We start from the raw sequence: 121,896 nt of genomic DNA, 5'->3' as shown, positions 1-121,896 counted from the left end.
TTATTATTAACACCTTTGAAGGTTGTCCATTCCTGCTTTTCTTTAGTTTTGGCTCCCATGATTAGCCATTAGCATATACACTGGAAAAAAATAATATAAGGACCATATTGAACTCTAAAAAATCAGTATCACTGTTATAGAACTATAGTTGTGGGAAAACTTTCAAAAGGTCCAGAATGACCAGGAAAACCATATCCCAATTCAGTAACTACTCCTTTCCCATTTAAGAAACCAAAACTGTGAAATAAAATATTTATTTCAGATAAAGTTAATATTTCCATAATTAAGGTAAAGCAAACATATATGCTTGAGTCCATTATTTAAGGACTATAAAATGACTTCCATGAATATTAGAGTTCCTGAATGTCATTTGAGTATCTGCCTACATGCTTGTTGGAAGCTTCTGTAGCCTTTTCTTTGTAGGAATTCCAGTTTTTCTGAATTCTTCCCTTTCCTTCAGGTATTCCATTTTGCATTCTTCATAAAAGGCTGGATCATTATAGCTATGAGACGGAAATGAAAATATTTTCAAGTAAATAATCCTGCATGTGTTAAATGTAAGCTTACTTTAATTACTAATATTCAGACATCTGGTTCATCAGGCTCAATCTTTAGAAGTACACTTTTAGTAATGGTTACAAATTCACTGTTAACTTTATGCTACCAAACTAAAGACCAAATCATTCATTTTTATATAGCACTGTCACAGAATAGAGCAATGAGAAGCACAGCTCCTGTCCTGGGAACCCACGGTGTAAAGGACAAGTAAAGACTGGATTAAAATTAAATCTACAAAATACTGTGACAGAGGTATGGCCCAGTGCACCATGGAAACAAGGAAGAAATGGGGAGGGCAGAGGTTTCAAGGGGAAATGCTTGAGTTGTATTTTGAAAGACCAACAGAAATCCATATAGAAGGCAAGTGTGGGAAGACACATGGATGAGGAAAAATTAATGCAGGAAAACCTGCCAAGTAGATAGGTACCACTATAGCAGATTATGCACATAGGAGAAAAGGCCTGAAATGAAGATGGAATGGGCAAAAGTCAAATCATGATGTGCCATTTACGCTATACTCAGAAATTAAAATCAATCCTGAAGAAAATGGGGCACAATTAATAGAGCACCTCACCTGTAAGATCAGTTTTGTGTCTTGGATGAATCTGACAACATGTGGCAGATAGGACAAAAGGAGGCAAGCAAGGTTAGAGGCAAGATAGCCAATAAACTGTTAAAATAATCCAGGCAAAAATGATGGAAGGCGCAGGTCAAAGGAGGAGCTGTAGGAATGAAAAGGAAGAGATGATGTGCGGGAAATTTCGGAAATCAATAGGAAATAACCAATTAGAGTTAGGAGACAAGACTGTAGATACTAGACTACTGTATAATTCACAAAGACACGTTATAGGACGAGCAAAAGGAGCCCAGTTCATTTTTGGACTTGAACAAAGAAACAAATGTTACTTTCTATAGTAAGTAATTGAATTCATGGGTGCAAACTAAACTTCCTCAGATTTAAGAATGAGAAGAGAACTTGGGGAATCACCAACATTAAGGAGTAGATTAAAAACATTGAGAAGTACAAAGAGATTTTGGGAAAATGGGAAAAAATATTATCAGGGAAGACAGAGGAGACTTTTAAGAAGGGATTGCCACAGACAGGTCAAGTAAAAGAAAAGGAACAATTTGTTGGATTTGTCTACCATCAGCCCATTAGAGTCTTTAAAAAGAGCAGGTTCAGTGATGTGAGGACAGAAATCAGATCATAGTGTATTAAGGAAAAAAATGAAAGTAAGAGGTAGAAATAAAGGAGCAAAAACAATGTTTCAAAATGAGAGAGGATAGCAGTTACGTTCATTTCATGGAAATGTCAATAGTAATTAACAAAGCAGAACACCTTCTTATTTAAAGATGAATAAATACTATTTCTTAGTGTATCTGGGGACTCAAAGTCAAGTACAATTTTCCCTAGTAATTTTCCATTTACTTTCAGTTAATGTCACATCCACTGCTTATCTCTTCTAAACAAGCAGAAACAGCCATCCTTCCTAGCCCCTCTCCTCCCCTCAGATGGACTAGAATCTGTTATTTTCTTCTTGTATTTCTAGGGGGTGAGAGAGAGAAGGATATTCAAATGATTAATATTCAGATAAATAATAACAAATACTAATCAAAAAAGAGCTAACATTTTCTGAATACCTATCATGGTAAATGTGTTTACATGCAGTACCTCACAATCACTCCATAAGATATAATTATTCCTCCTTACAATGAGGAGCCTGCCTAAGGTAACACGACTAGCTAAGCTCTCACTGATACAGAAGCTGAACCCAGGTTGCCCTCTCTGCAGTCTATACTCCTGTCTGCTCTGCTCTAGAGCTCCCCCAACTGGAGTGAAGGATAATATGTCAAACTAGCAATAACAATTATGATGACTGAATCTGAGATATAAAAATTATTTAATCAATGTATAAGACAGAACTTAATAATTCAGTCATACAAAAGTTTAAGAGATTCGTTTACTCAGTAAACATTTCTTGGAAGCACTCGAGAATAGAACTGAAAGAATATTAAGTCACAGAATGAACTTTTACTCCTATATGGTAAAGCACTGAGTACAATACCTGGACCATAAATAAGGGCTGCTTTGATATTATTAACTTAAGAAAAAAAATCAATATTGATTATGTTTCACCATTTACAAATATAGCAAATATAGAGATGAGTTTACATAATCTCTAAAGTCTTTTCCAACTCCACCATTCTAAAAAAAGGTCTATAAGTTTATGTGTACATATTTTATTAAAAAAAAATGTAGGGTTCGGGTGTTCATTACATTTTTATTTAATCCTCTAACATACATACCATACTGACATATACGCTGCACAGGCTACAGAAATTAAAGGAAACAAAGGCTTACCAAAACTAAGATCTCTCAACATTCAATTAACAATACTTACTAAAGTATTCTGAAATCTTATCTGTCAATAATGTGGGCAATAGAACATGGGTGAATAAATCAGCATGTGAATTCAAAGAACTTCACACATTTTTACTTAAATTTAAGGAACTACAACAAAATATTAGTGAACATGATATTATAAAATTATTTTAAAAGTAAATTTGGTTAACTTCAAAAATCTAAATTTACCTTTTTATCATCCATATGATTTATCTCAACTTTCTAGGAGTTAAATTATATTAATCCAACAAATCACAAGGCTGGAGGAAGTCTCAGAGATATTTTCATTCAGTTATCTTTACAACAGAATAAACAAAAATCAGTCTGTACTATATTTTACAGATCAAACTGTTCATGAAAAAAGATTTATTAAATAGTGAAAAATCATATATTTTTGTCTGCTGACTTCATCTTTTTAATCAGATACAATGCTGAGAAAATTTGAAAAGACTCTTTCATAAATATGTTGCATTTTTAAGACTATACTGGAACTTTAGACTCAGCCAACAATATGATAAATTTGGTATGGAGAGGTACAGAATATATTACATGTAATGAGTTAAGTAACATACTCTTATCTACCACAAATACACATACAAGCACAAACGCTGAGACAACTACTTACTAAGCAGTTAGACATTCTTTCAATGCAGAATTTTCTTTCCGGCATTTTACTACCATAAGAACTCCAGAGTTCTTGCAACATTTGGTAAAATCTGAAATAAATTTGGAAGGAAAAAATTACTTGTAATTATATCTATATAAATACACACACACACAATTTTCTCCTTTTTAGAAAAAAAAAAAGCCTGTCACCCAGGCTGGAGTGCAGTGGCATGATTATAGCTCACTGCAGCCTTGAACATCTATTATGTACATTGTGCTTGGCACATGGTACCGTGCTCAACAAAAGACATGTACACCAGTAAAAGGCAGAATAAGATGAGTGATATTCACTTTGTAGAAATAAATGTGATTTGAGAAGAGGGAGGGAGGACTTCTGAGATGAAGGGCAAGGAGACTTCATAGAGAGGATGTAGAGATAGGATTTCTAGTAGAGAAACAGTACAATCATGGGCTGCTTAACAATGAGGATACATTCGAGAAATGCATCATTTGGCAATTTCATCGTGGTCCAAAGATCAGAGTGTACTTACACAAACCTAGATGGTACAGCTGAGTAGATATCTAGGCTATTTTGTATAGCCTAGGCTACAAACCTGTACCATATGTTACTGTACTGAATACTGCAGGCAATTATAACAGAAAGGTAAGTACTTGTATATCTAAACATTTCTAAACATAGAAAAGGTACAGTAAAAATACACCATTATCATCTTATGGAACCACCATCATATATGTAGTCTGTCATTGACCTAAACACTGTCATGCAGTGCACGACTGTATATTCTACGAGAAATACAAAGAGTTGACTCCTCCTTTGAAAGGGAATTGTTTCCAGACATTGGTATCTGTTGTCTAGTCTCTGCATGTCTTCTTAGTACCTGGCAACAAAAGCCGGTGGATTCCCACCTGATGGCAGCAAGGCATCCCTTTGCTTTTACACAACCCTGCCATGGTTTCTTAACTTCTAATAACAGGACCCCCATTTCTTTCCCAAGTAAGTTCTAGGTGCTGTAGATACTTCAAATGGCTTTCTGTCAAATTTCCACTCTGCTAGTTTGCTCTTTAAATTGTACTGGCACCTTGGGTATTCTGCCTTTTCAGGACCACAAACCCAGAAAAGCCTGGTACCTATGCTACCCACAGGTGGGCCACTTACTACTCTGTCTTGTGTTTGTCTTATCCCTTACACAGGACAATATGCTTTGCTCCTCATCTCTTGCAGCTACTCTCATGAACTACTCTGGTCCCTCCTTCTGACCACTGGCTGCCCTAGTTCCAGACTCTGCCACCCCTAATCTACTGTAAGTAAGCAACTATTTCCAAGTGAGATCTTAAACATCGTCCTTACAAAGAAGCTGTAGGCAAAAAAATAAAAATAAAAATAAATTGTGTATTGTGTTTTCTCAATATCTTTTGTAACTTTGAAAATACAAAATAATCAAGATTCCTCTCTTTTCTTGAGCTATGTATTATCCTTCCAGGTACTTGGGATTATAAATTATTTATAATTGTCTTAGACAGATAATCTTAGGAGTGTCCATGAAAATACATAATTATGTAACAAAAATATTTTTAAACCACAAGCAACCAAAAATGAGATTTATTAAATGCATAAAAAATTCATTAGGGGGGCCTTGCTGGGACAAGAGCCCTATAGCATAGATACCTGTATCCACTCACAACATCATAGTGATACTTCCAAGAAAATTGGTGGAATAGGAAGAAGGAACAAGGGATGCAAGAAATGACTTTAATTCAAATAATTTAATGTGTGTGATCACATGAAGTGAGTGATACATAGTATTCCCCTTCAAGGACACACAGGATTAGTTCCCTTTGGCTTCTGCTTCACTAGTCTCAGCAGTCCCAACATTTGCTCTCTCATTCCCAACCCAGCCTGTTAGACTCTAAACGCAATCAAGTATCTTCTTTATTCCAACTACAAATGTTCTTGTTCCTCTTGACGCAGAGGAGCTGGCCACACAGGTCAAATCAAACCAAGGGAAATTCCTTTGTGCCCTTTGACTAAGGACTCTCTAACACTCAAAAGGCAAAGCAGACTTATAGCCAGCTCATTTTCAGTGGAGACGCTGAAGGGTAGCCACATGGCTATCTAAAAGTCAACTAACTTTCACTCTGGAATGCCTATCTATTCCTATACGTTAATTTTTCTATTTATAGCATGATGTTAAGATCTACCTTTACATAAGCAAAGACTACGATCCCAAATAAAAAGACATGGGCAATCCTCAAACAATATGTATATAAAGTTAATCCGGAATTAGCTAAAGCTAGCTAAAGGCTTCTTTAAGAGAACTGCCATGTTCAATAGTGGTAATGAACCATGGGCTGGATTCCCCTGCACCACCTTACCTTTACTGTCACCTTACTATACCTATACCAGACCAGTTCACCCAAATAATATTTGGAAGAAAGGTAATTAGATCATGAATTTTGTCTCATGAAAACACACTAGTTGACCAAACCTCAGTCCTTTTCTGGAAAACACAGACACAACGGCTGTTAGCAAATGCTTACTTTCTGATTTAACAAACCCAATATTTTAACTTACTTAGATAAATAGGATGCTTAGGCATTGCATTAAGACTTGTTTTGTCTAATATTAATAAAAATGTCCTTGGTAGGGAACTGGTACAAAATAGCATTTATGTGTTCTGATCACAATAAAGGCATAGTCTATATACTTTCACACTTGTCCAAATCTCTTCAGGAGTAAATATGACTGACCTGAAGCCTTAAGCTGTCTGCAAGGTTTTTGTCACTTGTTTAGCAACAAGATTTTAATGAGGACCTTTCTTTCATTCTACATTAGCATATATTCATATAATAGTGATGTTGCTAATACTACCAACTGATTTCCAAAATGGAATTCTGAAACAAATCCAATTTAAATCAGTTCCATCTTTTAATTTACATTAAATGTTAAAGAGCTTGTATATCTGATTCTATCAATAATTTTAATTACTATTAAAAACTATAAAATTCAAATTTCATTCAATTCAGTCTATCTTAAGATAATACAAAAGAATATCAATAAACAGTAGGAATGTGGAGAGATTGTTAAAAGTTATTCAAAGGTTTAAAGTAATGAGCACTCAGTATATTTTTTTCTTTAAGATATCAAGAACATAAAAGTCTGTGTCTTTCTTTTGTAAACTCTTAATTTATCTCAAAGAAACCACGTAATATCATATACTATTGGTAAAAATATTCTTTGAAGCCAGGCACGGTGGCTCACGCCTGTAATCTCAGCACTTTGGGGGCTAAGGTGGGTGGATCACTTGAGGCCAGGAGTTTGAGTCCAGACTGGCCAACATGGTGAAATCCCATCTCTACTAAAAATATAAAAATCAGCTGGGCATGGTGGCAGGCGCCTGTAATCCCAGCTACTTGAGAGGCCAAGGCAGGAGAATCACTTGAACCCAGGAGGAGAAAGCTGCAGTGAGCTGAGATCATGCCACTGCACTCCAGCCTGGGCAACAGAGTGAGACTCCGTCTCAAAAAAAAAATTAAAATAAAATTCTTTGGATATAATTAAATTTGGCTCAAGATTATCTAGGAAAAAAACATAAAGAGATAAAGTCTTCTCCTAACTTTAACATAATGGACAAAATAATTATTCACATTGTAATTAAGTACAAGTAGTCTATATAATTAAGTACAAGTAGTCATATCATAGTACAGTTTAACTATGATATGAAAAAAACTTGGGAGCTTCCATATAAAACAGTAACAGAAGTAATTTATTTTTTAACATTTAATTTATGGAACTTCCAGATATACTTTAATACTTAAATAATCCCCAATAATACGGTTCCTTAATTGAGGAAAGGATAAATATGACAACTGTGCATTGAACTAGAAATAGCAGATAGTTCATCTTTTACACTTTCTCTGCACATAGTCAGTTTCAAGCAACATCATTACTTTGCAAATGCAGTTATCCAGTTAGAACTAAAGCATTCACTGAGATGACAATTTTAAAACACACCAAATTAAAAGAAATAATCCCCATTATTTCATTTCTCTGATTAGAACCACTCTGTTCATATCTCCATTAATTTGATTTTTAAAATGAATTTTTTCATAACTGTCTTTAGACACAGCACTTACTCCTAACTTTTCAGTACTTTAATTTCCTTAGCTAGTAAAGTCTTCAAAAAATGCCTATTTTCTCCTAGCGTTACAAAAAGCAAAGGCATATTTGGATACCAATATAGTTTAGAATTTTAACATATAAGCTATAGGCAATATTTCCATAACTGTACCATCATCTTAATAGGTGGAAAAAAATTAGGACATCTTGTTTATTAAAGAACATAGTAGGGCAGACTTAAAAATCACCCTAAATTCATAATACATCATATCAACTCTACAAATAGGAATCTGAATCACAAAACTTTCCTTCCATAAAACTAGGTAAGAATAAAAGCAGAGAGGTACTTTAAACATAATGTAGAAAAGATCTTTTGAACAGTTATTGAATTATAAGAGGTTTTACAAATATAGGACTAAAAATGATACAATTTGAAAGAGGGTCTAAGTGCTGACTTTTAGTAAGATTTCCCTTCAGACAAAGGTGTCTGCAGTTTTAAATCTGTAACATAAATTAAAATCTACAAATAAATTTTCTCAAGAAAAGCTATCTTTTATGTGAAGACTTCTGTAGTGAACAGTCTAATGTCAGGTCCCTATAGACGATGCCTAAGTGCTGCGCCACTCTCAGTAATCATCATCCCTTCTGGAAGCTGTGAAGTAAAAAGTGCCTGAAGACAACAGGAGGTCACCCTCAGTTTTCAATGCAGGGATGAAGGTCTGAACCAAAGCAGAGACAATGAAGATAGTATTTTTGTCCTCTTCTTTCTAATGACTGCTCAGCTGAAGAAAATCAAGGCCACAGGGACACACAGCACATTACTCTGTATAACCAACAGCATGAACAGTATTTCATGAGGTTCTGACTTTATATGCATTAGTCTATAAAATTTAGTAACACAATTGTAGGTCTCCCTGTGACCTCCGCATGAATGACCTAAGTAGTTTGGCTTTTGGAAAGAATCTAATCCAACCTACAGACAAAGCCAAATATAACTTAATTCCAGACTGGATGAGAAGTAAATTAGGATAAATTCAAGTAAGCTGAAAAAAGTGTACTGGTAAATCTTTTCCAGCAAACATTCTAGCCACCCATCCCTACAAAAAAAAAAAAAAAGAGTACCACAGACAATTTTCTAAAGATCCATAAAACCATTAGTTCAAATGGAAAAATATAATGTCCAGAAATGATAAACATCTTTTACAACAGGGGTCCCCCAAATCCCGGACTGCAGACTGGTACTACTCCATGGCCTGTTAGGAACCGGGCGGGACAGCAGGAGGTGAGCGTCTGGCGAGGGAGCATTACTGCCTGAGCTCCACCTCCTGTCAGATCAGCAGCAGCATTAGATTCTCATAGGAGCACAAACCCTCTTCTGAAGAACTGTGCATGCGAGGGATCTAGGCTGCACACTCCTTATGAGACTCTTAACTAATGGCTGATGATCTGAGGTGGAATAGTTTCATCCCAAAACCACTGGAAAAGTGTCTTCCACAAAATTGATCCCTGGTGCCAAAAAGGTTGGGGATTGCTATCTCACAAGACATATATTGAAACAGTGGCTTCTTCACTGCACTACATCTTTAAAAACATTTCCATTTTCAAAGGCAAATCTATACACTGCAGATGGGAAATCACCAAATCATTACCTTAATTTTAAAGAAAAGATTCATTTGTAAATACTGCATTAGTTTTTCTTTAATTACCAAAGTAGAACGAAAAAGAAAAAATTATCTACATTCCTGTCTTCATGATAGCAACAATAGCTAATATTTATTGTGTTTATAATAGACACTGTCCAATGAGTTAATTAATGATTCACATGTTTTAGCTGATTCAATAAATTACAATATTTAAGTATTTTCTCATTTATTCAGGGGCTCATAAAATATCACTCATTCATTCAACAAACATTTTCAAAGTACTTACTGTGTAAACACTGTGCTAGCTTCTGGGGTTACCAGGTAGAGTAAGAAAGAGAGGGTTCCTACTCTGTGGGAGCTAACAATAGTCCCTGAGGAAGACAAGTAATCTTCAAATGCTAACAGTTGAGTTGATACCTGCTCTGGGCAGGGAGGGTGCTATGGAAGCACAGAACAGGAACCTCAGACATACTCAGGAGGGAATTCCAATGTGAAATACTCTTAAGCTATGATGTACACTGTGTTGTGTTAGCAAATGAAGAGAGGGAACAGTATTCTGGACAAAGGGAAGGGCACAGGAGGTCTGGAGGTGAACAGGCAGAACATATTACAGAGAATAATTCAGAATGGTTTGTACATTTGCTATTAGCTTGTGTGTGTGTGTGTGTGTGTGTGTGTGTGTGTGTGTGTGTGTGTGGTAAATATCAGGTGCAGGAGAAAAGGCATGTACCAAATATGACCAGTAGGCAATGTTAAAATGTTTAGGCTGTGTTCTAAGGGCTATCGAAATCCTCAAAAGGGTTTGCGCAGTGGAATGACAAGATCATGTTTTCTTCTGCACAGAACCTTAGAGTAGGCAGAGGAAACAGAACTGGAAATAAGAAAACTAGATAGAAAGTTAGTACAATAGTCCAAGGGGCTAAAAACATTTAAACCTGTGGCAGACAAAGCAGGAAAGGACAGAAGCGAGTGAATAAAAATGAAACCAGAGAGAACTAACAGGACTTGGAATATAGTTATTTATGAGTGTAATAGAAGGAGGAGTCAAGGATAACCCCTAATTTTCTTGCTGGGTGCATGATGGCCCAGGTTGATGACTTAAAAAACACCAGAAAAACAAACAAAAGCACTGTTTTATATAACACACACTCACCAAAAAGGAATAGCATATGAATTTGTTCTGTTTTGGTGGAGGAAGATGGAATAAAGATGACAATGAATTTAGGACATGTTCAGTTAAGGGGCCTGTGAAACATCCAAGTAGAAGGCAGTTACCTATGAGTTGGAAGCAGGTTCTGAAGATACTGTTTGGATAGTAGTAACTTAACAAAAATAATGAAAAGAGGCCCTGGACAACCACTGAGGAATCCTAACACTTAACGCTAGGAGAAAAAGAAGAAACTGGAAAAATACAGAGGACTATGTGGCACCAGAGAAAGCAAGGAAACCAAGTATTTGACCCTCAGTATAAAATCAGGGTCCACTAGACCCAATTTTAGTTTTGCAGGCTTATTTTTTTTTTTTTTTTTTTTGAGACGGAGTCTCGCTCTGTCGCCGGGCTGGAGTGCAGTGGCATGGTCTTGGCTCACTGCAACCTCCGCCTCCCAGGTTCAAGCGATTCTCCTGCCTCAGCCTCCCGAGTAGCTGGGACTACAGGCATGCGCCACCACACAGGGCTAATTTTTAGTATTTTAGTAGAGATAGGGTTTCACCATGTTGGCCAGGATGGTCTCAATCACCTGACCTTGTGATCCACCCACCTCGGCCTCCCTAAGTGCTGGGATTACAGGCGTGAGCCACCATGCTCAGCCTGTAGATTTCGTTTATAAGTAATTCCATAACTATTTCAAGAATATTTTATGACTTTATTCTTTCTTAGAGGCCTCCAAAAATCTAAAGAAAATTGACATATTTTTAATACAATAAAATTCATTTATCAACTAGGATCATTTGATCTTTGTGTAAAGCTAAGATTCAATATATAACTTATTGATCTTATTTTTCATGTATCTTCAAACATTTTATTTCATCATAGCAGAAATTATTGCATCATGGCCTGTCAGTTATTTCCAACTATGCTAAAAATAACTACGGTAAGAAACGAAAATGATGAAATCCCCTAGAAGGATGCAATAGTGAAATAAAGCTTCCATTATTACATCACATTTACTGTATTGCTCAATGTATTGTATTATCATTCATGAAGATATAAAAGTAGCTTTTTCTTTTCTTTTTTAAAGCTTTCACTGAATACAGTTAAGGTTTGAATTTTTCTTTTCATTTTCTGCCTATGTTAGGTAGCATAATAGTCCCCAAAGATGTCCCAGTCATAATCTCTGAAACCCATGAATATGTTAAGATACACAGGAAATGGGAATTAAGGATGCAGACAGAATTAACTTTGCTAATCAGTTGAAAATAGGGAGGTTATCTGGGAAGGCCCAAAGTAATCACAAGGGTCTTTAAAAGTGAAAGACAGATGCGGAAGAGAACAGGAGAAAAGAGATGAGATGATGGAAGCAGAGTCAGAGAGATTCTATCTTGCTGGCTTTAAAGATGGAAAAAAGAGAATACTTGCATCTTTGCTGAAAAAGGCAAGGAAACAGACTTTCCCCTAGAGGCTCCAGAAACAAACACAGCCTGCTAACACCTTGATTTTAGCCCAGTGAGACCTGTCACACTTCAGAACTACGGAACTATGATACAATGAATTTGTATTGTCTTAATAAAGCTACTAAGTTTGTATAATTTGTTACAATAGCAATAGAAAACTAATATACTACCACAGTGGGGGGAAAAACTGGCCAAAAGATGTTTTGCAATTATTAGATGAATTAGAAGAATGCAAAGAAACCAAGAGCAGCACTCTAGACTTTAACGAAGATGATGAAATTGATCATATAAGCACATAATCATATTGACTATAAGTCTTCAGGTGACAGTATCCCACATGAATTTTCTCAAAATCAGGAACTGATGCGTGAATAATACTTTTTTTCTTGTCACCCAGGCTGGGCACTGGTTAGATCATAGCTCTCTGTAGCCTTGAACTCTGGGCTCAAGTGATCCTCCCACCTCAGCCTCCCGAGTAGCTAGGACTACAGGTGTGCAGCACCACACCTAGCTAATTTTTTTTATTTATTTTTCCTAGAGACAAGGTCTTGCTATATTGCACAGGCTGGTCTTGAACTCCTAGCCTCAAACAATTCTCTTGACTTGGCCTGAATAATACATTTTTAAGGACAAAAAGGAAATATAGTATTCTCATCCCAGTAGACATTTAACAGGAGTGATTTTTCATGAAGTATAATGTAACAAAAACTTGTATCCCATTGTGCTAAAAACAGGGCAATGCGGTATTCTTTCATCTTTTATGATATCTGTGTGTTGAAATGTACTTGATCCAAATGCTGAAGACAGATATATTTAAAAGGTGATTAAAAGGAAATAGTATTTGTAAATCTAAAAGTGAAAATGTTTTAAAACTATGGAGCCAAAAAGATGGCCATCTTAACTTCAACAAAATTATGAGTCATTGGTGTTTTTAAAAATATTTCATTTTGGCTGGGCGCGGTGGCTCACGCCTGTAATCCCAGCACTCTGGGAGGCCGAGGTGGGCAGATCACCTGAGGTCAGGATTGGAGACCAGCCTGGCCAACACATGGCAAAACCCTGTCTCTCCTAAAAGTACAAAAATTAGCTGTGTGTGGTGACAGGTGCCTGTAATTCCAGCTACTCAGGAGGCTGAGGCAGGAGAATTGCTTGAACCCAGGAGGCTGAGGTTGCAGTGAGCTGAGATCATGCCACTGCACTCCAGCCTGGGTGACAAGAGCAAGACTCTGTCTCAAAAAAAAAAAAAAAAAAAAAAAAAAATTATTCATTTTAAAGATGTAAGTAGTTCACCAACAATTATTATATATTTAGAAAATGCTAAAGATTCCTCTAAAAGACTACTGGATTGATAAATGACATCAGTGAAGTTTCAGGACACAAAATCAACATGCAAAAATCATCATTTCTATACACCAGTAACATTCAAGCTGAGAACCACATTAATAACTCAATCCCATTTACAATAGCCACACACACACACAAATACCTAGGTAGACATCTGGCCAAGGAGGTGAAAGAGCTCTACGAGAACTCCAAAACACTGCTGAAAGAAATCACAGATGAAACAAATGAAAAAAACAACCCATGCTCATGGATTGAAAGTGTCAATGTCATTAAAATGCCCATAATGCACAAAGCAATCTATAGATTCAATGCTATTCCTATCAAATTACCAATGTCATTTTTCACAGAATTGGAAAAAACTATCCTAAAATTTATATGCAATCAAAAAAGAGCCCAAATAGCCAAAGTAATCCTAAACAAAAAGAACAAAGCTGGAAGCATCACATTACCCAACTTTAAAAGGCTATCATAACCAAAATAGCATGGGACCAGTACAAAAATAGGCACACAGAACAATGGAACGGAACAGAGAACCTGGAAATAAAGCTGCATACCTACAACCAACTGATCTTCAACAAAGTAAATAAAAATAAACACTGGGGAGAGGATACTTTATTCAATAAATGGTGCTGGGAAAACTGGCTAGCCATGTGCAAAAGAATGAAACTCAATCTCTACCTCTCACCATATACAAAAATTAACTCAAGATCGATGAAAGACTTAAATGTAAGACCTCAAACTAAAAAAAAAAAAAAAAAAAAAAAAAATTCCTATGAAAAACTCTTCTGGACACTGGCCTAGGCCAAAAATTTATGACTAAGATCTCAAAAGCAAATGAAACAAAAAGAAGATTGACAATTGGGACCTAATTAAACTAAAGAGCTTCTCCCCTGCAAAAGAAACCATCAACAGGGTAAACAGACAACCTAGAGAAAAGGAGAAAATACTTGCGAACTATGCATCCAACAAAGGACTAAGAGATGTTGTTGAGGATGTGGAGAAAGGGAATGCTTATAAACAGAATGTAAATTAGTTCAATCCCTGTGGAAAGCAGTTTGGAGATTTCTAAAAGAACTAAAAATAGAACTGGATAATCCCACTACTGGATAGTTGCCCAAAGGAAAAGAAATAATTCTACCAAAAAGACGCTTGCCCTTGTATGTTTATTGCGGCACTACTCACAACAGCAAAGTCATGGAATCAACCTAAGTGTCCATCAACAGTGGAATGGAGAAAGAAAATGTGGTACATATATACCATGGAATACTACACAGCCATAAAAACGAAAACACATCCTTTGCAGCAACATAGATTTAGCTGGAGGCCATTATCCTAAGTGGATTAACAGAGAAATAGACAAATACCGCATGTTGTCACTTACAAGTAGGAGCTAAACAATGGGTATGCAGTGACATAAAGATATAAATTATAGATACTGGGGAGTCCAAAATGGGAGGGAAGGAGGGAAGGAGGAAGGACAACGGCTGAAAAACTACCTATTGGTTACTATGATCACTGTTTGGGTGACGGTTCAATAGACGCCCAAACCACCGCATTATACAATATACTCATGTAACAAACCTGCACATGTACCCCTCAAATCTAAAGTAAAAAAAAAATACATTTTAAAGATTAATGGTAAACTAGAACCTATTAGAGCTATATGGAGTCAGAATCTTTAAAATAGATTATGTTCCAGGTTCATGATAAGCAGTTAGTGGCAATCAAAGGACATAAACCATTCCAAGTTATAAAACTTTCAGAACAAGTAAAATAGGGAATAAAAATTGGGGCTTGCTATGTTTAAATTCTTATTATACTTTCTAAAGTCATTGTCTTCATTCTTCTATAAATTATTTGAATACAACTTTAAAATATAAAAACTAACAAAATGTATCCATCAGATGACTATCTTTTCTGGGAAAGTTTGGGTCAAGGAAGGAATAATCATTATTGTCAAATGCTGTTGAGACGTCTACTAAGATGAGTGAAAATCACCCAACAGTTTTTATGTTAAAATTTTAAGTGATACTGTCCAGAAATACCTTAGATTCACATAATTCCAGTGAGGGGATTAGAACAGATAAAAATCCTTACTTCTTATGTGTGATGCATTAAACATAGCTTTTATTTTCAATTCTCTAGGACAGTTAGTTCCTTATATCCATATTCACAGGTTTCAGGGATTATGACTGAGACATCTTTGGGGACTATTATTCTACCTAACATAGGCAGAAAATGAAAAAAAATCCAGTGACAAAAGGAATATAAAATATCTCATTAAAAATTTTTATATTGGCTGCATGTTAAAAAGATATTATTTTTGATATATTAGGTTAAATAAGATGTATTTTTTTAAGAGACAGGGTCTCACTATGTTGCCCAAGCTGAATGTGGCTAATGCGACTGCATAACTAAATTTTTCATTTTAATTAAAATAGCCATGTATGTCTAATGGTGACCATGTTGGACAACATAGCTAAAGACATTTTTAGTTCCTTATACTTCAGGTGAGATGCAAACAGGTGGCTGATGATGATTTGGCTACTCTTTTATGATTTATAACTTATGATCATTCTAGGCTTAGTTATCTTCCATATCTTTCCTTGGAACATATTTTCTTATCCACTGATCCTTTTTAAGCCTATTAAAATACCTAATCAAAATAAAATATTTAAGAAAATAAAGACTAAGGTAAAAAATAATCATTCAGCAAAGCTTACTTGCTTAGCTTATATTTATTCAATAAATATTTGTGCATTTGTATATAAATGAATAACTGTAAATATTCATATATATTTATCGAACAAATAGCTGAATAAATAAGTGAATTAATTGAAGGAGTGTTAATAATTCTCATTTTCTACCAGCTTTTAGTTGATTTAACTCACTCTAATATTTTAAAATATGTTGCTAAATAATCTCTACCATTACTGTTATCTAATTTCTTTGACAAAGATCAAAATTTCCAACATTGTACTTTATCATGACTATCTCTTCAGTTTAGTAAAGGCTGTACTCAGCATTTATTCATAAACAAAATTCAAAAAAACAGTAACAAAACTTCGGGGTTTCATAGCAAAATTAAAAAGTTTCAGGAGGATACTGAGATTCATTATCTCAGTTGATTAGAATATAAGTTTGAGATTAAAATGTGATTCTTACAAGAAGCAGTTAAAACACTAGGAACATACATGATGGAAAACCAAAATTCAAGAATACATTAATAATGTTGAATAGAAACTGTCTTATTTCAGGTGGCCTTTTTCTTGTTTTTCCATTTTCCCATGACAACTTCCTAATAATTTTTTGCAAGGTAGTTAATAATGTCAGTAGTAATAGCAATAAAAACATGAAAATGGCAACTAAGATAAACTGAGTGTTTACTCTGTACCAGGCACTACTATACTAGGTACTTTATGTGTGTTAGCTCACTTGAATTGTACAAAAACACGATCAAGTAAGCACTATTTTTGTCTTCATTTGCCAGATGAATAAAATGAACTTTAAATAGGCTACATCATATTTCCAAGATTAGTGTGGCATACAAAGATTGGTTTAGAACCAGGTCTTTTAACTTCAGAAACGTTATCTGTAATTACTATTGGATCTCACTTATTCCTTTCCAGAACACATGAAAAACTCCTACGCTTGGCAGAAATTTCCATGCCCACGCAATAGAGACTTAACCCAGGCCAGGTATCTCACACATGAGGTCACAAATGACACCTGGGAAGCAAGTGGCAATGGTTCATCACATTGTATCACTACCACAGGAAAGAATAAGGTAGACACTGTTGCTGGTTTTTTGCTAAATGACCACTTAGCAACCATATAAAATCAAATAGCATCAGATACCTCAACTCTCCGATTCCATACTGTTTTCCAGTATTATAAAATATATTTAAATATTTAAAATAAGGATTTCACACATTAGAAAGGGGCTTCTTCAAACAAAATATAATGAAGTCCTAAATTTCATGTTTCAGATATTAAGTGCTACCAGAATTTGAAAGAGAGACATTCACACAGCCTGGTGTGGACAATGAAAGCACCAAATCCCTCTGTCTTTTTTAAAAGATCACATAGAAGATTCCCTAAGTCTCCCCAAATACATTTTTCTTACATATTCCCTCTTTGCTGTCCCACATAGTCTCCAATGTTAAAAGGCCAATTCATTGATAGGTATTGATAAAAGCAACTGACAAAAAAAAAACAAAACAAAACAAAACGGGCAAACTTTTGAACATGGAGCCTTCTAGGATTTCTTGCCACTAGTAGATGCTTTGCCTTCTCTCATCACCTACACAATGGAGAAACGAAAGTAGGATCCGTGTTTTTAGTGACACAAGTAATAAATGAACCTGCTGGACTTTTTCATACTTGCAAGTGGTCTACAGCCCATTCTGGCAATAAGTATGAGCCAACAGTGACCATTAAATACTACTTATCGAAGGCCCTGGACAGGACCAGCTGTCTTGTTCTAGACTTCTGGAATCAAAAAGGTTAGAGTGTGAAGGCCTTTAGAGGTCACTTAATCTATTTCACAAAGTGTTTCCTACTCCATCTTACTGTTTAAACATTTGTGGTGACAGAAAATTCCTTAACTCGCAAGGTAGCCAGTTCCATAGTGTGTGTGTGTTGATGGGGGTTGGTGTGTGTTGATGGGGGATGGGAGTACTATAGGCTGAAAAAAGATAGTCTAATGCTGCCGCTTCATCATACACTATAGGAAATAACATTCATATTTTTTTCTCTTCTCCTGGCTCAGCGCCAGTTTAAACATTGCTGCCTCCTCAAGGTATGTGATTTCCAGACTATTAACAAATCCTTGTCACCCACTTTATAGTATGCTCATTTGTCAAATTTATTTATTTAACAACTGGCTTAAAAAACATTAGCATCTCCTATTTAAAAAAAAAAAAAAAACAGCATCCATAAGGACAGTAAATTCTCCAAATTCGATCGCAGTAGAATTTTTCATGCAATTCAGATATAGACTACATATATGTCTTTCTTAACAAAAATAAATCAGTAAGCCGAGTGCAGTGGCTCACGCCTGTAATCCCAACACTTTGGGAGGCTGAGGCAGGAGGATCGCTTGAATCCAGGAATTCAAGGCCAGCCTCAGGAATATAGTGAGACCCCGCCCCTACAAATAATTTTAAAAATTAGCTGGGTATGGTGGCACACGCATGTAGTACTGTTTACTTGGGAGGCTGAGGCGGGAGGATCGCTTGAGCCCAGAAGGTCAAGGCTGCAGTGAGCTGTGATCATGCCACTGCACTCCAGCCTAGGTAACAGAGCATGGCCTTGTCTCCAAAATAGTAAATAAATAGGTTCCCATCTGTAAGGAATCATGAAAAGAATAACATATTATTAGCCATTCCTCATCTTGTCTTCTCTCACCTGAAGCAAAAAGTATTTTTATATGAATGTGGCTTTTGGTGATGTCATCAAATCTATCACAGTAACATCAACTGCTTAAGTGTTAACACTGTATCACGAAATACTATGTAGCCACTAAAAAAAATAGCACACTGATAGGGAATGACCCCTAAGACTTAAAAGTGAAAACAGCAAGGTACAGAACGTTATCATTTCTGTGTTTGGGGGGTGTGCATGTGTACACGTCGGGGGGGTATGTCTCCAAGTACATAATGGCTACGAAAGAATATGTAAGAAAACTGATAACTGTGGTTATTTCATAGGAGAAAAACTGGCAGGGACAAGAATTGAAAAAAACACATTTGTATTGTGGTTTGGTACTCTCTACATCTTACAGAATATTATGGGAAAAAAAGGAAGGAAGGAAGGAAGGCAGGGAGAGAGGGAGGAAGGAGGGAGGGTGAGAGGGAGGGAAAGGGAGGGAAAGGGATGGAGGGAGGGAGGGAGGGAAGAAGGAAGGAAGGAAGGAAGGAAGGAAGGAAGGAAGGAAGGAAGGAAGGAAGGAAGGAAGGAAGGAAGGAAGGAAGGAGAGAGATAGAAATCATTTTGGGTGCTGGAGAGGGGAGAGTGGGGTCTATATAAGAGGAGCCTCGGCTTCGAAGAGCAGAGTGAAAAAGCCAGCTCCCTCTCTCTCATTTTTTCCTAAGCAGGCCATTCTGCCCTAAATTGCTGTTTAGTAACAACTAGGTGGGGAACCCTACTGTATCTCGTGAGAATTCCCTGTTCATCGCACTCTAGGAATGTTTCTGCAATTATGGCTTAATTTTATTAAATGCTAATTGTTCTCGAATATAAATTTGGATATTCCTTTTCACAAAATATACAGCTACATAGATTCTAATATTCCCATTATAGCAATACCAAGCAAAAAACACTATTCCAGTGTAAAATGACACTATCAAAAGTCACACTATTGGCTTTCTTTTAATTTCACACTGTCACACCAACTGCCAAAATCGAAGAAATCTGACAATGATAACGTGATACTTTGCTAATAAATAAGCCCAAATTTTCAGTTTTAAGGGAAAAAAAGGAGAAAATAACAGACATGTTATACTAAATTTAGACACTTAATAAGTATAGTATCCGTAGTTAACAAGGCAAATCAATGCTTTCAGTTCTAGCTGCAGTTTATTTAAAGAATTTACAATTTTACTACTTAAGAGCAAGTCCTATGGAGGTGTTATCTCACCATTTATATTTTCACAACACTTATGATATTGCTATCACACTCTTAAAATAAATGAAAAGCCCATGCCACATTTCAGACCACTATAATGTTACAGACTCTATTTTTATTTCTGAAGATAAACATTAAAATACTTCTGAATTGCTCACTTTCTTCTTGCAATGTTGAACATAAAAAAAAGTAAACTAAGAGTTTTTTTTAATGTCCCAGGTATACTTGAAAAGCAGAGGTTTAATCACTTGGTTTTAAAATTAGTAACTAGAAAATATATCATTATAAAATTGTGACAACAGCAGCATCTTATGACAAAATTATTATGCTTTTAATTTTCTATTAACTTGTGATTTATTAGCTTGCTACTTTAAAGATTAGTCTGTGTATAGAATGAATTTAGTGGTGCATTTAATGAGACAAGAAGGTAGAAGGATGAACATGAAAAGATTATTTTACATTGTAGTGCATGAGCTATTTGATAATTCTAACACAGTACAAAAGAAAGCTTCTCTCTAGATGGATCATGGTTCAGTTAACATCACTGAATATCTAATACCTCCAACTCAATTAATTCTCACCTGATTAAGATCAGGCTGATATTCAAACTAAATCTCTCTCCAGTCAAGTAGAAATCAGTATTTCTGATTTTACTTTTAAATTACAATAGAAAACAAAATGCATGCATCTTCAGTATGCCACGAGTAGATTTTCTATTCTACTGTACCATAGCATGGATAACACAGTTGATTAAAGAATTATTCTATTTTGAGCACCAATATGTGGCAGAATCTGATTAATTTGAACACAGAGATGGAGTAAAGTAATTAAATATATCTTACACAGGGCAAATAGAAAATTGACATAAAATAAACTTGACTTGTTTAAAACAACCTCACTATTTATCAGCTCAAGTAGTTAGGAATACGGTTTTATTAGAGACTGATTATGCTCAGAGAAGAGGCTTGTTTCAGGCACAGATATTTGTAAGGTAGGTAAAGAAACAGCTCCTTTTACATCATACTCTTTCCACCACCACTGCCTCCAAAAAGCATGCAGGTGCTTAAAAACAACCAAATTATTTCTACAGACTTTCCCAGAAAAAAAACAGAACATACTGACCCATCTTTGTTGAGCAGGGAAATTAGTGAATCCAAGAATAAAATGCTTACATATTTGCAACTGTTACTACTAAACAGAACATGAAATAGATGTTCCTCCTCTTTTATTTCTTAATTCTCTTCAAATTTAAGATAAAGAAGAGTAAATTATTTGTTGGATTAATCAAATAGAAATGATTTTTGGCTTGTTAGCAAACTCAAAAATTCAGATGAAAATGTTCAAATTTTAAAAAATATATTTAAGAGAGCAGAACCACAGATAAATGTACACTTTATTAGAAATAAAAATAATTCAGAGAATACTTAGTATGTACTAACATTGCATACTATATTTTATATATGTAATATGTATACTTTATATATAAAAATATATTTTATATAGAATATTATATATAAAATATAATTTACTATTTCTAAACCTCACAAACTAGGTTATTAACCATGTACTAAATATTCATCGGTGTTACTTACCTCGGATGTGCTTTTCCTAGTGTCTTAGGTATATATCCCTTCACAGAAAAAGTATGAGGATGCAAGAATTAAGCAAAGTAATCTGGAAGCATAGATTTCCAAAATTCATATCCAATGAGCCATATGAGTTACCTACAGATTATAATTAAGGGCATAAAAATCAAAACTTGACAGATCTGATACTCTCCAAGACTTGTAGAGTAGGACTCTACTCTACAGGTAGAGTCCTGTAGACTCAGGCTGGGCTACCTATGCAACTTGGAAGCTGAGCCATTTGCATGTTAAACACAAAAGAATATTCTTTACCTTCACAAAAGGCTCCATCCTGTTTTTCTTGAACCAGACCAACATCTCAGTTTGGTTTTCTTACTTATGACCAAGCACAGTTTCAGAGAAATATGTTTTTGCATATAAATATATCTATCTTTATATATATTATGTACATATAAATACATAATGTGTGTGTATACAAATACATGAATAGTGCAAGCACAAAAACTGTAATGAACCACTACAACACATGTCCATGTTTAAAGGTACAGCTGTTACTTTATTCCAGATCATTGTTCGTCTTGTAGGACTGGAAATACAGAATCATCAGATCTGAGGATTTACCTTTTTTCTAAGCTGGAATTTTTGTTTTATGTAAAATCTCACAATTTTAAATAGCCAACTTTGTTTTCTAAAACACTGCAGAGGAAAAACAAAACATGTCTGCGTAATGGCTCCCAGCTGAAGGCTGATGGTCTGTGTCATCTGCTGGAAAAGCTTTCTTGAACATTTCAGCTCTAAAATAATTATACACTCGTGGTTATTCCAATTAAAACTGCTATCACCCACTCAACAACTATTAAAGCAGAGGTCTCCATAATTATATTCTAAATAGCATTGTAGAACCTAGGACAGAGGAATTAAATGGAGACTTTTCCCGTCTCTAATTCCATAGGCCTCATTCTCTTCCATGGTCCTATGAGGCTGCCACAGTAATGGTGGCATAGTACATTTCAACAGGGATTCAGATGGGCCCTTACCTAAAAGTTTACATTTTCTTTAAGCCCACACTGATTGTCTTATGGATCAGTTACTAAACCTCTCTAAATATATGCTCCAAGAAGCACTTTAGGTAAGAATGTTTCATTTGAATGGATGCTACTTTATAAAGGGGTTTTCTCCCCTCCTCTCTTAACTTACCAAATATGTATTCAGCTATCAAATAGTTTGTCTCTTGCCCTCAAGAAGTCTCCAATGGAGCAGCAAGGCAGTGACACATTTAAAATTAAACAAAGAAACAAATAAATAAAACAGCAATTCTGGAAAGATGGCAAGAAATATCACACAGCAGTAAAGACTGATAGCCCAAAGAGGCCACATAAATAACTAATAAGAGTTTGAAGGTGGAAGGGCTCACCACAGGCTACTAGAAAGGCAGCACAAAATTCAAGGAGGTATTCCCATATTTGCAAAAATAGATGGAAGAGTGCCAAGAAATGTAAAACAACAAACCTTACTTTTTTTCCCTATTACTCTATTAAACAATTGGTGAATACAATGAAATAATTATTTAAAGTATTTCTAATAAGTTTACATTGTTAGAATTCAATATATGTTAAATAAGTCATAATCATAGCAGTTCATCTTAGAAGCTACTTAGAAGACATTTTTAAATAAGAATTTACTTGTGTTCTACATTTTATTAGTTTAACATTTATTAAAATAATAAAAATAATAAGACACAGCTCATCTCAGGATCTGGAAATCCTGTTATGAAAACAAAAGAAAGTAAAGAAAGTGGCTGTCACAGTCTTATTTGTTAAATTCCACAAAGAATATTTTTAATTTTAAAACAGAATGTCAACAGGGTTGACTGAAATAAAGAGAAATAAATTAATGCTAAATAATTACTAAGGAAGTTTTATTTATGGAAATGAATAATTCAGTGTTTTAGAAAGTAAATTCAAGCAGCAGCTGCTTTGCTGCCATTAAGCTAAAAAGAGCTTCCTCAAAAATGTACAAACTTTAAAACTAAAGAATCATATTTTTTTAATGTCAAACAGGAAGTTATTTCCTAAGTCATCTGGTTTTAGTATAAAATATTACATGGTTACAATGGTGATCAATAAACCATTTAAGGAGTCTCAGCATTACATTTTTTCATAGGAAGTATCTGTCACATTCTAGTTTACTGAATATATGCATAATTCCTGGCCTGTTTAGTCTTACAACAGCTGGGGGCAGAGAGTAATTCAGATTTCTAACAATCTGTTCATATGTATGTGTACTCAGGGTTGTATTTTAAACTGTATTTCTTACCATGGACCAGGTGAAAAGAAACTGAAAGTAACTGGTTTAGGGCATGAAAATTCTTATTCTATATAATAGGAGAAATATAACCCAAATGGTACAGTTGACCCTTGAACAACATGGGTTGGAGTTGCACAGGTCCACTTATACATGGGGTTTTTCCCCCCCAATAAATACCATTCCTTATCTGTGGGTTCCATATCCACAGCCAAACACAGATAAAAAATACAGTATTCATGGGATTTAGGTTTTGGCTTCCTGGAGAAGGACGGGCATCCTGTAACTAATCCCCTGTGGATACCGAGGGAAACTGTATGTTCTTAATTCATTCTTTTGTTAAATATTTACTGAACATTTCTATGTACCAAGCCTGTTTTAGGTTCTAGGGATATATGAGTAAAACAAACCAGGATCTCTTATTCTAAAAGGAGTATTGAGCAGTATGTTACAATGTGGTAAGAGTTACAGAAAAAGAGAGAGAAGTTAAGGGGTGTAGGAAGTTATAGGAGGAAGGACCTAGTAGGTTACATTTTCAGTAGGGTCATCCAGGTAGGCCCCTCTAAGGAGATTTTTGGGGAAAAACTTAAAGGAAGTAAATAAATCAGTAACATAGTTTTCATAGCCAGTGATGTGATACAGATACTGAAGTTTCTAATTCTATACAAGACATATTTTTTAAATATTTTCAAGGAAAATGGGCATGAAGAAAAAAATAACTGTAGATAAGAATAAATTTTCATATGAATTCCTAAACACAACATGGGTAAGGTAGCCTAGTCTAAAGAGAAGGCATAGCTACTAACGCCAATGTAAATGTACCTAAGTTACTCTTGTGGGAATCAGACAGGGCTTAATTTCACAATGTCACTAAAATGAAAGTAAAGGCTAAGGAGACAAAAGACATACATTAAAAATGGCTTACACACTTAAGAGTAAAAACGAGCTCACGTTAAAATGAATCTGTTAGAAAAACATTATTCACTAAAGGTATTTCTGGGGTAGCACAGCGTGAACACTGCATTCTTTGCTCCTTCCAGTCTACAGATTGTTTTGTTTTGTTTTTAAAAAAAATAACAATAATGATCAGCACTGTAAACTAAGCATCTCTGTAACTTCTCTATGGGTAACAAAGAAAGAAGGGTTCAGTTAATACCCAAAGCCTGAGTTTTAATATAACTAGTTCTGAGTAATAGGCAACCCGAATCCTGTCTGATGTTTTAGAATGACAAATCTAGAAGGAGTCATATCAAAATGCACTAAGAACCTAAGTCTTCTATTTTACCCAACTCAATGAACACAAACATATTTCCTAAAGCGAAAATGGAAAAAATAAAGAACCACAAGTTAAAAAGATTTTTTTAATTCATAAAAATGACTGAAATACAGCAAATTTAGGATTTCTGGTATTATTACTTTATGTTGACTTTAACTTGCCTACATGAGTTTCCATTAGCTTTTTAACTCACGACTAAAGCATTTTATTTTTATGTAATATAAGCAAATTAATAAACTTCTGGTACTCACTACTATTTATGTAGCTATATAAGTTTGTCCACTTAGTTTGGAAAATTCTCCCAAATCCATCTAACATCTGCAATGTTTCACAAAAATTTACTTGTCCTGTATTGTAAAAGAGAAAAATTTATTTCACATGACAAAAAGGAAATACTACCCCCAAATTTTGCTACTTAACAATAATACAATTCGCAACTTTAGAAGCCTATTCTGTAAGAAAATAAAGCAATTATAAAAAATTTTTTCATATCAAGGGGGGGTAAATTTTGTATACATAACCACTGAGTAAGGTTCTCCTGACTGCAATTCATTTATGTAATTTTTTTGACAGAGCTCACTTACATTATTGCTCCACAGTTATGTATCATTAATAGGCATACATGAAGTTATAGTAGAACAGATGATCCTGTTACAGCACTTTCTACATAACCAGACATTAATATGTTAAAGGCCATTTTACAAAAATCGCTGCCTTCATATTTACTCTAACCAATTAAAATGAGTTCTTCGAAAATAGCAATTATTCTCTTCTTTTATTTGAAATCCATATAGTTCAAATTTATTGTTATATGTAAAATATAAAAGGTCTTAGGAAGACAGTTAACAAAGATTTTACAGAACTACACAGGTTTTCAAGTTAAAAAAAAGAATACTTTTAGCCAGGCATGGTGTCTCATGCCTGTAATCCCAACATTTTGGGAGGCTGAGGCAGTCAGATCGCTTGAGCTCAGGAGTTTGAGACCAGCCTGGCCAACATGGTGAAACTCGGTCTCTACTAAAAATACAAAAATTCACCAGGCATGGTGGTGGGTATCTGTAATCCCAGCTACTTAGGAGGCTGAGGCAGAAAAAGCACTTGAATCCAGGAGGCAGAGGCTGCAGTGAGCCGAGAGCACACTACTGCACCCCAGGATAGGTGACAGAGCAAGACTCCATCTCAAAAAAAGAAAGAATATTTTAAAAAGACTGTGTGTTTTGTTTTAAAATCTAGAACATAAGCCTCAAAAGCAAATTTTCGTTAAAGATGAGTATCTTCTTGATATCTTACAACCATCTACCTCAAACTTAATGTGTCCTGGTTCACTGTTTCTTACAAATCATTTGAAATCAAACTCCTGGCATCATCATGCTTCTCTTCAGTGGTTTTCTCTTCAATTACCAAGTTCTGCCAAAGTTCCCTTTGATGCTTCCCATTCTGTCACCTCCCCAGCCACTCGAAAAAAAAAAAAAAGTCCCTCTATTTGTAGCTTAATCAAATGGAAAGCTTCTCTTTTCTCTAATATCAACTCCTCCATCCAGCTTGAGCCCATACACAGAACAACCACAGTCTTTAATCTCTCATGTCACCCAGGCAGACACGGGGAAGAAAACAGAACTATATGAAATTAAAAGGATGCAAAGTAATAGAACTACTGCACTTACGTTCCCACAAAATTACTATTTAGAGATGTATAGGAAATCACTAAAGATATGATTAGCATATATAGATACAAGAGAGAACTGATTGGAGATTCAAAATACTCTCAATAGTATGGACAACCACAGCAAAAAAATGTTTAAAGGTAAAATTTACCTGGATACATGCGAATTCCTACATTTAAGTTAAAAATACTTTCACATTTTAGAATAGAATGACGTTTGATAAATTCAATGTGAATCAACAATTTGATGAAGTACGACAGAACAACTAAACCAATCTTAATTATCAGTGTCGCAATCACAACTGCAAGGAGCTCACAGCACATCTATGTTCATTTCTGGAGACCATATTTTTAGACGAATCTTGACAAATAAGTACGTTCCTACAGAAAGGCAATAAAGAGATTAAGAGGTCTTTTTAAAAACCATAATGTATACAAACATCCTATTATATACTAACCACATCTTAGAAATCTACCTAAGGCATCTATGGGAAAACAGAAAATATTTAAATTTATCCAGAAAAGAAAATTCAAGAAAGGGAATGAGACTATCATCACTAAAGTAAGCTGAAGTAAAAACCTAGGTGACCTTAAATATAAGAGCTTAGGCTTGATCATAAGCAGTGGGGAATGACATGAACTAAAATGATCAATTCAAAAAGCTTTACCTAGCAACAACGTTTAGGATAAGGGTAAAATCAGGGAAGAAGGAGAAAAAGAAATTTTCTAGATAGAAAAAACTAGTCTTCATGCTAATAAAATAATTGAAAAGATATTGAAGACAGTTTTGGGTAAAACTGCAAGATATTGTAAGCTCTTAAACTCTTCCTCAATATTCTATAAGATAAACAGAGTTTTAAAAAGACAAAAATTGGCTAGCTGCCCCTATGCCATAAAAGGGCAATAGTATTATACTATAAATTTTAAAAAGTAGGAAAAAAGGAAAGATTTTGGCAAGGCTCAACATGCCATGGATCCTAGCTCCTAGAATGCACTGGGGAAAGAAAATGAGTTAAAATACCTTGCAAATTCCCGCTAAAAACACTCTTCGTTTTTGAGAGAAGTAGACTGAAGGCACAAATAGCCCACAGAAAAATAAAGCAAAAGCAAAAACAAAACAAAACAAAACAAAACAAAACAAAACAAAAACACTTAGTATAAAAAAACCTCTACCCACCTTCAAAGGATTTCAGCAGGGGCTAGAAAAACCACCAGGGTATGCCATTTTTCAGGGATCCACCCTTAATAGAGAAGATAACCCAAAGGTAACCCCACAGAAAAGAGGAAACATTCCTGAAGGCTACTTAACAAAAACACTGCATTGGCCATGTGCTCCCTCTCCCCCTCCCTCAGGCTTCAGGAAAGTACATAAAAGAACACCCCAGCCTTCACAATATAGCCCACAGGAGAAAACAAACATCAGAAAAAGGTGGCAGAAGTGTTAAAGAGCATTCACCCACAATTTTTCAGAGAAACAGCAAGGCAACTCTGCAAACATGCCTAAGGAAAAAGAAGATTCATCTCAAATGTCACACTCTATTAGAACTTAATAAAAACATAAATTCAAGAAAACTAGACTTCAAGGAATAGTTGATAAAACAGAGTGAGATGACAGAAGAGATAAATTGAAGACCAAAACAAATCTGTAACAGTGCTAATAAATATATTAGAAACATAAAAGAAATAGCATAGACACAGCTAAAATTCAAATGAAAAATTTTATTTAAATTACTCAAGATAATCACAGTAAATATAGAGGGGAAAAAAAGGTTAATGCAAACAGAGAAAACCAAGGCATGGTAGGCAACTATTTTGGAAGACAGCTTCCAAGATGGCCTCCAATGATCCCAGCTTCCTATTGTTCATGTCCTTCATGTCCATGTCACCCCTCCCATTAAGTAGGCTTCTAACCTAGTGATCTGCTTCTAACCAAGAGTATGGTAATGCAGACAGGATGTCACTTCTATGACTGAGTTACAAAAGACTGTGGCATGTCTTACCAGATGTTCTCTCTGGTCTTCTTGGCTTGCCTGTTTTGATGAAGTAAACTGCCATGTGGAAAAGGCTCATGTGGGAAGGAAGTAAGGCTATCAACCCAGCATCCTACAGAAGACTGAATGCTGCCAACAACCATGAGTGACCTTCAAAGCAGATGCTTCCCCAGTCAAGGTTTCAGATGAGACCACAGACCCTCCTTAGCCAACACATTAATTGCAGCCTTGTGAGAAACTGAAGCAGAAGACCCAGTTGTCATACTGAGATACCTGACTCACAGAAACTATGAGATTAATAAATATGTGCTCTTTTAAGCCACTACATTTTGGAATAATTAGTTATGCAGTAAATACCATCAAATGTTAATCCTCATTTTAAAGTTCCAAGGACGATTGGTTATCTCTGAGGAAAAAAATTCCCCCAGAAAAAGGAAACAAAAAACATTTTCAATTATAATTTAAGAAAAGTTTTCTGATTAAAAAAAATGTACAAACAAAAGGGCACAGTATGTTCCAGAAAGAACTGATACAAGATATATCCCAGTTAAGCTTCCAAACTCAAGGATACAGAAAGAATTCTTCTAGGATCCAACCAGAAAAATCACGTCACCTATGGTAGGATGATTGCAAGGTGGAGTGGGGATGAAAATCAGGCTGCTCTCAGACTTCCCAGAGCAACATTTAATGTCATAAAATACTGATGCAATGTGTATCTACAAAGTTCTGAGGTACAGAAAATACGACCTGACAATATTATATCCACTCTACATGTCACAAATCTATTAGGCAACAAGCAGTCATTCCCAACCATGAAAGATATCAAGGATTCTAGAACCCAAAGACTCTTATTAAATTAACTATTGGCAATAAAATCAAGCAACAGATCAAAAAAAAATTTTTAAAGACAAAATGTGATGAGCACTGGATTTATGGTTACAGAAAAGAATATAAGTATTATAAATTATGACAATGTAAAATTACAACTTACAGAAACTGGGACCTGAAAGAGAAAAGGTGGGGGAAGTATAACTGTACTTTCATACAAGGGAATCACTCAATACTGTTCAAAATTAGAATATGGAGTTAAAACATAATCACTCAAACTTGTCAGTGGGTTTCATATGTTTTCTTATAATGGAGGCAAGTAATCTTTTATCAAGAAACATTTACATAAACTTTAGCAAATCTTTTGTTTTCTAAATTCCACTAAAAAAGTAGTGTATATAATATAATCCCTTTGTATTACCCTTTTGTTCCCAGAGAGATGTCTGTCTTTGTGAATGGTAGAATTTAGAGTATTTTTTGGAATGCATTTTATATTTTCTACATTACTTACATAAATTGAATATCCTTTTTATTAAAAGCAAGATGTTGTTTTCCCCCACAACAATAAAATGCAGGAAGGAGTAAATACTGAAAGCCTGAAGTAGAGTAGAGGTATTGAAGATGAAGTCTCATATATTGTTAGAAAGATTCCTGCATTGGTAGTAGTTAACCTCACAGGCTTCATCTAACGTTAAGTTTCTGAGATCACAGATTTTCTCCCTAAATAAAGATCTTTGCAGCATAAAAATCCCTGTTTTCTATTATATGAATTCTAAAATTCTTTGCCTGGCTTTCAAGGAGCACCAAAATACGACCCTAAATGGCAACTAAATTGTTTTATATAATTAAACTAACCTTCTCATTGTCCTACAAATATCTCATGTTATACTCGGCTTTTATATCTTACTACCTACTTGGAATATCTTCTAAATAAATAATTTAGGTGTTTCCATTTCACAGACTATTCCTTCTCCAATACTTAGTAAGATAAAACGAATTTTAAAAAGAAACTATCTAAATGATACCTAGCTAAAGTTTATTTGCTACACAAAATTCTTCCTGAAATCTTAGATTTTAACTAAAAAAATTCTTTCAGAATTTTTAGAGCACTCATCGAGACTTTTCTATATTGAAACATAACTCTAAATTAATACTGCTTTGCAGACTGTATTAGTCTTAATTCAAAAACTTAAAAAAAACCTCAAAGAACATAAAATTTTAAAAATATATTTAAAGAAACTCATCAAAAAAAAAAAAGAAAATAAAAGAATGATACAAATAAACCTGATTGGAAATATGTTCTTAAACCTCTGAGATGGTCTTCCCAACCAAATATTTCATATTATATATTTTTAAAAGATAAGATTATGTATTTGTATAAAATGCTACAGTTTACAAAGTGTTTTAATAATCACTTTTTCATTTACTTGCAAAAATAGTCTTACAATCATAATTATCCACAAAAGGACTGTGAGTATACTTAAAAAAATTATAAAAATAAAAATTATAAAAAATATTAGTATGAAACAATTTATCAAACTTTATAAATTTATCACATAAATGTATTCATCATAATCCTCTTTAACAACAAAAAGCTACATTTGCAAGGAAGCAGCTAAAGCTTTCTTTTTTGTTTTTCCTCTCAACTATGATTTAAATGTTTATATTCCTTGTTTTAATATTCCAACACACAGTCAAAATGTGGCAGTTGCAGTTGTACATTTACCTTCAATAGTAACTATAAAACCTAAAATTATTTTCAATTGGCTCCTTTAGTAAGACCCAAAATTTCCTAAAGAAACATTTAACACTTAATGTTACATTTACGGTAATGAGAAAGAGCAAGGATAAGTCAATGTAAAAATGAATAAGCTTTAATTATATTCTTAACAGGATTTTCAGATACTTCTACCACAAGATGGAGATAAAGTAGATGTATTTACACATGTCAAAATATATAATTTTATTAAATTATTTGATATCACTTGGCTCATAATCAGAAATATATGCTACTCTTTATGATAAAGGTAAACTCACTTCACATGTGATCATTTTTAATTTAGTTATTTCCAAAATATTCTTTTAATAAAATAAAGACATATAACATTTTCATGTTTCATTTTACACAGGAAAAACACATTGAAGAAGATTCATATATCAATACCAGAGCTGTTCAATAAATTTTTTTGTAACGATGGAAATGATTGATGTCTGCATTGTCGTATGTGGTATCCACAAGCCACATGCAGCTACTGAGCATTTGAAATGTGGCTAGTACCACTACGAGACTCAATTTTAAATTTTATATAATTTTAATTAATTTAAAATTAAATAGGCAATGTGACTACTGGCTAATATACTGGACAGCACAGAGCTATATTATAGCCAATTTAATATTTTAATATACATTGAAATCCAATCATGGTTTTCAGAGTGTAAAATAACACATAAAAACTGAACTTTAAAAATAAAATTACTATAAATCAATGATAAAAACTAAAGATTCTGACCATTAATAATGGAGGTTTTTCCAGAATCATCAGGAAAAAAATAGAAAAGCTCAATATAACGGTAAAAATAAAAACCAATGTATATTAAAAGGAGTAAAGTTTATAGCATCCTTCGAAGGGAATAAAAGCATATATTAAAACACACAAATCTTTTTAAAGTATACCAATAACCATGTGAATTTTCAAATTTAGTATAGAAATGTGCTTATTTAAAATATGTAAATATCTGCACATACAATAAACATATTTACTATTTACACAAGTCAAAGTTAACATTTTCAATAACAGGAAAAAAAAATTTGCTCCCTCTTACCAAAACAGTAGGAGTCTAACTCTGCAATTACAAAGTAGAGCACTTTGCACCAGAGAAAGATTCCAACATAAATTATGTGGACCTCAATCAATACAAAGTTGGGTATCAATTAAACTAGAGAGCCAGTAGCCATTCTGTTTCAAACTGAGAGAAATAGTCTTACTAATCCAGACAAAGATGCCAGTCAAAGGTGCTGAAACCAAAAGGAAAAGTTTCATGATGATCACATCTCATAAAACGTAGAGAGGATTCATGAAGAAGCCACTTCACTGGAGTCTGTTCTTGGATTTGGGCAGAATAAGGGAGGAAGCTGATTTAAAAGTGCTATAGAGGTGACACTGAGAAGACAAAAGAATGTTAGAAAGAATCCGAGAATTGGTCACCAAATAATACCTGAAAATGTGTTGACGGTTGGATTATTCCAGCACAAAAGCCCTGACTTTAAAATTAAGCAAACAAAAAGGATGTTTCATTAAACTGTCTGTATATTACAAAACTGGGATATATTCTTCCCTTTTGCAATAAATAATCAAAACCAGCTTTTTAATGACCAGTCAGGCTCTAACAGAAAATGAAAAATAGGCTCCCACATTCAGCAGATCTACCCTTCCCCCAAGATCTCAGTAAATTATTTCTACATGTGCTGTGTTAAAATTGAACCCCTAGAGGGCAACTGAGCTTCAATCTTTACTTCATAATATACACTTCAGTTCCTCAGCAGTTTATAGATACCATGACCTACTTCCTTATATCTTGGAACTTTTCCTCTAATACAAAAAGGAAATGGAAAGAAGAAAATTGATATATTCCATTCACTAATGCAAAATATCATTATGTAATACATTCTTTAACAGCAATCATTCAACAATGAAGACTATAGTACAAATAGGTATATTCCTGAATAACAGACTTCATAAATGAATATGTGAATATTAACACTCTCAGTAGGAATCATGTAGCAGATAGGAAAGACATACTTAACAAGTCTATTTAATATAAACGTTTTGCATAACTTTACATTCACTAAATGACACGTTAAAACTCACAGGGAAAAAAGTGAAGAATCCAATTTCAATAACAACCCTATATAAACTATCCAGTATAAAACACTACAGGAAAAACAATGTTTCTTCAAAGTCAAAATGTCAAGAGGTTCCTTGCTGCCCGACTAAGTTAACGCTATTTCATGAGGAAGAAGTACTGATATTCAAACAGGCCCACACAAAATACTGACATAGCAAAAAAAGTTATTCTATCAATATAAAAATGTACTAGCTAGCAAGGCCAACAATGATATCTTAGATTCAGCCTTTTTTAATGAAACTCAAAAATTAGACATATACAAGTATAAAATGTATATACCAAAAAAGGTAGCACAAAAGAAAATGCTGCCAGGTGCGGTGGCTCATGCCTGTAATCCCAGCACTTTGGGAGGCCGAGGCAGGCAGACCACAAGGTCAGGAGATCAAGGCCATTCTGGCTAACACAGTGAAACCCCGTCTCTACTAAAAATACAAAAAAATTAGCCAGGTGTGGTGGCGGGCGCGTAGTCCCAGCTACTCGGGAGGCTGAGGCAGGAGAATGGCGTGAACCCAGGAGGCAGAGATTGCAGTGAGCCAAGATCGCGCCACTGCACTCCAGCCTGGGCGACAGAGCAAGACTCTGTCCCAAAAAAAAAAAAAAAAAAAAAATGCTGAGAATTTACCTGGACAATATACAGAATAATAATAACTAACTGATAACTTGGTCCAAAAGTCGTGGGTTTTTTTTTTTTTCACTTTTTATTTGTATAGATGTAGGGGGTACAAGTGCAGCTTTGTTAAATGGATATATTGTGTAGGGAGGAAGTCTGGGCTTTTAGTGTAACCATCATCTGAATACAGTACCCTGTACCCAATAGATTTCTCATCCCTTACCCACTTCCTACCCTCACATCTTTCCTGGTCTTCAATGTCTATTATTCCACTCTCTGTACCCTTATGTACACATTACTTAGCTTCCACTTATACGTGAGAACATGTGATATTTGACAGAAAGTCATGTTTTTTTTTTAACCCAAATAAGACTTTTACATAATCAACTCTCTTTATCTGTATATATTTTCTACAATATGTATTCACTAACTGGAACAAAATTATAATTCCATCCATAAACAGCTTTTGAAGGAAAATATGTATTTTGTGTCACAAGTCCTTCCTCCCCAGCAGAGAAGGTCACCAGTACCTCCTTAGCTACTGTACTCAGCAACAGAACCATCATCTTGGTAAGGACAGAAAATACACGCACATGCTGGTTAAAGACTCTTTCTCCATGTCACAATCATTTTCTTCACTAAATTCATCAATTAATTATTAACATTACATCCTAAGTACTTAGGAATCTCAATAATCACAAAGCAATTTCTGCTCATTTGGATTAGAATCCATATATGAAAACTGAAACATCAAAGAATGCACTGATGGAACATAGAGTAGGAAGAAGCTGCTAAAGAAGGTGAAGTTTGTGTGCAACAGGGTTAGTAAAGGAAGCAGCCATATAATTGACAGGATACAAAAGAGGTCAAGGTTTAAGGCTGCCAGAGCATAATTTCTTATTCTCTAAGAGTTTGCTAAGAATCCTTGGCCTACTGGAAAAGAACCTGACACCTAGCCTAGATAATTTGGCTTTTAACCTCCAAGATGGAAGTAAGGGAAGTAAAGGTCAAGAAATAGCAAACACACACACACACACACACACACAAATCTAACAACAAAAACAGCCAAAAACGTATGGCTTATATAGAAGAGTGCTTTAGATAATAAATTATGTAACTTTAAGATACACAAATGAGCAAAATCTGTATGGTTTGTTGCTATGGGCTGCTTTAAGGAGACATTCTGTTCCTTTGGCTAATCCATTATTTCTCAACCTTGGATGCACATTCAAATCACCTTGAAAGCTTTGGGAAAAAAAAATGCAATTATCTCTCTGTGGAGAGAAACATGTGCACTATTATTTTGTTTTGTTTTAATTCCTAGATAATTCTGAAGTACAATGAACGTTTGAGGATCACTGATTTAGCCTGTGTGTGAGAGATGAGGATCCAATACACTTCGATTGTACAGGCAAAGTAAAGGTTCTACTCTAAGAATATGACAATTTGAATCTCATCATCTAAACAGACTTCACCAGGGAAGATATGAAAGAAAAAGATAACACAAAAGAAGTTGCATGAAGCCTTAATCACTGAAGCAGTAAATAGTAGACCTATTTAGGTCTACTCTGAAAATCACTGGGTACTAATGAAATGAAAGAGCTCCTCAATATGCTCAACAATAAATAAGTCAACCACAGATGATCTCTGAAGCCAAAATGAGAGGGAAAGGAACAATTAAGATTTTTCACACTAATGCATCACAAAGTACACTTAAGTCAAATCTTCAGATATTCTAATTTCCAAAAGTTCAAATTTTGTGATCTAGGCATAAAATATATCTATGGGAGGTATACCAGGAAAAAAATACAATGCAACATATCCTAAATTTAAATTTGTACACTGTACTGACACAATCTAGGATTCAATGAACATCTAGCTGCTTTTAAAGAGGGTTTCAAATTTCCAAATAGAGTTTTGACTTTTCTCCTAGGATAGTCTAGTTCAGTCTGTGTAGGTGAGTGACAAGAAATAAGCAGACACTGTAATTGCAGTAATCTGTATTGAGATGGAATACAACTGTTCCTACTGAGTCAATAAAGCCAGGGTATTCCGTCACCATAAAGGCATATCATCTGTCTGGAACAGTCAGTTAGAATGGAAATGAAATCACCACATAAAATGCTCAAGGACCCAATAGGCTTAAAAAGACAACTATAAAAGCAAGACAATATATTACTGCAGAGAATTGGTTTCTTTCTTCTTTTCTTTGTTGTTGTTGTTGTTGTTGTTGTTATGGAGTCTCTCTCTGTTGCCCAGGCTGGAATGCAATGGTGCAATCTCGGCTCACCACAACCTCCACTTCCTGCATCCAAGCGATTCTCTTGCTTCAGCCTCCTGAGTAGCTGGGATTACAGACATGCGCCATGACACCTGGCTAATTTTTTTTTTTATTTTTAGTAGAGATGGGATTTCGCCATGTTGGCCCGCCTGGTCTCGAACTCCTGACCTCAAGTGATCTGCCTACCCCAGCCCACCAAAGTGCTGGGATTACAGGCGTGAGCCACCACACCTGGCCAAGAACTGGTTTCTAATCATGTGCTTGATATTTACCAAGGTTTGACCTAAAGCTAGTCAATTACCTAATATTTTACATAAAGCACTTTGAAAAATATCATAAAGATTCTGCCCATCACTTTAATTCTATGCAAGACTTGGTTCTTTGGCAATGTCACTGACTAGGAAGGTATGAGTACAGGGTTGAACTACAGAAATACTTTGCAGTAAATACATGGCAAAGTTCAGAAAGTCAAAAAGAAGCTGAGCTGTGTGTGATGACCTGGAAATCTTACAGAAAGATATGTCCTAGTAAGTCTAGTCAAGTCAAATCGGATTTTCTTAAGCTCTGCTGGTAGAGATAGCTGAAATAAGGAAAGATATCTAATAATATGAACTTAGAGTTAAATTTGTTCTGGTTTGAATTTGGTTGTCATTAAAACCAAAGTTTTAAGGTTATGATGAAGAATCAAAGGGATGAAAAAGTTAAATGTAAACAGATCATTCGTGCATGCATTTTAAAGATAATGACACAGGTAATATATTAGAATGCAGAGTAAAATTACTGGTGTTGATTAGAAGGAAAAAAGCAGCCTAACAATGTGAACTTTCAGATTATGTAAGCACAAGTCAGTAGCCATTAAATTAAAAGATTAAACTGTGTTTAGCTATTTAGCCATTCTTAGAGCAAAGAACATATTTCTTTAGCTTTGAGGATTTCAAATAAAACAAAATATTGGATTTAAAAATCTGACAAATCTGGTGAATCAATTTCTCCAGAGAAGGTAAGGAATAATGCCTTAGGACACCTGTAAGAACAACAATAACAAAAAGACTGTTCAGTTATCTCTGTAGGACTACATTGCAGTTAATGCTCATTCTCTTAAAACAGCCTCACTCTGAATAAATGCCAGGGGTTATGCCACAGCAATCTGAGATAGGGACGTCTCTTTAGTTCTAGCAAACACACATGGTTACACTGCTGTCTGTCACTGTTAATGGAAAACAGCTTCTAGTTTTAAAAGAATGCAGAAAGCCAAAATTTAAAAAGTAAACTTGTAATTTGTCTTGTATTTGGTGGTAAAATTAATCTTTCAATTTTATTTCTATGAAGTATTTTCCTAGGAAGGGAAATACGCAGAAGAGAAAGAGGAAAAAAAGGAATAAAGGGAGGTAGAAAGAACAGATTTCAAATTCTTCTGATTTTTTTTAACCAGAAATCAAATCTAAACTTCTGTTTCAGACTGTTAAGACACTCCAAAATCAGCCTTGACTCTCAGTCTTTATCTACATCATTAATCCCCTAATGCACCACTGGTCTCCTAAGGTCAATCTCTTTGCTGCTGTATCAACAAACATGCCCATTCTCACCTCTGTGCCTTAAATCCTGGGTCTCTGGTCTGAAATGTTTTTCCAGTTTCCCTATACTTAGCCAAATAATTAGCCGTACTTCAAGGTCCAGTTGATAACCCACATACTTCATTAAGTCTCACCTGCCTATATCAGAATTCACTGGCTTATTTTTTTCTAAAGTAACATGGAGGTATTTTATTATAAATTGTTTTATATGGTGTAATTCTATTTTCTGTGCGTGGTTTGTCTCTTATCATCCACACAATAAGGTACCCAAAAGCAAGTCTCAGACTTCGACTCTGTATCTACAGCACTTCTCACAGTATTGAACATGTGATAGGCAACCAATAATATTTAACAGACATGATATTAAACTTAATTCTGTAAATTAAACTTAATTCTGTGCATTCAGAGCAATATCAGAAGTTTTAAAAATTACTGAAGCAATGTCTAGTTACCTACTCAATCTTCGTTACCTTTTTCCAATGAAATATATTTAAATCCTAGAAAAAACTCAGAAAAGGAATCAAGTTTTAAAATTGCCAATATTACCAACACTTAGAAATAATACCTGTTAACATTTCCTCACTGCACTCTTCCTTTATAGAATCAATTTTAATTTGAATATTTATTTGATAACTATCTCCCCTGCCATACTTAAACTCAATAAGAATGCAGACTGAATCTGTTTCAGTCACATTTATGTAGACAGCTTACGTGCAGGGCTGGATACATGGTAAGTATTCATAAATTTACGGAATTAGTTAATTTAGGCAAGCCTTTCCTGTGTTTCTAGAATTTAATTTGATTAAACCAGGAGTCAGGAAATGTTTTTGGTAAAGAGCCAAAGAGTAAACATTTTAGGCTTTGTAGGCCATATGGTCTCTGTTGCAACTACCCAACTCTACTGCTGTAGTGTGAAAGCAGCTATAGGCAATACATAAGTAAATGAGCATGGCTGTGTTCCAAAACAACTTTGTTTACAGAGATAGGTCGTGGACCAAATCTGGGCATCAGGCTGCAGTTTGCCAACTGTTGAATAAATACAATATATTGTTAACTAGTTTCTCACACTGATCAACACAGTTACTGTGACTATAAATGTATGTATCTTATATCCTATGGCTGTACCATAATTTATATAAGCAATCAGACTCTGCTGACAACTACATTTTTGGCAATATTCCATATTATATATGATGCTATGTTGAACATCCTTATGCATATTTTATTGTACATCTCTTATCATTTCCTTAAGATAAAATCCTAATGGTAGAATTGCTAAGTAAGAGAGTAGCCACATTTATGAATTTTTGTGAATTTTTTAAAAACAAGCTCCTTTCATGCTGTTATTCCTGGCCAGCAGTGTAAATACCTGCTTTTCCAAAATCTTGTCAACACTATACATTACATATGTTTTCTTACCCAGAAATACTTCATCATGCATGTGATAAGAGTTCAATATTTGTCTACATTTTTCTAATTAGATAACATTGATCTAAAATGAAATAAATGAGTATTAATATATACCATTCAATGAAACAAAACTATACCTTTGTGCGATACAAACCACCGAAAACTACAGAATATTAAAATCACTCCAGAAACTTCCTTTAATATCCTTTTTCAATCAATACTTGTCCCACTCCCACGTAGTGCAACTGTTGTTCATATTAGTTTTGTCTATTCTGAAACACTATATAAATGGTGCCTGTTCTAGAACATAATATTAAAAGAGTACACACTTTTTTCACTTACATTTCACTAAGGATAATAATTTTGAAATTCATCTCAACTGTTGTACAGAACAGTAGTTTGTTCCATTTTATTGCCCATTGTACAAGTACACCACAATTAGTCTTATCCCTTCTTTTTTTGAGACAAATCTGGGCTATTTTCAATTTTTGGCTACTGATAGATACATTACTACAAATATTAGCATACAGGCCTTTTTGGTGTACGTAGTTTCATTTCTCCTGGAAAGAGTTGCTAGGTCACTGGGCAGATGTGTGTTTTGTGAATGTTGTTAGTGCTCTTAATTGTAGCCATTCTGGCAAGTATGCCATTCCATTTACATGAAGGTTGTCCTTATGTTATTGTCCTACAAGTCCATAACGGTTTTGCTCATTTTTTAAATCTTTTTTTTCCCCTCTCTGTTTAGGTATTTCCTTGATCTATCTTTAGGTTATGATTCCTATTCATTTCCATTCTAAAAGTTTTATGTCAGTTGTTTTTTTTTTTTTTTTCAGTTTTAGAATTTCTATTTGGATCTTTTTTATTGCTTCAAATTCTCTGTTAATATTTCCTATTTTTATTCATTGCAAACATATTTTCCCTTATGTTCTTAAGCAATTACAACAGCTGCTTTAAGATTCTTGTCTGCTAATAGCAACATATGAGTTATCTTGAAGTTAGTCCATTGATTACTTTTCAGAATGGTTCATGTCTTCTTGTTTCTGTGTACACTGAATAATTTTGCATTCTACTGCAAATGTTGTGAGTAATACGAGTAGAAAGTTTGGGTTCTGTTTTTTCTGAATAATTTTTTTCTTTTTCATTTAAGCAGGCAATTTAATTTACTTTGAGTATGCATGCACACACAGTTTCCAAGGCCTGCAGCTACACCAAACCCTGTCCTTGGTTCTTCAGACCAACAAGACTGAGGGGTTTTGTTTGTCAAGAGTTTCAGCCACCCTACCTGGCAGGGACTCCCCCAGTGCTATTTCCTTCCTTCAATGTTTGACTTCTATTTTCTGTCTGCTTTTGTTTACTCTCCAGTGCTTTCGGGCAGTTATTTTTCCTATTTTGTTCATAGGTTATAGTAGTTTTCTGCAGAAGGAATTGTGCAATGGAGCTATTAGGCCATGCCAAAAACAGAACTCTTTATAAACTGAATAAACTCATTATCAAATTTTAAATTATACTAAGTTTAGGTAATATAAAGTAATAGCTAATTGATCTAATGACATTCTTTCTGATTGACCCCATTCACAATGTGCTAGACAGCCACTATCAACTGATTAAAGTTGACACAGATGAACTGTATTTGCTATCTTTGACATAGTTAAAAGGTACATTATTATGGAAAACACACTAGGCTGGGAATAAAGATAGCTGAATTCTAATAATGGTCCTGCTATATTAACAAGTCAGATGATACCAAATAGGTAATTTACTCTTTTTACTGAGCTATGACACCATGTCTTTCTATTCCCCACTGTATCTAACACCATGTATTGCACATAGTAGTACTGAAGGATAGTTTGTTGAATTAACAAATCAGTGTAGTTATTGTTTGTTCTGGAGGGAGAGTGGTCTATCTGAAATCTTAAGAGGAAGGCAAAGGAATACAAATGTCAATTTTTAATCTATCACTATCCAAGTTGAACATGTTACTGATAGTTCACTAACAGAAAAGAGAACCTGCATAATGTGCACAAAAACATTAGAACCACCACAATTGTACAAACATTCTACTCCTTTGTTTCCCTTTATAAGAGAGATTTTTACTACTGTCTGATAAAGTGGTTTCACGCTGCAATAATTAATAAGACACTTCAAAGTTAACATATCCAAAACTAAACTCTGAGTCCATCTACCACCAATAATAAAATAAAATAAAATAATTTCTCCACACACAGTCTTCTTCATCTCTGCTAACTATAACTCCTCTTCTTTTACTTGTTCAGGACAAATAAGGAGCCATCTCTTTCTCTGTTGCCTCTACTTTCAAAATACATCTCAAATGTGCTCATTCTCACCACTTCCATTTTTACCACCCCTCCAGTCCACCATCATCTGTCAGTTGGAGTATCTCAATCACATCAATCACACAATCACATCAATCACACAATCAGACAAAAATAGTGCCTCTAATTCTCCCCTTGTCCCTATTCCACCTATTATTAACATAGCAATGAGAGCTGATTATAAATCAGACCCTGTCTCTTTTCATTGTTCAAAGCAATCTTCATCTTTCCATTTTTCTCCTTACTAGCTACAAGTCCTCAGTACCTAGAAGACCCTGAAAGATTCCGCCTCCAATCATTTTGCTGAACTCCTCCCTATTCACTCTACCCCTCATTCATTCCAAGCTAACCACAGTGACCTTTTTGGTGTCCCTTAGCCATGCCAGCTTCACTTACACCTCAGGGTCTTTGCACATGATATTCCTTCTGCCAAGATCATTCTTCTCAGAGATATCTGAATTATCTCACTCCTTCACCTCCTTCAAGAATTTGGTCCACATGTCACTTTCTCAGTGAGACCTATATTGATCACGTATTAGAAACTGCAGCCTCATTTTCAACATCAGCACTCCCCACTGACCTTATCGAAATTTATTTTTCTTTAAGGCACTTATATTTACTAATAATGTTTATTATTTATCCTCCCCTCCCCCACTAAAGTTCATAACTTTCAAGATTTTTGTCTATTTTATTCACTGTTATAAAATGGTAACTGACATACAGGGAATAATAAATATTTTAAATGAGTACGTTCCACATAACACTAAGGTTCAAGTGCTCAAAGGAATCAGAAAATTCTTTATTTGCTTTGTAAAATTATATTTTTAGTGATGTAATATTTGACTAACACTAAAATATATGCAAACAGTATTACCAAATGCAAATACAATGGAGACAACCAATGTATTAAAATATGACACCAGATAAACTTGTTTATGGGCCTCAGAATAAAATCTCTATCACCTTTATTTAATATTCTGAAAATTTGAATAAATCATAAGAAATCATTATTCTTTAAAACTGCTGATTTATAGGATTTAGAATTTATTCTATACTTTCTATCTCCCAAAAGAGAAAACCACAAAAAGGAAGTGGAAGGAGATACATACTAGGCTGCAACTGTCACCTATAACTTCTGATTTAAAATCTGCTTCATCAAAATCACACATTGCTGTCATGTGCTGGCTCTATAAATGTAACAAAATGAAGCACAATACAATAAAACTGCTTTTATCTCTTTTGTACATTACGCCTCAAAGCAAATTCTGTCCCCAGACCCTCAAAAACGGGCTATTAATAACTGGTTTTAAATCTGAGAGTCTAATACATTCCAGAGTTTTGTACAAACCAAACTGCCTCCTTTGTTATTTTTCCAACAGATATATAAGATTCCTATAAAAATGTATTTCAGTAAAATATAATTATCTGTGGGTATTTGCAAAATGTTTACCAGTGTCAGGCTCTGATTACCAGGAAAAAATGCCAACTGCAACTGCAGGATCATCAGGTAACTTAACTGAAGTATGATCTTCTACTCAGATTGTATATACAAGCACATCTGCTTAAAGGCCATATTTAATTTTAGATTAATTTCTCATGAAAGTATTTAAGTCTATTATAGCAAAATAATTCAAAGTTAATGTCTAGGAAGATTAGAACAATAAAATATCATTAATGAAGTATTAGTAAAAAAGCTATGACATTTTATAATAATATATATTCATTTTAACAATATTTTAAAATTTCAAGATACGTAATTCTTCGCATTTGTGTTCAAATGTAGATTTTACACAATTATACCTTGAAAGATGAGTTACATAAACTGTTTAAAAAACTATATTCATCCATCCTGACAAAATTCTCACTAATTTTGTCATTTAAATTTTTAGCATTTAAATATTTCATTGGGGCCAAGATGGCTGACTAGAAACAGCTGCAACAGCTGCGGTCAAAGGCTCCCACCAAGAATGACAAGGGCAAGTGAATCCTGCACTGGGAATTGAGGTATCTAGGTTTTCTCACTGGGACTGGCTAGGCGGTTGGGACTGCCTAAGACTACTGAGTTCCCAGGGAGAGGGGTGGCCACCATCACTGCAGATGATGGCTGCTGCCTAAGACTACCGAGCTCCCAGAAGAAGGGGCAACAGCCATCACTGCAGCTCCAGTCTGCCATTTTCCCCTGCCGGTGCCAGGGAGACTGGGTGGTTTGGACCCAGGAGGAATTTCCCACAGCAGAGCCCAGTGGCTGTGGCAGATAGTGGCCAGACTGCCTGTTTAGATCAAACCTGGATGCATCTCTCCTCACTGGGCAGGGCCTCCCAGTGGGAATTTCAGCAGTTCCAGTCAGGGGTTTATGGACAGAACTCTGATCTCCCTGGGATGGAGACCCTGGGGGCAGGGGCGGCTACAATCTCCTCATATCAGCAGACTTAGTCTTTCCCCTGCTGGCTCTGAGAAACTGGGGCAGTCCAGACGAGTAGGATTCCCACCAGAGCAGCACATGCCCTGCACCAAGGGGCAGCCAGAGTGCTTTGTTAAATGGGTCCCTGATCCTGTGCCTCCTGACTAGGTGAGACCCAAACGGGGGGTTGCCAAACACCTTATACAGTAGCGTTCCCACTGGCATCAGGTCGGTGCCCCTCTGAGACCAAGATCCCACAGGAAGAAGCAGGCAGCCATCTTTGCTGTTCTGCAACCTCCACTGGTGACACCTTCAGATGCAGGAGGGAAACAGGTAAATAGGGTCTGAAGCGGACCCCGAGCAAACCACAACAGCCCTACAGAAGATGGCTGTAAAAAAAAAAAAAAAAAGAAAAAGAAAAAAAAAAAAAAAACAACTAACAGTAACAATTACAACAGCATAACAGCATCAACAAAAAGATCCTCACAAAAACCCCATCTAAAGGACATCAAAGAACGAAGCTAGATAAACTCATGAAAATGAGAAAGAATCAACTAAAAAACACTGAAAACTCAAAAACCCAGAGTGCCTCTTCTCCTCCAAATGATTGCAACACCTCTCCAGCAAGGGCATAGAACTGGGCTGAGGCTGAGATGGATGAACTGACAGAAGTAGGCTTCAGAAGATGGGCAATAACAAACTTCACTGGGCTAACGGAGCATGTTCTAACCCAATGCAAAGAAGCTAAGGACCATGATAAAACATTGCAGGAGCTGTTAACCAGAATGACCAGTTTAGAAAGGAACATAAATGACCTGATGGAGCTGAAAAACACAACCTGAGAATTTGCAACAAGTATAAATAGCTGAAAGGAAGAATTTCAGAGCTTGAAGATTATCTTGCTGAAATAAGACAGGCAGACAAGATCAGAGAAAAAAGAATGAAAAGGAACAAACAAAACCTCCAAGAACTATGGGATTATGTAAAAAGACCAAACCTATGACTGATTAAGGTACCTGAAAGAGACAGGGAGTATGGAGAAACAAGCTGGAAAACACACTTCAGGATATCATCCAGGAGAACTTCCCCAACCTAGCAAGACAGACCAACATTCAAATTAGGGAAATTCAGAGAACCCCAGTAAGATACTCCACAAGAAGATCAACCCCAAGATGCATAATCATCAGATTCTCCAAGGTTGAAAGGAAGGAAAAATATTACGAGCAGCCAGACAGAAAGGCCAGATCACCTAAAAAGGGAAGCCCATCAGACTAACAGTGGACCTCTCAGCAAAAACCTTACAAGCCAGAAGAGACTGGGTGCTAATATTCAATATTCTTAAAGAAAAGAATTTCCAACACAGAATTTCACATCTGGCCAAACTAAGCTTCCTAGGTGAAGGAGAAACAAGATTCTTTTCAGACAAGCAAATGCTGGGGGAATTCATCACCACCAGGCCTGCCTTGCAAGAGCTCCTGAAAGAAGCACTAAATATGGAAAGGAAAAACTGTTACCAGCCACTGCAAAAAAAAAAAAAAAAAAAAAAAAAAAACACTTTAGTACAAAGACCAATGACACTATGAAGCAACTACATCAACAAGTTGGCAAAATAACCAGTTAGCATCATGATGGCAGGACCAAATTCACATATAACAATATTAACCTTAAATGTAAATGGGCTAAATGCCCCCAATTAGAAGACACAGAATGGCAAGCTGGATAAAGAGTCAAGACCCATTAGTGTGCTGTATTCAAGAGACCCACTTCACATGCCAAGGCACACATAGGCTCAAAATAGAGGAATGGAGGACAATTTACCAAACAAATGGAAAGCAGAAAAATGCAGGAGTTGCAATCCTACTTTTTGTCAAAAGACTTTAAACCAAAAAGATCAAAGAAGGGCATTACATAATGGTACAGGGATCCATTCAACAAGAAGAGCTAATTATCCTAAATATATATACACCTAATATAGGAGGACCCAGATTCATAAAGCAAGTTCTTAGAAACCTACAAAGAGACTTAGACTCCCACACAATAATAATGAGCGACTTTAACACCCCAATGTCAATATTAGACAGATCATCAAGACAGAAAATTAACAAAGATATTCAGGACTTGAACCCAGCTCTGGATCAAGTGAACCTGACAGTTATCTACAGAAATCTCCACCCCAAATCAACAGAATATACATTCTTCTCATCACCAAATGCACTTACTCTAAAATCTACCACATAATTGGGAAGTAAAACACTCCTTAGCAAATGCGAAATAACTGAAATCATAACAGTCTCTCAGACCACAGCACAATCAAATTAGAACTCAAGATTAAGAAACGCACTAAAAACCATACAACTAAATACAAATTGAACATCTAGCTCCTGAATGGCTCCTGGGTAAATAATGAAATAAAGGCAGAAATAAATAAGTTATTTGAAACCAATGAGAAGAAAAAGACAACATACCAGAACCTCTGGGATGCAGCTAAAGCAGTGTTAAGAGGGAAATTTATAGCACTAAGTGCTCACAACAAAAAACAATACAAGTTCTGAAATTGAGGCAGTGATAAATAGCATACTAACCAAAAAAGACCAGAATCAGGCGGTTTTAGAGCTGAATTCTACCAGAGGTACAAAGAGGAGCTGGTACGATTTCTTCTGAAACTATTCCAAACAACTGAAGAGGTGGGATTCCTAACTCATTTTATGAGGCCAGCATCATCCTGATACCAAAATCTGGCACAGATACAACAAAAAAAGAAGGCTGGGCGTGGTGGCTCACACCTGTAATTCCAGCACTTTGGGAGGCCGAGGTGGGCAGATCACGAGGTCAGGAGTTTGAGACCAGCCTGGCCAACATAGTGAAACCCCATCTCTACTAAAAACACAAAAAAATTTGCCAGGTGTGGTGGTGGGCGCCTGTAATCCCAGCTACTTGGGAGGCTTAGGCAAGGATAATCGATTGAACCTGGGAGATGGAGTTTGCAGTGAGCCAAGATCACACCACTGCACTCCAGCCTGGGTGACAGTGCAAGACTTCAATTCAAAAAAAAAAAAAAAAAAAAGGAAAACTTCAAGACAATATCCCTGATGAAGATCAATGTGAAAATCCTCAATAAAATACTGGCAAACCAAATCCAGCAGCACATCAAGACGCTTATCCACCACGATGAAGTCACCTTCATCCCCAGGATGCAAGGCTGGTTCAACACATGCAAATCAATAAACGAATTCATTACGTAAACAGAACTAAAGACCAAAACTACATGATTATCTCAACAGATGCAAAAAAGAGCCTTCAATAAAATTCAACATCCCTTCATGTTAAAAACCATCAATAAACTAGGTATTGATGGAACATACCTCAAAATAATAAAAGCCATTCATGACAAACCCACAGCCAATATCATACTGAATGAGCAAAAGCTGGAAGCATTCCCCTTGAAAACAAACATAAGACAAAGATGCCCTCTCTCACCACTTCTTTTCAACACAGTATTGGAAATTGTGGCCAGGGCAATCAGGCAAGAAAATGAAAGGTTATTCAAATAGGAAAACAGGAAGTCAAACTGTCTCTGTTTACAGATGACATGATCCTATATCTAGAAAACCCCACTGTCTCAGCCCAAAAGCTCCTTAAACTGATAAGCAACTTCAGCAAAGTCTCAGGATACAAAATCAATGTGCAAAAATCACAAGCATTCCTATACACCAAAAATAGACAAGCAGAGAGCCAAATCATGAATGAACTCCCATTCATAATTGCTACAAAGAGAATAAAATACCTAGGAATACAGTTTACAAGGAAAGTGAAGGACCTCTTCAAGGAGAACTACAAGCCACTGCTCAAGGAAATCAGAGACGATACAAATGGAAAAACATTCCATGCTCATGGATAGGAAGAATCAATGTCATGAAAATGGCCATACTGCCCAAAGTAATTTATAGATTCAATGCTATTCCCATGACACTACCATTGTCAAGCATCCACTAGAATTCGGAATTGGAAAAATTTCACAGAATTAGAACGAACTATTTTGACATCCATATGGAACCAAAAAAAAGAGCCCATATAGCCAAGACAATCCTAAGCAAAAAGAACAAAGGTGGAGGCATCATGCTACCTGACTTCAAACTGTAAGGCTACAGTAACCAAAACAGCATGGTTCTGGTACAAAAACAGACACATAGACCAATGAAACAGAATAGAGAACTCAGAAATAAGACTGCACATCTACAACTATCTGATCTTCGACAAACCTGACAAAAACAAGCAATGGGGAAAGGATTCCCTATTTAATAAATGGTGCTGGGAGAACTGGCTAGCCATATGCAGAAAACTGAAACTGGACCCCTTCCTTACACCTTATACAAAAATTAACTCAATTGGGAGGCTGAGGCAGGTGGATCACTTGAGGTCAGAAGTTCTAGACCAGCCTGGTCAATATGGTGAAACACCATCCCTATCAAAACATAAAAATTAGCCAGGTGTGGTGTCACATGCCTCTAGTCCCAGCTACTTAGGAAGCTGAGGTTGGAGAATCACTGGAACCCAGGAGGCAGAGGCTGCAGTGAGCTGAGATCATGCCACCGCACTACAGCCTAAGCAACAGAGTGAGACTCCATCTCAAAAAACAAAGAAAAAAATATTAACTCGGCCGAGTATGGTGGCACATGCCTGTAATCCCAGCTACTCAGGAGGCTGAGGCAGGAGAATCGCTTGAACCTGGGAGGCAGAGGTTGCAGGATTGCAGTGAGCCAAGACCGTGCCATTGCACTCCAGCTTGGGCAACACGAGTGAAACTCCATCTCAAAAAAAAAAAAAGAAAAAAAAAAGAAATTAACTCAAGATGAATTAAAGACATAAATGTAAAACCCAAAACTATACACTAGAAGAAAATCTAGGCAATACCATTCAGGACATAGGCACGGGCAAGAATTTCATGACGAAAATGCCAAAACCAATTGCAACAAAAGCAAAAATTGACAAATGGGATCTAGTTAAACTAAAGAATTTCTACATAGCAAAAGAAACTATCATAAGCGTGAACAGACAACCTAAAGAATGGGAGAAAATTTTGGCAATCTACCCATCTGACAAAGGTCTAATATCCAGAATTTACAAGGAACTTAACAAATTTACAAGAAAAAAACAAACAACTCCATTAAAAAGTGGGCAAAGGGCATGAACAGACACTTTTCAAGACCTTTATGCTACCAACAAACATGAAAAAAAGCTCAACATCAATGGTCATTGAAGAAATGCAAATCAAAATCATAATGAGATACCATATCATGCCAGTCAGAATGGCAATTATTAAAAAGTTAAGAAACAACAGATGTGGTGAGGCTGTGGAGGAACAGAAACACTTTTACACTGTTGGTGGGAATGTAAATTAGTTCAACCATTGTGGAAGACAGTGTGGTGATTCCTCAAAGACCTAAAACCAGAAACACCATTTGACCCAGCAATCCCATTACTGGGTATATACCTAAAGGAATATAAATCATTCTATTATAAAGATATATGCATGTGTATGTTCACTGCAGCACTATTCACAATAGCAAAGACATGGAATCAGCCCAAATGCCCATCCATGATAGACCAGATAAAGAAAATGTGGCACATATACACCATGGAATACTATGCAGCCATAAAAAGGAATGAGGGACATGGATGGAGCTGGAAGCCATTATCCTCAGCAGGAACTAACGCAGGAACAGAAAACCAATCACCACATGTTCTCACTTATAAGTGGGAGCTGAACAATGAGAAAGCATGGACACAGGGAGGGGAACACCACTCACTGGGGTCTGTTGGGGGCAGGGAGGGAGGGAAAGCATCAGGATACATAGCTAATGCATGCTGGGCTTAATACTTAGGTATGGATTGGCCAGGTGTGGTGGCTCACACCTGCAATGGCAGGACTTGGGAGGCCAAGGCAGGCAGATCACCTGAGGTCAGGAGTTTGAGACCAGACTAGCCAACATGGCGAAACCCCATCTCTACTAAAAATACAAACATTAGCAAGGCGTCATGGCGTGCGCCTGTAGTCCCAGTTACTTGGGAGGCTGAGGCAGGGGAATCACTTGAACCCAGGAGGCAGTGGTTGCAGTGAGCTGAGACTGCACCACTACCCTCCAGCTTAGGCAACAGAGAGAGACTCGGTTTCAAAGAAAAAAAAAAAAAGAAACCTAGGTAATGGGTTGATGGGTTGATAGGTGCAGCAAACCACCATGGCACAAGTTTACCTATGTAACAAACCTGCACATCTTGCACATGTATCCCAGAACTTAAAGTAAAATTTCATTTATTTCTAAAACCAAAATATACTGCATCTTCCTCTGTGAGAAGAAAACTAGCCATTTTATTCAAGGGTATTTATGTCCAACTACATATAATTTTATTGCAAAACTGTCCTGTTTTCAGAAACAAGATAATCATAATAAGCTATTGAGTCTGATAATGAGCATATGAGCTAACACATACAATTGACAACCACTGGATCAGTAAGTAATAACCATTATACAGTAGTCCCCTGTTATGCATGGGGGATACGTTCTAAGCCCCCTAGTGGATGCCTGACACTGCAGATACTACCAAATCCTATGTATACTATGTTTATTTCCTCTACATACATACCCCTGATAAAATTTGATTTATAAATTAGGCATAGTATGAGATTAACAACAACTAATAAAATAGAATGTTTGTAACAATATAAGTTAAGTGAATATGGTCTCTCTCAAAATATCTTATTGTACTATAAATATCTTATTATACTAACCCTTCTTATGATGATGATATGAAATGATAAAACTAGAACCTCAGTTGACCACAGGTAATTGAAACCATGGAAAGTGAAACCACAGATAAGAAGGACTGCTATATACTTTGTTCAGTTATTTTTAAAATAATTCAGCTGTATTTATGATTGATATAAGCCTATTACTCATGATTCCATTGGCATAACACCAGGCATGATAGGCATACACAAATAGTTACTGCTAAGTAACTTTTATTATGTCCATGTGCAGAAAAGAGTTAACATAGCAGGCATGACACTGCTATCCTTAAAAGGCTTGCTTGCAAGATTGGCCCTTAGGTGGCATCGGAGAACTCGGATCTTGGGAGTGTCCCCACCATTTCGTAATTGATAAGAGTGGCTCACTGTGCCCAAACTGTTTCTGCAAACAATATGATTTATGCTGAACACCTGCTTTCCTTCTGGGAATCTGAAATTTTGGTACATGTTAGGCAGAGGGTTCCCAAATGACAAACTCTCAATAAAAATTCTGGGGACTGAGTCTCTAATGAGCCTCCCTGGTAGACAACATTTCACATGTGTTGTCACAATACAGTGCTGGAGAAATTAAGCACACCCTGAGTGACTCTACCAGGAGAAGACTCATGGAGCTTGTGCCACAGTTTCTTCTGAACTTTCCCATATGCCTTTTCCGTTTGTTGATTTTGCTTTGTATCTTTTTGCTGTAATAACCTTTAGCTATGAATAGGATTATATGCTGAGTCCTGTCAGTCTTCCTAGTGAATCAACCAATCCAATGGTGATTGGGAACCCATGAGATAGTCCAGTGTAAGCCCAAAGTGCAGAAACTGTGCCTTATATCTACTTGTGTTTCTTAGACTGTATAATATACTCATATATAACAGCTATTCATCACATGCAGTGATTATTTTCCTTTTAGTATATCAAAACCAGTCTCAAGATGTGTTGCATATCCGCTTCAGCATTAGTTAATACTGGTGCACTGGTTAATGACAAAAATACATGTAATAAGAGTGGTACACCTCAAACAACAAATAAAAAGGCAGATTTTTGGCAGCTTCAAGTAACACAGTTGGACAGAAGAGTGATTACTTTGACCATGTATATAGTCTGCAGCCCTGCAACCTATTTCAATGCTGTTCTGATAATTATCTGCCTGTAAACTTCCTAAAGAACATTCTAAGCATTCTTGACTTGATTATTTTTTGTTTATTCACTTATCTTTGGAATTTCACAAAATAAAACATACTTCAGTTCTGTGTGATTGACAGAAGAGCACATTTTATCAAGCTTCTTTGTTATTTACCTACAGCTCTGTGATGTTTCAAACAAACAAATAACCCATGCTTCCTTGTACTTTATATAATTCTTTCAGAGCTATATCCCACTTATTGGACAACAGATCATAAAGACTGCAACATAAATACAAAAGAAACATTAAAATAAGGGAAAAGAAGGCCCAAGAGATGAAAGGAGTCAGTAAGAGAATACGGCTAGGTTAAAGAAAGTTCCAACCCATCCCTGATGACAAAATACTTTTCTGCCTTTACCTGTGATAGCAAAAGGAAAAAAGAGAAAGGGCTGTTATTATTTCTAAAGCAAGTGTCATTATCCAATATAGAGACTTTATAGCAAATGTCAACTATGCACTTCAAAAAAAGCAAAGAAATATAAAGAGGAATTTTTACAAAACACTATATAATTCAGTGACTCTTCCTCTTATGAAGAAAAATGTATTAATACTAGTATGCACACTTTACCTATATATGGCAAACAATATTTTTTAAATATTACTAACATAGAAAACGTAAATCATTTAATTAGTGAAGTCAAACAGCTAGAAAAAGACAAAAGTTGAAATCCAGAGTTTGTCAAACCATCTCCCTAAGACACAAGGTGCTAACTCCTAGATCCAAGAAAAAGCAATGATTTCATCATTACAGTTGGTGGGAGGTTACTGTTTTGGCTTTTGGAAGGTGAGGAAAGTGGGAGGAAGTAAGAAAGCGATTTGGCCATTCTAGGGTTTTCCTTCAGTTCCATTCCCAATGTACTCAGTGTTCACTGTGTTAATATCTACCAGTATACTTCAGTCATTTATTTTAGCGGCTTTATTCACCACCAATAACATCACTAGCAAAGAAAGAAAACTATAAAATTAAATTTTATATTTAAATCAATTAATTTTTCTTTTGATACCAACAGAGTTTATAATCTTGTCAAAGTTTCCCCAATAGCAAGATCAGGATTCTCCTTTCTAATCAAATCAAAGTTCAAAAAGGAAAGGTGCTAAGCACTATTCTTCTCTTCAAAAAGAAACAGAGGTTGAGCGCAGTAGTCCATGCCTGCAATCCCAGCACTTTGGGAGGCCAAGGCGGGAGACTTGTTTGAGCCCAGGAGTTGGAGACCAGTCTGCACAACATAGTGAGACTCCATTTCAAAGAAAAAGGAAAAAAAAAACCAAAAAAAAAAACACCATATACTTTTGTGTTTATTTTACATTATTAAAAATATATTTTATAAAGACCAAGATTCAAGAGTTGACACCATTTGAATAATATGAACACTATTTGTCACCCAAAAGCTAAAATTTTTTTGTACTACGTTATAGTTTTCATTATACTGAAATGGCATAGTTACTGGAACTTATACAAATTCACTGTAGAATTAGAATCATGTAATTCCAGATTAAAATTAAATTTTAGAAGTATATGGATATATAATGATGAAACATTCTAAATGTTATCTATTGCTTAAGACAAATTTTAACTGTATTTAAACATTAGGTGAAATATGCAACTCAGACTAATTCAGTGTACATTAAGTAAAAACCAATGGTGTATAGATAAAGAGGGTATCATGTAAGCTGGTTAAAAAATTAAAATGAAGACAGAACTAGTAAGAATATAGCAACCTGGCTGAAATTGATATTCATTAGGGTACTCTTCACATCAATAGGTAACATTTGGACTCTGTGGTCTTTATCAGTGTCCCAGCTGGTAATGGTTGAAGGTTAATGCCTTACCCAATTCTGTTCAATTTTCTATCCTAATTAGCCCTCCAAATCTATAGCTGTGAGCACCAAGTGTCTATGCTCAAAAGAAACTAATTAATGCTAGCAAATTAGATCAAGTCCAAAGATCCAACAGCCAAACTCTTAGTTAAATGCTCCTTGTTAATAGGAAGTGTAGCTGTCAATAACTGCTGTTGGTGACTATAATGAGGCATCTTTCTTTCACTGAAAGTGATTTCATTTCTCTTTGTCCAAGGAAAAGCTGTTCCATTCCCTTCACAAACCTAAGTTGCTGGCAGTCTGACCCAATTCTTATGATCAGCTGGGTTGAAATGACATTAAAAAAAAAAATCTAACGGAAAAGCTTTCCTACATAATCATGTTTTAGGCATTTAGCAGAAAGTCAGATCACTTATTAAAATTCCTGTATCTTTTATCTAAGAACCATACAATTGGCATATATAATGCTTTTATATAAAATCCTATAATTATTTAATAAAGCAAAAGTTATAAACAGTAAATAAACTACAATGGAAATGTCCCAATTCTAAATTATGTATAACTGTTGAGTTTAAATGAAGTTTTCTTCTGCTGCTTGAATAATTCTAATGTACATGATTTCCTAATTTATATGGTTAGAAAATACTAAAGACTTATTATTCTCTTATCAATTTTAGATTCTAAAATATTGTTTTGAATCACATGGCCTAAAAAATCAATATATAATTATCTATAAGATATTCAAATTATATTATTACATTCTAATATAGATGAATACATTTAAATAATCCAAATGAGTCACAGATTTTAAGATGCTTTCAGTCTTCAGAAACCGTAAGTATATTAAAACAGCAAAAACTTAACTACGTCAACATCCTAAACAACTTAACTTTTGATGAAGTGAAAATTAAACACTTTATTTTCTGTACCATTATAAAACACTAGTTTTGTAACACAAATAAATATTTTAAAGTTATACTCTACTCTTTCATTTCAAAAACCAAAAACAAAACTCAAAGTCATACAATCATTCTGCATTTTCCTTGGAATTATGTCAGTAAAAATTAAATCTGTAATTGAGTTAGCTAGCTTTCTTTCATTCTAGGTATAAAGACAATATGCTACATGACAGCATACATACAACTTATATGTGTAACTTTAGACTGATATATCAGTAATAAGTAAATTTTCCCAGCAGTAAAAAGCCCTACAACTTTATTATAGGGTTTTTAAGTTTTATCTCCCCTCACCTGAATCAGGATATGTATTTTTTAAGTTGTATGAGGAATGTGCAGGATGTACCTCTTGTGACCATAAACATGACACCTACCAATGCCATACATGCACTACCTGCAGGTGTCAATAGGTTGACGTCTCAAGACATCTGGGGGTAGGTGTTAAAGAAAGGTACTCTGATTAAACTAATTCACAAGAAATCAAGAGTAAAACCATTGGATGGTTATTTATATGAGTTTTAAAATGGAATAGGTCATAATAAGTTATTGAAGAAACAAAAATGACCATCACACATTGTTGAGTCCAAAGAACTACTCTTTATTTTATTGCCTCCATTCATCAATTGCAAAGGCCCTCTCTAAGGGCAGAGGACAGGGAAGGGAACAAAAGTGTTCCTAGTATCCAAATGTTATTGACCCAGTCCTGAAATTAGAGTTGACACAGCCCTGCTCCCCTGTAGTGAAGCTTGCAGTGGAAGTGCAGCCCATCATCCTCACTAAAAATTATTGTGGTTCCTCAATAAAGATGACCACAGGGAAAGTGAAGAAGTAAAGCCAGGAAAATAGCCTATGTCCACAAAAGTTTATTACTTCTTTTTGATGGCCCTTCCAAGAGACAGAATTTTTTTAAGATATTTCTAAAGTAATATTGCCATGTGCTTTTCTAATAACTCATCATTTACAAATGTATTATGGCCTCACTATTCACCTTTCACTGCTTTCTTTACATGTTTCACTAGAATATTACATATTAATCACTGATGTCTCTAGATCTATAGGAGTATTTCATGTTGAAACATTTTCCAAAGAAAACATATACTTGTAGCTGTCTAGTGTATGTATTTACATAAATATCTTCCACTTAGAAACATAAAACAAAACAAAAACCCCAGACTCACTGTAAGTCCTATCAGGATTCTATTAACAATTCAGTAATAGACAATGACACCAAGGAAAATCACCTTAGAATATATATATGTATGTGAATATGGTGACAGATGGAAAACAGGTGTATGTTAGATTTGATGTTTCTTCCTCCCCTATAAAAATCATAAGAATAACTTGTTTCTCCAAATTACTCATACCAAGTTTTTCTATGTATATAACTGTACCTCTGAGGGTAAAAAAACAAAAAATGTTTTTTACTAGTAATTTAGGGAAATATTTTTAAACTGTAAATGAATTGAACATCACTGGAAGTTCTGAAAGCTGAAATACTGGTATTTCAGCGAAAGGGTGAGAAGCATTTCATACATATTAATTCATTGACTACTTGATTCTGGGGCTAAGGATTAAATTCAGATCATATTATTAAAAATAAATTTGATCTTTACATGAATATTTGAATGTTACCTTGAACTTGTTCAGAACACCTCTCTCTGGCCTTTTCTCTCATTATTTTAGGGATCAAAACATCTTTTTCGACATGTCTGAGATGCTGGTCTGAAAAAAAAAAAGATCTTTCTTTAATAAAGTCTCAAGCAAATCACCAGATTAAAGGAAAAATAAGACTCTGGTTTACTTAAAATAAAATCCTATGCAAATACACTCAAAACTTACAACCTTATGAAATTGTGATTATTTTAGTCATTAAAACTCAACCTATTTGCAATGATTTTTTTATATACAAAAACAAAAATGTGAGGAATACAAGCAACATGTTTCTTAAAATTTCTGCAAACTATACTACAACATTTTTACTTTATAACATATTCCATGCAGTCTTGTCAAAGTTGGCATCTAAATCATTCCCTTATTAATATAATCCACAAAAGAGGATTTTCACTGATACTGAGATCCAAGAATAGATGAAGAGATACAAGATTAAGAGACACACAAGTAGTTTTTCTACCTAGTAGTAAGAGTAGCCTAAAAAAGAACTAACAGAAGAAAAGGTGGAACTACAAGTCCATATGAAAACAAAGCGTGTGTGATTTCTGCGCATTTTAAACACAACTTCCACAACTGGACTAAAATGGCAAATTGAACACCTGCTCTAGAGTCCCACCTGCTCCTTAAATGCTAAGAGAGTCCTGAAAAATAAACAAAGGATAAGTGCCTTCAGTGAACCAAAAAAGATGAGGAATCTCTGAAAGAAAAAAAGGCAGATTAGATCAGATTAAATGAGGTAATCATATTACTATAGAGTATCCAGGAAAAACACGCATGCCAAAAGTGGGTGCTGCTCCATGCTCTGAAGCAGCAAATATGGAAGGCAAGAAAACTTCCCTGGAGGAAACTAAACAGTTATTAATTAAAGTGACTCAGTAGCAGCCAAATGGTCACCTCCTCTGCTGCCTTCAGGCCACGGGTGAAAAAAGTATATATAGGTATTTATCCCCAAAAGACCAGAAAGTTTCCCATTAAAAGAATACAGGAAAGAAGATTTTAGATTATTGTTAAGTATAATAAATATACTGAGGCAAATACAAAGACCTGAGTCCTCAGACAGCAATGGACCATGGATTACCTAAATGCACTCTGATGAAATGTCTGAAACCCCAAAATCCTAAAAGCTTCAAAAGGGAATAAACACTGCCTACATAAAGGAATGAGAATCAGATTTACATCATGGCTCACTGGCAAGACATGATGCAACAAGACAATGGAGAAATAACTTCAAAGTTCTGAGAGAGAATTATAAAGAATTACAAAGAATTCTAGAGTCTCTAAACTACCAATTATGAGTGAGGTTAAGGACATTCAGATATAAAGGAACTAAAATGCTTACCACCTTCAAACCCTACAGAAAAAGAAGTAATCTCCTTATTACAGTTGATCCTTGAACGACACGGGTTTGAACTGTGGGGGTCCACTTAATACTCAGATATTATCCAACCAAATGCAGATTGAAAATACAATATTTTGGAGATGCGAACCTATATGGTATACCAACTTTTCAGGCCGACTTTTCATACACATGGGTTCTGAGGGGCCCATGGTGGGACTTGAGAATGCACAGGTTTTGGTAAATATGGGGCTCCTGAAACCAATCCCCTTCGTACACTGGGGAATGACTACTATGTGCAACAACCACTAATCAAATTTAGTGATGTAGAACAATAAACAATAAACTATGGGTCAGAGGGGCCTGATCTGGGAAGACTCAAAGTTCTGGTGGCTCTGGTGTGCATTTTAAACACAACTTCCAAAATTGGACTAAAATGGCAAATTGAACACCTGCTCTAGAGTCCCACCAGCTACAAAAGCTGGGGCTGGAGGATTTACTTCCAAAATTACTTCTTTTTTCATATATGCATCTGACATCTGGCCTGGAATGGCCAAAAGAAGTGCTCAGTTAGGACTGTAAACCAGAACATCTACCAATGGCCTCTCTACCTGGAGCCATGCAACACCATTCGTTCATGCTACACTATACTGATGTCAAGTCATTAAGGATAGCCCACACTCAGGTGGAAGGAAATCAGATTCCATTCTTGGTAACAAAACCACACTACAGAAAAGCATGAAGAATGGGAGATAATTTTGTAACCTTCTTTGTAAAATAAAATCTCTCACAAGATGTAACAGAGAATATGCTCTGATAGAAAAAAAAAACTGAACGCATGATATACAAATGTAAAATATATAAGTCATATTACAAAAACATATATTTAAGTTCGTTAAAACTGTGAAGTACTTGAACAACATTATCAACTAACTTGACCTAACTAACATTTATAGAATACTCTACCTAATAACAGCAGAACATCTACTAAGATAAACCATAATCTGGCTATAAAACAAATCTCAATAAATCTGAAGGAATTTCAAGCCCTACAAACTATGTTCCCTGACACCAATGTAATTAAATTAGCAACCAATAACAGATCTCTGGATAATCTCCAAATATTTGTAAGCTAAATAACACACTTTTAAATAACCCATGGATCTAAGCAAATGCCAAAAAGGAAATGGGAAAGTATTTTGATATGAATGAAAATAAAAACACAATATATCAAAATTTATGTGATGCAGCTAAAACAGTACTTGGCAGGAAATTTGTAGCACTAAAAACCTATCTAGAAAAAGAAAAAAGGTCTTGTATTAACTTAAGTTTCTACCTTGAGAAACCAGAAAAAGGGTAAAATAAACACAAAGCAAGCAAAAGAGGAAAAGATAAATATCAAAATATAAATCAATGAAATAAAGAATACCACACAAATAAAAGAAAAAAAAACAATGAAATTAAAGCTGGTTCTTTGAGGGGATAAGATCAATAAAATTTATAAACCACTAGCCAGACTAAGGTCACAAATTTCAAACATCAGAAATGATAAATATTTTTAAATAATAAGGGAATATTATGAACAAATTTAGGCCAATGAACTTGACAACTAGAATGAAATGAATAAATTCCTTTAAAAAAACTACAAACCAACCAAAGCTCACTCAAGAAGGCACAGATACCTTGATACTAAAAGCAAGAATGGTATTTACAAAACACATACACATACACACCAAATCTACACACCAGTATGCCTCATGAACACAGATGCAAAAATCCTCAACAAAATATTAACAAATCAAACTCAGCGATACATAAAAAGAAAGACACATAACAACGTTGGACTTATTCCAGGGAGGCAAGGGTGGTTCACCATTCAAAATTCAATCCATGTAATCCATGAGATATATTAACAGTCCAAAAAAGGAAAACCATATAATCATATCGATGCCAAAAAAAATTGGACAAAATTCTACATGCATTCATAAAAAACAAAATCAGTATACGTGGAACAGAAGAGAAATTCTTTAATGAAGGGCATCTACAAAAAATCTTCTAGCTTACATCATACTTAATACTAAAACTCTGAACGCTTTCCCTATAAAAAAAGAAACATGGTATAAAATTACACAGAATTATACACACACACATATGAGTACACGTAAAAACTGGTGAAAACTGAAAAGATCTATAATCTAGTTAACAGTATTGTATCAACTTCAGTTTCCTGGTTTTGATATTGTACTACAGATATATAAGATGTCACCACTGGGGAAAGCTATGAGATGGACACTCAAGACTATATAGCATTTTTCACAATTTTATGTGAGTCTATATTTCAAAATAAAAAGTTAAAGAAAAAAACTTCTAGAAACAATCACAGGAGAAAATCCTCATGATGCAGATGTCATATAACTATAGAACAACAAAAAAAATGCATGTAAAAACTGGTGAAATTCGACTAAGATTAGTACCTGAATCAACAATATTATACCATTGCCAATTCCCAGTTTCCTTGTCCACATTTAATTATAGGAGCCTGTGCCAACCTTTTTTAATTTTTGCCCTAAAAGGACCCTTTTTTGACATTTTTTCCTAATGTACCCCTATGAAATGTTAATATCACAGCTATAGCATATATGTTTATGCACTGCGGGTGTAACATTGTTTTATACATTAAGAGAGTAAGATTTCTGTCTCCACCAATGTCAATTGTTATCCTTTTGAAGGCAGTTATCACACCCACTGAGAATATACATGTCATGGTTATGTAAGATAGCATCATTAGGGAAAGGGAAGAAGGCAGGTACATGGAAACTGCATGATTTTGTAGTTTCCTATTATTATATTATTAAAAAATAAAGTTATAATAAAAAAGTGAAAAAACGTACAAGGAAGCACAAAGGACATAGAATAGCCAAAACAACACTAAAACAGAAGAACAAATTTAGATGCTACGCAGCAACTACCCGATTACAAGTCATACTACAAAACTACAGAAGTCAAGACGACGTAGTGCTGGCATAATTTGGGTAGCCAAAAAGAGTAACGTAACAAAAGAGAACAAAAGAATCCAGAAGGCCAGGCACAGTGGCTCACGCCTGTAATCCCAGCACTTTGGGAGGCCGAGGCGGGCGGATCACGAGGTCAGGAGATCGAGACCATCCTGGCTAACACGGTGAAACCCTGTCTCTACTAAAAAAAATACAAAAAATGACCCGGACTTGGTGGCGGGTGCCTGTAGTCCCAGCTACTCCGGAGGCTGAGGCAGGAGAATGGCATGAACCCGGGAGGCAGAGCTTGCAGTGAGCTGAGATCTCACCACTGCACTCCAGCCTGGGTGACAGTGCGAGATTCCGTCTCAAAAAAAAAAAAAAAAAAGAATCCAGAAATACTTCCATGTATATACGATCAATTTATTGACAAATGCACCAAGGCTAGTTTATGAAGAAATAAAATTATTTTCGACAAATGGTGGCAGAACCGTATTAACACGGAAAAAAAAAAAAGCTAAACCCTTTGACCCCCTACTTCACAGTAACCACAAAAATTAATTAGCAATGGATCATAAGCCTAATGTAAAAACTAAAACTATTAAACAAAAAAGAACCTTCAATTCCTTGGAGTAGACAGTTTCTTAAAGAGGGCATAAGGCAGTAAAAATAAATTATACAAATTATAAATTTGACTTCACTAATATGAAATCATTTGTTTATCAAAAGACACAATTAAGAAAATTTTAAAAAGGCATGCCACAGACCAGGAAGAAAAATTTATTTCATATATATATAACAAAGGACTTGAGTCCAGAATGTATCAAGAACCCCTATCTATCCATAATAAAAACTCAATAAAAGATGGACAAAAGGCTTGAATGGACACATCACAAAAGATGATATGCAAATTGTAAATATATATATATATATAAAGGTGCTCAAAATCATTAATCATTAAGAGACTGCAAATGAAACCCCTTATATCATTTTGTACGCACGAGAATGACTAAAATTAAAAACAATGACAACACCAACGTTGGAGAGAATGTGGAGCATCTGCAACTTTCATATCTTGCTGATGGAACTGTGAAATGATACATTTCTCTGGAAAACTGCTGAGTTATAAAGTTAAATATGTTCCACTCCTAAGTATTCACTTATGCAAGATAAATGAAAACATAAGTCCTGGCTCACTCATGCCTGTAGTCCCAACACTTTGGGAGGCCGAGGTGGGCAGATCACGAGGTCAAGAGATCGAGACCATCCTGGCCAACATGGTGAAACCCCGTCCCTACTAAAAATACAAAAATTAGCTGGGCATGGTGGCGTGCGCCTAAAGTCCCAGCCATTCGGGAGGCTGAGGCAGGAAAATCACTTGAACCCAGGAGGCGGAGGTTGCAGTCAGCCAAGATGGCATCACTGCACTCCAGCCTGGCGACAGAGTGAGACTCAGTCTCAAAAACAAAAAAAAGAAAATATAAGTCCAGAAAACAACTTGTACAAGTCTATTTAGAGAAGCATCATTCAGAATAGCCAAAAATCACTTAGCAATAAAAAACAATGATACTATTGGTATACCACTACTATCAGTAGGATAGGTGATCTACCCTAGGTGAATCTCAAAAACATTTGAGCAAAAGAAAGCAGACAAAGGAGTACATACTGCCATGATTCAAGAACATGCAAAGTTAATCTATGGTGATAAAAATTACAACAGTGATTATATATGGGAGCTGAAAAGGTACTCTCCGAAAAATGTCTTAATTAGGATATATACATTTATGAAAACTCATTTAAGATCTGTAAATTTCACTGTATATTTTACCTCAATTTAAAATCGATTAGCTTAAAAAATTATAGAAATCTGCACTCACAGTGGGAGATTTCAACACATAACTATTAGAAATTAGGTTACTAAGTAGACAAAAAGATTCATAATTTTCTCCTTAAAGTTACTGTTCATCTTTCATTAGATTTCTATTAGTAAATATATCTTTCCATAAATAAACTGTTGTAATTATTTACTGCTAGTGCTTAGGTTCAATTGATTTTTTATGTTGTCCTTATAATCAATAAAACCTCTCTCAATTTTAATATTTTGACAATAGATTCTCTTCCAATTTCTATGTAGACAATCACAGAAACAGTTTTGCATCCTCTTTTTTAATTCTTGCTGGCTACATCCTTTAGAAAAGTGGTTAAGTAGTAACTAGCAAGACCTCTGTCTTGGATGCTCAAATTTTGTTTAAAATCTTTTCAAGTTGTCACCATGTCGGTGTTTGCCTATGACTCTCCTCCCTTATCTTTGCATTGTTTTGGTGTTAAAGTTGCATTATTTAAACAATAAATTAGGGACCTTCCTCTCCCTTTATATTATCTAGAACACTGTGTATAAAACAAAGATTATTCTCAGTTCCTTGAAAGTTTGTTAAAAACCACCTGTGATGGTCAGTTTTATGTGTCAGTTCGGCTGGGTTACAGCCCCCAGTTATTCATGCAAACATTAATTCAGGTGATGCTTTGAAGGTATTTTGCAGATTCACATAAAGAAGATTATCAAAGATAATTTGGGTGGGTCTAATACAATCAGTTCAAAGGCCTTAAGAGTTGAATTGAGGTTTTCCTGAAGAATTACACTTGCTGACTGCAGCTTCAGCTCAAGATCAAGAATTCCAAGCCTGCCCTTCCTGACAGCCTGCCCTGTGCATTTCAGATTTGCCCAACTGGTCCCTACAATCACATAAACCAATTTCTTGTGAGATCTCTTAACATGTATACGTATATATATATATATATATATATACACACACACACATATATGCATATGTGTGTATGTATATATACCCATCTTAAGATATATATATATATGTTTTTTCTCCTACTGATTATTTCCATGGTGGAATCCTGACCAATACACAACCTATCAGGGCTTGCGTTTTGGTGTATGTATGTGTGCATGTGTAAGACACACAGGCACAAAGAGAATTGTAACTATTGTTTCAATTTTGTAAGGGCTTTTTACTAATTCTAGAGTCAGCTGAAGTTTTAGCAAAATTATATTTCTCAATGACCCTATCTATTTCGCCTAAATTTTCAAACAAAAAAATGATATGAAGGTGTTCACATGATTTTTTTTCTCTTTACAACACCTGTGGTTGTATTCTAATTTTCATTGCCTATGTAAAGGTAGACAAACTATTTCTGTTAAGAACCAGAGTATAAACATTTTAAGCTTTACATATCATCTCTGTCGCGTGTGTGTGTGTGTGTGTGTGTGTATGTACATGTATATATATACATTTTTTTTAACAACGTTTCAAAAATGTTACTAACCGTTCCTAGCTTATAGGCCTTTCCAGATTTAGCCCATAGGTCATAATTTGCTGAACTCTTTGCTGTATCATTTATTTACACATTCTCTTTTTCCTTAGCTTTGCCAGAAGCTACCGGAAACAGGCCGGGCACAGTGGTTCACGCCTGTAATCCCAGCACTTTGGGAGGCTGAAGCAGGTGGCTCACTTGAGGCCAGGAGTTCAAGACCAGCCTGGCCAATATGATGAAACTCTGTCTCTAGTGAAAAAAAACTACAAAAATCACCCAGGCATGGTGGTGCGCATCTATAGTCCCAGCTTCTCAGGAGGCTAAGGCAAGAGAATTGCTTGAACCCGGGAGGTGGAGGTTGCAGTGAGCCGAGATCACGCCACTGCACTCCAGCCTAGGAGACAGAGGGAGACTCTGTCTCAAAAAAAACAAAAAAAGAGGAAACAAAACAAAGCACTGAGAAGGAACTGGAAGCATGGATGGAGAGAAAAGGACAAATTCAGAGGGAGGTCCTATAAGCTTGATGGTGCCTAAAGGGGATGAGGGAAAGGGATGATTCAAGGAGGACTCCTAGTTTTCTGGCCTCAAGTAAAAGGATATGACCATTTATTGAGATAGGGAATACAAAAGAAGGATCAGGTAAGAGAGAAATTCAGTTGTGGACCTGTGGAATTTGAAGGGACTGTGTGACACATCTTGTAGAGTGGAAAGCTGGTGCTTACTTACAGAGAAAAGAATAAAACTGAGACTATCTCCACAAATTCCTTTTTGCCTTGCCTACAGAATAAATCATAACTAGACATCAGTAACTATTCAGTGTAATTACTAAACAGATTAGAAGACATTGGATTATACTGATCTATTTACAAAATTAATTTCAAATTGCTACTTTTTTTCACATATATAATTTTCATCTATACAACGTATTCATAATGCATCCTGATGAATCTTCTATTTGCTCTATAAATCTTCCAATGGTCTTAAATAACTAAGGCAATATTATTTTGAATCAATTCCTTGAATACAGACATAGATGTGTAATATCAAACCATTTTTCCAAAAATAAATTATAACAGAAATTTACCTACATTATGAATTCTAAGCTATAATATTCCTATCAAACACATTTTTAAAACGGCTTGTCAAGACATCTGATCATTCTTCTAAAACTTCCTAGGGCAAATAAATAATTCCAGAATTGTATTAATATTGATTTCAATTTTCCAAATTCTTGGTATTAAATCAGAAATGACAGTATTAAAAATATGAAAATTCTACTAAAGATTTTCCCACTTGATAGCATACCAGCCACTAAATATCAATGATTTATTAATTATAATTTTTGAAAAAGCTATCTTCAACATTACAAATATTATAGATATGGCAATTTTTATTCACAATATTACAAAGTGATTCTCTTAATCTCAATCTGGTGTATATATGTTATACATTTGTACAGAGGTTGCAAAACTAAAAATTAAATTTTGAAAGTTTGCTACTGTATAGTCACATAAATTTATACTGAATTAAAGAATCAGGATAACACCACCAGGGAAAATTTCCAAAGCTCTAACTTCTCAACATTCTATCATCACCTGGAAGTCAATTTTCACCTTTTTCACTGGCTGAATTTGTTAGCTCATATTTTGCTTTGGGGCTCATGTGTTCTTGCAATATGGCAGTGCTAGATTATAAGGCTACTGACAACAGCACTTGCTATGAATCCACAAAGACAACAGTGAAGCAAATAAGAATATTACAGAGTCTTTAATAGCAAAGAATGTGATATATGAAGGGCAAGTTATGCCCTTTCAATAATGAAAACATTCTAATTTAACTAATTTGATACTTACTTAGGTAATGCCATTTTTTTAAAAATTTACTAGTTAACACTTACTTGCTCCTGAAGACAGTTTGGTGCTACTGTTTACTCTGTAGGAAAAACATGAAAAATGCTTGTAATAAACTTGCAACAGTGTTCTCATTAGCAATAGTTTCTATATTTGGATCCCTCTTCTTTGTTTGTTTAGCTTTTTGGGGGGAGTTTTTTGGGGGGTTTTTTGGTTTTGGTTTTTGTTTTTTGAGACAGAATACTACTCTGTCACCCAGGATAGGGCGCAATGGCGTGATCACAGCTCACTGCAGCTTCTACCTCCCAGGTTTAAGTGATCCTCCTATCTCAGCCTCCCAAGTAGTTGGAAACACAGGCACACACCACCACATCAAGCTAATTTTTTTATGTGTACTTTATAGAGATGGGATCTCACTATGTTTCCCAGGCTGGTCTCAAACTCCTGGACTCAAGCGATCCACCCACTTCAGCCTCCCCAATGCTGGGATTACAGGAGTGAGCTGCCACGTCCGACTGGTCCCTCTTCTTTACTAGCTATGAAGAGCCTCAAAAGGCAGAGCCCCGGGAAGAAGGCATGATATACAATACAATGAGACCAGAGTTCTCAATTGTTAGTTCTCACTAAGTGCTTCACACCAGGAATCTAGGCAGACTCTAGTTTTTCTCAACAGCACAAAGATATGTATGCTCATGACCAGATATTCCTCTTGCCAGTTTGTTCATACCTTCTTGCTATAACGACAGAGTAAAATGAGGAAGGGTAGACGAAGAGACATCTTAAAATAGGAAAATTCACCTTCTTTCCTTCAAGCCATACTAGAACTGACAAAACAAAAACAAAAAGGGAAATCAAGAGTAGGAGAGATGTTTTCTTCCCCGCAATGCTCCAGCCTGCCTGTCTGTGAAACCTGAAGATGAGGGCAATGAATACATACAGTCTTCATAACAGTTCTCTCAGGTAAGTATTTTGATTTCATTTTGCAGATAAAGAAGTGGAGGCTCACAGAGGTGAAATGACCCAAGCTTCTAATAAAGTGCCAATGCCAAGATCATGTAACCCAGGCTCTAAACCTTCAATGACACCACCATGCACGTGGAGTGGGGGCGTTAGGAGACTTAAGCAAACAAGGCTAAATGAGCTTCCACAGTTATGCTGAAGCAGGGAAACAACCTTTAGACAGTAAGTTTGTGTTTCAGAAGCACCATTTGAACCAGCAAAATTTGAAAATTCAGTTCTCAATTTTTTATCAGAAAGTAAAATCAAAGGGAATTCTGATTCTGCTTCCTACAATGGGAAAAAAAATATTTTTAAAAGCAAGAGGAGCAATTTGTCAGCTGGCTGAAAAACACATTCAAAGAGAATAAACATCAAATATTAGGTCAGCCACTAACAATCTAATTTTGTATAAGCTCAAACGCTTACAAAATACGGAAAGTACATCAGTGAGGTAGATGTGCCTATTTCTGCTTAGCTTCTGGGTCAAGTAACACCCATATCCCACAATAGTATGCTTCATCTGAGCTTCTCTGTCCTATCAGCTTTCACTGTTAATTAACCACCTTGTTCACACTAGATGTGCCCATTTCCCAATAGCACCTATTTCTTGGACCTCAGATTCTGCAGATTGCTAGGTGTGAAAAGTTCCTCTTCCACCCACACTGCTTTAACCAAGAGGAGGCCAGAAAGGGACAACATATTTAAAAGTATACCAAAGCAGGAAATTAACTTATGCAATAAGACATGCCAATTTTAGAACTGTGTTACAACCGCCATTGTGGCCATAATTTCTTAAATGAACAAGTTTCACATTTACTTTATTTGGTAAAACTTCAAGACTGTCTTTGCGCCTACAAGCACAATTTCCCACTGATATCCGGCAGAAAATCAGCAGTGTTATGGGACAGGAGCAGACATTTGAGAAAGTAATAAATGACAGCATACCTGTGGCCTTCTTAGCAATACATTGCCTGATTTACTTTTTTTCTCATATAAATCTAGAAGATTGTGTAATATTCTCAATCCTATGAATGTTCCTCAAGCCTCTCTCCACCATGTTACTACTGGTTCTTCTTTTATCTTACAATATTTCATAGAATTCCTATAAAGAAAATATAATACTTTGATAATGGGATAGGATAATTATTTTTATATTGAAGGGTTTTTCACTTATTTCAAAGACTCAGCCTTTGCTCAAATCACATCATCTTTCTTGGTATGGCTTCAGAGCTAATCTGAAGTAAACATGAAAACCAGTTCCATAATATAACTTTTTTGGGGTGGGAGCAATATGGTTTGGATATGGTTTGTCCCCACCAAATCTCATGTTGAAATCTGATCCCCAGTGTGGCAGTGTAAGGAGGTGGTCCCTAATGGGATGTGTTTGGGACATGAGGGCAGATGTCTCATGAACATCTTTGTGCCCTTCTAGCAGTAATGAATTCCTGCTCTTGCTGAAGTGGACTAGTTCTTCAGAGTGGGCTGGTTCTCAGAGAAAATGACTAGTTCCCAAGAGACTGGATTGTTGTAAAAGTCAGGACACCTCTCACGTTTGGTCCCTCTTCACACATGCCCGCTTCCCCTTTGATCTTCTCTGCCATGTTCTGACACAGCATAAATGTTCTCATCAGAAGCCAAGCAGATGCCATGCTTCCTGTATAGCTTGCAGAACTGTGAGCTAAATACACTTCTTTCTTTATAAATTACTCATCCTAAGGTATTCATTTATAGCAACACAAAACAAACTGAGACAAGAGAAGAGGCAGCATTTCCCAGGATGATCGTCTATCACCTTCACCAGACTGTCTCTGGTTAAACTTTGGCTGAAATTCAAATTAACTTTCAGAACAAAGATTTGCCAAAATGAGGATATTAAGACGAGTGTACTGAAGAATCCAAAGGGAAATCTTAAAGGAGTTTCAAAAATATCCTGAACAATGGTAACAATACTAGAACTATACACACTTTCAAGGTAATATCTGTACTTAATCCTCCTGGGGCAATCCCACAAGGTTCCACCTTTAAAGATAGTGTTTATGATACTGAGTTCTCAGTGCTCATCTCCATCTCCAACTTTCCACATTTTCAACTATCTACTGGTGGTTTCTAAGTCCCACCAGCAGCTCAATTCCAACTTAAATTTCCTACAATGTAAACCTTCATTTTGCCAACCTAGTGGTTATGTTACCCTTCTTACCTGAAAAATCAGCTTATAGTTATATAGTACACAGAAGCAACACGATAAATATTTACAGAAAGAAGAAAAGGGTGGTGGATGGAACTGGTTTACAAACATCATCTCATTTAGAAGCAGATACAAAGAAATTAAGACTCAGAAAGCTCAAAGCAATCTTGCAGCATTACCCAGCAAGTAACAGGTAAAGCCAAACTCTAGTTCAATCTCAGTCTTTATTTTCCATCTTCTATCTCTTATTTTTTGTTATCAAAGTTTACTTATTTCAAACCCAATTCAACATTTCTCCATCCCAAAGTTCTTCCTGACCTCCAGCACTAAAAAGTGATTTCTCCTTTCTCTAACCCCAAGATTTTGCCTGCACTCGTTCTGTTGCTATAATCACACCTGGACTTAAACACATCACATCACACTATATATCCAATCTTCTCCTGCTAGATCAGTGGTTGGCATGAGTTGAATTGTGTTTACCATTCTCCAAATTCATATGTTGAATCCCTAACCCTCAATGTGACTGTATGTGGAGACAGTGCTTTTGGGAGGTAATTAAGGTCAAATGCGGTCATAAAGGTGAGGCCTTAATTCGATAGGATTAGTGGCCTCATAAGAAGCAGAGGGCTCTCTCTCCTTCTCGTTCTCTCCTCCTCCTCCCTCAACCTCCTCTTCCCCCATCCCTCCCCACTCACTGCCATGTAAACACACAGGGAGAAGGCAGCCATCTGCAAGTCAGGAAGAGAGTCCTTGTCAGCAACCAGATCTCCTTGAATCTTGGTCTTGAACTTCCTAGCCTCCAGAATAGTAAAAAAATTAATGTACATTTTTTAAGCCACCCAGTCTATGTTGTGTGGGTCACTCAAGTCAGTCTATGGGATTTTGTTATGGCAGCCTGAGTAGACTAAGACAGATTTTGGTACCAGAAGCTCTCAACCCTGGCTGTACCCAAGAACCACCTGAGAGGGCTGTACAAAATTCTTAATGCTTGGGCCCCACCCCAGACCAGTTAAATCAGAAATGCTGGGGTAAAAGCCAGGCATTGATATTTTTTAAGGCTCCCCAAATAATTATAATATGCAGCTAGACTGAGAACTACTGCAAGTAAAAGTTAACTTTAATGAGGTCAGAGACCACGTCTAACTCATCTTTGTAATTCCCTCTAACTCCTAGCATATGGTAAATATGCAATAAAATTGTTTTAACTGTTTAACAAATGACACGTATATTTAAAAGAGTTTTAGTATTTGATAGTTACAGATACACTGTAAACAAATACGTATGTACCTATTATGTACCAGTCACCACACCAGGGATTGTGTATACAATAATGAATCAGTCAAGCAAGGTTCCTTATTCTGCAGCATAAATATGTGATACTCTACATTCCAATTAGTCATGTTTAGGTAATTAACATATCTTTTGATCTGTAAGAATCTCCCAGTAACAGTTCTTTAGCAAAACACAATGCAGGATGGTAAACACCACATTCTCAGCAATTTTTTCCTTCAATCTTCTTACTTAAAAATGCAAAAATAGGCTGGGCGTGGTGGCTCACGCCTGTAATCCCAGCACTTTGGGAGGCTGAGGCAGGCAGATCACAAGGTCAGGAGATCGAGACCATCCTGGCTAACACAGTGAAACCCCGTCTCTACTAAAAATACAAAAAAATTAGCCGGACATGGTGGTGGGCGCCTGTAGTCCCAGCTACTTAGGAGGCTGAGGCAGAAGAATGATACGAACCCAGGAAGCGGAGCTTGCAGTGAGCTGAGATCACGCCACTGCACTCCAGCCTGGGCAACAGAGCGAGACTCTGTCTCAAAAAAAAAGAAAAAATGCAAAAATAGAATAGAGGATTGTCAGGGAGAATGTTAACTTGGGTATCAATAGTTTTATTTGGGCACAATTTTGTTTGGTCCACTTATATCAAGTACAAGGTAATACTTCTCATATTTTTGACATCTACAGAATTTTACACATATGATTTTAACATCCCAAACAAAAAATTAAAAAAGATACTAATCCAGGCAACAAGACACAAACTTGAATTTAATTCTGTGTGGAGTCAAGAACCCCTTGAGACCTATGACAAGTATTAATATTTAGAATCATAAAAGTTCAAGGCTTGAAGCAACCTTAGCAATTATCTGATACATCTCTTTCCCTACTTCTCATCCTCAAACCTCATATTATGTCATTAAGGACAGGTTAATGACAAAGTCTGAGACAATAAGTCAGTCTTACTAACTCCCAAATTCGGTGTTGATTCCACAACAGTACACTACCTCCCTGGGAGGAGGTGGCCAATCTTCTATAATCTAGGTGAAATTAACTGACCTATCCTTTTATCTGGTCTCTAATGAATTTAAAGAGGTGGATTCATATGAAAAATATTTACTATTTATTACACAGGTAGAACATTCCCATTCTTCAAATCATGTTTTTATTTCTCCAATTATTTGTTACATATAGCCGCATCATATCTGAATAAAAGGTTTCCTTTTATTTGTCAAAGAAAAGGACTTTATATCTAAAAGGAAAACAACTCTATACATAGGTTATATGATATTTTGGTGGAGTTTTTAATCCTAAACCTTAAAAAAAAAATGTTTAACTGGAGGTGGTGGCAATCAGGAAAAGTCTCCTAAGAAACTGATTTTAAATTGAGTTGTGAAAAATGAACAAGAATTCAGTAGACCTGGGGATAGGGAAGATGGGGGAAATTCTAGAGAGAACAGCATGTACGATGGCCTAGAAGACAAAAAAAAAGTACAGCTTAGCCTACCTTAGGTATATCTTAAGCCAGTGTTATTCAAACTTGTTAACCACAACCTGTGACACTTTACTGGATGCAGTACACGCACCTGTGTGTATGTATACATGTGTGCAAGTACCCATTCCTATCTGACCTGTCACTATCTGAACTCTCACTACTATCAAAACTCTTACTATCCAACTAAGATTCCTAATAGATTCAGATAAATTATTTTTAGGATAGAGCTGGTATCCCTCCTGCAGCAGAGAATGTTGGAGCATTCATATCTGCAACCTTCTCAGGACTGCCCCTGGCCATGGTAGCCCTTTGCTGTTTTCCTTGCTGCTGTCCCTCTCCCAACTACTACAGTAACCAATGACTGAAAAATGGCATGAAAGCCCAGCTCCCTTGCCTCCAAGGCACAATAAACTGTATGTACCATGTGGTACATCAGAGCTGATTAGGTTAAGACCTGAAACCACATCCTTGCTCAGATTTTTCCCCTCCCGTCTCCTATTTTCCTTACTCTCTTAAGGGTTTTTTTTTTTCTTTTCCTAAAGGCAATCTATTAATAAACCACCCAAGTTACATGCAGTTCTAGTGACCAGCTCTTACTCTCTAATACTGTGCCCAAATAAAAGGAACCAGGGCTTCTCAGAGAAATAACTAATTGTATGGATTGGCCAGGGTAGGTACAAGATGAAGCAGTGATATCTTGTGTGAGGGAATAAAAAGGAAATGCTCAAAAAAATGGTGAGAGTATATGACAAAGATCCAGAAGCTAGCTTAAAGGGAACTCTGGCCAAATCTGGGGAAATTTGAACACAAAAAATACTTATGTACATTAACAGAGTACAAACCATTGAAAATACAGCAGTTCATGAGTCCTTACCAAAAATACCAATAATAAATTCATAAATCAATGAAAATGAAACAAAGCAATCTCTTGCTTACAGTAAAATGTCAACAACCATCTAGTAAATGTGAAGGGAGTGTGCTGGAGGTAGAAAATCATTATTTTGCAACCATTATGGGAAAGACTGAATCAGGTAAAAAAAAAAAAAAAAAAAAAAATCAATGGACCCCAAATCAAAGAGAAATATTTGATGAGAAGCAAATATTTACAAGGTCTTAACCTTCCCACAGATTAGTTACAAATTGCAAAACAGAGAAAATACGGCAACAAAACAGGGCAAAACCTTGAGTGGGTAATCAAAATTAACATCACCTACGAGAGACAGATACCCATGTACCTCCAGATGGGATACTCTGGAAAGACACATCATGTATGCAGTATGTGGCTGAGATCAAGGTTATTCTGGATCTAAACAAAAGTCAGATCAACACAAAATAAGGAGAGTTCTGTTTGTCACTCCGTTACCTAAAAACTTGCAGTGTCTTCCCATTGTTCTTAGTATAAAATTCAAAATCCTTGAAATGGTTTACAGATCATTTCATGCTTCAAAACTGAAATCCCAACCCCCACCCCACTGCCATGGCACATACTCCTCTTTGATCTCAATTCTTCTTTCTTATTGTCTTTGCTTAAGCCTGTGTTTTTCAAATTTCACAGAGCAACCATCAGAGAGTTGTTAATCCGATGAGACAAAAATAATGTATTTTCTATGGCAAATATGCTTTTAATTTATAAATATACAAAATGTAGATGTTAGGTCTTTTTTTTTTTGTTCTGAGCCACCAATGTAATTTATGTCTAAGAAGATACTCTAGCGATATGGCGGCAATAATAAAATCAAAATTTTTCTTATAGGCCAGGCACGGTGGCTTATGCCTATAATCCCAGCACTTTGGGAGGCCGAGGTGGGCAGATTACTTGAGCCCAGGAGTTCAAGTGCTCCTGAGCAAGGAGTTCAAGTGCAGCCTAAGCAACATGGTGAAACCCCATCACTAAAAAAAATAAAAAATTTTTCTAATCAACTCCACAACCTTTTACATATTAAACATACAATGCTCAAAAAAGATTCTTCAAGTTTGTTTAGATGTCTAACTTAAAAACTAAAATTTTCTAGTAAATGTAAGGGCTAGTACTGTTCCTGTACCCCTAAAGGTAATTTACCTACATTCCCACAGGAACCACTGAAAGAACCCCAACTTGGAGTACTGCAACCCAAATGTTCCAAGAACATCCATAATTAAATCCTCCCAAGACACATATACCTTAAACACCTTCTCACGGAATGTCATGAAATTCTTGAACCCACTTTCCACCCCCTAAGCCCTATCTCTGTCCCATCTTCCTCCTTTTATTAGGTTCCCGGAAAAAAACAGCAATAGAAGGACACAGGGACACACACACACCTGATTAAGGAAACTTCCCTTAGGCTGCCATGCCCCATCCTGCATAAGTAGAGAATGAATCTATGTTGACAGAGGGAAGAGAACCTAACTAAAAAGGGGAAAGGTCAAAGAAGGGAGAAAGGAATTACTTTAGTTGATAGAGAAAGTGAAAAATCAAATTTATCAGGTGCAGGTTCCTATGGGCCATCATCTGAGAATATAATCATGTCTGAAAATTTGTCCGGAACATGGCAATAAGCAAAGATTGCTGTTATTACTGCTACATTAACAAAAAAAGGAAAATAATGTAAATAAAACTATGTATAAGCATGTAACCTGCATTTTCTCGCTGGGTTCACAGTTTCTTGAGGAAAACAGAGACCCTACAAAGTTAATTAAAAGTTGCTGCCAAATGAAAATCAAGCTTCTATAAAGATCACAGAAAATACAAAATAAACCAATAGGAAAACAGATTTTGCTAAATGAACCTCAATTGGTGTATCTATTATTCACTTACTCAATATGGGCAAATACCATCGTGGGCTGTACAAAGCAGTAAAACATCAAAATGTGAAACTAAGCTTCAACGTATGAACCAAATAAACACGAAATTAAAAAAAAAAAAAAACTGGCTTCCATACATTTTATTCTGGAATTTAAACAGACAAAACAATTTAGGGAAAAAAAAAAAACCTTCCTACTTGCTGACTCCACTTTTTTACTCTCCATTGCTTCCATTCCTTCCTTTGATGAAGTTTCCAATAATCACATTGTTAGATTTGACCATGACCTTCCACCCAGCTGCTGACGTAAAAAAAACTGGAATTATCCCTATTTCCTCCTTTTTTTTTTTTTTTGAGACGAAGTCTCACTCTGTGGCCCAAGCTGGAGTGCAGTGGCGCAACCTCGGCTCACTGCAACCGCTGCCTTCCAGGCTCAAATTCTCATTCCTCAGCCTCCCGAGTAGCTGGGACTACAGGCGTGTGCCACCATGCCTGGCTAAATTTTTTGTATTTTAGTAGAGATGGGTTTTCACCATGTTGCCCAGGGTGGTCTCAAACTCCTGAGCTCATGCGATCTGCCTGCCTCGGCCTCCCAAAGCACTGGGATTAAGGGCATGAGCCACGGTGCCCAGACACTGTTTCCTCCCTTTCTCTCACCATCCTTATTCAATGCAACCACAGGTCCTGTCAATTTCTCCTCATGACGCTGTGTATTTCTTTCCATCTGTCTATTACCATCTTGGGCTAAGATACAAACATATTTGGCCCGGACTACTGCTCCTATCCCTTAACCTGTCTCCCTTCTTCCACTTATGACCTGACCCCTCTACAATGCATGCTACCACTGTAGCGAGGATAATAAACACATAAATTATGTTACTGCCCTCTTTAAAAGATTCTAAAGGCATTTGATGCCATTAGAAAAAATCCAAATGCTTTATTATCACAGCCAGCCTTTGAGGCCTTGCAGCCTCTGCAATATCTAGGCATTTAGTGACTACCTACTTTCCCAATATCTTTCCTTATGGATCCCCTCCACACTCTGACCCACGTTCAAGTTGAATATTTTAAGTATTTGCTACCTGATGGCCAAGTACACTCTGCCTAGCTTCCTCTCATCCCTCAGATTCCAATTCAAATGACACTTCCTCATAAACCTCTTCACTGACTAATCTCTTCACCATCTACCACATGACATTATTTTCTTCATGTTTATCACAATCTGTAAAAATGTGTGTGTGTATGTGTGTGTGCCCACGCACGTGTCTGTGTAGGGGAAAAAGGGGGTGTTAATTGTTTTTTTCTACCACTAGATAAGCTTTCTTGGGAGCAGGAATTTTGTTTGTCCTATGTACTACTGTTCCCTAGGGCCCAGAACAATATGGGACATATACCAGACACTCAACAAGTCTTTATTTAATCAATACTCAAAAGGTGGCATGGTCTACAGCACTGGACTGGAAATGAAATTACCTAGGTTCTAACCAGACTTGACTCTACCAGCAACTAGCTGTGTGGCCTTGGGTACAACACAAGATTGGAGTGGCTTATGAGTAACTGGAAGGTAAGCAAGTGAAGAGAGCAAGTATGAAGATTTTTTTCCCAAATTTCCTTGTCTAAATTCAAAAAGTGTAGATATATGGAAATCTTTAACCTCTCTCATTCTCAGTCTCCTCATCTGTATGAGATTACTTTAAAGGTCACTTCAAGTTCAGAAGTACCATAATTAGGCTGGGTGCGGTGGCTCACACCTGTAATCCCAGCACTTTGGGAGGCCAAGTCAGGCAGATCACTTGAGGTTAGGAGTTCCAGACCAGCATGGCGAACACGGCGAAACCTCATCTCTACTAAAAATACAAAAATTAGCCGGCCGTGGTGGCGGGCGCCCGTAATCCCAGCTACTCAGGAGGCTGCGGTGGGAGAATTGCTTGAACCCAGTAGGCGGAGGTTGCAGTGAGCAGAGATAGCGCCACTGCACTCCAGCCTGGGCGACAGAGTGAGACTCCATTTCAGTAAAATAAAAAAAAAAGATACCATAAATTATATGGGCCTAAACTTGAACCTTCCTTACTCACCCCTCACTTACACTCTACCCCTTCTACCCTCAAGAACCAAATCATGGTAGTCATCCTGAAACCAAGCATCGCACAGTGCACCTTACTATCTAAACCTTTGCTCATAGGGCTGCCTCTTCTCCAGCTCCAACCACTGGAAATTCCATCCCTCAAAGCCCAGATCAACTGCTAACTGCTTCATAACCACCTAGTCCAAAATGAATATGATCATTATGTTCCAGAACTCCTCTATGCTTCAAATTAGAGTACTCCCTGATCTACCACTACCTGCTGGACTAGTCACTTAACTTCTCTTCGCCTCAGTTTCCTAATCTGTAAAATGGAGCTAAAAGGACCTACCATGCCACATATTATTGTTGGATAATAGAGAACACTTAGCATGGTAATAACATGTTCAATTAAAACATTATTTCTGTGCTACATATATTTTTCATGCTCCTTGAAGGCTCCGAAAGAGCATTTTCCATTTCTGAATCTCCCAAGTTTGACGCCATTTACCTCTCAATGTTTTGACTTTTTGTATCCATAAAATGAAAGAAATGGACTAGACCAACTACCATTCCCTCCAAAAATGTTACCTATTCCCTTGCAAAAATAGCCTAACGCAAAGATACTGCAGGTGACCTTCCACAAGGACGGGAATTCGAGGGGAAGTTAACTATTGCTGCAAACGGAAGTGGCTGGAAGCAAAGAGATTAAAACAACATTCAAGATTTTGAAGATCCTTTCCAAAGAAACTGACTCCTGCCATAGTGATGGATCCTTTGAAATATGTTTTTAAGTTGGGTTACAAGGATGAACTCGGGGTCCATGAACTCCCAAACAGAAATGTAAAACTGTGCGCCAGAACAAATATACAAATTTTTCTGGGGCCAGAGTGTCTGCAGCATACATTAAATGCATCTGTGACCTTAAGGGGCGAAAAGAGGGTGACAATGAAGAGACTAGTCGCGTTAAGTTGGAAACCACAATGGATGATACTTTAGACAACAAACGCAACCTCAGATAACCATAATCCCCAACAAGTGAGAAGATGACCTAAGACCGGGCGAAGCCGCCGCCGGGTATGAGGAGACGCTGGTGGAAGCAATGCTACCCAGAGCTCTGCACCTTTCCCAGGTCGGCCTCCAGCCCGCACGGCCCGCGGCGTGAGACCCGGGGCGAGGCCCCTCGGCAAACCCCGCTTCCCGCCCCGGTACCTGCGGGGTCGAGCGCCATCTCGGCGGGCCGAGAAGAACGTAGCCGCTTGGCGGCTCCGGGGCACGCAGGAAGGGGAGTGGAGGGGAGGGGCTTGGGCTCGGACGCACGTGCGACCTCCGGGAGCTTCCCGCAACAGAAACGCGGGCCCTTTGCAAAGCACCGCCAGGACCCGTTCCCTCTTCCTTCCCAGGCTCCTACTTCCGCCGCCCGTTGCGCCTGCGCCCTTCTGGCCCCGCCCCAATCCTGTAACTAGAGTGGAACTGACTTCGCAGGGGGAATGAACAGGAAAGGGGGCGTGTCTGCGTGCCTTTGGGGCGGGACCGTGCAGGACGCGCGCAGCCTCGCTTCAGGAGGCTTGTGCACCAGTTGCAGACCCGGGTCGGCCGTGACTGGAGGCGGACCTGCAGGACTTTGGGACTGTGCCTCACTCGGTGACTGGGTCAGAGTCCGAGCCCCGTCCCCCATACCCGCCTTCGGAGAACCAAATGAATCATCCAGTTCCTTTTCTTTTCTTCGTTAACGTTCATTCATTCATAAATGTCTATTTCATGCCTGCCAAGTTCCAGCCACGGTTCTGAATACGAGGGGAAAATAACAATAAAAATAACGTCCCTGTTCTCAAGGAGCAGTGTGGCAGAGGAGACAAATAAAAGCAACACGCTGTTAAATGTGATAAACGCCACACGCACTAGTTGTTCACAGCTTGTTCTACCATAAAGGTGATATGGTGCGTGCAATATCGTTATTTCTCCTTCAAATCAAAAACTGTGGCTCTCCTAGACGTTAAAATGTGGGCTCTAGAAGTACCTCTATGTTGTGAAATAATATCCTCAGGACGTACAGTATGATTTGGGTGATGTTACAAATCCTGCCTCTATCAGTAAAAGCTGTATGTTTTGTGAGAGTAAAATGAAGGAAGGTAATAGCCGTCCCGCTGAAGACCCACTACTCACCTCTTCTCAATAGAAGAAACTTTCTAGGTGGCACTTAGGTTCATTTCCACTCACAAACCAGCCTTCAGAAGTGCTTCCTTGTCAAATTCACGTTTAACTGGCTCGAGCCACCAAAGGGTGAGGTGCGGCCTGGGACAGATGGGACAGATGTTTAGAAAAACAAGGAGCAGCTGCTTCTTCCCTGCAAGGGATTCAGGGCTTTCAAAATGATCCCCTCCCCACCTACCTGCAGTCCCTCCTCCCCTGCTGCTGCTTCCGCCTGGTCAGTTGGCAGAAAAGCTGAGGCAGTTGAGCAGGGCTGGGAAAGTGGGTCTCTGCTCAGCAGGTCTCCCGTTTAAGGGCCTATTTGGGCATAACGGCCCTTATTACAGCTGTAGGTTGAGGTGCCAAGGTGAAGAATTAACGTTTCACTCACCCAGCCAGGGAATCAGGTCCTTTTCCTTGTATATTTTGTAAATATGCTGAGAAATACACCAAAATGACTCTGGTATGCCTCTTTTATTGTTCTGAAGGTGAAGGATTTGATTTAGAAAGCTAAAGCAATCTTTTTGAGGAGATGGAGTATGAAAACACAGGTCAGACACCCATATTCAAGTATTAAACTAAATCTTTCTATATGCAAAAGGGTATTATGGTAACGGAGGAAAGTTTGATCTGTTATCTTAGTGAGTTGAGTAAGTTCTATCATTTTTCTGGACTTTGGTTTCCAATTTACAAGGTTGTTCTGAGGAATAAATGTGATATCATATAATGCATTTGAAAGACTTTAAAGGACCACTTCTACCATTTCTGCCATAGCTATTACTTGAAACATTACTATTTAACATTTGTTTTTAAATCAACACACTTTTTAAAAACACTTAAATAGGCACTATTTACTTTAGCCTTATCCTAAGCAACAGTATCTGTAATATCATGGGTTTTGTGTGCCCCATAGAATGAACTGCTAGACGTATCACACCAGGGGAAGCACTAGCAAAAACAGTAGCCCAATACCTGATACATAATAGTATATCTCTCTCTACTCCCATGTTAAACCAGATACTTTGGGGGGAAACTGAGTCTTTACAATCTATACCTAGGGAAGGTAAGTCATTTTTTAAGTTAAGCGAATGTAATTGGCAATTAAAAACAGAAGAAATTTCCTGAGGCATCGCATTATTAATAGGCAATTCTTTGGGTAGTAACTGCAAAAGGAGCTCAAGGAAAGAGGAGAGGACATCATCCTGGAAATTAGGAACAGTGTCTTACCCAGCTGTGATCCCTAGAGCTCAGGCAACGTCTGGTAACCGGTGACCCCACAAAAGCCTTTCTCAAAGGATTGAATGCCGCAATGGTTAGGAAAGACTTCAGAGATAAGTTAGAAGTTATGCTCGGCCTTGAAAGATGGGTAGAATGAGTAGACAGAAAAAAGGGCATCTCATGCTGGGAGAAAAATGAGAGCAAAAGCATCTGGGATTTGAACTGTTCTTGAAGGAGCATGGTGGAGCATGGCAGAGTGCAGGCTAAGGAATGGAATCATATGAACAAAAGCACAGGGGTGGCAAGCACCCGGCTGTGTGGCAGGAAGCACGGGGCTGTGTGGCAGGCATGTGGTGGGCAATGCTTGAAACTACTTCAATGCATTTGAGGATTTGGGAAGCTAGGGCAGTTATGCATTGGCTAGAAAAGTCCAGATTCCCACAGCCTTAAACACTAGACAGAGGTGTGTTTGAATGTGTTACTATAAGCAACCAGAATCTGTTGAAGGTTAATATATAGGAAAAGAGCATTGTGGTCAAAATTTTCTAAAGGTGTTTTATAAAAGTTTTGTGCAGGATGAATTTAGGCAGCGAGGAAAGAGCTAAAAGGCAAGCAGAAAAGTAAGGAGGCTATTGTACTGGTTTGGGCAAGATATGAAAAGAGCCTCAACTGGGATATATAAAAATATAATAAAATATAATATAATATTTTATTATATTTTATATATAAAATATATAAAATATAATAAAATGTTATATTATATTTTATTATATTTTTATATATAAAATATATAAAAGGATGGATGTGAGAGTAATTGCAAAGGAAGAATCTATCCTTTGAAATTGGATTTAGGAGACTAAGACAAAGAGTCAAGATTTCTGGATAATTCCTTTTTTTGGCAAATGTATACAGACAAATGAGAAAATCATGGCAATGTGCCTATTCATGCCTAAAATGATCTGCCTTGATCCTCATTATTGGGGGCTAACAGTGGCGATAATGAAACAGAAAGATCAGTTCAGAGAAATTTGCAGTAATGCAGGGTAATAACAGTAGTTGAACCACAGTGAATTTCTCTTTGTATGTGAAGGCAAAGGAATGTGCAAGTAGAAACAAATATCTTGATTATTTTTGAGTCAATTCTGAACTGGATCTAACATTCCTTTATGCTATATGTTGATATGCAGCTAGTTGTTTTTTGAAATTGAGATTATCAGTCAGCCCCTGCTTGCTTCTGCCTCTTCTTAGCATCAGAATTAAAGACTTTTCATCTGCAGCTTGGCTCTGCTACAGATGAGAATAAAACTTGAAATCAATGAGATTTCAAATTTGAGTCAGTAAGAATCAAACTTGAAAGAATATTAGACGCCTCATCTCTACCAGAGGATAGGATTTAGAAGTAGTTCTTGGCCAGAAGATCACTAATCAAGGGTCCCTGGTGGCCCTGCCTACTTTCTGAGCTGTATTATTTAGCACCCAGTTTGCATGGCTTGTGCCTTCTCTGGTTTAAAAGGACTTAGGTCCATGTTGACATTTCTATTATTTGCTAGGGTGGTCATAATGAAGTGCCACAGTCTGGGTAGCTTAAACAACAGAAATATTTTCTCACAATTGCAGGTTAGAAGTCTGAGATCAAAAATGTCAGCAGAGTTGCTTTCTCCTGAGGCCTCTCTTCTTGATTTGTACATGGCATCTTCTCCTGTGTCTTCACATGGTCTTCCCTCTGTGTGGCTGTGTCTCCTAATGTCTTCTTGTAAGGACATCAGCCATATTGGATTGGGACCAACTCTAATGAATATCCTAATGGCCTCATTTTGTCTAAACTACCTCTTTTAAAACCGTATCTCCAAATGCAGTCACATTCTGAGGTGCTGGGGGCTAGGACTTCAACACAAGAATTTTGGGAGACACAGTTCAACTGATAAAAGCATTGAAATTTTTTTAAAGGACTACAATTATTCTCTGAATCCCAAATCACTTCACTAGAGCCCTGAGAACCTGTCTAGTGTTAGCCTGTCACCAGAATAAAATGCTTTGTCCCTGTTTTCCTGGCTGTTAATAGGGCCTGTTTTAATCTGACTCAGTTCACCTATCCACTTCAATCAGCTCCTGACTGTCCCTTCTCTACATCTGATTGATCAAAACATGTAGTCAGTTCTCCTTCCTTAATATATCTTTATTTCATCTGCCAATCAGAGTCATAACTCCTAGTCCAAGGTCTGCCCATTTGTGCTGATATTATTGTAATAGTTCTGAACTGGCTCTCTGTTCCTAGGCATTTCTTTCTCCCACTTATTCTCTCTATTCCATGTCACCCACAACAGCAAATATGATTATAAAATTTCTTATATAAAATTCCCAGTAAGAGACAACCTATGGAATGGGAGAATATATTTGCAAATCATACAAATGATAAGGAGCTAATATCCAAAATATATAAGGAATTCAAACAACTCCATAGCAAGAAAACAAATAACCCAATATAAAAATGGGCAAAGGACATTAATAGGCATTTCTCAAAAGGAGACATATAAATGATAAGTATGTGAAAAAATGTTCAACATCATTAATCATCAGGGAAATTCAAATTAAAACCACAATGAGATATCACTTAAGATCTGTTAGAATAGCAGAAATACAGGAAGATAATAAACATTTATGACGATATAGAGAAAAGAGAACACTTACACACTGCTGGTGGGAATGTAAATTAGTACAGCCATTATGGAAAACAGTCTGGAGGCTCCCCAGAAACTTAAGAACAGAACTATCATATGATCCAGCAGTCCCACTACTGGGTATATATTCAAAGGATATGAAAGCAACATGCTGAAGAGATAACTGCACTCCCATGTTTTATTGCAGCATAATTCACAATAGCCAAGACATGGAATCATCCTAAGTGTCCATCAATAGACGAATGGATAAAGAAAACATGGTATATATACACAATGGAATACTGTTCAGCTCTAAAAAGAGAAATTCTGTCATTTGCAACAACATGGATGAACCTGAAGGACATTATGTGTCCTTCAATTTTGAAAGACTCTTCCGTGAAATAAGCCCGGCACAGAAAGAAAAATACCGCATGATCTTACTTATATGTGCAGTGTGAAAAAAACAAACTTATAGAAACAGAGAATAAAATGGTGGTAACCAGAAGCTAGGGGTTTGAGGACCTTGGGGAAATGTTAATTAAAAAAATAGAAAATTTCCATTAGACAGGAAGGATAAGTTCAAGAGATCTACTGTACATCATGATCACTTCAGTTAGTAACAATATATTGTCTATTTGAAAATTGCTACTCTGTAATAAATTTTAAGTATTCCCATTACAAAAAAAAGATAAGTATGTAGAGTAATGCATATGTTAAATAACTTTATTTTGTCATTCCACAGTATGTATTTTAAACGTCATGATGTACACTATAAATATATACTATCTAACTTGCCAGTTGAAACAAATACATACATACATACATACATACATACATACATACATAAATCCTCAGTAGTTCCCTATATAAATAAAATTCAAACCCCTTCTTTTAGCAACGTTCACAAAACTCTTTATAAACTTAGTCCCAGATTACTATATCAACTTTTCATAACCAACCTCCTTGTAATCTGCAATTTCTGCTACATTAACTTACATACAATGGTTTATTAAATTACCTGTAAAGACTTCTTTGGGCTATCCTGGAAAAATGGGTAAGAGTTTGTAGTTAATATAAAAACTTGAAACTGATGCAGAAAAAGTCTCTAGTTTTCACTAGGACCGTTGGAACTAAACAGAGTGATATAATTTGGATGTATGTACTCACCCAAATCTCATGCTGAATGTAATCCCCTATATTTGAGGTGGGGCCTGTTGGGAGGTGATTGGATCATGGGGGCAGATTTCTCATGAATGCTTTAGCACCATCCTCTTGGTATTGTCCTTGCGATAGTGAATGAGATCTTGTGAGATCTGTTTAAAAGTGTGTGGCACCTCCTCTCTCTCCCACTCCTGCTCTGGCCATGTGACATGTCTGCTCCTCCTTCACCTTCCACTATGATTATGAGTTTCCTGAAGCCTCCCCAGAAGCCAAGCAGATACCAGCATCATGCTTCCTATCCAACCTATGAGCCAGTTACACTTCTTTTTTGGTATAAATTATCCAGTCTTAGTATTTCTTTAGAGCAATGCGAGAATGGCCTAATACACAGAGCTAAACTCATTTTTCTCCCCTACTTTACTTAACTTTTTAAATTGAGATATAACTTATATACAGTAAAGACTACAAATCTTTGTGCAGCTAAGTGAGTATTTACATATTTATACACTTTGAACTACCACCCAAAATAATGCTCTGTCAAAATATAGAACATTTACATATTTATACACTTTGAACTACCACCCAAAATAATGTTCTGTCAAAATATAGAACATTTCTAGTCATCCAGAACATTCCTTTTTATCTCCTCTTAGTAAAACCTCTCTCCACAAAAGTAGCTACTCTCATAACTTCTCTGAGCATTGATTAGTTTTGCCTGTTTTTGATCTTTATATAAATGTAATCATACAGTGTGTAGTCTTTCCTATCTGGCTTTTTTTTGCTCAACTTCATGGTTATGAGATTCATTCATGTTGTTGTATATACAGAGATAGCTGCTCTGCTACTTTAAATGTAACATTTGGTAAATTGTTTATCCTCCTGAGCCTCAATTTTTTCATCTGTACAAATATAACCCACCTCTGCATGATTGATTTGAGCCTTAATGATGCCCTGTTACAAACGCTGACAGTGGTGTCCGGCACACAGTAGGCCATTCTTAAACTATAGCAATTGTTACTATGATGATTGTCCTCTCTATTTTCACTTTTGAAAACTGTTCTTTCAAACTATTATTACAGGATATGTAGTTTTTAAAAATGTTTTATTCAGAGCTACTCTGCCTTCAGGACTGAAATCTAGACAACAATGGGTTTAAATCAGTATTATGTGAAACAATCTTCAAATGAACAAAGGAGATTTAGCAGTGTGCCCTATCATTTATCAGGTGAGAAAAAAAAGTGTGAAATATCACCTCTCACCTCTGCAGAAGGCTTCCTATATTTTATGTTTTGTTTTTACTGTGTATGGTTTTCTGGGTGGCCTCCTTTGAGACAGACCACAATATTCTCTGGGGTCAGAGGCTCTATTCCTAGAAAATGAAATAATTTTTGAAAGTAATAATAATACTATGACATGACTTATCTTGGATTTCTCCTATTTTGGCTTTGTGTGGGTGCTATGATCCTCTGTAGGATTTCTCATAGGAACTGACGAAGAAAACACAGGAGTGTTTTTTGTTGTACACCGAGCCTGAAACATCAGTGACATACCAGTTAGTGGGTCAACTGCACTGAAAACAAGTCAGAGACCTTTTGCTCATTTAGAGGAAACAAAGTTATGAAAACTTTAGTGACTTAACACCAAGTATCTCCGCCCTGCTAATCTGAAAGAGGGCAAATGTCTTAATTGAGCACCATTCCTCCTTCAGATCAGAGAATTTTCTGTATGCCGCTCACTGTACTGAATCCTGGGAAAATAAAGATCAGTAAGATGAGGTTTCTGCCTTTAAGGACTCAAAGTCTAGAGGGAGATAGAAAAATATATGAACAAATAATTACAATTCAACTGATAGATGATGATATGGGAGCCCAAAGAATGGAGAAATTAATTTGACTTTCAGAAGACTTTATATACTTGCTTATGTTCGAGTAGGTCTTAAAGAATAATTAGATTTTCAACAAGAGAAAGGCAAATGGAGTCCTCATTGACAAAGCTTTTACCATGTAGAATAGGTGTGGGATTAGTGCCATGCCCTATGTATATGGTTAAAATAGCTAGATTATCCACTACTATTTGGAGCCAAAGAAGATACAAGAAAAAAAAAATCTAATGTTAAGTATTGCTATCAAGTTTCAATGCTTTCTTCCCAGTGCTATGCTCAAACAAAACAATCCCACATCACTGATTCTGGTATCTTTACCAATTAGACATGAAGCATTAAGTCCAAATGAAGACATCCCAAAGAACTCAGGCCTTGACCTTTAGTAAAGAAGAGTGTTTATGTTAACTTCTATTAATTTGATTCTGTGTCATGGAGCCAGGGATCTCAAAGTGTAGATGAAAGATGTCCTATAAAAATAAGGTATTGCTGTTGTTACTAAGTCACATGACTATCTGCTTTCTGAGGAGAGAGATTGTGTCTTATGTGCTATGGTAGTCCCCTACATTTCTCACAGGACTTGGCATCATAAATGCTTCTTGCACAAATTCCTGTTAATGGAGAATGTAAGGGCACCATGTAAAACTGAAGTGGGTCACATGGCCCATCAATTATTCTTTATTAATATCATTTCTGTTCTTTTCCCTGTCCCTAACTCCTGCCTTAATTCTGACACTATTTTCGTCCTTTCTAGTTATTTGCTGTAGGTACTTCCAGGTTCTATATGCTTTAAGAGATGTTTTCTTAACTCAGGACATGAGGTACACATTTCTGGTATTGTCTGCTTGGCATCTTGCTCTTCTGTTCCTTCCCTACTTTATTATATGGTTTCTACCAGTGTCCTCGTGTCCTTACATGACATCTCTCTTTACCCATATTCATTGGTCCAAAAATGGATACCTGGCCTATGAAAGGCTGATGAAACTCTGTCCTAGAAATTATAGATGTGAGTCTAAGCATCTCAGTTTGTATTCTGAGTCTGCAATTGTTAAATGCAAAATATGTAGAAGTCATTAAAAGACTAGTTTTTGCCATGTAGTGAAAGCTACCTATAGGGAGAGGAAAAGGGTGAAGCCCAACCAAAGAGATACAGAGACTTAAGACTGAGAAAGTCCAGAAGAAGTTTGGTTTCCAGTTGCAGTTTCTGTGAGGCTCAGCTCTGTATCTGCCTTTCTGTGTCTTTGCTCTTTGTTGAGCCACAACAGACATATATAGGACACCTCTTGTGCACCACTTCAAATACTCTTGGCCCAAATCTTATACATGGGACTGGTTCTTTTCAAGCTTCCTTCAACCTTCTTCATGTAGGTGCAACTTGACAGCACCTTGCCTCAGCCTTGTGCCTCTCACTTGCTTCTCTGACACTACACCATGGAACATGCACAGGGACCCTCTCAGTAGTAGTTCATATACAATCTAGAAGTGTAGGGGAAGTTAACGCCAGTAGGACTACCTTGATTAATAGTGAATGGAATCCAATGGATAAATGTGTGCCATTTTTCAATTCTCCAGGCAGACAATCTTGAAACACATTTTAAAGATTCCTGCAAAGGTCTCGTGGTAAACCGCACCAGTCACCTGTGAAGTAGGAAACTTAATGATACATTCATGTATTATCTTTCTGTCCTTCCCTCTTTCACTCTTCCCTCTTCCTCACTCCTGCTTCTTGGGATTATATTCCAAGACAATCAATCTGCATGCAATCTGGTCTAAAAGAACGCTTGCTCGTTGTTTCCCATGTTTGTTTAAGTTGGTTCCTGCCTCTTGCTACTCAAAAACATTGTCATAATTAATACAAAGACCTGCAATGGTTCTCTCAATGCCCATAGAATAAGATCATAGAAGCAACAGAACTGGATGAGAATACATGAAAATCCAAGCACAGGAAGCAGCCTACTAGTTTGCCGGGATTACCCCATATTACTATTTGCCTATTCTTTGCCTGTTGTAATCTGCTCTTCTTTGCTTTCACCTTCTCTGGCTGAAAATCCCTTAGCTCTCAATACTTCAGCTCTCAATACTCATGCCAGGCCTTCTTTCTTTGAAGACCCATGTGTTATGCTACTCCAGGTGTGACAGTCACACTTTCTCTGGATTTGGTTCTATATACATAGTTCAGCTCCATATCATATGGTGGCCAGTAAGCTAGAGACCCAAAGACTCACAAATGCCAAAGCCCCTCACCTAGCATTTCTCCCAGTGCCTAAGACATAGAAGCCACTCACCAAATATCTGTTGGATAAATTTATAAAGGTATTGATTTCTGGGTACTTAAAAGCAAAGATTAAACGGAAATAATCATTCACTTGATTATGCTTGAATCATTATCAATCATATAAAACATATACTGAATATATCTATACATACTTCCTTTTAGTTGTATTATTAGAAGCTTAGAAAAAATTAAAGTCTTCGTCAAAGCTGTACAGGGATACCAAAATTTATTTCACTTTTTACTTATTGTTGATGTTTTAGGTTGTTTCTAAATTTTCTTTCACAATTAACACCGAGACAAATATTCTAAAAATAAAGCTTTTATCTCTAGCTCTGTTTATTTCTGAAGGATAATTCTTAGGAGTAAAATTATTTTGCTAATTACTATGGATAAATTGTTAGCAGTAGGTAAAGTCATCTTAAATATTTTTGTAAAATTGCTACAAACAGGCATATTGTTACAACCTTTTACTTTTTATTAGTACTGATAAACATTTTTATGTATTTACTAGCCCTTTAATTGGCCTTCTGTGAAATGTCGATCTATATTCTTTCCCATTTTAATTTATACTATTTCTATTTCTTTACTGATTTATATATTGTCTTCCTATTACAAGGGTATTGTCTTTTTCTATCCTTTTTGCAGCATTAATTCTTTGTAATTGTTTTTCTTTTACTTATACTAATTTGACAGACTTACACATGTATAGAGTATTTTCCTTTGTAATTTTGATTTGTTTAATTCTTAGAGAGAGATAATCCATCCTGTCCCCAATATTTTCTTTTAAAAAAAAAAAGTTTTCCAGGGTAAGGGGAGGGAGAGCATTAGGACAGATACCTAATGCATGAGGGGCTTAAAACCAAGATGACGGGTTGATAGGTGCAGCAAACCACCATGGCACATGTATACCTATGTAACAAACCTGCACTTTCTGTACATATATCCCAGAACTTAAAGCGGCATAAAAAAGCCCCACAAATTAAAGAAAGAAATAGATTTCTATTTTACATCTACCTTCTTTTCTTACCTTTATTTCTGTTTATTTATGGTGAGAATTGAATGTCTACCTTAATTTTTCTCCAAATAACTAACAAAATTTTTAACACTATTTTTCTAGATATATTTACTGAATAATTTACCATTTCCTTTTCAGTTCTTTCTCTCATCGTGGGCCTGTTTCTAGACTATTTATTCTGTCCATCTCCCTGCTTATTTCTGTGAATGTATCCTGGTCTTTTCAACTGACACAAATTCTAGATAGATAAGCTGAGGGTACACATGATATTTTCATCTTTTCCAGATTGAGACTTTGTTTCTGCACATCTGACCACTGGACTTACCAAAGGCGCAAAACAGGATATGTGACCTGTCCATGTCAGGACAAGGAACAGTGTCACCTGCCTGTCTATTCCTGGTCTGTGGTTGCTGGCTTCTAGTTTGTGGGCAGTCAGATGAGGAATGGGCTGTGGGAGGGAGCCCATATCCCACTCTCAGGTTTAGCTAAAGAATCTTCATTTCCCATCTTGGTTGCAGAGCAAGTTTACATTTATTCCTTATGAACCTGCTATTTCAGGTCAGACCCTGGGAAGCACACTCTGAGGTGAAGATTAACACATGGAAATTTGTTAGTGAGTGCTCTACTTTTGGAAAGCTAATACTTATGGAAAAGAAGGGAAAGAAACAGCATTAGGGAGAGGGAGAAGTTGAGCTGTGGTACAGTCATAATAAGAACTAAGCCAACTCCACATAAAGCTCTAAAGCTGGGATGGCCCTTCAGAATTATCCTGAATTGGAGCAAGGGAGCCGGACTTTGTATTACTGCATTAACCGATCATTGATAGAAGGCTGCTCTAGGAAGGGGGCATGGCCTTGGAAGAGACATGCTTTTTTAATAGAAGCTGTAGCACTGATTATACTTACAAACTAACATAAATGTGTGAGATTCATTTGTTGTTATCTGTTTCTTTCTATATCATAAGTTCCAGGAAGAAAAGGATTATTTTTCTTCTTAATTGCCATTGTAGCCTCAAGAGCACAGCAATTATTTGTTGAGTACCTGGTACATAAAAAGCACTCAGTAAATGCTTGTTGAATAAATAAATGACCATAGGAGGCAATATTATCCTCATTGCCTATATTTACAATAAGGAAACTGGGACACAAAGATACAACTAATGAATGACAGAGCTAGGATTTAAAGTAGCATCTGTTTGGTTCAGAGGCCATGTTCTTTTTACTATAATAATTAATCAGCTCAGGCTTCCACAGCAAAATACCACAGGCTGGGTGACTTGAATAACAGGCATTTATTTGCTCACATTTCTGGGGGCTAGAAGTCCAAGGTCAAGACGCCATCAGGATTAGTTTCTGGTGAGGCCTCTCTTCCTGGCTTATAGGGTCACCTTCTTACTGTATTCTGAGATGGCCTCTTCTCTGCATGCACACAGGAAAAGAGAGAGAGAGAGAGAGAGAAAGAGAGAGAGAGATCTGGTGTCTCTTCCTTTTCTTATAATGACACCAGTCCTATTGAATTAAAGTCCTGCCTTTATGACATTATCTAACCTTAGTTGCCTCTTTTCAGGCCCTGTCTCCAAACACAGTCACATTGAGGGTTACAGCTTCAACATGTGAGCTTTAAGGCAGGGGACATAACTTCATCTGTAACAAATAGATTTCCAGGGCTTATTATAAAGACACAAAGATTTAGGGGAATCAACCCTAGGCAGGACTGCAGGGCTCTCCAGGGCTTCCTGAACTCCCCTTCTTAAAGTTAGGCTGCCATTTGTGTCCAATTATGTAAGAAATAAGAAATAGAAAAAGTTGAAATGAAAGGTATGAGAAATTTTTTTTAATAAAAAGTAGTGCTTCAACGACTAAAAACATGTAGAGAGAAGATTATTTGGTGCTCCCCTAATTAACAGACTTCAAATTGCTGCCGGACCATAAAGTACCTTCTTAGCCACACCATGTCAAATTCTGACTCTTATTTTCTCATTTAAGGTATTTGAATTTTACCCTGTCTTTCTTGTATTTTGCAGTTGCCATAGTCTTCAGCCACTCATTTAGTCCAGTCTCCATACTTTGGCTAGTTTTCATCCTAAGAAAATAAGACCTTCTCATTGCCTTGCTAAACTACTTTCTACGGTTTCACTTTTCCCTGCACAGTAGTTTTCAAACTTCATTGTGCATCAGAATTACCTAGAAGGATCATTAAAACACAGATCGTTGGGCCCCACCTACTTCGCCAGAGTTTGTAATTTCCTAGCGCTGGCTTGAGTCCTGAGTATTTGCATTTCTAACTGGTTCCCAGGTGATGCTAACACTGCTGAACCTGGGATCACACTCTGAGAACTGCTGCCTTATGGATAAGACTAACTGCAGCTCTTGCCTCTGTCTGGCTCTAGTTTGCTTCTCCCAATTATCAATCTGCACTCCACTCACATCATATGCCTCACACTCCACCCCCATGTTTTCTCCACGCCTAGAGCACTTCAGCCACTGTTGTACTGAATGCCTTCATACCTGACAAAGTGTCTTTTCTACCCAGCTCATATACTCTTCCTCTCTCCAGTTTTCCCTTACTTTCTTAGGGTAGTCTAATGATAATCCCACACTGTGTTCGTATCAATGTTTCATATTAATGCTTTATTTAGATTGTTTTCAAGGCTTTCTCTTTCATTAGACTATGAGGTTTACAATAGGGATCATACCTCACTTTCGTATTTCTGATGATTCACATACTGTCTGGCAAGAATAGGTCCTTGGCATATATTACGTTAGTATTTAATTAAAAGTTAATTTAACTTAATTATTTGTAAAAGGGTTCAATCATGTATGAGATATATGATCACTCTGACATCTTCTAAAGTTCCTTTCACTCTGTTAGAATCTGACTAAAAACTCTACCAAGGAGCATTTCAACTCCTTTCAGCTACTGCGTTATTCATCAGCTCTTACATTCAACATGCCTATGCAGCTGACTTCTGTCCCAGGCTTTGCTGATGATTCTTTTGTCTAGCACTGTCCAGCCTTTTCTCTGGCTTATCCCTTTGCTTCTTGAGGTTCAAACTAGGTTCTCTAGCTTTCTGTTCACTTGCCTCTTGAACCTCCACTTCCTACCAAAATAGCACAGCCACTTTGCTTGATCTGATTTGGCTCATTGATTCCTGAATTTTGAAACCAGCTAAAACCACTAGATGAATGCCTATCCAGCTACGGTTAGTGTCATCTGGAGGAAAGCCCCTGCTTGAGACTCCCTCCCTTCCCTCCTTTTCCCCTTTTCCCTAGTGTTCTTCTTCAACACATTTTCCTGACCTTGATTTATTGTTGAATAATTCTTCAATTCATTCTTCGACTCATAGCTTGCAGGAGACAATAGGTATGGCTTTATATTTCTGGTTTAAGCTATTTATTACTCTGAAATCATAAAAGGGAAAAAAGTCTGGGCATACAAAAATAAATAAATAAATTTTAATCACAACCCACCTGTGAAATATTGCTAATGACAGCCTCTTCAACTTAGCATTAAGAGGGCAGCAGCAGATGAGTTCTCAGAAAAGAAGAATAACTCAACTCTTCACTAATTATAGTGAAAGTGTTCCAATTATATAAATTGCTTGCCATGAAGATTGCATACACTATTTACTTTCAGGGTGAAATACACCTTATTGAACTAGTAGGTTATTTTTAATATGTAGGTCAGGTTTAAGTATAAATGATAGTATATTTCCCCTATAAGCTAAATAACTTAAAAACAACAAAGAAAAACTGTCAACTTCTAGTGAACTAGATGTTAGTGATGACAGCTAAGCCACTGCATCATGTTTCAAACTACAAGTTTTAACTGTACTTGGACCAAATAAATTCACTTAGAAAGTCCTTACTCCCAGGTATTATGGTATTTCTCAGTTATATAGGGAGCTTAAGGTTCTTCCTTTCTTTCTTTCTCTTTTTTCTATTTTTTATTTATTAATTTTTTTTGAGAAAGGCTCTCACTCTGTCGCTCAGGCTAGAGGCTAGTGGTATGAACATCACTTACTGCAGCCTTGACCTCCTGGGCACAAGCAATTCTCCAACCTCAACCTCCTGAGTAACTGGGATTACAGGCACGCACCACCACCAAGCCTGGGCTTTTTGAAAACCTTTTTGTTCCTCTGAACTAGACTCACCTACTTCTACCATGAATTCTGTTTTTGTTTGTTTGTTTTCGTGTTTTGTTTTTTACTCTCTGAGTCACCCTTTTTCATTTTTAAACATTGACCATTCTACTGTGTTTTATCTTGAGAAATTGGACCTTCTCTGTGGTCTTTCTCTTAGATTGATTCATCTTGGGGACTGCAACTGTTGCATTTTATGTGGAGGTTTCCCAAATAACACTAGAGTTTTGATTTCTCTCAATTTTAAGTTTACATCTCTAGCTCTTTACTGAATAATTTAAATGTTGTATTGATACCTCAAATTTAGCACATTGAAAAAAGTCTTACTCTCTGTCATCCATATTTCTCTCAATATTCTCAACTCAACTCGTATTTTAAACCTCAATTATATTTGAACCTAAGTTCTGCACTTCACTCCCTAAATCCAAATCATGTTGCATAACCTTCTCTAATACCATATATTTTTATTTTCTCACAGTCAATGTTTTTGTGCAGACCACACCCCTTTCCACTTGGACTATTTTTGTAGCCTCCCAACTATTTCAGACCTTTAGGCTTTCTTTCTCCAATTCCTTCTATGCCCAGCCAGATTAAACCCTTTAAACTCCTTTTTCATCTCATGATGTTATTACTTGCCAAAACCTTTCAATGATTCCAGATTTTCCAAACTTACAGGCCCAACAGGCCTACATGTGGCATAACTTTATTTTATAATCTTATTCCTTCTTACTTATCACTATCCTTCTGGACCCTCAATTTATTGCATTTACAGAAAGTTTCAGAAAAGTGGTGGCTCTTAAAAGGAAGAATGAAATAGCTCCAAAACATTTTTGAGATACTTTGTTTTCTTCCAGGACACTTCATCATGATAACATAACCCTTCTTTAAAGACCAACTATTTCCACAAATACAAAGTAGCACCATGTTGCCTACTAAGTCTCTCCATGTACATGTGAGGCATCTCAGTCTGTGTTCATGGCCCGTAGCTGAGTTTGGTGACCATATACATTAAAGTAAAACAGTAGGAAGAAACTACAGGACTTAAAAGTGGAGTGGTACGTAGATCCTAAATGCCTTACCCAGTGGAAATGCAGTCTGTGACAAAGTCAAGCCTAGAACCCAGAATTCCTAATAGGCATTCTTGGGATCATTATAACTGGTTTGTGTATGTTTCATGCTGAGGAATTCCCATTTTTAAGCAATGGAATAAAACGATAGTTTGAGGCCAGGCACTGTGGCTCATGCCTGTAATCCCAGCACTTTGGGAAGCCAAGGTGGGCAGATCATTTGAAGTCAGGAGTTTGTGACCAGCCTGACCAACATAGTGAAACCCTGTCTCTACTAAAAATACAAAAATTAGCTGGGCATGGTGGCACCCACCTGCAATCCCAGCTACTTGGGAGGCTGAGGCTGGAGAATCACTAGAACCAAGGAGGCAGAGGTTGCAGTGAGCTGGGATCACGCCACTGCACTCCAGCCTGGATGATACAGTGAGACTCCATCTCAAAAAATAATAATAATAAATAAATAAAAATAATTTTAAAAGATAGAGTTACCACTTTGTTTAAGCTCATTTTTGTTGATATTAATAACAACAACAACAACAACAAAATAAACAGAAAGAAAAAAAGTAACTACTTTGAAAGTCTGGATTTATTTGAATATGTAAATTCTCTATGTCTGTTGAAAACTACGCTCAATATTGAATAGGTCTTATATGTTAGACATTGGCATGGGAGTTGATGATAGAGTGGTGAATAAAACAGTGCTCCTGGCCCTAAGATGCTATGTCTACAAGTAAGATTTTAATTATTACAATAAAGTTGATAAGCGGTTATACTGTTTGACTGTGCCCCGACCCAAACCTCATCTTGAATCATAACGCCCACAATTCCCACATGTTGTGGGAGGGACCTGGTGGGAGGTAATTGAATCATGGGGGCAGATCTTTCCCATGCTATTCTCATGATAGTGACTATGTCTCACAAGATCTGATGGTTTTAAAAAGGGGAGTTTCCCCACACATCTCTTGTCTGCCACCATGTGAGATGTGTTTTTCACCTTCCACCATGATTGTGAAGCCTTCCCAGCCATGTAGAATTGTAAGTCCAATAACTGCCTTTCTTTTATTAATTGCCCAGTCTTGGGTATGTCTTTATCAGCAGCGTGAAAATGGACTAATACAAGTGGGTAACGCCTTGTGGGGATAGGAGGCAATAACAGCACATAGTGCATAGGATAAGTGCCTAATCCAGTTCAGTGATTGGGATGTGGCTAGGGGTGGACAGTTCAGAAAGGTTTTTAAGAGGAATTAACATTGAAAATGCAAGATCAACAGGAGCAAGTCAAGCTAAAAAGAACAGAAGAGAAAAATGTTCCAAACTGAGGAAAGTGTGCAAAGACTCCCAAGGAAAGAAGTCTTGGTAGGTTTGGAAAAGTCTGAGGAACTTCAATCTGGCTGATCAAGTGCAAGGGTAAAAGGCGAGGTTGCAAACACAGGAAGAGGTTAAAGTGCACCTCTTTACTTTATAGGCAAAATTAATGGGGTTGGCCTTGATCCTGACAGCAAAGGGGGGCCACTTAAATGTTAAGCAGTGAGATGACATGAAATTGTCTTTAGAACAAAAGATTTCCAAATGGGGTAGGCTCATTCACTGGGGTTCAAGGTGTCAGAGGCATGAACAGTTTTTGGTAATTAATTTTAAGGTGGTCACCTTCCTTTTGTACTCCTTCTACTAGAGAATGCACACACTTGTGATGAAGGCATCATATGGTTTTCCTTTTCCTCTTGCCCTAGCATAATTTTCTCCCTCTTTTATTTTTATTTATTTATTATTATTTTTTTATGAGGCATATCACTCATTCATTCTGAACCTTGCTTTGGTGAGTTATCCAGGGGCACCAAACAGATGGACAATTCAGAATATTGGTACTGGTGAAGACTCCTCTTGTCAAGACACAATAAACTCACTTGGAAGATTTGAGATTTGTCCTTGTATTAAAAATATTTTTATTAGGGGCAAAATGTGGTATCAGAAATAGGGTGTTAGAATGTTTTGGAATCAGATATCTCGCAGAGCAAAGATGCTGGAGTAATGATAATTTTTACCTATTGGTTTTGTCTCTTTCATTCCTGAACTATCATCAAAGAATGCAATGCACCTGAAAAGAAAAAAAATTTGATTAAACACATTGATGAGGGTGGCACCTTACTTCATCCAGGAAACAATGCAAGTCAAAGATCCCTGCTTTATCTATTTTAGTATTGGAGCATTCCAAATTGTAAAAAGCATGATAGGAAGTAAGCATCTGCAACAGAGTGAACCCTCTGGATATTTTCCCCCTCCTGGGTAAGGAGAAAGAATACCAATACCAATGAGAGAATTCCCCTTCACCTGTGTTTTCAGCTGTCTTGTTGGTCTGATTTCCAGGAGAAAAGAGTGGAAAATAATTGATTCATTTTCTAAAGATTTTACAGCTTCAGTGAAAGGAACATATAACAAAGGTAAGTTTCTGTTTTACATTTTGATTCAGATTGTGGAGAAACAATTTCATTATTTTTCCTAAGAAATTACTGAATACTGTAAACACACTAACTTTTTACTTGACCAAGGTTCCTGCTGTCAGTCATCAACATCTTTAGTCATCTATACATTCCTCCTATTTATTACAATAAGAATAACAAAATAAATATGTTGTAGCTTATACTATAAATAATACAATGACCAGCCATCATTAATACATGGCGATACCCTCTCTTCTGTTTGCTACTAATTTTTGCAAAATACATTTATCCAATGTCCTGAACCTAAAATCTGCCTCCATTTATTATGATTAATTCTACTGTCTCAAATGTGCATTTGCTGCTCTAGTTCTGTATTTTTCACCATGAAATTACGTTACTGTACTATCTATATATAATAATTCTCTAGAGCCTATCTTCATGTCAACCTGCTATGCTTTTTAAAGCATCAGGAAATGACCTGGAAAACTAAACCACAGCACAAATGCTAAGATATTTTCTTAAACAGATGACAGAAAATACCCTAATGTGAAATGTGGGAATACATATAGATATATACACACACACACACACACACAGAGAGAGAGAGAGTACAAGCATGTGCCTGACTTTGACTAATTTTAGATTCATGAATAAGACATCTTCAAATGAAAGAGTAAAACTAATTGTCATATAAGTTTAGCTGAAGCTTTTTTAGTATACTTCTCAGATATTGGCCAAGTAAAGAACTCTAATGACTGGTAAAACTCACAAGTTACAGGATGTCCAATGGTTTGCTTTTCATAAGATTAAAGGAGGATCTAATTAAGTTGCTAACTCATAAATCATTGTAAAGTAATTTTAAATAACTTATCATGTGATTTTTGGTATGTTACTTGGAAAACATTTAAAGAAATAGCTGTCATTGCTATAATAAAATTCTTTCTTGGCCCATATAGGTATTTATGGGATCAATGCTTCTCAAAAATTATATGTATAAGGTCAAACATAGGCATAGAATTTATTCTGAATCCTAATTCTAGAAATAAGTAATGTTTATCCATAGGCACATAAACAAATTTAAAAAAGATATTTATCTCATTAAGAGGTGGTTTTCATGTAATATTTTACTTATATTTAGTAAGCATTTTTCTAAATATATATTTGTTGTTTTCATTAATTATATTGAATGATATGTATAATAGTAAATCAATCTGTAAGAAATTATTTAATACTTACAGCCTTATGGACACAGGAAATGAAAACTTCAGCATATATATATATATATATATATATATATATATATGCTTTTGCTGCAGTAACAGAATAATCAATAAAAGACTAAAAATTATTCTGTTAAGATAAAATCTGTGGAGGAAGTATAACAGAAATATAAGTTTGAGAAAAAAACCATAAAATCACTAACTCTTAGAGAAGAACTTGTGAACTTGTTCAGGTATTTTTAAAGAGGCCAATGGCAGGCATTAAATGACTTTTGAGGACACAACTGTGTCCTCTTTTGAATGTATCCAAATAAATGTTCTTTATATTTTCTGTATCACTGTTTACATTGTATCAGATATTCTAGCCTTTGAAATTATTTAAATTTACAGTAAAATAAGTTTTACTTAAACATTACATATAATTAAACATTACATATAATTTTGAAAATTTCTATGGGGGGGTTGTAGGCAAAAAAGCTTAAAGACCACTGTTCAAAAAATCTTTTTTTATTTTAATTTTTTTCATTTAAATTTTTTTTTTCTTTTTTTATTATACTTTAAGTTTTAGGGTACATGTGCACAACGTGCAGGTTAGTTACATATGTATACATGTGCCATGTTGGTGTGCTGCACCCATTAACTCGTCATTTAACATTAGGTATATCTCCTAATGCTATCCCTCCCCCCTCCCCCCACCCCACAACAGTCCTCAGTGTGTGATGTTCCCCTTCCTGTGTCCATATGTTCTCATTGTTCAATTCCCACCTATGAGTGAGAACATGCGGTGTTTGGTTTTTTGTCCTTGTGATAGTTTGCTGAGAATGACGGTTTCCAGCTTCATCCACTTCCCTACAAAGGACATCAACTCATCATTTTTTATGGCTGCATAGTATTCCATGGTGTATATGTGCCACATTTTCCAGTCTATCATTGTTGGACATTTGGCTTGGTTAGGAGAATGAACAGAAAGGGGCAAGATGTAAGCAACAAGACATGCTAGTAGGATGTTGTGATATATGAAGCAAGACAGGTATTGCCCAGACTAGGGCAGGCCAGTGAGGATGAATGGAAGGGGACAAATCCAAGAAATGTTTGGGAGGTAGAATTAATAGAACATGGTGAGAGATTAGGTGTGTGGGTGCATGAGTGGGAAGTGTGAAGGGCGACACCCAGGTATCCACCTGGGTGGCTGAATGAATAGCTCTTCAGTCACCAAGAGCAGAAAGCCTAGTGTAGGAGTAGGCTTGGGAACAGAGAGTGGTGCCCTAAGTATGCGTGCATGCATGTGTACATGTGTATGTGATATGGTTTGGATCTGTCCCCACCAAATCTCATGTGGAATTATAATCTCTGATGTTGGAGGTGAGAAACTAATGTTTCAAAAAGGAAGGATATTGTGTGGTGTCGAATGTTATTAAGAAGTCAAGGTGAAGAAAAATGGGAAAGATCTGGACCAGGGTGGTTTCAGGAAAGAAAGGGCAACAGAAGTTACCAGTGGGTTGCAGGTGGGAAAATAGGTATGTGTATATACCTACATCCCTACACACATTCAAGGTGGGCAATAATAACTACAAGGTCAAACAGCTGACAGAATATTCACTTGGTGCTAATAAATGATTGCTAATTAGTATAATTTTTATTTTCTGTATAACAAAGAAATGTGTGACTAATTTATAAATTGAAAATCATGCTTTTTCTTGCTTTTCATAACCAGTTTTTTTCATAAAAATGCAACTTGATGGCAACTTTTGTCTCATCATTTACTATTAGCATTTATTCAATAGACGAGAGTGCTTACTTAGTATGAAACACTACTAATTAGGGGCAGGGTAATAAGTCAGATATGTAGCCAGATTTCAAGGCATTAGAGGGCAGTTAAGATGTCCTTAAAATACTACACTATAAGGCAATATGATATATGAGCCACTAATATACACTTTGGCTTTAAAATATAAATATGGATATACTTTTATTCTAAAGGCTTTTAATACAAGGTACATGGAATATTGGTTTTAAACATTCGATTATTAGATCTGCATTCCTCCAAGAGTGTCATTGTCTTTTTCCAATGATCATTTCTTAAACTTTACACACAGTTAACTTAGAAAATGAGCAAGATAATGAATATAGGGTCCTACCTCCTTATATGGTTTGGCTATGTCTCCACCCAAATCTCATCTTGAATTGTAGTTCCAATAATTTCCATGTGTGGTGGGAGGGACCAGGTGGGAGGTAATTGAATCCTGGGGGCAGTTTTCCCCATGCTATTCTCGTGATAGTAAGTTCTCACAAGATCTGATGGTTTTACAAGGGGCTTCCCACTTTGCTCTGCTCTCATCTTTCCTTCCTGCCCTTATGTGAAGAAGGACATGTTTGCTTCCCCTTGTGCCATGACTGTAAGTTTCCTGAGGCCTCCCAAGCCCTGTGGAACTGTGACTCAATTAAACTTTTTTCTTTAAGAGTTACTTATTCTCGAGTATGTCTTTATTAGCAACTTGAAAATGAACTAATACACCTCCCAATTTAGATTTTTACACATCAGACTATCAAAAGAGACTTTGCTGTGATAGACTGAATATTCAAATATGTATTCAGATTATTCTGCATTTTAAATGGAAATTACAAAGTCCAGAGGAAAAAATTGACAGTTCACTCAAATGTGATTATCGCTTCTTGGCTCCCTTTTGCAGGTGGTCTTGAACTGTACCTCTCTTTTCCTTTTTAACCTCTTGTATTTAAAACTCCTTAATTAGGGGGAAATCTAAAATTTTCTTCATTCTTTTTTGAGGAGTCCTGCAATTAAAAAGTTGAGAATCTGCCTAGATGTTTGAGGAGCACAGATTATACTGAACAATCCACTCTTAATAATTAAATAGAATGTTATAATCATAAATAGCTCTGCCTTGCAGTCATTTCTGTAATTTTGTCTGACATTCATATTGTCATTTGATTAGTTAATCATCCATTTTCAAAGGTGTGAATGTGTTTTCACACTTCTGCTAAGACAGTGTTAACTATGAAACTATAGATAGCAATAGAGATTAATTATCTATTGCACCAGTTCCCACACCTTGTGCTTACCAGATAGAGGAAAAGAGTGCATGCCTTAACACAGGTGTGATTTCAAAAAATGGGAAAAAAACTGCTTGGTCAAATGAGCTTAAGGAGTACTTTCAATTGATCTTTAAAACATTAACAGCATTTACACTTTTATTTCATAAAACAATTGATCTCTCATGTATAGCAAGGCTTGTTTCCTGAGTGAATTGGTGCATATCTTCAGTTACAAATGTGGAGGCATTTTACAAATGAGTCAGTCTTTCATGGAATTAGAAAATGGAACAGAAACTCTTTTTCAGGTTTTAACAATTGCTATAACTTCAATAGGGCAAAGCCAGAAATTATAGACTTGTCCTCTGAAAGGTTAATTAAATACAGCGAAACTTCTAAGCAGTCAAGTAACTCAAAATAATAATGAAAATATAATAATGGAGAACTTATTATTATAAATGAGCTCTCCAACTGACTTTTGATTTGCTGCTGCTTCCTTACCCTAATGATGAAGTCTGTTAACTTAGAATCTGCCTCATCACTTCTTTGGAGATCTGATTTTTCTATTTCAGTGAATTAGCTTTGATGTGAAGGGTGTCGTGACTGAAATGAGACACTAAGGGATAGAAGTTGACCTTTAACCACATTCATTTTTGAAGTAAAAATAAGCTCAGATTTTAATCCACCATGAAAGATAACAATTTCTAGATTAGTATTAGCTTTGGTCCTACACTTGATCATTAATGTTGTTAGTCTTCTTTAAAACGTAAACCAAGCACTGAAAATGAACTAAAATTTGCTTCTCTCATTCAGAAAAATGACTCTTTCATCTCATATGCTTTCTTGCTTCTTTAGATATGTGGATGCAAATATTCTTCCAGGCATGGTTCTGTATGGAAAGACACTCAAACAAGGTTGTTGCTCAGAGATCTGCAAGCTTGGGTCAATGCCTTTCCAACTGTTTTCTAAGTGCCTCCCATTATAAATCCATAGCCCCAAATTGCTCCTTTCCTCTTGGTTTGGGTATGACATAAGGCAAGCAAATTCAAGCCACTAGGTTTTTGGTAGAAGAAAAATGAGATAAAAATCCAAGTAGCTGGACCAGGAGCATAGCATTCCCACATTTCTAATCAGTCTGTTGGTAACATATTATTTTGCATCATTGCACATGGGCTAGTCAATTCATATTTAGTTACTCTTTCCTAATCTAAATTCTCAACTCCATGCTACTGTACTACCAGTCAATAAATAAGAATGACTATAATTTATCACCATGACCCCCCTTACATGTAGGACACTTTAGTTCTCAGGCCTAATCTGACCTTCCTAGAAGGCCTCAATTAACCACACATCTGAAAATGCTTAGCTCCAGCAGCATCACAGATATGTTTACAACTTTATGACAGCAAACATGTCTGTGTTGAGAGAAAATTGGTTGAAAAGAAGAGAGGGAAATGTGACCAAGACCAGTGACTCGTGCCTCTCAAAGAGATTCCAGAAAAGAAACTTCGTCTTCATTGAGCATGTCTCCTGAGGAAGAGGAGTGCCATGCCCTCATGAGCTTATTTCAGCCCTACTACTTGGCCATCTGCAGACCTAAGAGAGAGCAAGTGCAAATGAGTTGAGAGAAAGGTCTGTTTGGGGTCTTGGAAATGAAGATGTCTTCCTTTGGAGGAAATCTTGAGGATTAAGATTTTGAATGCTGGCTGGGCGTGGTGGCTCATGCCTGTAATCCCAGTACTTTGGGAGGCCGAGGCAGGCAGATCACGAGGTTAAGAGATCAAGACAATCCTGGCCAACATGGTGAAACCCTGTCTCTACTAAAAATACAAAAATTAGCTGGGTGTGGTAGCACATGCCTGTAGTCCCAGCTACTTGGGAGGGTGAGGCAGGAGAATCGCTTATACCCGGGAGGCAGAGGTTGCAGTGAGCCGAGATTGTGCCACTGCACTCCAGCCTGGTGACAGAAGGAGACTCCATCTCAAAAAAACGAAAGAAAAGAAAAGAAAAAAGATTTTGAATGCTTTGACCAACTCCAAAAGTAGAGCACACTTTCATAAGAGCATCATATTTAACAATGTGCTCATTAGAGCAAACATTGGCTGGCCTCATTATCTATAGGCTCTCAGATTTGGGGTAAAAAATTTAATAACTCTGAAGTTCCTCTTAAATTTACAATTGGTTCTTAAACAGAATAGTTCCCTGAGGGTGTAAAGCAGACGACTTTTCATTCTTAGGAATAGTCTAAACCAGAGAAGACTCTATGGATGACATGAATCTTCTTTGTACCTCATTTTTGGAACATTCTCCAGAACAATTTTGAGACCTACCAGCATCATTGAGAGATTTAGAAGTATAAATTAGTATTGCCCTAAGGTAAGCTCAACTGTATCAATGCCCTTTCACTTTTCTACTCACTATTTATAAATACCATTTATAAATATCTGAGATTCAACAATAAAACAAAATCACTTTTGTTAGCTCTCAGTACTTTCTCTGTGTTTTTTTTGTTTATTATGTTACATATAATTCCTTTTTGATAGAATTCCTATAGGAATAATGATGAATAATATTGCATATTTATATTTTATGCCTCACATGTACTCTGTGCTAGACACTCAACTAAACACTTTATAATCTCCCAACAAATTTATGACGTAGGTATTATCAACCACACTTAACAAATGACAAAAATGAATTACAGAAAGTTGAAATAATTTACCCATGACTATACAACACAGAGAATGCCCATAATAGCTAAAAGTAGACCATGCTAATTTGTTGGTTGGATAAAGAATGGTGACATTGCAATGCTTCTTATTAGTCTTCAAGTAACATACTAATTTTGTACCATATATCAAGTCTCCAAAGATTGTCCCCCAATGAACCAAACTTCCTTGTTTCTCCTCACCCCCTCGCCCTTGGCCTTCAGGTCCTGTGACTCACTCATAGCTAGTAGAATGTGGCAGAAGGAATACATTGTAGGTCTTCCAAGCCCAGGTCAGAATAAGCTTAGGAGCTTCTGCTTTGGTTCCTTGGAATACATTCACCGGAAGTCCTAATGTGCTTTGTAAGAATTCCAACTCCCTGAGGCAGTTATGCTGGAGAGGTCACATGTAGGTACTCAAGTTAAGTCCAGACTTCCAGCCACCCCCATCAAAATGCTTCAGACATATGAAGAAGCTGTCTTGGACCTTCCAAACCAACCCATTTGCTGCAACTCAGTACCACTGAGTTAGCTCAGTCAATGTAACATGGAGCAGAAGAATCACTCTGCTGAGCCCTGCCAAAATTCCTGACCCACAAAAAAATGAGGTATAATTAAATGACTGTTGTTCAAAACCATTACATTTTGGCATAATTTCTTGTACAGCAATGGTTCCTGGAAAAGGGATGCTCCATAACAAAAACGTTAAACATATGATATTGGCTTTGGAACTGGGCAGTGGGTGAATGTTGAAAGAGCCTCAAGGAGACTGGAAACGAAAGCTCAAAGGGCCTCGAGAGGCCACTGCTGAGGGCTCCTATGATGAGGAGGAAAGTGCTATTTGAGAATGAGGGGAAAACGATCCTTGTTATGTTGTGTCACATGGTTTGTCAACACTGCTGTTTGTGGTAACTGGGAAAATAGAAAGAATAAATATATAAAGCACTCATGGACTTGGCTGTGGAGATTTCCAGGCAGAATGTAGAAAGTTCCAACTGGCTGCTTCTACTGATTGTGATAATTTATAAGTTAACTTCTTAACTGCTTGTAAGAAGAGAGAGAGGAAATGAAGAATTAACTGTTAAGTTTTTGAGTCAAATTTAGAGGAAATAGAAAATATTCAGGACTTGCTTGTCTTGAAGATAAAACTGTTTTCCATCCCCTGTGTCTTGCAGTAAAATATTTCAGAGTAATAAACAGCAAGATAAAATCTAGAGCTATCAACAGAACATGACTTCAGAGTAAATATTTCAAGTATGTAGATGTAAGACCCTTTGTTAATATCTCAAAAAGATTTAAAGACAGCCTTTTATAGACCGTTCAGCTAAAGAATATGGATTTTAGAAATTTTAAAGTTATTGTTCCACAGCAGACTTACACATGGCCCAGATATAGAAGGGCTCATCTCAGAAAAATGTAAGCATACCTTTGTTTATGGGAGTTTTTTATAAATTGATATACAACTCTATAAAATTGTTAAAGGAATCAAAGCAGCTTGGAATGAGAGATAACATAAAATTAATTTATATGGTTAAGAAGCAGGCTAAGAAATCTACCTTGCTGCAAACACAGACCTTTTTAAATTGATGTGAAATAATTCAGAGGGAAGATCCTAGAGCCCAGAGGTCAAAGCTAAGAGCCACGGTTAATCACTCACAGCAGAACTAGACCCTTATCAAAGGGACTGGTGCCATGTGCCAGATTGGGCTTCAGAATTGCTATGGATCTGTGACTGCTATGCTTTTGTTCCCTTCCTTTTTGAGTGGGACTGTCTATTATGGTTATCCAATCTCTTTCTCACTATTATAGGTTGAGAACACTTTTCTTGTTAACTTATAGGTTCTGATCAACAGGATCTACACTCAGTGACCTATACTCAAGAAACGTTACCTGAGTATCAGCAGCTAGATGTGTGCTATGGATTGGACTGTGTTACCCAAAATTAATATGATAAAGCCCTAACCCTCAGTGGGACTATATCTGATGATAGGTTCTTAGGAGGTAATCAAGGATAAATGAGGTCATAAGGGTGAGGTTCTGATTCAATAGGACTATGGCCTTATAAGAAGAGGAAGAGAAGAAGAGAGCGCTTTCTCCCTCTCTCTCTCTCTCTCTCTCTCTGCCATGTGATGACATTGAGAGATTGCGGTCATCTGCAGTCCAGAAAGAGAGCCTTCACCAGAAATGAACATTGTTGAATCTTGATCTTGGACTTTGCAGCTTCCAGAACTGTGAGAAAAAATATTTCTGTTGTTTAAGGCATCCAGTCCATGGTATTTTTTTATGGCGACCTGAGCTAGGTAATACAACCTTATTTAGATGACAATATTTAATGCCTTGAGCCTGAGGCTGATGCTGTAATGGGCTAAGACATTCTTGGCAGAGAATGAGTGTATTTTACATGTGGGAGGAATATAAATAATTTTTATTTTTTGCCAAAGAGTATATGGTGTGGATTAAAGTGACTGAGAATTCTTTGCTATTTCCCCCATTGAGGGGTAGGCATTCATATCCCTTCCCCTTGAATCTGGGAAGGCTCCATGACTGTTTTGACCAATAGAATACAGAAGTGACACTTGTCAGTTTTGAGTCCAGGCCTTAAGAAATCGGAATTTCCATTTCCTTATTTTCTTCCAAAACATTTATTCTTAGAAACCAGTTGCCATGATGTGAGGAAGCTCAAGCAACCCTATGGAGAAACGGTTTCCCACAGGGAAAGATATCCAGATCCCTGTCTAACAGCTTCAATTGAGCACCCATCTGAAATAAGCATCAACCTGTCAACCATGTGAGTGAGCTGTCTTGGAAGTGGACCCTCCAGCCACAGCTGAGTCATTCAAGCTGATGAGTAGAGACAAGCTATTTCCAATGGGCCTTAACGAAATTGCAGATTTGTGAGCAAAACAAACAATTTTTGTTGTTTCAAGATACTAAATTTTGGAGGAGTTTGTTATACAACAATAGATAACCAGAAAACCATGACATATAAATTATAAATTTATCATTGAGTTGTTGGTTATCTTTCCACCTCTGAAAATTAAATACCTAGCCAGTCATGATAAAGAGTAAGGTAAAAAAAGTATGAAAGTATGATAAATATATATGAAAAATCAAGGATGAGCAGAAAATAGGATCAGGAATGAGGCTAATATATAATGCATACCACAATTCTTAATTTGGAAAATATTGTCAATTTCTAATAAAGTTAAACATACATCCGACCTATGAGTCAGCAATTTTACTCTTATGTATATACTCAAAGAATATCAAATAAAGACATATGTCCACCAAAACACTCTTAAAGAATGCTCATAGTAGCTTCATTCATAATGATTCCCAAATGGAAACAATGGAAATGTCATTAAACAATGAATGAAGCCAAACACATGAGTCTACATATTGTATGATTTCATTGATATTAAGTTCAAAAACATGCAAATTAAACTACGATAACAGGAGTTGTATGGCTGGCTACCTTTGGAGGAAAAGGAAATGACTAGGAAGGATCACTTTAAAAAATCTTCTATAGTGATAGGATCTTTTATATATTGACCTGGATAATAGTTACATGGATGTATACATATGTAAAATTAATTGTGCTATACACTAAAGGTTTGTGCATTTGACTGTGTCAATTATTTCACATTTAAAAATAAATAAACTGGTATTGTACTAGAAAATCCAGATATGGCTATACTCTACTATTTACTCAGGCACACACAGGCTTTATTAGTCCATTTTCATGCTGCTGATAAAAATATACCTGAGACTGAATAATTTATAAAGAAAAAGATATTTAATGGGCTCACAGTTCCACATGGCTGGGGAGGCCTCACAATCATGGCAGAAGGCCAAAGACATGTCTTATATGGTGGCAGGGAAGAAAGAATAAAAGCCAAGTGAAAAGGGAAACCCCTTATAAAACCATGCAATCTCGTAAGACTTATTTGCCATCATGAGAACAATATGGGGGAACCACCCTCGTGATTCAATTATCTCCCACCAGGTCCCTCCTACAACATGTGGGAATTACGGGAGCTACAATTCAAGATGAGATTTGGTTGAGGACACAGCCAAACCATATCACAGGCATAGAGAAAATTCTCTTAGTGCTTCATTATTCTTAGGGTCAATCATCAGGAAGACCTAATAGGGTTTTTCCCTCTTCCTTTTCTCTGCATAATAGCTAAGAGGGAGCTACATTTTTGTATATGTGAATCCAATACAAATCCTGTGATTTGATCAGTGCTATTGTATTTCTTATTTTCTGTTAGAATACTCTTTCACTGTTTTATTGTTTGTTTGTTTGTTTAGAGACAGGGTCTTATTCTGTCACCCAGGCTGGAGTGCAGTGGTGCAATCATAGCTTACTTTAACCTCAAACTCCTGGGATCAAGCAATCTTCAGCTTGGCCTGCCCAAAGTGCTGAGATTACAGGTGTGAGTCACTGTGCTTGGCCATCTTTCACTTCTTATCATTTTCTTTGGAGGTTCTTGCCTTATATTTTCTCTTGGCATTTCAACTTTGACTTTTCTCCATTTTGGAATTTATCATTCTTCATTATGACTTTTACTTTATAATCTTGCAATGTCAGCATTTCCCAAATCAAGCTTCAAATCACAGTCTCACAATTTACAAACAATTAGAGCCATATTTAATTCTGGCACTCACTGGCATTACGTATTTTAACTCAATTTATAGCAGATTAGTTATTAAACTATAAAAAATAACATTGCTTTATGCATTAAATTATATTTTATTTTCAAATGCATAATCTGAGGTGTTGTTTCTTTTTCTTTGCCTTTTTTTGCTTGAGAATAATTCACTGCATACTGCATGTTCCAAATTTAAACCTGACACCTAGATAGAAAACTGACAAACAGGAAATGATAAAAGGAAGAGGCTCTTCCTACCATGTTTGATACCATCAAAACAGACACTTTCTGTAAAACTCTTTTTCTTTTTCTGAAGGCAAAAAGGGGTGGGACAGTAACAATGTCAGTTTATACACTTACCCCTTAGTGACTATGTTAATTAAGGTGATTGCACAATTACTACAGTCTCTTCCAAGACTTGCTTTATAATTTGGTCTATATCAAATTTTTTGATCCAGATTTTGTTCAGATTATTTAGCTCTTACACCCTTTGCCTGAAGATTTACAAAGCAATCATAATAAAAAGTAATGAGTCCCTTTTATTTATTTATTTATTTATTTTTATTTTTTTGAGATGGAGTCTCACTCTATTGCCCAGGCTGGAGTGCAGTGGGGCAATCTCTACTCTCTGCAACCTCTGCCTCCCAGGTTCAAGCAATTCTCCTGCCTCAGCCTCTGAGTAAATGGAACTACAGGCACATGCCACCATGCCCAGTTAATTTTTGTATTTTTTTGGTGGATACAGGGTTTCACCATGTGCCAGGCTGGTCTTGAACTCCTGACCTCAAGTGATCTGCCTGCCTCAACCTCCCAAAGTGTTGGGTTTATAGGCATGAGCCACCACACCCAGCCATGAGTCCCTTTTAGAGCATTTTCCCTAACCCTTAGAAAAGAATCATTGCATTTTTCTATTTCCTTCACTCCTAATGGAGGAGGCCGATCAGTGAACACATGAACTGAGAAGATTGTTATCTATTGATTTAATGCATAAACTTCAAGTCAGTCCCTTACATACAAATGCTTCCATCTTTTAAGCAAAAATGAGACCTGTAAATAGTCCATGGTTTAGATGTGAAATTTAGGATGTTTTATAACTAGCCATGTAGGCTACCCTGAATTAACTTTTTAAATTGGATTTTTAAAAATTATAAGAATAGTACATGCTCATAAAATTGAAACAGTACAGAAGCACTTAAAAAAAAAATCTTCTCCTGTCCTCTCTACCTATCATCTTAACTCTCTTCCCCTACAAAGTAATCACCAACACCAGTTTGTGGGAATCTTTCCATTTCCATGTATTTCCCACTTAAATACAACACATGTCAATTTAACAGATTTTTTTCTCCTTCTTTAGTCAAATGAAGTTATATTACACAAATTGCTCTGAAACATACTTTGTTCACTTAAAAATAAAACGTGGACATCTCATTTTGTTACTGATATATAGTAACCTACCTCTTCAAATGTTCTGAAATAAAAATATTTGTGATTAATTTTAAAAATTATTTTTACTTGTCACAAATAAATATATTGTCTTAGTAGAAACTGAAACATGGGACTAAAGGCCTTTTTTAATCTCTGCTTTGAATTTCAGCCCCTCTCACTGTCTCTCCAGTTCACCGCTATAAACAACTCTCTAAATATTCTTCCAGACCTTATTCTTTGCACTTACATGTCATTATTACAAAATCGTAACAATATATAGTATTGTACTGTTTTTATTTAACATAAATAGAATTCATATATATATATATATGAATTATATATATAATGTTCTACCATGTTCTACTTTACTTGGTAATTTGTCCTGGAGACCAGTACATGTTAATACACAAAAATATACCCCCATTTTAAAACCTGAGATTATAATAACTTTTGTTTAGCACTTCCCTTATTGATGATCATTTAGGTTGTTTCTGGTTGGTTTTTTTTTCATGTTTAAAAATAATTCTATATAACTTACTAACTTTTAACATAATTCTTTACACATAATAATTATATGAAAGAGATCAATTATATTCATACACTTAAGATAATACCTGCCTACAAAAATGTGTAGGTTATGGCTAGTACAACAGGCATTTTATTTAACTGCTATTTTAAAGTATAGTAAAATATAATAAACTTTGTCAATAATTTTGACAATACAAAAATGTTTCCTTTTGCATGGGAACAAGGAAAGTTAATGAGAAGTGGAATTACTGGGTCACAGAGGGTGTATATATATATTTTTTGTTTCAGTAAATACTGCTGAATTAGCTTCCAAAATATCTGTACCAATTTCAGTTCTATCAGCAGTTCCCATTTCTTTAGAATATTGCTTTCTATATAGCAGTTCCCATTTCTTTAGAGTATTGCTAAGAATTGATATTGTCAAGTTTTAAAATGCAGAATGCTATTATCGTTATTGTAATTTGCAAATCCCTGTTTATTAGTGAGGTTTAGCATCTTTTCTTGGTCATTTGTATTTTTACTTTGGTGAATGGTTTATTTATATCCTTTGCACATTTTTCTCTTGTGTGGTTTATCTTTTTCTATTGTTTTGTAGGTTTTCTTGTAAAATTTGGATACTAATTCATGTTCTAATCATATACGTTACAAATATTTTCTCCAAATCTTTCATGTCTCTTTGAACTTTGTTTATGGTATTTTGTGATACAGATTTATTTAAATTTTGATTTTGTCAAAATTTTTGGCAAGGTCATGGGTGTATTCTATATTTTCTTTACTAGAAGTTAAATAAAGCACCAGGGTTTCTAGCCATAATATATACAATTTTGTAGACAAACAATATTTTGTAATGTATTGATACAATTAACATGTTTTTGTATAATTACTATATACTAATATTGTGGTAAACGCAGCAAAGCTTGAATAGAGGGGCAAAGCATAGTGTTAACACCTAACATGAATGGTGACACTAAGGCAAGAATGCAAAGCAGCTATAATAAAAAAACACAGGCCTTAAAACAGGAATTGTGATGTAGTGGGAGCTTAAGAGAGAGATTTATTCTCTCTGCTGTTGTTGGTGGCAGTGGCATATTTGGGAGAAGTCAGGATTGCAGAGGGTCTTCATGAAGGCTTGGTGGTATTAAGATATGTCTTGATTTTATAGAAGATTAAAAGTGCTCACAAATTACTTGACATTGCTCCCACTGAATCTGGGCTGGCTTGTGGCTGCTTCGATAAAAGCATATGGGAGAAGTGACATATGTCCATTTCAGACCTGGCCTTTTCAAGGACTGGCATCTTCAGCTTTGGTCTCTGGAAAACTTGAGGTGCCATATAGCAGTCTGACTATCTTGCTGGAGAATGAAAGAGAGGCCAAGGTGAACCCAGCCCTGCCGCTGTCCCTGCCAATTTACCAGGCACATCAATAAAGCCATCTTGGATAGTCTAGATCAGCCGAGCGCCAGCTGAATACCACCTACCAATCCTATTTGATGCCTGAATCCCTGACCCAGAAAATTGTGAATTGTAGTAAACGAGTTTATGTTTTAAGTAATTAAGTCTGGGGATGATATTATGCAGCAATGTATAATTAAAACAAAAGCCAATAAAAGAACATGATCTGAAAAGAAAAGAAATGCTGCTGATGTGGTAGATTAATTCTCAAGACGACAGAGCTTACAATGTGAATTCCTTGCAATGTTAATGTTTTATTCAATTTGCAATAACACAGCACCATTATTTCATATATATATATATATTTGTGCTATTCCCACACACTACTTCTAGAGTAAAAAACAAATTCTAACAGAAACATCCAGAAATAAACTGCAATATTCTGCCCTTGAAATAATTAGGTGTTTCTAGGTAGCTTCAATCTTAACACAGAGTAAGAGGTCATGTTTTGACTCAGCCTGGAACTGGGCTTGGGAGATTAGCTGTCACAATCTCCTTCTTTTACACTAGAGAAACCGCATCCAAGAGAGATTGATTTGGTGAAGGACTCATGAATGATTAGTGGCGAAATGTGGAATAGATTTGATTTTCTGACCCTTCTACTAGAGTCTTTTACTATGCTGCATTGCCAGACACACAGGAACAAAAAATTTGGTCTTAAAATTTTAGAACTCAGTCATTTTAACACTGTTACAATCTGATTTCCAGGAGCAAACAATCATTTTAAATACCAGTGTACACAGTAGCATGCTAGCAAATGTTTAACAACTGACTCTTTGAAAAACAAACAAAAGTCCTGATTTGTCGCATTTGCTGATTTCCATGGTGTAAATACTTTCACTTGTGACCACGTTCAAGCTACCATTACGATATCACCTAACACGAAGTTGGGAGTTACGAAGAGGTGCAAAATCAGCTTCAGAACCAGTGCGAGCCAGCTCCAGCACATCTCTGCATATGCTATTTTAAGAAAAGCCAATATGAACACATCTTTCATTAAAAGAGAAAAATTTGAAATGATTATTCAAAAAGACTGTTTACAAATGTGTCACTGTACTTCTTTGAAGAGCTGGAATTTTCTATGTGCATTAAAATATACTTGGAGAAGCAACATTTTGTTTCACTTATAACTTATAAATAGTGAAACATTGCCAAAAACATTTATAACTATTGTAGAAAAGAAAATGATGCTTACCAAATATTCCCGGTGTCCCCTTAAATTTCCCAGACTGCCTTGTAGTTAGGTTGGGCCAAGTTTCAAGTTCTGGCCAATGTCTTGTGAGTGGAAGGATTTGTGTCACCTCTGGACCAAGGCAGTCAAGAACTACGAGTTCTTTGTACTTTGTCCTGACACAATAGCCTTGGAAGTCAGAGGTTGAAATGGTGGCATCACAGGGTGAAAGGACTCTGAATTCTTGAATCACAGACAGAGAACAACTCTGCTGACTCTCTTCAGCCTTTGTAAGCACAAGAAATAATTTTATCTGTGTATAAAACTGGTGAGACTTGGGGATTTTTTTTACTAAATAGCAGGGATTATCTTGACTAATAGAGTTATTAAAGCAGTTACAGAACTAATGTTCTTTTCAAAATTTTCATATATTTGAATTGGTGGAAACAAGAAAAATACACAATTTAGAAACAGAAACATTGAAATGTGATCAAGGGAATCTAGGCAGGAGTTTCCAATTTCTCATTAACCAGCAATGTTTCTGACCATAAACTTCTGATGCCTTTTTTTTTTTTTTGAGATGGAGTCTCACTCCGTCACCCAAGCTGGAGTGCAGTGGAGCAATCTCAGCTCACTGCAACCTCCATCTCCAGGGTTCAAGCGATTCTCGTGCCTCAGCCTCCCGAGTAGCTGCGACTATAGGTGTGCGCCACCATGCCCGCTAATTTTTGTATTTTTGGTAGAGACAGGGTTTCACTGTGTTGGCAAGGCTGGTCTCAAATTCCTGACCTCAGGTGATCCACCTGCCTCCGCCTTCCGAAGTGCTATGATTACAGGCATGAGCCACTGTGCCCATCCTCTGGTACCTTTTAAATATAGGAATAACGCTTTATAGACAATTAAGGTGCCTTTTAACAAAATTTTACTTTAAGTTTTGGGATACACATACAGAACATGCAGGTTGGTTACATATTTATATGTGTGCTACTCTGATCTTAGTTATTTCTTGTCTTCTATTAGCATTTGGATTAGTTTGCTCTTGTTTCTCTAGCTCTTTTAATTGTGGTGTTAGGGTGTCCAGTTGAGATCTTTCTTAACTTTCTGATGTGGGCATTCAGTGCCATCAGTTTCCCTCTTAACACTGCTTTAGCTGTGTCCCAGAGATTCTGGTACATTGTCTCTTTGTTCTCATCAATTTCATAGAACTTCTTGATTTCTGCCTTAATTTCATTATTTACCCAGGAGTCATTCAGGAGCAGGTTGTTCAATTTCCATGTAATTGTATGTTTTTTTAGTGAGTTTCTTAATCCTGAGTTCTAATTTGATTGCCCTGTGGTCTGAAAGATTGTTTGTTATGATTTCCATTCTTTTGCATTTGCTGAGGAGTGTTTTACTTCCAGTTATGTGGTTGATTTTAGAATAAATGCCACGTGGCACTGAGAAAAATGTATATTCTGTTGATTTGGGGTGGAGAGTTCTGTAGATGTCTGTTAGGTCCACTTAATCCAGAGCTGAGTTCAAGTCCTGAATATCCTTGTTAATTTTCTATCTCATTGATCTGTATAATATTGACAGTGGGGTGTTAAAGTCTCCCACTATTATTGTGTGGGAGCCTAAGTCTCTTTGTATGTCTCTAAGAACTTGGTTTACGAATCTGGGTGCTCCTGTATTGGGTGCATATATATTTAGACTAGTTAGCTCTTCTTGTTGAATGGATCCTTTTACCATTATGTAATGCCCTTCTTAGTCTTTTTTGATCTTTGTTGGCTTAAAATGTTTTGTCAGAGACTAGGATTGCAACCACTCCTTTTTTTGTATTTCCATTTGCTTGGTAAATTGTCCTCTATCCCTTTATTTTGAGCCTATGTGTGTCTTTGCACATGAGATGGGTCTCTTGAATACAGCACACCAATGGGTCTTGACTCTTTATCCAATTTGCCAGTCTGTGTCTTTTAATTGTGGCATTTAGCCCATGTACATTTAAGGTAACTATTGTTATGCGTGAATTTGATCCTGTCATCATGGTGCTATCTGGTTATTTTGCCCATTAGTTGATGCAGTTTCTTCATAGTGTCATTGATCTTTATATTTTGGTGTGTTTTTGCAGTGGCTGCTACTGGTTTTTCATTTTTTATATTTAGTGCTTTCTTCAGGAGCTTTTGGAAGGCAGGCCTGGTGGTGACAAAATCCCTTAGCATTTGCTTGTCTGGAAAGGATTTTATTTCTCCCTTGCTTATGAAGCTTAGTTTGGCTGAATATGAAATTCTGGATTGAAAATTCTTTTCCTTAGGAATGTTGAATATTGGCTCCCAATCTCTTCTGGTATGTAGGGTTTCTACTGAGAGGTCCACTGTTAGTCTGATGGGCTTTGCTTTGTAGGTGACCTGGCCTTTCTCTCTGGCTGCCCTTAACATTTTTTCCTTCATTTCAACCTTGGAGAATCTGATGATTATGTGTCTTGGGGTTGATCTTCTCATGGAGTCTCTTAGTGGTGTTCTCTGTATTTTCTGAATTTGCATGTTGGCCTGTCTTGCTAGGTTGGGGAACTTCTCCTGGATAATATCCTGAAGTGTGTTTTCCAGCTTGTAACCATTCTCCTTGTCTCCTTCAGGTACTCCAATCAATTGTAGGTTTGGTCTTTTTACATAGTCTCGTATTTCTTGCAGGCTTTGTTCATTCTTTTTCATTTTTTTTTTCTAATCTTGTCTGCATGCCTTATTTTGGCAAGGTGGTCTTCAAACTCTGCTATCCTTTCTTCTGCTTGGTCAGTTCAGCTATTGATACTTGTGTATGCTTCACAAAATTCTTGTGCTGTGTTTTTCAGCTCCAAGAAGTCATTTATGTTCCTCTCTAAAGTGGTTATTCAAGTTAGCAGCTCCTCTTACATTTTATCAAAGTTCTTAGCTTGTTTTCATTGGGATAGAACATGCTCTTTTAGTTCAGTGGAGTTTTTAATTACCCATCTTCCGAAGCCTACTTCTGTCAATTCATCCATCTCATCCTCCATCCAGTTCTGTGCCCTTGCTGGACAGGTACTGAGATCTTTTGGCGGTGAAGAGCCTTTTGGGTTTTCAGCATTTTTTCATTGATTCTCATCTTCATGAGTTTGTCAGTTTCGATCTTTAGGACTGATGACTCTTGGATGGGGTTTTTGTGGGGACGTTTTTGTTGTTGATGATGCTGTTGTTATTGCTTTCTGTTTGTTTGTTTTCCTTTCAATGGTCAGGTCCCTCTTCTGGAGGGCTGCCACAATCTGCAGGGGGTTCACTTCAGGCCCTATTCGTCTGATTTGCTCCCACACCTGGAGATGTCACTCAAGGAGGCTAGAGAAGAGCAAAGATGGGTGCCTTCCCCCACTTCTGGAATCTCTGACCTTGAGAGGCACCAATCTGATGCCAGTAGGATTGTTCCTGTATAGGGTGTCTGACAACTCCTGTTGGAGGGTCTCACCCGGTCAGGTGGCATAGGGAACAGGACCTATTTAACGAAGCACTTTGACTGTCCCTTGGTGGAGGGAGTGTGTTTCTCTGGAGGGAACCCACTTGTCTGGGCTGCCTGGATTCCTCAGAACTACGATGAGGAAAGGCTAAGTCTGCTGGTCCACAGAGACTGCAGCTGCCCCTCCCACTAGGGGCTCAGGCCCAGGGAGATAAGGGTTCTCTCCCTGAGCCTCTGGCTGGAGTTGTTAGATTTCTTGCAGGGAGGTCCATTCTAGTGTGGAAGGATGGGTCAGGGTCAATCCTAAAGAGGCATTCTGGCCACAGTCTGCCACAGCTGGTATGTTGGGCTGTGGGGGACACCTCTTGGGACCAAGTTGTCCAGCCTTACTGGCTCCAACAGAGCAAAAGTGTGGCCTGGAGCCATAGAGATGCATGCTGCCTTTCCCCAGTGCAGGGAGCTTAGCATGTTAGGTAGTTATGAGTCCCAGTGCTGGCTGCTGCCCCTTCCCCAAGGAGCTGAAATGGCTTAGAGAGCAGGAAGCCACAGATGTGGTACTGGTTGCCCCCTCCCCGCTGTGAACTCAGCAGGCTTAAGCATATTCTAGTTTAGAGGCTGTTGAGAATCTGCATGGCTCCAGGGTTGGGACCCTAGGCCCCAATGGCATGGGTTCGCAAGTGGGATCTTCTGATCCACGGGTTACACAGTTCTATATAAAAAGCAGTTTCCCTGGCTGGGTAGCATGCTCACTCACCACCTCCCTTAGCTGGGGGGTGAGGGCTCCCCTGACCTGTGTGGCTCTCAGGTGGGCTGCCACAACACACTACTCTTTTTTCCTCTCTGTGGATCACAGCAGCTGCCTAATCATTCCTGTTGGGAGAACCTGGATACCTTGGTTGACAGTGCGGGATTCACACAGTATTATTATGGTTCTTTTCAATGGGAGCCTCTGATGGTCAGAGGCTGCTTCTAGTCAGCCATCTTGGCCCCGCCCTCCTAGGGTACCTTTGGTATATAGCATTGATTCTCATTTGGAGGGCTAACCAGTTAGTTATAACAATAATCTTTACATGCCTTAGAGCTATCAAATCATTTTCAGGTCCTATATTAATTACTTTGCTTATTTACTTATTCATTAAACAACAATTTATTGAGTGCTTGTGATATTACTGTGTGAGATGCCTGGAATATAATGATGAGAAAAAAACATAATAGACTCTACCCTCATGGAAATTGTGGTCTGGTAGGTTACAAAGATATTAATTAAATAATCAAACAGTATTGTTGAGTATCATGAAGGGAAAGTATGGAATGCTTTGAAAATGTAACAGGGGCATTTCTTGGTGAGTTTGTGTGATAAAGGTTGTGTCCTTGAGGAAGAGATATTTAGTCTTATTAGTCTAAAAGACTAGTAAGAGGGAAAATGAAGAGGGGAGATGGGTGAAATAGAGTGTTTTTGTTTCTATTGCTGCTGTAACAAATTACCACAAACGTAGTGGCATAAATGAATACAAATTTATTATCTTACAGTTATGGAGTTTAGAATCTAAAATGGATCAGCAGGGCTGCATTCCTTCTGGGGGCTCTAGGAGAGAATCTGTTTCCTTGTTTTTTCAGCTTCTAGAGACTGCTCACATCCCAGGGCTAAAGTCTCTCTTCTAGTGATGGCAACACTCTGACCACTACTTCTGTGATCATATCTTCTTTACTGACTCTAATTCTCCTGCCTCCCTCTCATAAGGACTCTGGTGGTTACATTGGCCCCACCTGAATAATCCAAGATAATCTTCCCATTTCAGGATGCTTAATCATATTTTAAAGTCCCTTTGTCACATGAAGTAACATAGTCACAGATTTTGAAGATTAGGACATGGACTTCTTTGCAGGCTATTATTATGTCTACTACAGAGTGGCAGGCAGAGGGGAAAGCATTGATCAAAATCCTGAAATTGAGGGAGCTTCTCTCACTGGAGAAACAGAATGAGGCCACTGTGACTGAAGCGTTAGAGCAAAGGAGCATTTATGGCAGATTGGCAGGACAGAAAGGCCAGGCTAAGTCTTACAGAAATCTGCAGGCTATTTCTAAGATTTAGGTCTATAATTATCCTAGAGGTGCTTGGACACATCTCTATCAAGAAAAGCTTACCTAGGCTGAGGTGGGCAGATCACAAGGTCAGGAGATCAAGACCATCCTGGCCAACATGGTGAAACCCGGTATCTACTGAAATACAAAAAAAATTAGCTGGGCGTGGTGGTGTGTGCCTGTAGTCCCAGCTACTCGGGAGGCCGAGGCAGGGGAATCGCTTGAACCCGGGAGGTGGAGGTTGCAGTGAGCCGAGATTGCACCGCTGCACTCCAGCCTGGTGACAGAGCAAGACTTGGTCTCCAAAAAGAAAAAAAAAAAAAGAAAAGAAAAGCTTACCTAAACAAACTGAGAGGTGACAGCGTGCTGGCAGTCCTCACAGCCCTCGCTTGCTCTTGGCGCCTCCTCTGCCTGGGCTCCCACTTTGGCGGCACTTGAGAAGCCCTTCAGCCCACCGCTGCACTGTGGGAGCCCGTTTCTGGGCTGGCCAAGGCCGGAGCCGGCTCCCTCAGCTTGCAGGGAGGTGTGGAGGGAGACGCGTGAGCGGGAACTGGGGCTGCGCGCTGGCGCTTGCGGGCCAGCTGGAGTTCCGGGTGGGCGTGGGCTTGGCGGGTCCCGCACTCGGAGCCGCCAGCCGGCCCTGCCGGCCCCGGACAATAAGGGGCTTAGCACCCGGGCCAGCGGCTGCGGACGGTGTACTGGGTCCCCCAGCAGTACCAGCCCACCGGCGCTGCCCTCGACTTCTCGCCGGGCCTTAGCTGCCTTCCCGCCGGGCAGGGCTCGGGACCTGCAGCCCGCCATGCCTGAGCCTCCTACCCCCTCCGTGGGCTCCTGTGCGGCGGAGCGTCGCCGATGAGCGCCGCCCCCTGCTCCACGGCGCCCAGTCCCATCGACTACCCAAGGGCTGAGGAGTGCGGGCGCACGGCGCGGGACTGGCAGGCAGCTCCACCTGCACGCCCCAGTGGGGGATCCACTGGGTGAAGCCAGCTGGGCTCCTGAGTCTGGTGGGGACGTGGAGAACCTTTATGTCTGGCTCAGGGATTGTAAATACACCAATCAGCACCCTGTGTCTAGCTTAGGGTTTGTGAATGCACCAATGGACACTCTGTATCTAGCTACTCTGGTGGGGCCTTGGAGAACCTTTATATCTAGCTCGGGGATTGTAAATACACCAATGGGCACTCTGTATCTAGCTCAAGATTTGTAAACACACCAATCAGCACCCTGTGTCTAGCTCAGGGTTTGTGAATGCACCAATCCACACTGTATCTAGCCAATCTAGTGGGGATGTGGAGAACCTTTGTGTGGACACACTGTATCTAGCTAATCTGGTGGGGACGTGGAGAACCTTTGTGTCTAGCTCAGGGATTGTAAAGGCACCAATCAGCGCCCTGTCAAAACAGACCACTGGGTTCTACCAATCAGCAGGACGTGGGTGGGGCCAGATAAGAGAATAAAAGCAGGCTGCCCCAGCCAGCAGTGGCAACCCACTCCGGTCCCCTTCCACGCTGTGGACGATTTGTTCTTTTGCTCTTTGCAATAAATCTTGCTACTGCTCACTCTTTGGGTCCACACTGCCTTTATGAGCTGTAACACTCACCCCTAAGGTCTGCAGCTTCACTCCTGAAGCCAGCGAGACCACGAGCCCAGCGGAGGAACGAACAACTCCAGAGGCGCCGCCCTAAGAGCTGTTAACACTCACCGCGAAGGTCTACAGCTTCACCCCTGAGCCAGCGAGACCACAAACCTACCAGAAGGGGAACACATCTGAACATCAGAAGGAGCAAACTCCGGACACGCCGCCTTTAAGAACTGTAACACTCACCGCGAGTGCCCGTGGCTTCATTCTTGAAGTCAGTGAGACCAAGAACCCACCAATTCCGGACACAAAACTTTCAAGGTTAGTTCTAGCCCTGAGGTGCTATGAAATTCAAAATCCCAATTAAAATCAGTAGTAATTCAATTTTGTAAAATGGAGATAATAATAGTACCTGTTGATGTGAAGAAAAAATTGATTCATTTAAAACAGTGTCTGGCACGTATGAAGCACTACATAAATATTGGTATTACCTAACTATGCAAACTGAAATTTCAGGTGTTAAGAAAAGAGAAGGAACTACATTATAGTTGCCCAACTCTATGAGATTTTAAATGTAGGTTGAGTGAGGTGGAGTGTGTGAAGAATGAGGAAGCAGCGCAATTTAAAGTAAAAATAAAATGGCAGGCTAGAGAGTGCAAAAAGAAAAAAAAATGGCTAACTAAATTGTATTCCCTAGTGAATCCAGTTCAAACGGACAAGGCAGAATGAGTGCATAATAGAATAAATGAAACACACTTTGAAAATCTCTGGGAATTCTGAGATGTCTTAGGCTACTCTTGATGGAGCTGAAAATTGTAGCGAGGAGAACTCTGGACCCATGTTGTATTATCAAAGGACGGGGAACCACTTTATTCAAGCTAAACACTTAGTGCTATCACACTGATGTGACAAAGACTGACACTCAAGCACAGATATGGGGCCATTTTAGTCAAGATAAATACTCCATTGTGTTATAGTCTGGATTGAAATTTGTTAAGGCAGAAAGGCATTGTTTGAAGTTAGCCTGGAATGACAATTTTTCTTACAGGAAGGACTGTACTACTAACTAGTAGGTAGGGCTTAGTTAAAAATCATTTGAGTTTACACTGTCTTGGGTGGGGTTTCCCCAGATACAGGCACCGAGACAAGGGTCTGAGTGTAGGTAGCTTATTTGGGAGGTGATCCCGGGAAGCACTAGCGCTATCAGCAGATGAAGTCAGACAGAGAAGGGAAAGCAGCAAGTGAAATGTGTGCTAACGAGCAGATTGTTGCCATGGACAACTGGAGCCCAGGTCTACTGGAGACCTCTAAGAGATGGTACAGAAACTTCCTTAGGTATTTATATCCAGTACCCATCTGTCATTGGCTGAGGGCCGCTTGGAAGAGATGAAGTCAACACCTGTGGACTAAACTTGCTCTTCCAGTTAGTGAAGGCCCTCATATTGTGCGTGAGGTAGGAGCTGTGGCATGTATAGGATGGAGAGTGCCAAGAGAACATGGGCATTTGCTATATGCATCTTAAACTTAACATTCTTGGCATCTACTGTGTATACTGACATGTATATATTATGATTTACATGTCATGGTCAATTATCTCTTGCTTATCCAATGATATCACTCTAATAATTTTCTCCTCTCTTCTGCAGCTTCAAATTTTTTTCTTTGAACTGAATTTGTCTTTGCATCAGTACCAAAACATGCTCTTCTGTTTTCCCCATCA

General features: G+C 36.9%; 1 protein-coding gene and 1 long non-coding RNA gene across 10 annotated transcripts in view; one reads left to right on the top strand and one right to left on the bottom strand.

Annotated features, from left to right (window-relative positions):
• Positions 1 to 240: 240 nt before the first annotated feature.
• Positions 241 to 79,011, bottom strand: CMC1 (C-X9-C motif containing 1). 8 transcript variants are annotated; one of them, XM_063805533.1, is made up of 6 exons: positions 67,969 to 68,125; positions 66,752 to 66,848; positions 66,072 to 66,106; positions 56,483 to 56,572; positions 3,588 to 3,678; positions 241 to 503 (listed from the first exon to the last, which is right to left on the bottom strand). In XM_063805533.1, the coding sequence occupies exons 4-6, from the start codon at positions 56,523 to 56,525 to the stop codon at positions 383 to 385; spliced, it is 255 nt and encodes an 84-aa protein (XP_063661603.1). In that variant the 5' UTR covers positions 56,526 to 56,572; positions 66,072 to 66,106; positions 66,752 to 66,848; positions 67,969 to 68,125; the 3' UTR covers positions 241 to 382. The 8 variants fall into 8 exon arrangements, with proteins under 8 accessions (XP_063661603.1, XP_024210999.1, XP_016795580.1 ...); XM_024355231.3 differs by lacking the exons at positions 66,752 to 66,848; positions 67,969 to 68,125 and adding an exon at positions 78,039 to 78,268; XM_016940091.4 differs by lacking the exons at positions 56,483 to 56,572; positions 66,072 to 66,106; positions 66,752 to 66,848; positions 67,969 to 68,125 and adding exons at positions 25,352 to 25,447; positions 26,916 to 27,144; positions 27,941 to 28,607.
• Positions 79,012 to 120,239: 41,228 nt separating this feature from the next.
• LOC129143605 (uncharacterized) overlaps positions 120,240 to 121,896 on the top strand; it is a 115,212-nt gene continuing 113,555 nt past the window's right edge. Inside the window, exon 1 of one of the 2 annotated variants that reach the window (XR_010155542.1) lies at positions 120,240 to 120,497. This is a non-coding gene — a long non-coding RNA (uncharacterized LOC129143605). The remainder of the gene's footprint in view (positions 120,498 to 121,896) is intronic. The other variant, XR_010155543.1, reaches the window with a different exon arrangement.

The sequence above is a fragment of the Pan troglodytes genome, chromosome 2, assembly GCF_028858775.2.
Source record: "Pan troglodytes isolate AG18354 chromosome 2, NHGRI_mPanTro3-v2.0_pri, whole genome shotgun sequence".
Taxonomy (NCBI): Eukaryota; Metazoa; Chordata; class Mammalia; order Primates; family Hominidae; genus Pan; species Pan troglodytes.
The sequence above is the reverse complement of the archived record's forward strand: the minus strand, read 5'-3'. Positions and strand labels throughout refer to the sequence as shown.

Bases quoted from the DNA above. Each gene is read 5' to 3' on its own strand.
- CMC1 (XM_016940091.4), bottom strand. From the start codon at position 27,087: ATGTGCTGTGAGCTCCTTGCAGTTGTGATTGCGACACTGATAATTAAG. The intron at 3,679-25,351 runs GTGAGTACCAGA...AATTTATTTCAG, and splicing joins ATATAGCTACATAAATAGTA to ATTTTACCAAATGTTGCAAG. The intron at 504-3,587 runs GTAAGTAGTTGT...TCCGTCTCATAG, and splicing joins AAAGAATGTCTAACTGCTTA to CTATAATGATCCAGCCTTTT.